Source organism: Besnoitia besnoiti, chromosome I (assembly GCF_002563875.1).
Source record: "Besnoitia besnoiti strain Bb-Ger1 chromosome I, whole genome shotgun sequence".
Classification (NCBI taxonomy): Eukaryota; Apicomplexa; class Conoidasida; order Eucoccidiorida; family Sarcocystidae; genus Besnoitia; species Besnoitia besnoiti.
Window position 1 is genome coordinate 4,346,242 of NC_042356.1, and position 136,043 is coordinate 4,482,284.

A 136,043-nucleotide genomic window follows, 5' to 3' on the forward strand; every position below is an offset into this window, starting at 1 on the left:
CAGATAGTTCAGAACCTGCTGTCTCCTCGTCGTCCTCACGTTTACAGCGGCTGCGTGATGCGCTTGCTGGTTTATGGGCGGGACGCGGCCTCCTTTGGCGTTGCATGCCTGCAACCCCCACACAAATGTCTTCGAAACCGTTTCACTTCCAGCGTTCCGTCGTCGCCCTCTGCGGACGCGACTCAGAAATTCAGTCGGTTCAGTCAAGAATAACTTGGGATACCCACGTTCAGATATCTTCCGCACAGGACGAGCTGGATAGGCGACGCGCCTTGCGCAACTTCGTCAGTCAAATGAATGCACAACGTCCACGCCGCAGAGCGCTCTTTTTTCTTTGTGTTGTGGTCGCCATGCCGCTGCTTACAGCTTTCGCTGGCGTGTGTTGACGTCTTCTAACATTCTGCTGATAGTCAACTGTACGCGTCAGCCGAGCAGGGGGCTGCTGGTGTCTGTCGCGTGGCTGGTCAGGGTAATTCAGGCGAAGACTGCTTATGCTGTCTTCGTGTTCCATCTCGACTTCATCCAGCGCTGATTTTGCAGTTCTGAGAGCTCATCTGCCTCTATGTTGTTGTCTTTATCAAGCGTGGATGAAGGGCGCTCCCGGTTCCGGCGCCATACTTCTGCAGTTTATGGGCCGCCTGACGCATGCCGCGACGAGCTCAAGTCGGTCAATCCGTCGTTCACTTTGCACCCGCTCCGTTATCCTCCACCGGGATTGCCTTCTCCAACCTGGGTCGGATAAGAACTACGCTGCTAGGGTTTTTCAGCAGCGAGGTTGTGCAGCAGTTGCGGCGCTGCAGCGTGTCGGTGTCTGGGCGGGCAGCTTGGCTGTCTACTTCCTGTCCCGCGGAGTGTCTCAGGGTCTTCTTGTGTATCTCAGGCCCGGCTTCTGTTGGCGCTCACCTTCGTCTTGCTCTCGTTTCCTGCCGAGCTCTCGCTGCGCCGGCGACTCGGTAGATTTGCCGAAGCCGGCATGCGGACGCGGGCGAGCTCTTGCCTCACGCGATAAGCCCCTGCTCTGTCCTCGCCTTTGTTCTCTCGTGGTGGTGTCACCATGGCGCAAGTCCCGTGGGAGAAACTCTCCCAGAGGCCGGTCTCCGAGGCGGAGGCTGGCGAGTTCCTTTCGCGGTGCCTGTTTCAGCTGCGGCGCTGTTCACTCTCGTCTGCGTCTGACGGCACGGGCGTCGATGGCGCCTTGATTCAACAGAGCGAAGTCGTGCGGCAACTCCGCAGTGTGCATGCAGCCGTGAGCCAGTCGCAGCGCCTCTTCTCATCTCGCAGCGCCCAACCGCGCGCTTCGGGGGAGACGACGACCGCTCGCGATTCAGAGGCGAGCTTCAAAGACCTCGCGGACCTGCGCAGGAGTGTCTTCCACGTCATTAAAGCCAAGTAAGCGCCGACGTCTTGCGCTCTCAAAAGCTTCTCAGGCCGACGCAATCCGCGAAATGGAGCGGCGGAGTCTGGCGCCGCTCGTCTACAGCATCTGAGGGAGTGAACTGCTTTCTGGTCAGAGTCATAGACTAGTTATCCGCTTGCGAAGAGGAACACGGTCGCCGGTAGAGAGCGTTTCAAAGCTGTGACGCCTCGCGCGTTGCTGCCAGGGATAGATGGCTCAACAGGGACGCGTTCAACGCGTGGAACGCGAATGCAAGTCGCGAGTCTTTTCTTTCCTGCTTCTTCTGGTCTTCGTCTTCGATGCCCGTTTCTGGTTGTGAAGCAGCTGACCTACGCCCTAGTATCCCCTTTACATATCGCGCGCCGCCGCGCTTCTTTCGGTGGCGTCTGTCTTTTTTTCGCCCTTTTTCTCTGGCTGGCGGTGTCCGCACACCGGGGCGCCGGCGTGTCCGCTGGGCGCTTCAGCGCAAACGTCGAGAGTTAGCCGTGTTTGACGCGAGGATTCTTTCCTTTTTCGTGAGGAAGACGTGGCGCTTTGTCGGCTATGAGTCTGCATGTCTTCCAGGGGTATGATTCAGCTTCTTCCGCGCCACCTGGGAAACGCCAAGCTCGGCATCAACCTGTATCTTCTCAACTTCCTTCTCAAGTTAGTCGGTCCTCCTACGCGCATGTTTGCATCGTGTCCTTTTTTTCGTATCCTAGGCGCCTCACTCTTCGTTTCTGCTTTCTGCCAGCGCGGCCTTCTGCTTCCAGCCTCAGCCTCATTCGCGCCCCTCCAACTTCGCGTTTTTCTTCTCTCCCTTTCTGCTCCTTTTCGCTCTCGCGTTTCTTCCCCGCATCTCCGTCGTGCCGTTTAGCTCCTGCGTTCCCTCTCTGCCCAGTCCCTTTCTGTTGCGCGCGGGCTGTCCGGGGCGTTCCTCTCTCCCTTCTCCCCAGGCGCCTTGCGGCGGCTCCCCTGACAGTTCTTGTGTGTTTGTTTCGCCCCTTCATCAGGTATCTCCCCGAATTTCACGGCGTCTGGCTGGCTGTCGACGGCTTTCGTGTGCTGCAACCCAAGAGCGCCCACGGCAGCAGCGCGTGCCCGCTGGGCTACATGATTCCCGATGTCGATACGGGCGGCGGCGTGATGCTTTTCGAAATCGAAGTCAACTGCCTCGTCTTCAAGCCGAAGACTAACGCCATGCTCAGTAAGCGCGTCGCTTCCTTTTCGCGTTCCCCTGCCTCGACGTGTTTTGATGCAGCTGCGTCTGGAAGGCCCTTTTTTCTCTCCCTGCTAAAATCCCTGAGCTCATCTGCTTCGTCTCTCTGCGCGTCTGTAGCTTTTCGAGATGCTCTTCTGCCTAGTATCTGAATCTTGATGTTGTCTTCCTTGGCATCTTACACAGCCGCGTGGCTGAACGGGCCTGCCGGCGAGATGCGTTTCAGTGGATTCTTAGCTTCTCACTCGTTTTTCCTCTCTGCGTGCTCATCCGTCCGAGTGCGCAGACCGATGCACCGATGCAGAGGGATGTGAGCAGTGCGTCTTCTCGCTGCGCTTCGTCTGACTGCTTGAAGCCGCGCGACATTCCTCATCTGGTTCTGTCTCTTAGTCGTCATGGCGAGCGTGCTTACTCCTCTGAAGCTATCGTCAGCTGCCCGTTTTGCTTCGTTTCTCTGCGGCGTTCGACGCCCCTACTCCTCCATCCACAGCGTGGCTGCTGTCCCACGCAGAAGGCCTGACAAGCTCTCATCCTGTGTTTGTTGGCGTTTTCGATTTTTGTCTGTCTCTCTCAGTTGGTCGCCTGCAGACCGTCCGCCCCAGCCACGTGAGACTTCTCTGGCTCGGGCTGTTCAGCGCGGTCGTTCCGCGACATCGACTCTCTCGCGCCTATGAGATTGACCAAGTAAGTCTCCTTTTTTCGCGTTTCTTGGGTCTTCTGTTGCGGCCTCTCGGCGCTGTGCGGCGGTTTGTCGCCTCAGCCCCATCTGCTAGCCGAGCGAGAGTTTCGCTGTCACGTCTTCTTTTCTCCCTCGGCGGGTCTGAGCACGTGAGGTGTCTCACGCGCTTGTGGCGGGGCGGCTGCGGTGTCGCTCCCTCGCGCTTTCCTCCTCTCCCCTTCTTGCAATCTGTCGCCCGACTTCCGGTCTCGAGTTTTCTCGATTTTTCCAAGGGTCGATACGGGACAGACGCTCGTACAGCAGCGCGCGGTCATTGCGGGAAGCCTCGAATGTCTCCTCTCTCTGCTGTTTCGCCTAGGAGCAGAAGAAGCTCATTCAACAGAAAGGCGGAGCCGCCATCGAACAAGGCGACCTCGTTTGCTTCCAGTTGATGAGGTAAGAGGAGCGAACCAGAAAGGAAGCAGAGAGGGGATGTAGAAGGCGGCACATCGCTGTGGGCGCGGAGGAGAGACGAGGGGAAACACAGGATGCTGCGTCGTGAGTTTCTGGGGCTGCTCGGCTTCCTCTTTTTCGCGCGCTCCTAGTAGTTGTATTGTTTTTTGTGTGTTTGTTTCTGCTTTACAGCTACACGCAAGGCTCCCGTGCTGAGTTGGTGAGCTTGGAAGGGAGCCTTGAATCGGCGTACGCCGGCCTCGTGGTCAGCACGAAGAGCGAGGAAGCAGAGAAGAAAAAGAAGAAGACACACGGTGCACGCCGCGGTAGCGAAGAGGAACCCGCAGAGGGCAGCGAATCTCCGAACGCGAAGAAGAAGCAGACCTCTCACGACGAGGACAGGGACAGAGACGCAGCTCCCGAGGAAGGGAAGAAGAAAAAGAGGAGAAAGCACGAAGAGGAAAATGAAGACGAGGGCAACGCGGCGGCTGGCGAGAAGGCCTCCGAGCCGGGGCGCGACGGTCACGACGAGTCAGACGGAGAGGAGGAAGAAAAGTCAAAGAAAAAGAAGAAGAAGAGAAGAGACGATGACAGAGAGACAGAGGAAGAAGAGGCAGCCTCGTCCAAGCCCGAGGCGGATGAAGAGGGCGAAGTTGGGGAGAAGAAGAAAAAGAAAGAGAGAGCAAGGAAGTCCCACAGCCACCAAGAGGAAGAGACAAGTCCGGCGGCCGCTCACTGGCGGAAAGACAAACAAGCAGGCGGCGAAGGAGTAAAGAGAAAAGCGAAACACGAGAGTAGAGAGGAAGCAGACCGAGCCCACGTGGGAAAACGCAAAGAAGAGAGAGAGGACACGGGCCCTGCTGACGCCAGCCCTGAGCACAGGAAGAAGAAACGAAAGTAAAACCCGCTCGACATTTTTTCCGCGTCAGACTCGTTTCTCTGCTACTCTCCTGATTGTCATCCTCGTTTACTACACATATACATATATATATACACATACATAAATATGCATGTGTGTGGTTTCGGGGAGTGATCTCCGGCTCGAATATGAGCCTGCTTGTCGACAGCTTTCGCGTTTCTTCCGCTTTGTATCGTCTCTAAGTCTCCTTCTCTCTCTTGTCTCCGCCAGCATCCGCTGTATATGTTTTGGCTTCCGATTCTTCCTGCACTACCCCTGTCGCGTTTTCTGCTCCTTCTTCTCTGCTGGTTCGCTTAATGTCGGCTTTCCTCCGCTTTTTCGCATCGTCCTCGTTTTCGATTTCCTTCGCAGACCTGTCGACCCGACAGGCGCGTTCTTCGCGCTGCATGTTTGCCTCCTTGTGCCAGCAGAGAAATATATCTGTCGCGTGCAACTGCGGAGTGCGCTTCCGCGTTGTAATAATTTTTTCCTGCGCTGGGTACGTTCTGAACAGCTGAGGAGTTTCGCTCCCAGCGGGCGCAGGCGCTACTTCATCGTGGCGCGAGACGATACAGTTTTCCAGTTTGCACACACACAGAACGCTAGTTTTTTACAGCGAGGACGCTTCCGGCGGCAGGGAAGCTTCCTCGCTGAAACGGCGTCCCCAACGCAGCTGCAATAAGGGCCCCCAAGAGCGCGTCCAGGCGACTATGAAACCTTCCTGAAAGACCTCAGAGGGCTGCCAGTAAGCGGCGCAGGCTTCCGTGGCTCGGGTGCGTGCCTGGAGAGAGCGCAGCTCGATAAAACGTCTGCTGAGTCGCTTGTGTGGTGATGTGCTGCGCACCGCGTGGCGACACGACATGTGAAGTTCGCCTTCGCTTCCGAGCCGGGCGACTCGGCGGCTTGCAAGGCCCCGTCCGTGCCCTGCATGAGCCGTTTTCAGAGGTTGCTCTAGACAAGATTATTAACAAACGTGGTAGAAACCAAGTTCGTAGCAGCATGAGACGGTTTTCAGCTGCCCGAGCCACGCCGGGCTGCCAAGAGTGAAAAAAAAACGGAATCACAGTGTACGTGCACCCTCGACTCCCGCAGTCGCGCAGCCTTCAGCGGAAAGCAGAGAACAGCTTGCTCGTCTTGCAGGGAGTAACGAAGGCGAGAACATAGACAACAGTTCGAGTGATAGAAGACCGCGGACGACCTAGTCGGGAGTAGAGACGGTCAGACTCAAGCAGCATACAGATGGAATGCGAACAAGCAAAGCAGGAAAAGTGGCGCGTGCCCTCTCGCTCACCTCCCGTCCCACATCTCCAGAGAAGCAGGCCTTTTCTGTCCCGTTGAGCCAGGCCTTGTGTGTTTCTCCGTAGTCAACTTCTGCTCCTGCAGCCGTACGCGAAGGTGAAGCGCCGAGGCCTTGCATACAGCAAAGAAACGTCCGCTGCGCCTGGTGTGCGCCTGATTGGATGCCGGTGTGTGTACACTCGCAAAGAGAGCGGGGTATGAGCAGACGCTCGCCGAAACTCGAACGCCACGGAGCGATGGAGCGACTGCAGCTTTGCGTTTTCAGTTTTAATCTCCACTGGCGCAGCCTCGGCAGCCGCAGTGGACGCACTGGATGTTCTGAAGTGACAAACAAAACAAAACGCCTATTCTGGGGACTGATCTGTGTGTGGGAGCTGATTTCCATCGTGAAAAACACCAGTGGAGATTTGCTTACTGAACCATGCGTTCTGTGCACGACAAACATTCGTTCAACAGTGTCCTTCAACTGCAACAGCTCATATCTTCAACATTGCGGCAAGCCGCGTCTCTCCACAACCCATCCATCTCTGATCCGTGACACGCGAGCATGTATCCACATGCGGACTATACACCAATAAATATATATACATGTTTGGGTTTGGGTGGACCTCCATGTTCATATATCTACAGGAAGCGCGGAAAAAAAGAGACGGGCTCGTTCTGCGCAGACGCATTCTCTCCCCGGTCCACACTAAAGAGACATCTCTCCGCTCAGAGTCGGAATAAAGGTGTTTTCGCGATACCTTCTAACGCCTGTGAAGCAACAACTCAATGGCAGATCTCGCACCTCAGTCGCCCTCGAAAAAAGGGCAAGGAAGCCAAAGACAAATTTGTTCTGCCGGCAAGCCAACCGCATACCTGTTGCGTGTCGGACAGACTGTTTTTGGGGACGCGGCAGATGCAGGTCGTGGAGAAGTTCTGGTCTGACGCTTGGATGCAGCGCAGGCAGCAGAGCTTCTCGTAGCCCGGCTTCTTCCACTTTGCAATCAGCTTCGCATCTGCGTACCCCTCGCGCAGGCAATACTCGTACAGTTCCTCTGCAAAAGGCCGCATACGAAGACAAAAAATGCGGTGACACCAGCGCAAGAAGAGAAAACCGAAACAAGAACACGAGGAAAAGGCTACCATTACACATTTTGCACCATATACATACATGGTGCATATTGGGGCGGCAAACGGAAACGTACGTTCACAGATATGTGATCTTGGCGCCTGTACCCTAAAAAAATTCACCCTGCTGGTGACGCAGACGTCTCCCCTTCAATCGGAAGTGTATCAAGACCCATATGCATATATATCTGTAGAAACGGAGGGAGTGAAAGAAAAAGATGACGCCGTTCGAGAGAGATAGGCCATTGAATGAGAGAAAGCTTGAGTCCCAACGCACTCGAGATTGCCTTGCGCTTGTAGTAGCAGTCATAGATGTATCTTGAGCGCTGGTGGTGCAGCTTGAAGAGCGGCCAACTCGACTCGCATTTGCGCTTGCCCTCGTGAGGTTCCATCTCCGCTTCGCGCATTTTTCTGTTCAGCTCGATAAGCGTCGGCTCGAGCAGCTCCCAGCCCTCAGGCGGCTTCTTATTCTTGCCGAGCGTGCGAATCTTTGGCATTTTGAAGAGAACGGAGAGGAAGCGCAAGGCGTGAAAGGACGGCAGGCAGGACGCGAGGCGCCGAGCCGAAGCCGGAAGGAGAAATGGGCAGAAGAACGGGAAAGTAGAAGAGCAAAAGGGCAGTGCAGCAGCGGCCTCGCAGTAGATCCGCAACAGCCCGAGAGCGGCCGCCTACACGAGATGAAGAACGACTTGACGAACGGAGCTGAAGAAGAATTGGCAGAGAGAAACGACAAGAACGGTTCAACCGCAACGACAGGGGAAGAGAGAGCGGAAGACAAAGGAACAGCGGCTGAACCCGGCGAAGAGCAGGGGCACACAACGGAGAATCACGCCGACGGTAGAAAGAGAGGTGGCGGCGAGCAGAGAAGTCCCGTCTGCCAAGAGAGCAAACGGGTGAAAAATACGTACGAAGCGGTCTGCGGAAGAAAGACAGCGAAAAAAAAAAACGGCCGGGAGGAGAAGGGATCTACTTCAGAATCCACGTTCCTACACGCGGTCGGTAAGCAGAACCGACCGGCTCCACCGGCGGAACACAAGTACGCAGGGATTTAGAGCGACACGCCGCGATAATTAGAAACTGGAGACAGGAGGCGAATCTTCCTTGCGTTGCAAACGCGAACAAAGTGAACGAATTCGGGATTCGTTCCTCGACTCCCATGAAATGTCGCTGGCTCTGCATGCACCGGGTGTGTATACAGCTCCTTTCAGTGTACAGGCATCGCGCGTGAGCGCTGTGGCTCTCTGATTTCAAGCAGAAAAGTTATCTTCCTTTCGGTGTGGTGTGCTCCACAGTCTCGTTTTGTTCACTCTAAAAAGAGGCGGCTCTGCAAGGCATCAGGGAAGGATCACGAAGCGCAAGGGACGACCCTTCTAAGATATGCATGCCGCGCAACAGATGTCTCCAGTCGTCAGCGGTCAAGCCTGACAGCTGGGCAATCCATTCTCACCTCTCACTTCCTCCTTTTTTTGGTTCGATTCTCTGGCTTCTTGTATGCAAACTGTGAGACTGCAATTTGCCGGCAGAAAGGAAATGTGAGTTCTCTGCTGCCTTCCTTCGGCGCGCGTACACCCGTTGTTGGCGGGTGAGCGTCTCTTAGCTCGCGCTGAGCAACCGCTTTTCCACGCCTCTCCGTGTCTGCCGTACTCTGTTCCGTCTACGCCTTCCTCGGTTGTTTTTCTTTTTCTCCGTCCGAGAGACTCAATTCAGTTGGATGAGGGCACAATCGCCGCGACCTGTGGACGGAGGCTTCTGCGGCGGCTAGTGAGCGCCGACGGCCACGTCCGTTTTCACCGCTCGCGAACGGCTACTGCATCTCTTTCCACCGGTTTTTTTTCGGTACGGGTCTCCTTCTTTCTCGTCCACGTGTGCTCTCTGTTCGCGCCAGGCGTTTCAAGAAGTCACGCCCTCGCCTTTGATTCGGTTTTCTCCGCTGATTTCTGGTCGCCTGGTTCTTCGCCATGGCTCCGCTCCCGTCGAGTCCGGGCTACCGCGGCGTCCCAGGGAGCCATCCGCAGCCCGGAAAAACGCTTCCTGTTTCTTCTGATTCTTCTCCTCGAGAACCACCTCGCTTCCCGTCTCTGGCCTCGCTCAGGCCTTCCGCTCTCCTCTCCCCCGCTCTCTCCCGACACGACGCCCTCGCGCGAACTCGCTCGATGTGTTCACAGAGCGCCGCCTCGGCGTCGTCTGCTTCCTCAAAGGACTCTGCATCTGCGTCGTCGAGCACCAACTCGTCAGCCTCCTGCTCACCGCTGCGTTCGCCTTCTCTGGGGCCGAAGTCGCCTCTCGCCGCGTCGTCTCTGCGTTGCTTTGCGGTGTTCACTCTGACGCCGCGGGGAGAAGAAAAAGTCGCAGTTGCCTGGCGTGTCGGGCGCGCACAGAGGCCGGCATTCGAGTCGGTCCTCCGCCGCGTCGCCGCGGCGTATCGGGTAAGTGGAGCAGCCTCAAGAAAGCGAGAACCTCAAACGCGCGAGAGAGGCTGGGGCCCAGCCGAAAAGACAGAGAGGCGGAAATCCGCCAGGGGCTAGCGTCGATTCTTTGAAACGCGGGCGGAAACGTGCGTGTTAGGTGAAGTGTGGCTGCCTTCCGAGGTTGCGCGAGGCCTCTAAACAGTGCTGTGCTTCAAGCAGACCCCAGGCCGCCCCCTCTCCCCTCCCCTGACGGTGAAGAGTTTTAGGAAGACGAAGCTCGCGCCGTGGTAGGGCGAGTCTGAGCTGCCGCCGTTCGCGCGCATCTCCATCTCAGTCGGGCACAGACGCCTCACGCAGAGCGCGGTGCGTCGTCTGGTTGAGAGAAGCCAACTGCATGCGGCGCTTCTTCTCACGTGTTCAGCTGTGGGTTCGCGTGGACGCTGCCCATCGTGTGGATTATGTCGTTTTAGGCTCGTCTCCTCGCGTCTTCGTCGGGCGAGGAGTTCCTCGGCGCACAGGAGCGCCTGCGGCAGCAAGTCCTGAGGTGGACGCAAGGTGCAGTCTTTTGTCTCTTGGAGGCGCCGAGGGCGGGCGTGCAGTTTGCCCCAGCCGAGATGCAGCTGTATGTCGCCGTCAGCGACTCGCTCCAGCTTCCGCCTGCCGTGGTCTTCGAGTTGATGGGGCTGGCGTGCCAGGAGTACGCGGCTCTGACTGGAAAGCGGTGGAGCAGAGTGGCTGCGCCCAACGGAGGCGAGCCTGAAGACAGCAGCGAGAGCGAGGCGTCTGCTCCGTCCTGGCCAGGGCGGAGGGCGTCTTTTTCGTCGACTTCCGAGAATGCCGAGAGCGGCGCAGGCGCCGCAGGCGAGCGAAACAGGCAGCGGGAAGCGCAAGTCACGCCCGCGACCCACCCCGACAGAGAACAGTGTGAAGAGGAAGCTTCTCCTCGGGCAACTTGTCTGCAAGGAAGGAGAAGGGGCTCCGGAGGCGACGGGCGGCGGTAAGCGGCGGACGAGAGGATATTGCTTTCGAGTCGACGGGCGTCGTCCCTGTGCTGCGGGTGTCTGCCATCTATCTCTCTTTACGTCGAGTGTTGTCCCGCCTTCCTCGTGTGCCCAGGCGTTTTTTCGCGGATGTCTTCTTCAAGATTTTTGCCCGTTGTGGGCGTGTCTGTTCTTTTTCAGGGACCGTGCGGCTTTCGAGAACTTCCTCCACCTTCTGTTGATTCTGCCCGAGCCGCGGCTGCTGTCCAGCTTCCGCAGGCAGATCGCGTCTTCGCCTCTCTCGACTTCTCTGTACTCGGTTGCGTCGCCTGCGCCGTCCTCTCGACTCTCCTCGTCTCGTGCTTCGCCCGTGCAAGGGCCGCTGCCCTCCGCCTCGGATGCCTCGTTTGGCAGTCAGCACTCTCCCTCTTCGCTGCCTCGCGTATCTTCTCCGCCCTCGCGTGACACGCGGCATGCGCCCGCCCGTCGCCGCGCGGTGGCTGAAGCTCGCGAGTCGACCGGAGACTCGCCGCCTGCCAGCGGCGGTGCGCCGAGTGACGCAGAGAGCCGCACGGCCTCTGCAGCTCCTTCAGGTCTGTCGCCGGCGGAAACCTACCGCGAAACGCCCGGCGCGACGCAGACGGATCTCGTTTGCCCCTCCGCTGTCCTTCCGTGCTCCATCGCCTCCTCGGCGTCTCCACTTTTCTCTCTCCCTTTCCGCTTCCTTCATCCCGAGCCCAGTCAGCGCGAGCTGGCACCTGCGAAGTCGCCGCCTGCGCCTCCCGCTGCGTCTTCTCTTTCTCAGATCGCTGCTGTGACGGCTCGAGTGTCGTCGTTGAATGCGCTCTTGGAGGACAACCTGCGGCTGCTGTATTCCTCCTCGGCGTCGCTGGAAGTGCTCGAGCAGAAGACCTCTTCGCTCTCCTCGCGCACGCACGTCTTCGTCACCACCTCGCGACAAGTTCGCAGAGTTATGTGGCTGAAATCGAAAAAGATGTACTGCGTGGTGGCTGGAGCGGTCGTCCTCATCCTCGTTGTCGCCTGGATCTTGTGAGGGCGACGGCGGCGAAAACGACGCTGTCGCCTCCTGAAAGGAACGCGCATCGAGCGCCAACATGTATGCATATATATATATATATATATATATATATATATATATATATGTGTAAATGTTTATACACATTTGCATATACCCTTGTATTCTGATGCGTTATATATATATATATATGCATAGGTATATGCATATGTTAAAGAATAGACACGCCTCTACTCTGACGCGCGTATCAGAATATATATGTATGTGAGTACGCTTGCACTCAGGCGATCGTAGTCGCGGGCTCTGTCGGGAACGGGGGCTGGCGCGTGCCCAGAGGCGCGTGGGATTTCCGGGTGTCGGTAGGGGCAGCTGTGCGGATGGATTGAGGAATCCCCTTCTGCATGAATGCAGTTTTGGCTTTTTTCCTCGCCGCAGGCAGAGCTCGAATGAAAGTGCCGCCTGGAATACACGCAGTATATACATATATAAATACATATATATATTCATATAGATATAGATAAATATACTTGCATGTTTGGAGAGCCGTAGACTTTGCGCGCCGCGTTCCGCTTTAAATGCCTGGTATTTTCCGGGGGTGTGTGGTGTCAAATCTGCGTTTTGACAGTGGAGCCGCGTGGGCACGCGCAGGCTCAGTGTGGCTGGCGTAAGCGCTTCCGTGTGCGCTTCCTTTTTGGTGATGTGCAGGCGAGCACCGTGCCGGCTGGTGTGGGTTTCCTTGCCGCATGTATTCCTCTAATTCTCTGCGAGTGAGTATACGCAAATGTTTGCAAGTTTCTTCCTGTCTGCGGGTAGCCGGGTTATGTAGCGTCAAGTCCTGGGTGAACTCTAAGTCTCGCTCTGGCGGCGCTCGCCGCTCCGACCGCGAAGCACCGCCGCTGCGCCGCAGCGAGAGAAAGGGCAGGGACATTTTTCCTTTGCATGCCGGGTGAAACAGGCGTTGAGCGACGGAGTGGAAGTTTGGCATTTTCCTATAGTATGCAAAAAAATTGTGGATAAAGTATTCATGTGCTTCAATACAATAAACTCTTTTCAATCAAACTGAAATTTGGAAAATGGTAAATGCTGCGAAATTTCCTCCTAGAGCTTCACATCATCACCCTAAACTCATACACGATGGACGCCCTGAAGCAGGACGCACGGTATTTCCGCACTAGCCAAGGTGCGCGGTTCGCGAGTCAACCCGCACGCGAATGCGGCTGTGCGCAGGTGCTAGAGGGATCCTGCAACTTGATCTCCGCGGAACTCCGTGAGCTCCTGCGATGCCAGCAGCCAACGCACATCCCGTGTGCGCTTCTCGAGAGTGTGGCTTGGGCGCCACATGAACAGCACGAGGGACTCGAAATCGCGCGAACTCTCTTCTCAGCAGAACTCCTCAGCACGCGCAGCGCACTGCATGTTGCGGCGCGTCCACACGAAGGGGTCATCAGTGGAGGCGCAAAAAAATGTTTCTGTCGATGGAGAAAGATATCCGTACAATTGCATGCGCAGCCTGTTTTGTGTGCGCGTGGGGGCGTCCAGCAGGGGGCCGTGTCACGACACCTCTGAAGCCGAAGGACCACGCACTTTCTTTCGCTTTCTAGCAAAAGTCTATATCTTTATACATAAATCCCTGAGGGTGGTGACTGTGGTGCGAGGCATCCCGGCGCGGTATCATGTGTGAAACGCACGCTGGATCGAGAGAGATACGGCGAAACTGCCAAAGATAGGTGGAGATCCCTACTTCACCGCATGCCCCCATACAGAAACAGGCCTCTACCTTCTGTCACCACACGACGCATGCCCACATACATACACGTTTTACTGGAGAATTCACCGAGTCGGCTCCTGCTTGGGCGTGAGGTTTGCGAGAACCTCCTCGAAGTCCACGGCAGTCGACCATCGCGGCTCGAGGCCGAACTTCCTCAGAATGAATTCCAAAATCTCTCGAGAAGCCTGGAAAAACAACGCAGACACGCACGCGAGATAGGTCTCGCATTCCCGCACTCTCTGCGTCCCCATTCCTGCTCCTTCTCCGCCTCCTCTTCACTGCGTGGCCGTCTACACGGTGTCCCCCGCCGGCCCTAAACCGTAATGCTCATCGCCCCGTGTTGAGCCAAAATGTCTAGGCGTCCACCCCCCCATCGCTGAGAGTCTGCCCCTGCCCTGTGACCTGACCTGCGGGCCTGTGAGCACGTCGTTCACGAGGATCGCAATTGACAGCTTCAACTCCGGGAAGCAGAGGGCGATGCTGCCACCGAAGTCGCCATGGCCAAAACCGACGACAGTGCCGCCGTCTCTGCGGCCTTCAGCGTTTGCGCTCGCAGTCGAGAGATACGGAATCCCTTTCGGGCTTCGCCTGCCCAACCCTCCCCCGCTCTCCGCTGCTGCGCCGGCGCCCACTCCCAGGCCCCGACTATACGCCGAATTCGCCCCCAAGGTCAACGCGGCCCGCTCGAGCCCCCGGGGGCTCTCGGTCGCCCGGAGTCGGGCTGCGGGCTCCGGCGTCGCGCCTCGCGCAAAGCAGGACGAGGACGAAGGACGCGCGTACAGGCAGGATGCGGCAGGCGAGTGGAACGCGGTGGGTGACAGCGGCGTCGATGCCGCGCCTGCAGGTGTCTCCGTTTCGCCGCTGCGCGCCTCCTGGAACCGTAGAAACCGCGCGGCGAACTCTGAGGCGTGAAGCGTGCTGCGCCGGCCGAAGGACTGAGCTGCACGCATGCGCCAGAGGCTCGTCGGCGTCGGCGGCGGAGGTACCGCGAGGTGGCTCGCCTCCATCTGCGTGCACTCGTAGAGTTGGTAGCCGAGTCCCCAGACGCGACTGCCGCCTCCGGTCAACAGCAGCGTCTCCAGGCTGCCGTCGACTGTCGCCGGCGTGCGCGCAGCCTCGAGCGTCGCGCTGTCGAGGATTTCGCCGGCGGCGATCGCGGCGTACAGCCGCGCGAGCCCGTAGGCGGTGAAGCGCCCGTTGGTCGGCGGGACGTTCTTGGAGACGATTCGGCGGCTGTCGTAAAGGAGGGGATCCATCACGTGCGGCTTCTTCCGAATCAAGTCGAGCGCAGAGACTCGCGGAATCGGCGCAGCAGGCGCCGGCAGCTGCTCGCCGGCCTGCGCCGCTGCGGCGCCGCGCAGCGGGCGCGAGAGCCCCGGCGGCGACGGAGACAGCACACGCGAGCAGCCGTGGGGTGACACGGGCTCGGACGGCGAGCCGCGGTCTAGTCGGCCGGCGCCGCGTGCCTCGTCCTCGTCTTCGTCCTGCGAGAAGGCGCTAACGCCCGACGACGAGCCACGAAGCGACGCCGAGCGAGAGGAGAGCGCCGAGAGCGCCAGCGCAGGCGACAGAAGGCTCCGGCGACGCACGACAGGCCTCGCCGACCCCTCGCGCCTCCGGTCGCGACTCGCTACAGACGATATCGACGACGGGCGCCTCCGATGCAACGAGGAGAACCGGTGCGAAGCCTGCCGCCGCGAAGCCTTCTCGCGCCCGCGGCCCATCTCCTCGTCCTTGGATCTCTGGCGCCGGTCGTCGCGCCTACTCGTCGATGTAGGCTCCTCTCCGTCGCCCTCTGCCCCCCTTCGCGGCGAGAATCCGAGGCGCCCCGCCGGGCGCCGCGCGGCGACGCCGACGACGCCTGCGCGTTCGTCCTGAGTCCGCTGCCTCCTCTCGACGTCCGCCGGCTACCGGCTCTGTCGGCCTCTTCTTCCTCGGGGTCGGAGTCCTCGTCGCGCCTTCCGTTTCGGACCTTTCGCAGCTTCCTCAACGCGCGCTCCCTGTGCAGGCGCTGCCTCTCGCGTCGCCGCGCCGAGTCCTTCTGCTTCCGCGCGGCCTCGTCCTTGCTCTCCTCTGGATGCTCGCCGCCCGCCTGCGCCTCCGCGTACTTCTTCGCGGCCTCGAGCTTCTCCATGACCTCCTGCTGACTCACGTTTCCGAAGGAAATGCGGCGCCGCGCCGACGTCAAGCGCCAAACTAGCGGCGTCTGCGCCGTCACTCGGCACACCTCCGCAGGAAAACGCGCGCGAGGCTCCTCAGAAGAAGGCGACGCTGAAGTAGAAGAGGAAGAAGAGAAAGAGGAAGAAGATGAAGATGATGACCAAGAGGAGGCGGAGGAGTCAGGAGAACGAGACGCCGGCGGGTGCAGCCCGCCGGCGTGGGGGGACCGCCGGGGGGTGAGGACGGCGAACGACCGCCCTCGTCGCCTGCACTGGGCGAGTCGCCCGCGGGCGCGCGCGCCTCTGTTTCCTGCGCGCCCGCCGAGTTGGGCGAGGAGGCTTCTCCTCCAACAGGCAAGGCGCGGGCGTCTGCGCCTGGTGCTCTATTCGAAGGGCTCGAAGACTGCGAGGAAGTCGTGAGTTTGGCGCCTCGCAGCTTCTCGCTTTCGCGCGGGCTCGCCTCGTCACTGGGGTCAACTGCCTGCTCTGCTAGCTCCAAGCCAAGCGGCTCTTCTTGGGCATCCTCGAAGGAAGCGAGCGGCAGAGTGTCTTCGCGTCCTTCGCTGGGTTCGCCGCCCTCGCCGAGCGACTCGATGGACTTTATCTTCTCTGTCTGGGCGCGTGACGCGTCGTGCGAGCCTTTAGAGGCCGCGCCGCCGGCCGCGGCTTCGCGCGCATGTCGCCCAAAGGCGTTTACATCCTGCGCGTGTTGTGCGCCTTGGCCTGAGCTCCGCCCCTCCTCGTCTCCTTCGTCCCTGGAAAGCGAGACATCGCCGGCAGTGCCCACGAGCACAAAGCTGCTTCTTCTTCTGCCTCCTCTATGCGGGCGCCCGTCGGGGGAGTCAGGCGCATGCAGAATAACGGAAATGTTGTCTCCGCGTCCAGCTCCTTCCTCTCCCTCCTCTCGTCCACGAGCCCCCTGGGCTCCTGCCTCCTCCACGGCAGCGACGTCGGCGCTTCCTTCCGCGCGGCCATCGCCGTCTCTCGTGTCGTTCGCGCATCGGGAGGCAGTGCACGAAGGCTGCCGCTCGCCAGCGTCCCCCGTGGGGCCTTCGCGCGTTTTCTGCTCCCCCGCAGCCGTCTCAGAAGCGCTTGACAGCCGTGTATGCTCACCCGCCTGGTCGCTGGGTCCGCTGTCTTGTCCATCGAGCCGTTCCTGCCGCCCTCTTTCGCCGAATTCACTCGAGGGCGGGCTCAACGGCGAGACGACCGGCGGCGGGGTGAGTGGCTCCAGCGCGCCGGGGCCTGTCAGGCTCACACCCGCAGTGTCGCGCGCGATGTGCAGGTTCACGCGAGAACTGTTTTTCGTGTCTTCCGAAGGATGGAGAGAAGATTCGCTGTCGACATACGCACGCGTCTTCTCTCCGTCTTCTTCTCGCTTGTTGGTCACCGCATCCGCCTGTGAGTTGTGTAGTGTGCTTGTCTCCTCGCTCACCCGCGCATCTCGGGCCTCTTGGTCCCCGCCCTGGCTCTCTGTTTCAGTCCCTTTCGTCGCCCCGCCGAGGTCTTCGCTCGGTCTCCTCCCCGCCGCACCCTCTCCCGCACGTTCCGCGGCCGCCTCCGGCGCGCGCGGCGCCGTCTCGGCGTCGCGGTGGCTGTCCGTCGCCTCTTCGGGTACGCTGTTTTTCTTCTCGCCGTCGTCGGAGTCGCTCCGCAGCTCGGCCGCGGCGTCGCCCTTCAAGGCCGAGCAGGCCGCGGAGGCCTCGCCGCGGCGCGAGTGAAGAAACCGGTGCCCGAGCTTCTCAGTCAGAATTTGTTTCCCGTCTGCGAGGGTCCTGGTGAAGGACGAGAGGGCAGAGAGCGCCGAGGCAGAGAGGACGCGGGTCGCTGCGTCTTTGACCCTGGGCTCCTCGACGCTCGCTCGCTGCGAATGCGCCGCGGAGCTCGACGCGGAAGACGGCGGAGCGAAAGACGCAAACGGCGAGGGACCGACAAGCGGCGAAGACGCGTCGGACGCCGATGCGGACGACGCGGCAGGGCGGTCTTTCTGCGTCTCCGCCCCCTCGGGACGCACGTCCTTCGGCAGCCGGGCTGCGTCCGTCGTCGTCCCTTTCGCGCCGTCGCTCGCGGCGGCGGCGGGCTGCGTCTCTTCTTCCGGGAGAGGCAGGAAGATGCAGTTTTCGAGGTCGTAGGGCCTCAGAAGTTTCTCTTTGACGAAGGTCTCCACGGGGATGCAGGCCACTGAGGCGACCAGCTCGCTCACCGCCCAGCCGTAAGTCAGGTACGCGTATCGGCCCTCGACGCCCGAATCGGTCGCCGGCGGCGCGTCCTCAATCAGCCGCACCATCGTCTCGTAGTTGGTCAGCTTCGACAGCGTCAGGTCGACAGGCAGCGCGCGGTGCAGGCCCGCGCGGTGCGACAGCAACTCGCGAATCGTGATGTTCTTCTTCCCGTAGCGAATGAAGCCGTCCCACCAATTCGAGACGAGGTCATCCAGCTGCACCTCGCCGTCGCTGACCAGCTTCAGCAGCGCCGTCGTCAACAGGCCTGCGCGAAGAGGCGCGCACCAGAGACACCCAGAAAAGAAACAGAATCCACACACACAGAGGAAAACGGAAATTTCCCGAGTCGAATCCGCGACAGCAGTGCGCCTGAGCGCAGACGCGAAACCAGCCCCGCGCGGTCACAGACGGAGGGCCCTCTGAGGGAGAGACAGGTTTCGCCGCGCACGCCGAGAAGAAGCGGGGACCCAGCAGCTGAGGCACAAGAAGGAGACTTAATCGCCTTCGCTTCTTCGGCTCTTTGCCACAGGGCACGCGAGTCGACGAGGGCAATGTCGTGTCGCCCCAGGGGCGGAAGAGCCCGTGCAAGACAGCAGGCGAGAAGGGGGCCGTCGCGCGCCTGCGACGCACCTTTTGAGACGCAGAAGCCGCAGAACAGACTGTCGGAGGTGACCGGTCGCGCGTCGACAGGGCCCATCTTCCCGATGCACGCGTCTACGAGCAGCGCCCCCTCCTTGATCACCGCGACTTGACAGCCGAGCAGCAGGCCCCGGTTGAACAGCCCACGAAGAAGTCGGTGGACGCGAACTTCCAGCTGCCTGCAAAGGAAGGACACATCGACAAAAAAGACACAGGCACTTGCGCGTCCACTGAGAGAAGGGAGTGCGCTGCGCACGCGGCTTCGTGAATCTGTGGATTTCTGAACCAGTGAATTACAGTGAATTCGCGTGTGCGTCCACACGTCTTGAATTGGTGTGAGGAATCCTTGCAGAAGGGGTAGTCTGAGAGACCAGTGCACGGAGAGAACGCTTCTGAGGCCGGTGGAAGCAGCTGCAGAATCGCAAGTCTCCCGTGCCTTGCGAATCGAGAGGCATGCTTAGCACGGCTTGTCTTCGCGGTTTCCGTACGAGTGCGGCTTTCGATACGGTTTCCCAAGCAGCTGAACGTAGACGAGAGGCGAGGGCGGGACGTAGCGCTCGAAGAGGCACTCCTGCGCGCGCTTAACCATGATTTGGAGAAATGGCAGATTCACATTCAGCTGGACGCAGAGCCCGTGGAGCATCGACGCGACGCGGACAAAGAAAATGATGTCCTTTGGCCAGTCCTCCAAGGGATTCTCTAAAACCAAAAACAGCCACACAGAGACACGCGCTGGCGAAGCAGCAAGAAATCGGCGAAAGCCGACGAAACCGACGCGAACCGCTCTGAACGTGGTGGGCGTGAACAAAGCGCAAGAGAACTCGGATCGATAAACACAGACAGGCGCTCCAGATCTGAACGAGCGCCCTGCTCGTAGTCCACACTCTCCAGACACAGCTGACAGAGACGCGTCGGGCTGCGGACTCCACTCCAGACTGTCTAAATGGTGGTAAGTCTCAGTGTCTCACTCTCTTGGATTTTCTTCCGAGTCAAGCCCGCCTTCTGAGCAGCGCCGAGCGTCTGACCCGCCGACTGCTTCAGCGCGTCCGTTTTGTCTTTCTCCACCTCGCCGTCCTGAACGCCAGACGAGAAGAAAGTCCACAAAGAAACTTGGCTCGACTGCTGGCAGGGCACAGAAGGCGTTCAAAGTCGGGCAGACGCGAAGACAGGCCCGCTTAGAAGAACAGGAGGTCGCCAAACTTCCATGACAGCGCAAGGAGGCTGCACCGACGCAAGCGGAGATGCGGATAAGAAAATCGACTCACGAAACAAGAAGCGCGTGGGGTGGCACGCAGGATTCCACAACACCCCCTATGTCTACAGAGCATACGCACATATACAGTAACCACACACATATATACATATATATACACATATATATGGATATATTTATGTAGATATATACACATATAAGCATATATATAGGGATATATATGTATGAGTAAATATATTTATGGATACATATATATACATATTTACTGACATGCCAGACGTGAATCTGATGGCCTGCACGGGAAGCGCGCGTCGTCGAAGGCGTCCCCCAGGCACGTTCATCGATGTAACCGCGTACGCATGCACGCGAAAAATAAAGGTGCGAGCGAAAGAGACGAGCGAAGCTTGACTCTGCTCACCCTCAGGGCAATGCGCAGCGCGTCCATGTAGATCTCGGGGTCGATGACCGCGCCCGCGCCTTCCTTGAACTTGAAGCCCATATCCTCGAACGCCTCCATCAGCCCCATGACGTTCATCGACGCCACCGCGTAGACCTAAAAAAGCAAGAAAAAAGGAAAATACACACCCTGAAACCGCGAACGCGGTGAGCCGACCGGCGAATACCTCCGCGCTGCACGCGCTTGATTCCGGGAGCCGAGAAAGCAGTCAACACCAAAGACAGCTGCGGTCTCGGGTTTGCGTCCGTGCCTTTGAATGCCTTACTCCCAGCCCGCGAAGAGACGCAAGGAAAAAGGAGAACGCGAAGCGCACGCGGTGAAAACGCCAACACAGCTTCCCGCCGCGAATTCCGCAGTCGCGTCGCCGGCAGGCGCGACACGGCGTCCGCCGCGAGAGCTGCGCGAGCAGGCTCTGCGACTCAGTCTCTACCGTGAAGCTGTCGTCTGTCGTCTCTTCTTTTTGTTGAGAGACTGCACCGCCACGCGTCCAGAGAACTCCTTTGCTGTTCACGCTCTGTGAACGTCGATTCCCTGCGGCACCTCACCAACTTGGAGAAGGCGAGCTGTCCCTTGGAGTCGAACTCCTTGACGAGCCCCCAGTCGAGGATGATTGGCGTCGCCTCGCCCGTCTCTTCGTTGACCTCCACGAGAATGTTGCCCGGGTGCGGGTCGCCGTTGAAGAGCCCGTCGATGTGAATCTGGTACGCGAAGCTGTCGCAGAGCTTGAACATCAGCTCGCGTCGGTCAACCTGGTAGTGCTGCGAGAGAGGGAGGCACCCATGCGCAGCGGCCGTCTCGTTCCGTGGACGGGTCGCGCGCAGACGGAGAGTCGTGGGCAATGTGGGAACCAAACCTACACTTATGTGCGTGTACACCACCGAATGTGCCACGAAGCTGGCTGCCCAAATACTGTATTAAATAGGAATTTCCTCATATTTACGGTCCCCGCGTAGTCGCGCGAAACCCGCAGTCGAAGCGAAACAGTGGGCATCCGTTCTCCGCGATACACGCGGCATGCCTGCTGAAAAGGCAGAGCCAGACGCGCGTCCGCGCCTGCGCATTTACCTAGCTCGAGTCGAATACCAGTCTCTTCACAGATACATATAGATACATAGAGATAGAGAGATAGAGACAGAGAGAGCAATATGGATAGAGACAGAGATAAAAGATATACCTATAGATGGAGATAGATATAGATGTAAAGTTATGTAGAGATACAGACATGTAGATTGATACGGATAGACACGAAGAAAGAGATAGAGACATACATATAGATGTAGGTATATAAATATATATTTAGGAATATATACTTGTGCGTATTTCTAGTACATGTCTACACGGTCACCGGCGTGCAAGCGAGACGGCCGCGCGGAGTAGCCGGGTGGAGAAATAAGAGAGGAAACCTGGCGTACGTCGAGCTTTTCAGTGTCTGTGATTTTGAACCCGTTCACGAATTCCATCACCAACACTTTCTTCGAAGTGAACTCCGGATACGGCTTCGGGATCTTTACTCCGATTCCTGATCGCTGAAAAAATGCACAGGAGGGGGCGGGGGGGGGGAATTCAAGCTACACGAAGCAGGAACAGGCTGCCGCGAAAGCTGTCACAACCCTGCAACAAAAAAAAAGCGGTTCGGGTATATTGGCGTGCAGCAGAAAACTCATCCCAATCGAACCTGGCCGTACTTCCTGCGACGCTCCTCCGCTAGTCCATGCAGAACATACGGTCGGGTCTGCATGCACGCTTATAACCAAATATATTTATATATCTATATAAACGTATATATTTACATATATATGTATATGAACGTGTGTAGGCATGAGGAGCGAATCAAGATGTGAGTATCCGCATTCACGAGGCTACGCCCCCGGAGCATTGCCGTGCCGTGATTCAAACGCAAGGTCGCCATTCGATCTCGTTTACAAAACACATGCGCCTCGATGCATTCCTAGACATTTGTACATAGACAGGGACGGACCTTGGCGATGAAGTGCACGGTAAAGACAGGAAAAAAGGCAGCGAGTGTGACAGCGAAAGCAAGCCGAGCTAAGGTAGCGCGCGATTCACAAGGCTCTGTTTGTTTGCTTCATTGGCATGTTCTGTTCACAAAAGACTCACCCTGACGCCCTCGTAGGCGCGCAGCTGATGCGCAAGCTCGTAGCGGAAATCGAGTTCCTTCGCCGCCGCCTTCTGCCATTCTTCGAGAATCGGCGCGAAGTTCAATCCAGACTCCAACAGGCCAAAGGCTGCAAAGAAAGTCAACTCCGCAGAACCAGGAACGGAGAAACTGAGAGGCAGCAGGGCAAGGAGAAGAAAGGCTCGGCGCGTGCGAGAAAAATCCCCCATTAGTAAGTGCAACAGGGAGTCTGACTTCAGTTGTTGTCTGCTGTGTGTGCGAGAGGCCAGGAATGAGACTAACACGCGAAGAGTGGAGAGACGCAGGAAAGACAGAAGGGAAGCGTATTTCAACGGCGAGAGAACAACACAAAGCAAGAGACAAGGAAACGCTCCAGAAACGTTTTTTTTTCCGTAGTCTCACCCCAGGAGAGCTGTCGCAGATTTTGCATGTCGTGGCTCAACAGCGTCTCGACATCGGCGTGCTGCACTTTCACGACAACAGGCGACCCGTCCTTCAGCCACGCGCGGTGCACTTGACCGATGGAGGCGGACGCGAGGGCCTCGGGTTCGATTCGCTCAAAGATCGCGTCGGCACATCCTGGCGGCAAACAGCGAAGAACAAACGGGGTCAGGTAAAACGTGGCAAGCCCTTTCGAGCGCGGGGGGGGGGGGGGGGGGGGGGGTGGCCTCGTCGCTCAGTCAGCCACCCAAGGCGACGGCAGGGCGAAAGGAGGACGCCGCCTTGCATGTGCGCATCTTCAGGTATGCAGAAGTGCATCGCACTGGGACCCTCGCCCCCGACCTCTCTGTGGTCAGGCTAGGTGAGGCTCGCATCTCGCGTTGGAGAGAAATGCACGTTTCTTCAAGTTTAAGTGGATCGGCGGACGCTCAACACCTCCAGAAAACTGCTTTAACATCGAAAACTGTAGCCCTTGACTTGTTGTTCGTACCGAGCTCGGAGGTGATAGTCTTCTTTATCGAGGCGAAGTCGGACGTAGGCATCATGTCTTGGAGCTTCACCAAGTGGTGTATGTACTGCTGCGGGAGCAAGTCGCTCCGTGTGCTCATGAACTGACCGACTTTCACCCACCATCCTGGAAACAAAGAAAAGCCGCAGCTCGATATTGCTTTTTGTCCACCCTTGCGCAGCAAAGCGGGTGTCCAACCGAAGACTGGCGTTCAAAGAGAGCCCAGAAGACTTGCATGCGCGAGCATCGACGACGTCGCCAAGCTCATCACAGCCAAGCCACGCCGCGAAGAAACGGTGTCGCCCTCAAAGAGCCATCAGACATCTATGCAATACGGAGATCGATACCCCTCCACACACACGCATACACACAGGGATACATACATACGTACACACATACATGCTTACACGTATGTATGTATGTATGTATGTATATATATATATATATATATATATATATATATATATATATATATATATATACATAAGCACTACACGGTTACAGGCAGCTGTCCAGTGAGGCAGGCGTCCGCATTCGCGCAGGGAAGAGTGCGTCTGTGGAGCTCTTTCTCGGCGTTTTTCAGTGCGGTTTTCCCTGCAGGCGATCTCACCTCGCAGTTCTTTGATGTTTTCCCAGATGACGTTGGCGAAGTGCTCATGGCGCTGCGCCCAGAACTGCGCCTGTTCCTCTTGAGGCAGCGCCCGCGCGCGCGCCTGAGAGACTTTCCAGCCGACGTAGACGTTCGACCAACACCAGAGGGTCTGCGGAGCCGCACGCGGCAGACGAAAGGGACTCGGGGGGCGAAGAAAGTTTGATTTCTACAGCTAAAGAATACAGGCCTAGTTTAGAGACCGATAAACTAAAACTAAAAAGCCGTTTAGTCTGTAGGGGAAGAAAGGCCAGGGAAGCGCACGAAAAAACGCCACAGGAGAGCGTACCGCGGAGTGCTTCCGCGCTTCGGAGCAAGGCGGAGGCACACGCGAAGACGGGGGCGAGACGTAATGGAGACGTAAGTGCGACAGGGGAACTAGACTACAGGCTGGTGACTACCGAGCAGAGGAAGAAAAGGACGCAAACTGGGAACACGCGGAAGAGCGAATGCGCATAAGAGAGAGAGAGAGAGGCAAAACGATAGGAGAGACAGTGAGGCAGCACGGGGAGGACACCAGTCGATAGCGGCGTTGCCTCTCCCTTCTTAGCGCGCCACGTCACTGGGCACACTCGACAAAAACGCGGTTTCGCACCACATATCACCTTCCTATCAACAGGCGGCGCTATGGAACTTCCGCCAGGCAACTGCTGCGGGTTTCTGCTCGCGAATGCGTGCCCGGGTGGGCACCCTCTAGTTTTGCGAAAGAGAGGAAAAAGGCCTACCCGCCATTTGCGATTCCACTGCTCCATGGTGTCTCAGAGAACAAGCGATTTCCGAGAGAGTTCCCTCGAGAAACTGCAGGCGATCCTCCTGCCTTGGGGCGCCCTAGGCACCCATGACCCGCGCGGTATGGAACAAGCGCGCAGACGAAGCGATGAGACAGAAAGCAAGCAAGACGACGCCCACACGTCACTCGCTGAAGGGCGAGACGCATAAGAGCGAAGAAACGCGTCCGCCGACCAGAGAGTCCAAACACGAGCCAGGCCGTCTTCCCGACGACAGAGGCAGCTGAGGTCGCCCTCGACGTGATGAACTCCTCTCAGAGACGGGCACGAAGGAAATGATACGCTCGTTCCAGAAGAAAACACGGCAGGGGCGAGTGGAATCCCCGCTGCACTCGATCCTGCCGCTGCGGGCGACCTAAAAAGAAAATCCACGCAGGGAGCTGCAGCAGAACAAAGTCGTCCTCTCGAATGTCGCTTCCTTTGGAGAGTCGTTCGTCACAAAGAGCTCTGATGAGAAAAAATTCGAGGCCGCGCTTGAACACAGGAGCCAGGGGCTGTCTTCCTTCTTGCAAGATGCGCCTCTGTCCGGCGAACCCTCTCGAAGGCGAAGAACAAAGCCGAGAGGAGAGGACTGAAAGTCTTGAAGTTCGCTCGTGCAGACAGGGAAGAAAGTGGAGAGTTGGACTATTGGCGGGGACCCCTGCTAATTCGCAGGCGCCACCTTTCTCTCCCGGATACAGACACGAGGGTCGGTGGGAACTCTTCGAGCTCCCCGGAGGCAAGCGGCGAACGAATCTTTGGGGCAGACAGAAGTACGACCACGCCGTAAACAAAAAAAACCGATGTGAACTGTGGATTTATCCGCTTTAGTGCGGAGAAGATGCCAGAAGATGATAAAAAGCGAACTTCGGACAGAAGACAAGAGACGGCAGGCACTGGAGCCCCAGGGTGAGTGCCCGAGCGGGATCGAGAATCCGCAAATTAACGGGAACAACTGGTAGGTTCAGAGACTTCCAGACGTGTGTAGGCACATGGAGCGCAAAGTATACGTTATATATATTACCCGGCTGCGCACACCAAGGTATACGAAATGGATATTTGGATTCCAACGCGCGCGCTTATCGTACACACGCACGCAACAGCGGCGATCGCGGCCATCCGTGAGTCGGTGAACATTCGCACGCCTCACCGGAAGAATTCAGGTGAAGAAGGCGATTAAGAAAGCTAGACGGAAGCTCAGATAACTGCGGCTCGCTGCCCGGTTGAATTGGAGACTTTTGAAAGAGGAGGGAGCTGCACGCGAGGACGAGCTTCGAGTCGAAGTTGCGGAACTACGGAAAAGCCATGGAAAAGCAAGGTTTTTACACCTAGACAGAAAACGAGCGAACCGTACAGACTTCCTCCTCATTTAATACGGAGAAAACAAAGAGAGAAGGCTGTGTTGAAGATACACGTGAAACAGAGAGGGGTGGAAACGCAGACGGCGTCCCGCCGAACAAAACTCATTCGCTTATTAGCGGCCAAACCTGGAGAAAGCCGAGTTCTCTTCCAGGTGCGCGCGGTGATGAAAGGAGACACGGAGGATACAGGTTTGTTTTTTGACAAAGGAAACTGCGAAACATGCGGTAAGAAATTGTGTCGAGGCTCGACGCGCTGGTGAAATGACCGCCAGCGCCCGTCCGCGTCTGTACGGAGAAAAGTGCCTCAAGCGCAGAACACATAGTAGCGTTTTCTCTGCTGCACGCGGAATGTATAGGCACGTCTGAGCTGGTATCCTCGGTGTTGTGGATGCAGGAGGGCCCACACGACGATATTCGACGGGCTAACAAGGTGAAAAGGCTTGTGTGGTTGGCTCGGTTCAACACAGATCAGCCAGCGCGAGCCCCGGTCAACTACACGCGACGGCAAAACTCGCGTACGCGCGTCCCCAGTTCACACATGGAAAAGCCGCTACGCAAATACGCAGAGAGGGCGACTAGGGTATGCGAAAGAAAGCAAAGAACGTTGTACGTGCATTTTCCGAGGAAACGAATGCGAAGAAGTTTCGCAGACCGCACAGCCAGACAACCAGTGTGCCGCTTAAAAGACACCCGGAGCTCGCTGTGTATGTAAATCGGGTTGGGCTGACTGCTCTCCGCTGGGGGGGAACATCGTGTGCGAGACTAAGGCCGTTTTAGAAGGCGCGTATAGAGTGAGAGAAAAAGCCTGATGAACCTGGAAATGGAAGGTTAAGCGCGTTCCCTTGTGAACACCGACGGCAGCGAGGGTACGGTACCTGTGGTGGACCCGCCTCTCAGACGTTCTACGTCATCATCAGTGCAAGAAGAAACAAAGTCCTCATTCCGCAGCTGGTAGAACGAGGACTCGACGTGTGACTGCCTGCAGGCGTCGTGAGGCGGTGCTTACGAAGGGTATCGTGTGGGTATTTCCAAATGTGTGTGCATGGTGAGACGGCCAGGATGTGGAATGAGCGTTTCCCGTTGTCAGTAGGTGATAAGGGCAGGCGAACAGAAGGGTCAGGAGGGTATGAGTCGATGTAGAGAATAAAGCTTCGTGAGCGCGTCTCTGCATCTCGCAGAGGGCAAAGAGCGAGTGCGAGGTAAACTGTAAATGGCGCAGAGGCCATCGAGGAGCGCCGACGGTCGCCAAACCACGGAAATGCAGTCAACATCCCTTCACACGCCCCCACAAGGAACTCGGGCGCGCCGTAACAGACGTTGAGGAAGAGTGTAGTGTTGGAAAGAGTTGCCCTGGGCCTTTCTGCGCAGTCGTGCAACACAGCTGGATTTCCCTGCTGCGTGCGCAGCGTCAGCTGAAAACCGCTCCGCCACAGTCTCCCAAGTTCAGTCTACGCGGAGAGTCAGGAAGTTGTCTGCGGAAAGAAAGAGTTAGAGCACTACCTTCGTCGCTGTCTATCCTACATCAGTACGTTCCGCGGATTCTGGATTGCTAGAACGGAAAGGAGACAAACTGTTTCGCGAAGACGCGTTTGTGTGGCATCTTGCCACCTCGTGAAGCAAAGAGGCGATCACACACCAGTGTACGGTGCTCATATTGAGTACGGAAATTTTACACTCGCAAACGTCGTTTTACGATTCAAAAGACACGAAATCTAAAATGCAAACGGAAAACACTATTCGCAAGGGCTCGTAGAAGAACGTGTTGGTGGCCTTCACGCATCTATCTGCGACCAAGTCTCGCTCCAGCAAGGCGGGGTCGGCGAAGCACCACTCTGCTAGCGCGCGCCAACGAATCCTCTCCCGCTGCACGCCGACTCCTTGGTGCCTCATCGATATCGTCGTCTCGAACTACAGCAGAAATACAGCGCCGACTAGCGGACAGCAGGCGGAGGTACGGGCCGCGCCTCTGCGCACATGAGTGACGGCGTGCGTTCCCGCCGCCCAAAAGCACCAGTCAAGCCCTGACATCGTTCGTTCGTTCAGAGCTCTGGCTCACACCCAGCCAAGAGGGAATTCAGGCATTCTCTTTCCACCGCGATTCCTACGCATGGAATGCTCTGGAAAAAGAAATCTGCAACAGCTGCGATGCCAGAATTTTGTCCGCTGAGGGGAGCGCTCTGTCACCAGCCGTTGGCATTAGCTTAGAAGCGAACCCCGCCGGCAAGGTGCCTGATGTCTGTCATCTCGGCGGTGTCGTCTACAGCCCAAATAAACTCGAGGGCGCGGTGAGATGCGAAGGAACGGGGCTCGCTGCATTCCTTGGCTGCATGCTTCAGAAGCGGGTCACCGGGCGGAACTTTGTCGTGGGGATCCCCGCCGGCGGCACCAGCCGCAGCTCACACAGCGGGAGATACCTGAACGCAGGGAAAGCAGCGGAAGTCATTCATTCAAGCTTGAAAAAGGGGTACGCGCGGCCTGAGTTCTAACACCCTCCCCTGGCGACAGGCAACCGCGGAGCCGACACTCCCCCCCTCCTCACACATATCAACCAGGATACATACACCTAGGCCTGTAGTCGAGTACATAGACATATAAGCAAGCTGGCCATGCGCAGAGTGCGTTCCATGCTTCCACTCGGTTGATTCTTGGCGGTCTCTTTGAGAAATCGGGTGGTGGGGAACACACGCGAAGCTGGGGACTGGATCTCACACACGGCCAGTCTCGACTGTCGAGGAGAGGACAGAAGGTGATCTGTTGCTCACTTGTAGTCCTTCGGGTCGAAGCTGGGAAGCCCCAACGCGCACGGCGTCACGGACTCGCTCCCTCCGCTGCGTGCGGTCTCCGCGCCCAGCTTCTGCGAGCGCCAGTCCTGCGCGCCGGCGCTGCTTGAGCGCCTCCTCCTCAGCAGCGCGCAGGGGTCTTCCTCCGGGTCGGCGTAGCATTCAGCTGCTGGACACGCGGGCCGGCTTGGACTGCCAGCCAGCGGAGTCGGTGCCCACTCGCGGGCGGGCGCTGCGCGGCGAGGCGGAAAGCATGTGTGCCGGCAGGACTGGAGTCCCTGCTGCATTTGGCAGCGGTCGCAGGCGCAGGAGCCTCCGCAGAAGCAGCCGCAGCTCACATCTCTCTCCAGCGGCGCGTAGGAACGAGCTGCCGCGCAACTATAAGGCGCCCTCAAGCAGGGGTACGAGCCGACGCCCGGTGCGTGAACGCAATGACACGCCCGCTCCGCGTGCGGTGAGCACGTATGACAGTGTGGCAGATCGCAGACAGGCAAGAGGCCCCGGCGGAGGGCATTGCGGCACGGCTGGATGGCTGAAAGAGTCGACGGATAAGAGTGCTGGGGCGCTGGGACAGACGGCGGCTCTGGAGAGACGCAGAGGACAGTGAAAAAACAAAATACAACAAATAGACACGCACATGATCACGGCAAACCGTGCCGAAGACGGCGTAGCAATTATTGCGGGAAACAGCTGCAAGTAGATCCCCGTACGCGCAGCTCAGGTCACCGTCGTCGACACGCAATCTTTTTTTTTCATGGTGCCTACATCCACTACCGGGCTACTGCATACCCAACCAAAGTCGTGTCGCGCCAGTGTGAAGAAATCTGGCATTTCTCGCAGCGAACACTAATAGGGCAAGGCATGCAGGCACGCCGGACAAGAACAGGAAGGGGGGAGACTCACCTTCAGACAACGAGTCTTCCGTGTCGGCCCCTGCTGCAAAATGATCCACGTAGTCTGCTGCATAGACGCTCTCTGGGGCCTGAGTACGCTTGGATGCCGCATCCAGTCCCGCCTGCAGACCCTCATCCTTTTCACCAGGCGCTGGGTGCCGCAGAGGCGAATTCGGGGTCTCCCGTAGGTGTCGATACAGGTCGATTCCCCGAGAAATCGGATACGCCGGAGTAGAGGAGGAAACCTCATGGCCGTGGCGAACCTCTCCATCAAAGGTTGTGCGGGAAGGCGGCGTTGTTCTTCTATCGAATGAAGGAGAATAGTCTCGAAAGCGATAGTGACTGGAAGGATGCAGATTCCATGTGGCGGGGGTGTCCTGTAACCGGTTGGAATGGCCATGCCCGGCTGCCACGAATTCTCTGTTGTCTGCCAACACGTCCGGGACAGGCGAGCGGGGATGAGCATCTCCCCATCGCATGGAAGCTTCAGCCTCGCAAAAGCTCGGCCGGTCTAAAGCGGCAGAAGTTCTGTAATTTTCATGGCGGGCACAATCGTCGACACCGTACGGGGGGACTAGCCGCCGGGAGCAGGCCAGCCGGGAGTTTGCGTATCCCTGGCACCGGCGCCTCCGTGCTGTATCCGCCATGTGTCATACCCTTATTGAAACAAACAAAGAGGGCCCAAATTCCCTTTCTGACAGAACCACAACGATCTACAGGAAACGAATCCCCGTTGAAGCACCGGGGAAAGCGGCGGACGGGGGAGGCGGGGTGTACGAGACACCTACCTGTACCAACGAAGTCGATAGCAAAAACGGGGTTCTCACGTAGTGACAAACTTGGTAGTCTCGCATGAGAACGAAGCACGCGGAACTTCAAAGACCCACAAGCGATAGAACGACAGTGGAAAAGTTTGGCCGCGGCTAACTGATACAGAACAGTCTGTGGCAGAGGCAGTGCCGCTGCGAGTTTGCGGGCAGCGAACCCTAAACGAGCAGCGGGCAGTCCGGAAGCGGAAGGCGAACGGAGCTGGGAGGTCGCACTCGCGCTAAAATAGAAGAGAACTATTTCGGAACGCTTTTGGCAACCTTCTCGGTGTGCGGTTCTCGGGAAAAGAGCGTCTCGGTCGAAAACGCCAAGACGATATGGGTTTATCCAAGATGCACGGTTCGTGTCCACATGAATGCGTGCTCTGCAACCGTTGCTGCCTAGACGCGATGACGTCTCTCAGGCGCACCTTACGAATGGTCACGACCGCTGGCGTAGCCCTGCCACAATCACTGAAGGAACCCAGCCGGCTGCATGTTCATGGCGTGAGTTTCTACTGTGCAGCCCAAGCGTCGATCGACACCCCGCGTGACATTATGTGTCCTGTGTGACGTCGGGTTCTCAGGCTAACAGGGTTGAAGGCCCATTTGTGAGAGGCTCAAAAGAGAAAGGCTGAATGTGATCGGAAGGCTGAATCGAAAGCCAGCGTCTGGTCTGGGAAGCCTACAAGAGCGCAGTCACGACTGAACCTACGAAGGGGGGTTAAGATGCGAGTGCAGTGCGAAAACCCAATGCAGCGTTTTCCAGGCGGCAGTACAGAAACACACCGGTGCTCGGGGTAGGAGGCTGCCTACTGAAGTGTCATTGGTAAAATTGAAGGACATCGCTAGATCTGAGTGACATCGTTAAACCTGACGTAGAAAGGCACTCTCGAGTCTTGAATATTGTGGAAACGCGAAGAGGGTGCTGATCCCATGTGAACGAGAGGCATCACAATAGTCGTAACCTGCTGTGCCCAACTCAAAGGACTAGCGCGGAAGCAGCGGCTTCCATGAGACACATTTCGCCTAGCGCATGTGTAACGCGCAGATAAGTAGAAAGTACAACAGCCTTGACACAAACATCGAAGACTCTCAGAGGAGCGATTAGAAGTTCCGCTACTGTCGCCAAAAAACACGCAAGATGTCAGATAGCGGAAATCAACATCCTGCTGGACAGGGAAAGGGACGGAAGATACCAGACACTTTGGGTCAACGGGTCAGCATGTTGTATTACGAAAATATCCAGAGCGTTGTTCATCCGTTCCTGGTTTGGTTTTCTTACGCAGCCTGCTGAATATTCTGGCATGAAACCAAGGAAATCTAGCAGACACGCGCCCACAAAGGTTGCAGCGGCCCGCGTAGGCGCAGGTGCGCAAATCGCGGTGGGCGCTTTGTAGGTAGGAAGGGCGTGACAATAGCAACTCTGAGTCTCTGCGCGTGAAGTCACGTCAGCAAACCCAAAGACAGTCCTGAGTTGCGTGATGTGTGTAGAGCCGTATGGTCCTGGTAGGGGCCGGAGAGGTTTTAGCTAAGACGAAAAGGTCGAAGGGGCTGGATCGCGACGTTGCTTCCCTTGTCAGCCTGACATTACGCTGCCCAGTCTCGCAGAGGTCGTCTACAATTCGTCGTGTCGCTCGAGAGGTTCGTCGTCTTCTTCCTCTTCAACGTCCTCCTCCTCACTCGGGGCTGCGTCGCCTTTCTGAGTCTCTTGAGCTTTGGGTGGGGGCGTCGACTTGCCCTTCGCGATGCCTGCGTCTGCCCTAGGCGTTTCCGGCGCCTTCGCTCCCTCCTCTGCTTCCGGGTCGCGCCGCCACTCCGCAGTCGCTGTGTCTTCTCCCGTCTCCGCCTCCTCTCGCTCCGCATCCGTCTCGTAACTTTCTTCGCTGTAGACGCGGTTGGAGAAGTTCATGCGAGCCTGCCACGCTTCCTCCTTGTCGAGAAGCAACGCGATGACCGGCAGAATGGAGTTTCGGTAGAAAGACTCGCCCAGCAGCCTCGCGTACGTAAAGCTCGTTCTGAAAGACACACCGCGATTCCACACATCCGAAGCAAAGCGCAGGGGGGGTGTCGGGTGCAGGAGTGAATGTGCCCCCCGAAAATCAATACGACTCGAAACCAAGTCTCCACAGCTGCGTTCCGCAATAGCATTATGGCGATGCTCTTACGGGCTGGCGTCGTTTCTGTCTCTTCCTAGCCCTTGGAAAAGCGGGGATCTGTAGGCTCGTTCGGTTTTACCTTTTCTAGGTGTTTTCCGTTCCGCAGTGGACACGAGGCGCTGCAGCGCTTGCTCACAATGCAGAGCATTCCCGGCTTACCGCCAGTCCCAGGCATTTGTCAACGGCGGAAGGACGAACGACCACAGGGCGGCAGACGGCACGGAGCCGTAGCCGTACTCGAGCACCATCGCGCCGTCTGAGGCCGTCTGCGGGGGAGAGACACGCCCCACAACCAGATGTGACGCAATTAGCAAGCGAATCCCCACGCTGGGACATAACCGCGGCCGAGGCCCCGAAGCCTTCAAGGCCCTGGAAAGGCCTCAACGAGCGGCATCTTCTGAGGAGAGGAACGCGTTTGGTGCGCATTGTTGGCTGCTAGCCAGCCGCGTGCTTCTCAAGAGTCTCTGATCCAAAAGTGTGAGTCCAGCATTCCTGTCTGCAGCGCGGCCCTAACAGCGACTTACCTCGGAGCTGAAGACCACTTTCCGGCCCTTTTTGACTCGGAATCCACTTCTCCACAGCTCGCCTTCTGTGCTGAGGGGTTCGACGCGGGCCTCTACACCGCGCTGGCTGAGGAGCGGCGCCACAAGGATGGCGCGGTGCGGAGCGCGGCGCTGCAGGCGGAGGGCGCCCTGAAGGCATTTCGCAAACAGGCCAGCGAATGGAGGCAAACGCCAGCGAATGGAGGCAAACGCCTTGCGCAGGCTCCCAGGCAACACGCGCACGCTCACCATGCCGGCGCCCTGCGCGCCGCAAAGCGGCAGGCCTGTGTGAAGGCGCAGCCTGGGGACGCGAGCTGCGCCGGGCGCCTCCAGGTGTGGGGCTGTGGGTGGAGCCGTACCTCAACTGCAAAGAACGACTTGGTGATGTAGGGGTCGTTGATCATCCCCGTGTAGCCCGTCCTCGAGCCAGACACCATCAGGTACTCGTCGCCGTCCGCGTAGAGCAGCTTTGCCAGCGTCGCCGCGCCTGTCGACGCAGCGAGACACACTCTAGGGTCGCCGGCCATGGGCCATGTGCGCCCAAAGCCACCTCAGAGGAGTGTCACACGTGAAACGCGTCACAGGTCGCCAGCTGATTGGCACGAGCCTGCACATCGGAAATGGAGCCCGCGCAGTCCCTCTGTCGACCAGCCTACCGTCGTGGTACTTGTAGGTCCACGGGCTGCTTGCCCAGAAGCCGCCGTGGAAGTTTGCTTCAAGCATCGCAGAGAGCATCGCCACCTGCTGCTCTAGGTTCAAAGCGTCATCCTAGGGGCACACGCGAACCGAGGCAGACGCAGAGTCAAACATCGACTGCAGCCCCCCCCTCAAGCAACACCAATCTCACCAAATCAGGCGCCGCGTCGACCAGGACGTGCCTTCAGCTGCTTTCTCCCGTCTCTCTCCTCCACTCCTGGCAGCCCTCAGGGGCCATGCGCAGAGATAGATCCGCACAGGACTCCAAACCCTAAACTTAACCGGCGGGCTCGAATGGCTGCCGTGACTCGGGTGTTCCGCATGGCCTCGGGGAACGCGGAACTGCGTGCGAAGAGCGACGAACTCACATTCGTCCCGATGACGCCATCTGGACCCATGCGGCGCTTGTTGACGAAGTTGACAATGTCCTCCACGCACACTTCCACGCTGCCTGTGAGTCGCAAAAGGCAGTGCGCACTGCCATTTTGGTCTACCACGCACGTACTCAATCTCGCGCTGCATCGGTCTCGCTGCAGACTGCTTCTTTTCAACAGAAACGCACCACGAACGGTCAGTAGACCCTCAGGCCTCTCCTCACGCGTCGTCTCAGGCAGTCGAGACACCGGAGATTCGGTCACAGTATGTTTCATGTGAAACGTGTGAGTTGCCTACTCAAGTCAGACACAGCCACCAAAAAAGCAGGCTTCGCGTCTGTCGTGCGATCCGCCACGAAGCTGAGAGGAGACGGAGTGTCTGCGGATACTGCTAGAGCGAGAACGCGTTGAAGACGCAAAGAGTGCCGTATGGAGGGCTTGCGACAGTCAGGCAAGGCAACGCGATCGCGGTGCCCTGCTTCATTCTCAGTCGTCTCCATGGCAGATCCGATTCGACTTCCCGCGGCTTCTTGCCCCCAGCGGCTGAGCTTACTTCGGTTTACGAAGGTGTCGACATCACTTGAGTACACAAAGTTGGGTTCGCGCTTGCCGTCTCGGTCTGAAGCGAACATGCAGGGGAATTTGGTCCCGTCGCGGCAGTCGAAGTTCAGAAGGACAGCGAAGAAGACAGAAATGCACACTGCGTAAACGACAAAGTCCCCCATGGTTCCCAGCAAGTTCGAAATGGGAGGGAGCCGGAAGGAGATGCGAGAAAACTCCGAGCGAGTGCGAGCGCACGTGGCTTGAGGAGTGGACGGTTGCGGGTTTGAAGAAGGACGGGGAGCCAGACAACAGGAGAAGGTGGCGGTTAAGCAGTAAGGAGAGATTCAAACAACTTAGGGGCGCAAATGCTGTCATGTACAGCGCTGCGACTTTTTCGAGGCCGCAGGCGCAGCGACGATGGAAAATGTGTCGACCAGGTCGGGGGTCGGCGAAGACAAAAAAAAGCCGCCCGGGAAGGCAACACAAACAGCATGCGACCCTCTCCTGAATCTCCCGAAAGCAGAAGAACAGAGTCTCTGTACGGGCCAGAACAGGTTTCTGTGACTCAAATTCGCGATTGTCTCAGTGCCAGCACGGGCAGACTAGCGGGCACAGTCGCAGTGGCAAATCCGGTGCTAGGTGTTTTCCCAAATCCGTTACAAGGCTTCGCAGAGCAAAAACACAAAAGCCATATCCACCGCAGTTGATCTGCGGATTGGATTGTTACTATTCTGACCATCGTATCCAGCGGTCGTTTCGTGCGGAGCTTGGTGATCAGCACGCACCGTTGCATGCATGCGTCTCGCTCGGGCATAGAAAATTCTGAAGCATGTGCAGCGCACAGCAAAGTTGACAAGTTCCAGTCCCTTGATCGGAAGAGCTCGGTGCCGCTTCGGTATTTGAACTACTGACAACGCATCCGTCTCTTCAAAGAGTGCATCTGGCCTGCATCTGTGCGTCGAGGCGTAGTTGCGGGTCGCGGGTGCTTCAGCTGGTCGAGACACCGTGACTGGCTCGTTGCTCAGGAACTCTGTGTTTTCGGCGGTTCTGTTCTCATCTCGCTGGTAGCAGCCGCGTTTCTCGAGGGTCGAGTGGTTTGGGACGGCAAGTTGCCATGAAGTGGAGCGCAGGTCCTGTTGCATTCTGGTGGCGCCGCTAGCGGCGTGAGGAGACCCTCGCACGCGATTCTCGTTTTGGGGTTCCGTGAATGCCCGCGTGAATGATGGCGGTCCGTTCATCCGCATCTGCCTGAGGTGTGCTTAGTCCTAACAAGCCTCTGCTTTGTTCTACTTCACTGTTCAGCTGTCAGCGGGATTCAACAAACCCTGAGTTACCGCGTCGTCCAGGTTCTGTTCGGAGTGCGCCCGTCCCCGCCTGTTCTTCCGTGTGTCATATGCGTAATTTTGGCTACCGTTTTTTGCGCGTGCCGCCAGACCGGCGCAGCTCGTCAGAAGACCCGCGCTTGCGGCGGCAGCAGGGTTCTTTTTTTTTAAACCGGTATCCTCCTTTCCTGTACTCTCAAGACTCTCTCCGTCGAAGTGTTGGCTTGAGATTCGCCACGTGAACTCTTCTGTCCGCTGACAACACAGACGCGCCAGGTAGAGTGCCGAAGCAAATACTCGAGTGTCAAGCCGCGCCGTAATCATGTCTGACTCTCTTGCGAAGTCGCTCTACGAGCGGAGGAGCGGAGCCCTCTCGTTCAAAGGTCGGGGTAGTTTGAAGGATGAGAAGAAGAAGGAGCGCAAGAGAAAGCACAAGAAGCGCGAGAGGGAGGGAGACGAAGACCGGAACGAAGAGGGGCAGGAGGAAGTGGAAGTTGAAGAGGTTGAGGGCGAGGGCCGAATCGTCTCGAGCGGAGACACGATTCAAGGGTTCGAGACCAAGTTCTTGGACCAATGTGAGACGGGGGATGTTTTGATGATTAAGCACCCACTCACGCATCAAGTGGAGAAGCGCATCATCAGCAAAGTCATGACCAACCGGAGCATGACTGTCTCTGACGGATTCTCGACAGATCTCGTCAGCACCACGTCCTTCGCGATTCGCAAAGAAGGCGCGATTCTGCGGAAGAAGGCCGAAAAGGCTGCCAGTCGGGATAAAAAGCGTCAGAAAGGGGACGCCGACGAAGACTTTGACAAAGTTATTCAAGACGAAGTCTCCCGGCGGCTTCAGAAGAACCTGAAGAAAGCCGCGAAAATCGTCACTGTCCGAGAAAAAACCGGCATGTGGGGATACAAAGTCGTTTCTCGAAAAGCAGATCACGAGCTGACTGCTGAAGAGAGACTTGATGAACGCTGCAAACAGGGACGCGACAAGTTCTGCTGGTGATTTCTGAAAACAATACACGACTGGAAGCTTACGGATACGGTGTCCATACGCGGTTGCGTGGTCTTCGCCTCTGGTACACCCCCGTCTGGTATTTAAGTTTCTCTGTAAAAAACAGACTGCACCCCACTGCGTCTGAAAGTCACCAAGGGTACACATTAGCGTGAGCCTCGACTGGCCTTTTTCGTTCTACGTGGGGGGTTGCTCTTCAGGAAGTGGCTTTGAGAAAGCGCACTTCTCGCATCTCGGCTAGTTCTGCTTAGCCAACACTTCTCTTTCGAAAGGCACTCTGCAGCATTCACCCCTGCCCTCAGCGAGCACTACATTGCTGCTCTTTCGCGCATGTAGCTGCCTGAATCGGCAGAGAAAGGTCCCGTCATGTTCTTGTAGCGTTTCCGGAAAGTTCGAAACGATGTTCTGGGGCCAGCTCCGTGAGGATGCCTAGGAATGATGGTTTAAAAGCGGAACGCGCGGCAAGTTATTTCCCCTTTGGCGGTGTCTCGCTTTATCACACAGTTCGTCATTTCCTGACCTGCAGCTTTGGTATTCTATTCCAACGCGAAGGTACTGTTAACTCGCACCGATCACACGTGCAGGCCAACGTGTGTCCTCATGTACTGCCGTTTGTTCATCATGCTTACGAAGGTGCAAACCGATATACTCCTTACAGAGCTTTCTCAAGCATTTGTGCACAGGACAGCAACAGGGTGTGGCTACAAAAATCACGTTCTGAAGCAATTGCGGAAACTCCGTTCGCGCCAAGATGCAGTCAGAGGGTCTGCCACCATCTGCGACTGTGCAAGTCACCGAGTGACAATCCAGTCGGGCTTCAGAATGAAGCAAAAGAAGGTGCCGGATAAGGTCGGCTTCGTGTGGAAGGTAACCACGACTTCAGGAGAGAAGCCTAGATTCCAGCTGACGCAAGGCACAACTATCTAGACCGATCGTGAGTGCTTCGGTGGCGTAGCAGATGTACACCGAGAGCAAGTATATCCAGTTTTGAGGTGTCAGACATCCGATTCCGGGTTGACAGGCCACTTCGTGAACCCCCGGGACCATAACCGGCGTGTGCCGATAGATGCCGGCAAGCCTTACGCCAGATGGGAGGGGATCTTACTTTGGCGCATCCTCAAGGCGTGACCAGCGAAGGCGTGCAAAGGGCACGAGAGGATTCGTCTCACGTGGTTCCCGGCTATTCTCTTGATTGCATTAACCAGGGATCGCTACTGTGCTTTGAACTGTATTCGATTCTCTAGTCATCTGACTGAGCCTGCTGCGCGTGACAAATTAGGGCCCCTAGAGCCTGTCTCGAGCTGTGCGTCGTGCCGCGTTTCGTGTGGTTCAACGGCCTGCGCTACGTTCACGCGCCGAAGACTCTGGGGTGTATTGAGAAGCCCCTCAGTGGCTGTATACATCTAGCAAAAGCTTGCTGTGCAGTGACCGCGTGCAGATGGTTTCCCCTCTCACAGCCACTGCAGGAAAGCACACATACGGCCGTGCAAGCGTCTACAGCCGCTGTTGCTGTGTTGCGCCCTCGAGGACTGACCCCGCCACCCAAAATGCGCATGCACCTACGAACGAGTTCATTGAACCACGTTTAAAGTCCTCCGTGTTTCTGTCGTTTACGTTGGTGCAATTGTCTGTTTGCACTCTAGGGGGTGACACCACGCATTTCGCAGTTGCGCAGCACGGCGACGGTTTCGGCTGTCAAAGAAAGATCGACATCCATAACCTTGCTGTGAATAAACTTGATCAGCGCGTCTTTGTTCTCCACGTAATCTTTCTTGATGCCTTCGATCTCGCCTTTCGTCTTCGCCTCCAAGCTGGACACCAGCGAGTCCTCTTGTCCCGCTGTCTGCGACGCGACACAGCAGCCGGCACGCGCAAAATAAAAAATACCCACGCGTTCAACACCCCGCGAAACATCTGCACACGCGGCTCTTATCTCCTTCGCGGCGATCCCTGGAAACTTGCAGTGCCACCGCGCCAAAGACTACAGCTACAGCAAACCCCCCCTCCCCCCCCCCCCCCAGACGTCAACAAAGGCATTCCACCAAAGACAGGATAAAGCGCCTGCCACGCAGACGCATGGCTCAGCCCCAAGTACGAAACTTCTGCCGATGCACCTCCTGTCAGCGCGAATGGGCTTCACAAGAGACGAGCCAAAACGCTCACGTGTCTACAGCGAAGCGGAAATACCCCGACAAGGCAAAGACCTCCTCCCAACACATACGCTACAGCTATAAAGTTCACATCACGGTGTTTTAAAGCCGCAGAATACACTAAAACGTATCATGCGTGTGACGCTAGGCAGCCTAATGTGTTTCAAAGTAGAGAGATGTCTAGTGGGGAAGTCAGCGTCTACTATCATATGTAACCAAGCATAAGGCCAAATCTCTTCCAGCGTACCTGTTCGTACTCAGCCTTGAAGCGCTCCTCCTCCTTCGCGCGGAATACCTTCAGCTCCTCTTCGGCGCTGAAGCGCGCATCCTTGAGCATCTTCACGCGATCTGAGAACGCAAAATTAGAAAAAACTGCAGTGTTCAGCGGCGTGCCCCTGTAGCAACTCCTCAAAAGAGCAGTCTTCCGCATGTCAACGCATAAGATGCCGCGACAAAAAGCACGAAGTGCGGCCGAAAAGTGCACGCAGCGCCCGCGACAGGATGTTCCCTTGCACACGTCGACACAAGTGATTGAGTCTCCGCTCCAAAAGCCTACGCAAAAAATGTGTGAGGGCATCACCAGCAGAAACGCACACGCGCTTCGGGACCTCAGCGCCTCTCTCCACGAGGCTGTACCGCGGCTGGAGCTGGCAGCCTGCGGGGCGAGCGCCGACGACGGGGTGAGAGTTCGCGCGATGAAAAGCTCCCAGAAGCCACGAAACGAAGCAAAGCAACCAGTCTTAGACGACGGAAGTCAACACGAAAACGGCGACGCCTCATCAAGAAGAAAAGAGGCGAAAACGAGCGTGAGCATACACGAGAGAGCACAATCTGGGAGCTCCGCAATGCCGACATGCACACGCGCACGTCGAATGAGGCGGCCGCAACGACTCGCGAGTACGCAATGTCTTGCGGCAAGCAGAAACACCTCCTCTTTCTCAAGCCCCTGTATGAGACAAACGAGCAGAGGCGCTGCGCTCTCAGTGGCATCCCTGGAACCAACGAGACCACAAAGGCCTCAAAAACGCACTGCCCGCGGGAAAAGAAGTTGTGGACAGACGGGCACCCCTCCGTTTCTTTCTCGTTTGCGCCTGGTCGCACAGCTGCGGAAAATGCACACGTGAGACCCTCCTTCACTCACTTTCCTTCGCCTTGTTGACAATGGTGTCGGCCTCTTCCTCTGCCTCGAGAAGCTGCTGAATCAGCGCGTTCGAGCCCTTAACTCCCGCCATTTTGGAAGGAACAGAGGGACGATGGAAGTGATAGCAAAGGTCTAAGGCTCGAAGTCGCGGAGGTCGCACTGGAGCGCGCTAAACGCGACCGTGGATGGCGTGTTGTCGGGAGCGCCTGCTGCACCAGAGGCGGCCAGAAGAGGAACCCTTCACCCACGCAGACAAAAGAATCGCTCAGACGAGATTCCTTGATACTCGACGCAGGGCAGTTCTCACAGAAACAGGAGGAGACGGTAGCACAAGAGCAAAAGAAGCGCAAAAGAAGACAGGAGAGGATGTCGAGAAACCCTTGAGACGTAGGGGTTTCTTGCGGCGGAACTCAGCAGGGAGAAGCGCCGTTTGATAGCAGAGGAAGACCAGCTGACGCGCACAACGCCGCCACGACCGCTTCACAGATACACGCAGAAGTAACAGAGACGACGGGGATCGCAGCGAGACAAAAATTAGCGGCGAAAGCGCACTTCACGGTTGGTTGTAAGTCGTCGGTACAGCAACCTCCAGATGTAAGCGGAATGAAGAGCAACCAATAGTATGGAATGCCGCCTTTCTCCTCATAAGCGGCCTCAAAATGAATGGCAGGACTAAAATTCCAGGTTTTAAAAGCGCGGGAGTGCAGTTTCAAACAGGGCGCTGCGCAGTTGACAGTGGTAGGACAGAGGAGAGGACCGAAAACGAAAAACATGCAGATGACTATCTGACTGCAGACCGCACGGACCACGTGTGTTGATGGAAGATCTTGTGGAATCCTTTTTTGCAACGGAAAAGGAAGCTGCAATGAGCTACGAGAGGCGCGCGAGGCGCGAAGGCATGCCACAAGCTGTTAACTTCCAGGAACGGACGTTTCCCCGGAAAAACAGCCAGGATGAAAAACGCTAACGTTGCTTCTGAGGCGAAATCGACTGCAATTTTCCCTCTGGAGACTTGTGTCGGGCCTGCTTCCTTTACTGTGGATCTGTTTGCTTTGCTGAGGAAGCCGACAAAAAGCTTGTACATAGAGAAAGGTATCATCCGCAGGACCCCCCTTCGAATTACACATAGCGCGGAATATAAGCCGATGTGCCGAGAGCTTGGTGAAGCTGCTACACACACCCTACGCAACCAAAACCGACCCGCTGCTCCAGAAGCAGACGTGCATCTGGCCTCGTCTCAGCTCCGGGGTGATTGTTTTTTCTCTCGTCGCACGGAAATGGCTTGTTCCGGGTCTCTTCTCTCTCGTCATCCTGCCAGACTGTCTTACTACCGCCCTTCCTGCTCTTCTACGCGCCGGACGTGTTGGAGCACGTAACTTTGCGTTTTTTTTGCCGCGTGTCTGGTCTGAATTGCGTTTAGCCAAATACGACGCGGGAAGGTTCCCTCAGCTTGCGAAAAAGAATGCGCCTCCCGCGGAGCATATCAATGGCAGAAAGGTTGTGGCTTCTCTCGGGGGTTTTTCGCTGTTGCCTCAGTGCTACTGCCGTCGCGCAGGGGTGCCTCACCTGTGTTCTTTGAATGTTCAACGCTGCACTGATATGTACGAAACGATACGCCGCTTCGTCGGGTAGCGTCATCTTTTTTGCTTCTCTAGGAGCGGAAGATGTGGTATAATGGCTCTGTTAGCCCCCATTGACTGCTTGCGTCAACACACTGAAAAGGCGTAACACAGCCGCAAGCCCCGATACGTTAGCCATGAAGACCATTACCCCCCTGAGCAAGGACAGCACATAGATTTGAACTGTTTTTGAGGGTTGCTCGTACCCTTGCTCTAGAATTACATTGCTCAGCAGGTAGCATAAAAACTGTGACACAGGAAGGCAGTGTGCCTTTGGAAAGTCCCTGGTTTGGTTGGTGGACTGTCTCGCGAATCGCGTCAGCAAGACACACGGGAAGATTCCCCCGTCGGAAACTCTAGAATCTTTGCTTCCGGCTTGATGGGGCGTTGCACCCACGAAGAACAGAGGCCATGATGCGGCGCGGGGTGGTTGTCTGGAGAGCTGATGGGCAGCATGACTCTCTGAACGTTGTGGAAAGCACACGTAGTAGCTGTTTAGCGGTCAACCGCAACTCCGGTCTGCCTCGTTCGCGACCTGCTTCCTCGCCGTCGTTTTACTGCCGAAGAAATGATGCTCGGCTTCCGTCTCGGGCAAGGATCCAAGCCGATCCTCGTTGCTTGTCCCCCCATGCTCGCAGGGCGGCGGAAAAAGTGATTTTGGGGTAAGGGACTGGCACCTTCACGGGGCATCGAATCCATGCGGCCGCATGATCACATGCTCAAACAGCAAACGAGACCCCGTCACGCTCTCTGCAGTATGGTTGTGCAGCTGCGCATAGTGATTCTTCCCATTCCAGATCATCGTCTCCTTGCATTTCAGTCCTCTCAACCTTTATTCCTATGGTAGACTTTAGCGGCAACAATTTAGCTGCAGAGTGAGTGAGCGATGACAACGAAGTCGTTATCACTATTGACGCATTCATGACCAGACAAAGGGCGAATGGAAAATGGAGGCCACACCGCACGGTTTTTCCTTTCCAGGTGCATTACGCTTGCCACCGCGTGGTGCTTATAGATGGCCAACCGAGTCAGCAATCTTGACTAGTTATGTCTTACAGTGCATTACATGTCGCTCCAGCGAACTGATAAAATATAGGCGCAGGTGCGCTTTTTTATCCGAAAGCGCACCTGCGCCGATATTTTAATTCAATAGATATATTGATATGATAAAGTTGTCAGTTATCTCATAATCTACTCGTAAAAGTTTAAAAAATCGATTAAACTGAGTTTAAGTGGTAGAACATTTTGTTCTAAATGTTTCGGATATTTTTTTTAATACTTTAAATACAACAAAATTTCATGACCGCCGCGCGACGGCTCCCGCGGAGTGCACCAACTCGAGTTCCTGCCTGTTTTCCACTCTCTCTCCGCAGTGAGTCACAGCTGACAGAGTCTCATGAGTCACAGCGGGCGGCGAAGCAACCACCGGCGCTGTCGAGCCGGAAAATAGCGGACAACTTGTTCGCTGCTTCTGTACCATCCTCCCCTGTGAGCCGGCAACGAATTTTGTACGAGGCGGGCTTCGTAATTCAAGCGGTCGAAAAGGTACGCTCTGCGTGTTCTGCCATAGGCTAACGCTAGCGAACTAACGAAATTGAAGGGTACATTCTGCCTGTGTGTATCCGGAGTATCGATATTCACAGGGTAGACACCCTAGCCCCCTGTGGAAAGCCTGAGTGAGTAGAACCGCACGTGAACCGCGCCGAGCAGAGCCACAATCGAGGGTTCTTAAGGAGCCGGGTGCGTGGATGCTTGCACACCCGAAAAACTTGCCGTTTGCTTGTGTGACGGCATCAATCGCAGGAGCAATCAGCCGCAAAAAATAGGAACCAACAAAGTCTTCCGCTCTCTAATAGGGTGCACTCCGCTTCCCGAGCTCACCAAAGTGCGTATGGCCATCGCGTCCGCAATGTCGGTCTGGTGTCGCGGATTTGCCTATGAGCTCAACTAGACATTAGGAGCGTCTCCAATCGAATAGGTTTGTGCCCGCTCCTGCCATCGCGCATGGTGACACTGCGGGAGCTCGTGGACATGTACGTATTTGTTCTTTCGCTTATCAATCGTCTGGGTTAAAAACGTGCACATACACCTTCCCGTTGTATAGCTGATGCATGCATGAATATATATCCATAAATGCGGAACTCTCTGTAAAATGACGGCATGCCTCACCCGTCTCACTTCAGCATTATCGTACGATCAGTGAGAGGAAGCGGCAAGCCTAAACGGCACACGCATGCTGTTCGCGCAGAAGACGTGCGACCTGATTTCAAGGCGTTGCCTTGACTGACAGTAGCGTGGCCGTTTATACTCGAGTGCTGAGTATGTTTCTTTCAACACATCCAGGTGCTGAAAAGCTATGGTTGCTGAATCCAGAGAATGTAACTGCAAACATTATGGGTCCACTCGTGGGCCGATTTACATCACGAAAACGACTAAATCGCGCTTGAGTCATTTGCATGCAAGTTTGGGCTGCTTGATGTCTCTTCAGTTTCACCCGTCAGATTCCGCGTTGGGAAAGGATACCCATTACTCCGGGCTCGCAGTCCAAATTCACCTCCGACACCGGGCGGGCATCTTTACCGCCCTGGGTCGCCGCTACGCGAAGAATTTGTGCGGAGCGGTTTACTCCCTTCTCCTCTAGATGTTGCCAGAGTCGGCACAGGGCGTAGCAATGAGCAGCGGACGCAAGAGCGCCACTCGTTTGGTCCAACTGTGTCAGACAACTTAGAGCTTCCTTTCCCCGTTCACTTTGTCATTCCTTTTTTTGGCAAGGCTGCTGGTGATGTCGAGTTCGCAAAAAAATTCATCCTGCTCCAACAACAGGCTTCCGAGAACCTGTCACCCGCAGAACGGAGAACCGTTGCGTCGGCAGCAATGCCAATGCCTCTCTTTGTCGACCTCTGTCCACGGCCCTGCAAGTGAACCCCCTGCTTGCTAGCAATCCCTTTCATGAAACTAACTCACAGATGTCGTCTTCTAGTCTCTAACGGTGCTCATCTATTCTGCCCACTCTCTTTTCACCGGGACGGAGAACACATTTTTGCTTCTCACGCGGAAACTCGAGAGCGGCGCACCGCGAGGAGCCCCTTTCGGGGCTTCCGGACGCTTGCCTTACGCCGTTTGGCGGCAGGGCCACTGTTGCTGGTCTTCTATTCGGGTACACTCCTACTCGCTTTATCGGCACAGTTTCGGTATCTAAAGCCGCTGCAGCTCCCTTCTGCGCAGCCGCTAGCGATGCCTCGCTGATTCTGCACACACCTCGCGCATGAGAACTTTCGTCTCGGAATACGCCTAGACATGCAGGACATCCGCAACTACTGAGTGCACGAGCACTGCAAAAGTGGCCTTTGCGAGCACGCACTCAACAGGCCAAGCTTCCAAAAGCGTGCTTCTTTCCTCTACGCGGTGTTTCGTATCACGCGGAGAGTACCTTCCTCAGTTACCACTGAGGAAGGGTATCTGCGAACTACTACGATAGCTGCTCACCTGCCACGACGGGCGCGCGGCAAGAGAGTCTAGCAGACGTTACGACCTTTGAAGGAGGCAGTTGCTCATACTCTCTTCAACAGTTTTCCACTTCGTTTCGAGTCTAGGTCATGTCGCCAGACAAAAATTCAACAGATCGGACAAGGACACAACACACTGAGGCCAGCATGTAAATATTTTTCCAGTGACAAGAACATAAACGACGGAACTTCGGAAGCGTTGTCACAGCTCTTGCGTCGACACAGAAGACATCGCCCTTTCTATCACCATCATATTTTCTTTGTGGATACGCGCGCCTGGGTACCCGTTTAGCACGCTCGAAAGGTACGCACTGTTGTCGTCGCTGTGAACCGCACGTGCGATTCCAATCTGCAGACAGCATATACAACACACAGTATTCATTATGAAAACAGGCCAGTCCCCGAGCTCTCTGCTTCTTACGCCGCGCACGCGGCGAATTCGATCGGCTCTCTCTCCACTCCCCACGCAGTGCCTGATCAAATCCTTACCAAAGAAGGCCGCGATCCATCGGACCGTCTAAAGACAGTATAGTAGTGCCGCATAAAAGCGACTGAACCGAGAATGTACGCGTGCCCGAAGTCAGACGGTACGTCGATCTGCATGTAGGCGGGCTTGCAGATGTCGCCCTTGCTTCGCACCAAATACTGCTCGGGCGTCAATGGGAACTCAATGCCTCCCTGAAGGAAAACACACCAAGCGAGCTCAGATCACCATGAACGCCTTGGGCAGCATCCAACCCGTCCCTGTGCCGTTTATTGCCCCGAAGAAAGACATCCCGACAATGGGGAGAGACCTTTCCCGCAGTCTATGCAGAGAATTCTGCTGGGCCTGCCACCATAGCTCGCGCGGCCACCTGCTTCACAGCTGTCACGCAGTTCGGAGCATCTACGGATGCCCCTTGACGGGAGTCGTAGAAGCATAGCGGCGACTTACAATAACGTAAGTAATCGTGGGGAAGCTGCTCGTGAACTCCGGGTTGTCTAGGTCGCAAGCCTGCATATCGCACAAATAACGTATCAAATGCGCGTGGGATATTCTCTCTCGCCGGCACCCCTGCGTCACTTCGGCAAAGACGAAGGCGGCGTGCGTGAGCACCGGTGACACATTTCGCGGTTGATGCACATGGAACTACCTCGTATTCATACCTTGGCTGGAATCATATCCATGAGTTTGCCAAGCTCCCCTCCAGGCATGGTGTTGAAGCTCGTTCCGGAGTCCAGGATGACGTAGTTCTGCGTGCCTTCGTCGCAGCAGAATTTCTTGTCCCCAACGTAAATGGCGTCTAGAGGGGTCTCCCAGTAGTGTTCACGGTTCACCGGGAACATGTGAATAGGCGCCTCGTAGAAGCGGGGATCAACGCCTCCAAAAAACAGAGCCGATACCTGAGCAGAAAGAGAAGAACCCAGACACCGGCAACAGCGTAACAGGGGGAAGGCTCCAGTCACCCCGCGTCTCGTCGACACTCCTGCCTGCCTTCAACACAACGAGCCTCTAACCTAAGAAACTCACCGGCGTGCCCTTGGCCATGTAGAAAGCAAATTCGTTCTCCTTCAGAGCAGCTTGCTGCATGATGTTGTCGTAGATGGGAATACTTCCCGTGCTAGACATCTCCGGGAAGGCGAGACCGACAATGCCTTCGAAATTGATCGTCTGCAGAAGAGACAGAGAGATTCCGACGATGAAGCACCCAAGCCGGAGACTGAAGCGAGATAACAGAATGTGGATCCTCCATATCCCAGCCGCGTCCTCGCTTCAACGCCCCTGTTGTAAGCAGCAAGTTCTACGTTTGTTGACAGTGTGTCACAGGCGGCAACAGCCCTGCCCCCCTTCGAGAAGAAACCGCCATATGCGTGATGGGTGTGGAGACTCGAGGGACTCGTCTGACGCGCCCGGCGAGGACGCAGGCAGAGGATGAGCCACTCGCCCGTTGCCCCTTTCTGTTCCGCGATCCCTCGGTCCCACTGCGGTGCGACGCAGTGTGCGCTGAAGTGCCTTCTCACCTTGAAAATGTTTCCATGCATGTTGTGGCCGCTCTCTCTCTCCACCAAGCCGAAGGATTGATTTTTCACAACGAACGGCCCCACAGTGAAGTCATCGACGCCCGTGCTGCCGTCAATCCGGCCTGTACCGAAGGTGATATCCAAGTGAACTGGCGGATTGGAGGGTCTGAACGTAGACGACCGAGCGGGGTCGAAGCGCGTGACCTTGGTGCAGGTGTCGTCATTGCAGTGCGAGCCAACTACCCACAGATTCCTGCAGCGTAAACGCGAGGCACCAACATACGACCGCGATTCCAGCACCCGTTCTGCCTCCCATACGGTGTCACAGTACGCATCGTCTGGACGCCCTCCTCGCCCGGCTGCCACGTTCTTCGCACGCCGCTTGACGCGACTCCCCAGCTTACAGCTGCTACAAGCGCTGGAGAGAGGCCAGACACATTCACCTGTGTCAACGCTAGGCGCATGTTGAAAAACATGAGGCATGAGTTCTACAGCTTGTCCCGCAGCCAAGAACACGGCGTGAGTACGGCAACAGGGCGACGGCGGACTCGGACTGCACACCCCTCCATACGCCGGCAACGCTACTGCGCTCACTCGCCTATCTACAGCGCGCCAGTCACTAAATTCGGATTGGGGTATACGGTATGGCTGAGTCTACCGCTTTGATTGGAGCTCTTACGTGCTGCCGGTGTCGAAAATCGGCTGGATGAACTGGGGCGGGGTCCCGATGCCGATGACTCCAACGTATTGACTCTGCAGTTGAAGAGAAGGCGCGCACACGGACGCTGCGGTTCAGCGCCTTGCCGAGCGACGTGAGACCATTTCCCCCCTCCCCCCCCTCCAATGCGTCTATTTCAAAACTGCACTGTTGTCATGGTCATCAAACCAACGCCCCCATCGGTAGCAAAACGGGCAGCAGTTGCGACTCCTGCGCAGGGGAACACCACCGGCAATGCGAGAGGCGTTTTTTTCTCGAATGGAAGGGTTCGCGAGGCCAGGGCGACCTCCTCTCTGTACAGATACCACGCACTAGCACTCCCTACCACCAAGGGGTGACTCCCCTTGCCAGTCTCCGTTCCCGCCGCGCAATCTGCGGCATGACGCTCGCTGCCTCAAATGCTAACAAACGTGCAACTTTCCTTCCGAGACGCCGGGCTTACGTCTTTCATCTGTACGATGGGGACCGACGCCGCGGCGAGCTTCAAGTCGAGATCCTCCGTGCCTGCGCTCTGAGAGACAGACGCTGACTCGGACTCAGACGCCGACTCAGACTCCGACAGGCTGTCAGATTCGCTCTCGCTCTCAGACGCCCCGTGGGTGTGCGTGCTGACGGCCTGGTGCTGATTTCGCACTTGCGCGAACGAGGCAGAAGGCAGCTCGGGAGGAATCACGCCCAGTGCAATGGCTACATCCAAGCCGGGCGTGGCTGGCGCGTTGCCCAGAGAACCAAAGGGCCCCTCGCCGCGGCGCACGTAGAAGTTCTTCTTTTGGTTCAGGTGCGCGTGGTGATTTGCGTCAAGGCGAGACAAGGTTTCGTCACGGTGGGTGTCGATGTTCCGGATCGGCGTCATCGGCATCACGAACTGAAAACAGACGAATCAACCTCACACACAGACAAGATCGACTCAAACCCCCCGCTACCAGTCGCGAAACACCGGACGACGGCTCGGCATCCCCAAAACACGGCCGCAACGTCCCGACGAGAGAAAACTGCACGACCCCCCCCTACCACAGATTCTCATCAACGGCAATCGAGGGATCCCACCACACACCGACGGCGGAAACCGAAACCTGTTGCGTAACGGAGAAGCTTATCTATAGTTCCGCTAGGAGGCACCACGCTCCGAGACACGCATGCGCAAACGCCCTCGAATCAGAACAAACCAGACGACCGCACATGCCTACGGCAGCACCTAACACACGCGCGAATGGAAGGCGTTTCCTTTACGAAAAGCCAAATTTCTTCACTAATTGAACGGGATGAACCCCGCGAGGGTGGACTCGGCTTTGTATATATCTCCTGCCCTTTGAAGAGAGGGAGAGCGGCAGCTAGGCGAAGACCAGCACGAGGCATACGACTCCAGCATCGAAAACGAGTGACTCTCGTCCTTTTTTCAGGATGTATTCCTCAGAGGTTTGCCGCCCTGCAGACACCCTTGTCAGCCAAGAAAGCGCCCCTTCAGAGGAGGATCGGTATGTCGTCCCGGTAGGTCTCAAGCGACCGCGCTAACTTACATCAGAGGTGATTTCTCCATGCAGACAGACGCGGCAGCCTCCCTGCGCTGCGTCGAAGTGCGAACAGCTGTGGCAGAGCGGAATGCCGGAGCTGGTGGACAGAGCCGCCGCCCGCGCACTCGGCGCCACATTGTAGTGGCGGATGAACTTCTCCGTCACGCGCGAAGGCGTCGCACCGGCCGAAGCCCCGACATCGGTATGATATCCCACTGTCGCAATTTCTTCAACCTGCAGGCCTCCACTGGATCCCAGCACCGAGGACGACGTGCGCTCGCCTGCGGGAGTGGAGGGCTGGAAGGAGGCAGGTGATCTTTCAGCCGAAACAAATGCGCCGTCGGCGCCAGCGCCCAGCCCCCGCGGAGGAGCGAGGTCTGCAGCCTGTGAAGGAGAGGCGGTTCTATCGAGGAAGGAGGCAGAAGCAGCGGATCTTGAAGACGAGGCTGCCGCGGCATGTGCGGCATACAGCGACGAGACGGTTAAAAGACAGCAAGAAACAAGCAGGGAAGCACCTGTGGAGGCGCACCACCTGCGCGGACGAGCGGCGCCATCCATCCCAGGCGCGGCAAATAGGAAGGATGCAGACCGTCAGATCTCTGCCAGACGCCCATGCGCTCGGCTGAGAACCCCGCGTTGAGGCGGAAGGACACCCGTCTCTTCGGTATCTGTTTTTGCCGCTCGCTCTCCTCCAGCAAAACACGGCTGGACAACAAACAGTGGATCGGACGCGCCCCGGGAGCGCCAGCCGGCGACAGCCTAAAAAATCTCCACGAGGGGGACGAAAGGATCCATCTGTACACGGCAGACCGCCTGGAAAAAATCCATAAGGACCAGAGTTCGGCCGGCGGACTCGACTGAAAGTGGCGGAAAACGCCGCCGGCCTTCGTCTCTAGCTAGGCTGGGGGACTGGCCCTGAAATGCGAGTCCCACCCCGATAGCGAACAAAGGAAATCAGGGGAATCAATGAAGAACGCTGCTGTAGCTCTCAAGTGCGAATTGTAGCCGATCGGAGAAAGCCGCGAAGTTCGGCTCGAACGACGAACAAACAGAGCCGCTGATCTTCCAGCCACCACCACGCAGTTGACGGGTCCCCAGAACGGCATGCTTCCCCCGCGTTTTTTTCTCGCGACGCGTCAGGACTGCGAGCTAGCCACATCAAGATGGCAGCGCGCCCGCACACGCGGCGGCGATCCGCCATCACACATGCAGCGAGAGGAGATAGACGGTACACCGCTCGTGAGGCAGCCCGCCCTCGCTCGCGCGTCTGCGGCCAGCCGAAATAGGAAGGAGACCTCTCGTTTAAAGCTTTTATGCCGACGAGAGGTACTCCAGTAACTATCAAGATTCGTGTCAGCTGCCAAAACTCAGATACACTGAAGGAAGCCGAAGGCGGGCGGGGTGCCACACCTCACAGCCACCCCCGCCGCGCGCGACCGAGACGAAATCAGGTTTAGCCGCATGGAGATACCAGAACGGGAAGACACGTTGTGTGTCGTCCAACGAGTAGCGCAGTCTACGAAAATTGTTTTTGGTGCAGCATCAGCCATAGTAGCTTCGTCGCTGTACAGCAGAACGGCGTCAAACGTTCGACGTCGAGCAGCTCGCCCATGAAACCGGAGGAAGGCTTGCGCTTGCGTACGTTGATTTATTGCCAGATGCCTTTCCTCAGGACTTAAGTCGGAGACCGCCATTCTCCACCAGCGCAAAAGCACTGTCGCACAGCCAGCTACGCAGGAACAAGCCCCCGTTTATGAGGCGCGGCAGACCGCCACGCCCCGGAAGCTGCCCCCGAGAGATAGACAGGGTTCCCGTCCTCCGGCCTGGCTTCCAGCTGAGAATAACAGGTGTTGTCATCTTCGATTCAAACATATATTCGTGGGTGCACGCCTGCAGGTACGGGAGGGGGTGTACGGGCGCCTCCGCTGCGTCGAGTTACGTCGCGCAACTGCCAAGTAGACCAGTGTCTATTCGATCAGGGCCACTCGCTGCGCTGATATTTCATAGGCAGTGTGTGTCCGCTAGTTGTGGCGTCTGCTCTGCGTAGGGGAAAATGCGCTACAGACGAAAAAACACTCGAGTTGTGTAGGAAGCTCGTAGCCGTCTGTTTTCGCGAGGAGCCCGCGACGACTGGGATACGCGTGCGGCGCAGAGCACTTGGTTGGCTGTCGGATTCAAGTGGAGACCTCGTACGCCGTTTGCAGCCCCGCTGCGCGGGCCAGCCTCTCACGAGGTGTGCGGCATTTCTCGCCGTAGCGTGTAGCGTAGCTTGGAATGCGACAGTCGTTTTTCGAGTCCACGGTGTGTCGCAATCAAATGACACATCCGGCCTTTTGGTAGCACACATGTGTGAAAAACTCAAAGCCTCCCTCCGCGACGGCCTCAACGAAGCCACAAGCTACGCGATGGTAACGGTATGTGCCTATTGCAGCGAACACAAGGGGGGAATTTCCTCTCTCGCCCCTCTTCCGCGGATGAGTGATGGACGAAGAGGAAACGCAGAAGGTGACAGCTCGAGAACAAAAGACACGACTTATGAACGCTATCCGCGCGAAGAGAGGACACTCTTTTTTCCCGCTTCTGCGGTTTGATGCCTCTTGTTACGATCCTTCTAACCTCGTTTCGGCCGCCCACGCCTACGAAGCCCTCCAGCTCGTCTGCTCGGGGCCTTCATTCACCTTTCGCCAACCCCCCGCCTCACAGACCGTTGCCTCTGCCTCGCTCCCTCGTTTCGAACGACTCGCTTTCTGCCACCTTGTCTCCTCTACGGAAGAAAGGATGCTAAAATGGGAAGCCGCTCACGCTCTGCAGGGCGGAGTACTCGGCTCGCCTCTCGGCATGCCCACATCTACGCAGACACCGCCGGGAAAGAGTTCCGTTTTCAGTCGACGACGTGCGCCGACCTCGACCTGCTGGTCCTTTACAGGTACTTCAGCTTTCCGAAGTCGATGCGGCGGGTCGCGTACATGGCCCAGTTGAAGCGCCACCACAGAGTCATCAGAACGGTGCCGATCGCAATGGCACTGACGCACTTCAGGCCGTAGAGTTTGCGCTCGTCCGCGGTCGGCTCGGTCGCCCAGGTCAAGAAGTTCACAACGTCCTTTGACTGAAGCAAGCACACACACATCTCAAACGCGCGAGGCCTGAACACGCCACGCGCTTCGCGCATTCGCGCCTTGGGCGCGAAAAAACATACGGTGGGTAGCCTCCGCGAAAGCGATCTCCACACAGACGCCTCCGTCTACTACGGACTGACGCGGTAAAACGCCTGGCGCCCCAGTTCGAGTTGATCTGTGCATGCATCAGCAGAAATGCCTGGGTTGCTCGCACCACGCCCGCGGCGCTGACCCTCTGCTGCAGTACGTCGCGGGGGCAAAGGCCTCCGCGCCCACTGTCTTCCGAGCGACACGCATTCTTCCACCTACGACACAACTGCGTCTCCATGCCTGCATCTGGAACAGCAGCCGACTCAGCCCCCCCTAAGGTGCGTGTAGAACCAACTGTTTACCATCTGAGAGATGTTGCAGGGCGTGCCGTCTTCGTAGTCGATCATTTCGTCCATGAGGGGAGGAGGCATCGCAATGGCGTTGCCGGGGAACCAGACATTCCAGTAGAGACCGGGGCGGAGCTCCACACCCTCAGGCGGATCGCGGTAGCCGCAGAGCAGAGCCATGAGGTAGTCGGGTCCGAAGTGGCGTGCGGCGGTGATCAGCGAGAGATCGGGCGGGTAGGCGCCTCCGTTGGCGTAGCGAGCCGCTGAGAAGAAAACAGAGCGCGGCAAACACAGACCAAAGCATAGTACGAAGCTGGGCGTCGGTCGGCAGTGCGCACGCAAGAGTCACCGAGAAGGAAAACACTTGAAAACAACACGGGAGATCGCACAAACACGGCGCGTTTGCATCGGCACGTGTCCGCGCGGCCCACAAACGCTTCACTCGCCAAGACCCGGCAACTAGAAGTTTCGAGCCGTCAACTGACCTTCTTCGTTGGGGTACGGGGAAGGGAACGCGTCGCCCAACACACCAGGCCGCGTGTACATCTCGCCCTCGTCGCTGGGGCCGTCTGTGACGTCGTACTCGGCCGCGATCTGCTTGACACGCTTCTCAGGGAGAACTTCGCCAACGAGGTGGCGGAAGTGCAGCTGCTCCATGGAGTGACATGTCGCGCAGACCTGCGTGCATCACACACCCGAGAAGCAGCGAAGCAGTGAGACAAGGCCTTCTTGAAGCGACCATCTCTCAGACGACTAGCTGTCGGCTGTTTCTGGGGAGTACAGACTACGCGGCGTGGCTCACGTTCGCAGAACGCCAGGGGATGCGGTCGCGCCCAACCGACGGCGGCCAGAATTCCCGCGCGAGGCTGCCCCCTCTGCAGCACATCCGCCGCACTCCCAAGCCCACGAGCTGCCTCTTGCTCCGCCCGCGAAGGACATGTTTAAAACACACACGCCGCTTCGCTCCGCTACGCGCCCTTTACGCTCCACGCCGCACCAAACATCGAGGCCAGGACCTGCCTTTGGGCGCGTGGATTCAGTCGACGCGGAGACGACTCCCGTCGTCAGCGCTCACGCGTGTGCAGCGCGCCTCCGCCGAGTGAGCCGCCTCGCCTACGAGCGGTGCGCTTCACACGGGCTGCGTTGGCAGCGCTCTTCCTTTCCTCACCTTGCGGTAGACTTCGTAGCCGCGGCGCACCGAGGGAATATCGTGCGAGTGGAACAGAGACTTGAACCAGAAGGGGTAGCTGGGAGGGTGAGGCGGCTCCTTCTCCAGGCACCACGCAACAGGGCGGCGTTGGTAAAAGTAGTCGTGCACAAACGACGCCCCCAGGGCGACAGCCAGATACACCGAGAGGCTGAAGCGGAGGAAACGCCGAAAGACAGAAACCAGATGAGAGCAAGTCCGCCAAGGTCACACAGGACGCCCTCCCTTGAGCGCGTGCAGCTCGCATGTTCATCTCAAATGACGTTCACTCCAGCTCTGAGACTCCTGCCAGTTCCTCGTATTCTGAAGAAGGATCTCCCCCACGTTGTGCAACTTGGGAGACGCACAACGTAAGAGGCCAACTTTCCCTTTCCTTCGACGCCCTCGTGGGCGCCCAATGGGCGTCTGTACACATCTGCGCGCGACGCCACCTATTTCTCCGTCTCCGCGGCGACGCATGCATGCAAGGACTCGCCGCTAGCCTGCCGCGATCTGCTACGACCCCCTACCAGCAAGCCACACAAAGAACGCCCCCCCTCCCACCCCCGCGGCCCTGAGTCGAACCGGGGCGCCAGCCGGCCGCGCCTCGGGTGCCAAGACGAAGACGCGAGGCAGCTCGCCACGAGCTCTCCACAGCAACGTACCTCTGGTAGCGAAATTTTCTTCGCTCCTCCTGCTCTTGCTCCGTGTAGGGCTCGAAGTGGCGGGCGAGCCGCTGCTGCTCGTGAGCGGTGGGGAGGTAAAAGTCCGCGCCCTCGACAAGAGTTCCGCGGCTGATTTGGCGCTTGTAGTCCACCGCGGGGATCGCGTACGCGCCACTCGGACGCAGCCGATCCAAGACGACCTGGTTGTGCGCCTGGAATTTCTTGTTCAGAGCCACAGACTCGCTGTAGACTTGCTTCTCGTAGGACTTGTTCCAGTGCTGAATCAGCTGCTGCCGCCACTGCGAAGAAAGCACACACAGAGAAAACGCACGCATAGAGTGCACCCTGGAGCTGAGGAAAGCAAAGAAGCGTGCGGAAGACTCGGAGTTATGGTTTAAATGGGGGGAAACGTGGCGAAGGAGGCGAGCGGAATGCGCGGCAAAGCCAGCGCAGAGAAGAGAGAACAGAAAACGTGGCGAAGGGAAGTCGCTGGCTGAAGGGCGCGGCCAACGTTGGCAAGAAGGGGTACAGCGAAACATGAGCTGTGCGATTAAAGAAAACCGGATTTGGAGCTTCCTCCCTCCTGTTCACTTCGAGACGCGAAGAACTGCGTTCAGCCACGAGCGTCCACATGAGCATCGACCGCAGGACCGCCGCGAGAAGGCTTTCGGCGTCTTTGCGCGTCACAAAGTGTTTCCTTCCGTCTTCCCATCCGTTTGAAAAGCTTTCCTTCCTCTTTTCGCTGCTCTGCGCTTCTCTGTGCCAGACGGCCGAAGAGGAAGGCGCATCACGCAGCAAGCACATAGAATCGAAGAGGACCAACGAACCCCCACTTCTCTTTGACAAGATTCACCGCACGACAAACAACACGGCTTCGGCAATCCCTCCTTTGTCACGTTTCAACGGGAGTCCGGGATGCGGCGCTGCTGCTCCACACCCTCCCCCCCTCCCCCTCCATTTTCTCGCGCCTCGTCGATTCACTTGCGGAAGAATCAGGAGAAAGAGGCGCGCGCGAGTCATCTGCAACTCGAAAAAATCCTCAAACGACGCTGGTTTCGTATGTCGGTTTGCATGCCCCGTGGCTTTCTGGTGAGCGAGCTTGTGCGTACCTGAACTGGAACCTTCAACCAGAGCCTATCCTTGTAGCCGGGGAAGAGCTTGTTGAGAGCGCCGCCACCGCCGCCTCCCATCGTGAAAAAATGTACAAGAGACAGAAAGGAAAGGAGGAGGTCGAGGAACGAGGATTTTGCAAGAAGAAGCGAGGCGCGGCGACACACTAACGAGAGTCTCCCGGCGCAGAACAACGACAAAGGGGCGCAAGTTGCACTGGAGGGCGAAGCGGCCCGTTTTTTTCGGCAGAGGGGGGAAAAGGACGAAAGAACAAGACCAAGTGGATGCGAAAGTGGGAAGACAGAAGAAAAGATCGACGAGGAAAAGGCACAGGGGTGTAAATCAGCTCAGAGGAAAGAAAGACGTGGCGAAGGAAGAAAAAGAGAGACTTATACATGTATACAGCAGCACCCATACACGCACGTCCACGCACAGATGCATACACAGCATACAGGTTTTGTATGTGTTCAGAGTTCCTGGGTCATGCTGCGTCGGGAAAAAAGGAGCGCCTCACCGAACAGTGTTTCCGGATTTTTCGTCAGCATGTTCCTCGCAGCTGAGCGAGAGAGGCTGCCCCCATCTGCCTTTTCCCGGCTTCCGCCTCGACAACCAGGAGACATTTTGAGACGAAATTCGCCCTTTAGTAGGGCAGCCGGATGCTCCTTCTGCGTGCCTCGCCCGCGGACACGGGCGACCCTTCCTTCTCGCGCCAGCCGGCCTCTGAAAACATGCAGGATGCATGCGCCTGAGCCGACCAGCCGTAGCAGACGCAGGAAAAGAAACAGACTGAACGGCGGACTCACATTCGTGACCTCGGTTTTGGCTCAACGCGTACAGTTTTCTCCGCACTTGAAAAGCACATGCAGCGGAACTCCCGGTTTCTGCAGTTTCGCGCGCTGCGAGGTGGCAGCAGGAGGCGAACCGGGGACTCGGCGGCGGGCTACCCGGCTGAGGCAGCTGACAGCCCCCTGTGTCCGCGAGGCCGCGGCTGCGTGAAAAAGGAAACCAGAGATCCGTTCGTGTGATGCGTCTGAAGTCACTAAAGACGCACGTGCCACGCATCGAGCCGGCTGCTGGCAGATGTCCAGGGAGGAGCACTGCGCAGCTTAGCAGCCACGCGAAAGAGTGTAGCGGAACACGACCCACTCGTTTGATCTAACCCCGCGCGCACAATCATCCAACCAGATATGTGCCGTTGCTTTACAACAAAGAGGCCAGTATCGTTGACGGGAGATGCTGGCGGAAGGCTCCTCCGCTCAGCGTTAGTGTGAGCTTGACAGATCAGCTTTACTGACACGGCTGCTTCTTGCGGTATTTTGATTTTCAGCTGGCGCACTAGCCTGACCGAGACGTGGAAGATGATCGTGCGTCGCGGACGGCGTCGAAATAAGCAGAACTGCCACAAGCACCACTTCAGCTGCCTCGCCTTGTATGCCGTAGTATTCGAAGACTGCGCCTGGCGTGACAGAAAACGCGCGTGTGTAGCACTAGCTATAGATGACGTCAGCCTGCCCGCTCCCGCAGACACGGAAGTGGTAAACAGACCAACGGAAGAGAATCCCGGGACAGTGCGCCATGGAAATAGGGTGTACCACTGGAGAGCAGCGGGGTCTGATGTGGAGTGCGGGACTCACATTTCGGGAGTGTGGCGGCTGCTGGGTCGTGGAACCACGCGAAAACTGCATATAGTGAGATCGACAGCTTCGCAATCTCGAAGAAGTGCAAACCACACACTCAAAGAGGGGCACACCGCGCTGAGTCCATGCACCACCCATGCTCTCTGTTTCGCGTTTTACTGCAGTGGCGTTTCGAGATCCGCAGGTACAGTGCATTCTTCAGCAAGTCACTCTTTGTGCCTAAACCGTGGAACTCCGGAAACTGTGATGTTTGTAGTACTTCGACGAGAACTGCCACAAGCATTCAGCAGATCAGCGCTGATCAAGAGTGGAGCCAAGCTTGAAATGAACAGATGAGGATGCTTCCACTAGAGAGCATCTTGAATCTGGGAAACGAAAAAATCGGCCTTCCGCAGCTACGCGGACGGCCTCTGTGCAGTCCACGCTCGCATCAAAGAAAACGAGTAGGCCGTAGTTCAGAAGATCAACCTCCCTGTTAGACCATGCAATCATTCGCGGCACCCCCTCGACCCCAGGCACACACTCTGAAGTCCCCACTGCCTTGCATCATCGATCTAGTTGGAAGAAGAGGCTTGATAGTACTACCGAATGGGCATCTCGGATTGCTTGCCTCAGATCACGTCCGCCTCCGCCCACACGTATTCAAAGAAGGGATCGAATGGCTCGCCATTGTACCGCGAAGAATGTCACCCAGCCGTACCGCGTTTTCAAGCTCTCAGCCTCCACTGGCTTTGAGTGTCGGAGCGCGTCCTCGATTTCCCCCTTCATCTGCAACTGCAGAGTTCTGTCCGTCGTCCTCAGCACACAACTCAACTCAAGGTCCCTGCGCTCGGCTCGCTCACTGAAATTCGAACTCCCAAACACCGTCACGTACGGCAAGGAGGCCGGCAGTTCCTTCGCCTTACTTCCCGCTGCCTGGCTGTCTGCAGGGCGCAGCGGGTCGATGGACACTTCCCAGCAGGGGCGATGGGCTCCGCTTTTTTTCGCGTCTTCTGTGCACGCCATTCGGCGTTCCTCCTTCTGAACCTCGATACACACCCCTTCCGAACCGTGAAACGCAGTCCTCTGGTGGGCGGTATCGCCGTCTGCCTGAAGAGATGACCGCTCTTCAGGTCGCCGCTGTGCGGAACTTCGTCTGTGGCGAGATGTGACATCGAGTCCCGCCTGAGCCCCCTCGTCAGCGGGACGGCACCCGCTGTCCTTCCCGTTTCCCCTGTCGTCTGCGTTCGCGAGCAACCACATACCTTTCGTGTGAAACGTCCACCCCGGCCTGCAGTACTCGAACACCACAGAGTCTGACCCCGGGCGCCGGGCATCCGACAGCCCTTCTCTAGACGCGTCAGTGAATTCACGAGTTCCTAGCTTGAGGCACGCACTCTGTGTTTCAGCATCCTCTGCTCCACTTCCCCGTGTGGCGCTGCGAAGTGGCTCGCGCTTCGCTGCGAGGAACGCAGTGTCCGTGGGCGCCGCGGCGGCCCGTTTCAGCGCGCGAGCGACTTGGTAAGCTAGATACGCATAGGCTTCGGGGATGTACCGTGACACCCCTCTGGACTTAAAAAAGCTATTTGCCTGCGGTGCGGCGGTGATGACAATCAGTTTTCGCGTTTTCAGCATCTGGTCGAATGCGCTTGGTAAGACTTTTGAAGCATCCCGCGCCGCCTCCCTACTCTCAGGCTGCCCATCTGCCGCGTTCACTCGCTGTCTACACAAAGCACTAATGCTTCTCAGCAGCCGGGTAGGCAGATTCAAATACGGGGAAGCCAAGACCATGCTAGGAGAGCTTCCCCTCGACGATGTGGTGTATAGTGACTCAGTGTCGCCTGTGTGCCCGTTAGAAGCGTCAGCGTCAGCCTTCACTACTGACTCTGCGCCCGCGGACAAAAAGCTCTCTTCTTCACACCCAATCGGCGCCCCAGCATGTGACTCGCCTCTCGCGGGTTGCCGCGTCGGGCTTCGAGTTTGACTCGCGCCGTTCCCCCCAGCCTCCATGACAATCTCGTCAAGCACCCGCGCGAGATCCTCCACCGGCGGGTGAGTGAACCCAGCCTGGAGGGCAAGCTCGAGCGTACAGACATCCGTTTCTCCTCCACTCCCCCGCACGGCCTCGGGAAGTTCCTCTCTCGGCACGAGAGGCGTCCACTGCCCCCCCTGCGCTCTCTCCACCGAATCACAGGCCTGCGGCAGCCGACTGTCACCCGCCTCCAGAGCGCGCTCGCCTTCCCGCGAAAGGCCTCTCGCCTGGGGCTCTCTCCCGGGCCTCGGGGGAACCTGACGCCCTGAGACGGCGCATGCAGACGCGGTTGGAGGGGCGGCCTCACTTGCCAGAGGAGCGGGCGAGAAATTGGGTAAAGCGGGGGGAGCCGCGGCGGAATCCGAGCGAATCCCCGCGCATGCCGCACGAAGGACGCGTTGAAAGTCGCGCGAAAAGGTCTCTGGATCGCTGACGGGGTTGTGTGTTTCTGTGAAGCCTGCATCCCAAACAACCTCGTACTCTTCACCTTCATGTCCGGCGGCGCTCCGTGAGGCTGCCGGGGGCTCCTCCCCATCCGGCGACCCGGCCGTCGCCCCCCTTCGGGTCTCGGGGTCGCCCCCCGTCCCGGACCCCTGCGTCTCCCGCTTTCTCCTGAGAGAAAAGCTTCCCTTCTGCGTCGCTTGGACGATCGCATGAACTGCGTCGGCGACGGCCGCGGCGTTGACGACGACGTACCGATCTGCGCGGTTGACGAGGTACTCCCCGCTGAAGTTTGCCCCCGTGAACAAAACGGCGTCATCCACAACGAGCGCTTTCATGTGTTGGACCCCCACTACTTCGTTCAGGCGCGGGGGGAGCCAGCGCCCCAGGAACGTCGACGAGACCAGAGGATTCCGGAGGAAACTGACGCGGACGCTGGCGGCCGCAGACTCCCCCACGCTGGGCAGAGAAGAGGCGCCCGCGAGATGAGAAGAAGGCCCTGCCGCGCTCCCCTCAGTGAAGGCGGCGGCCGCATGAAACGTCATCGCGCCGCTCGCGTCGGCGTCGTCGCTGTGGGTGTGACGCGAGAAACGCCTGGAGGATGCCGGAAACGCGTTGGGCTGTGGAGCGTCCACGGCAGACTCGAGTGCCTCGCCGACCGCGAGTAGAGGCGCGAGAATCGAGGCAGAGGAATCCCCACTCTTGCCATCTTTTCGTGTGCCTCTCAAGTGATCGATTAAGATGTCAACCTGCAAACGCCTTCCGCGCTCACCTCCTCCTGTCCTGTTGTGCCACGAAGACACTCCGCTTCTCGCACGGCCGCAGGCACTCTCTGCTGTTTCTTTTTCCGCGCCTTCTTCGCCTCCATCCGCCGCTGCTTCTCTCGCTTCAGCTCCGGCTTGCCTGCACAGCGTTGCGCCACCGATGTCTCTCGCCGTCTCGTTTGTCAAATCTTCTTGCAGCGTCGCTTCACAGCGTTTCCGCGTTCCTGCCGCGTCTTCCTGCCACAGAAACGGGTTCGAAGGGCACTTCTCTGGCGGCCTCTGCTCGGCAGAAGCGACCTCGCGGATTCGGCGGCTCAAGAGGTCGACGAGAAACCGCTCCCTCGGACCAGTGCCGATGTAGAGCGCCGCGAGCACTACGCGACGCTGGGCGCGAGAAATGAGGAAGGACGAAACCTGAAAAAAGTGCGAGGGAGTCCTCAAGAAACGCACGCAACGAGGTGGGACTTCAAAGCGGAGCCGCATCGCTGCACGCGCTTCCGGAGCACAACAAAACAAGAACCTGCCCAGACAGGAAACCATACGTCCAGCCACCCACATATGCGGGCATCTATGTACGAAATGCAATTATAGGCCAAGCACAGGCATGTTGAGATATATGTATGCGGATACGTAAACATATGGACGATGGACTACATGCATCAGTCACACCGAGTCTCTCTCGCTGGCGTTCCTCTGGCGACAGTTCAGTGAGGAAGAACAGACGACCTGACTCTGCGCACAGAAGGCGCATCCGCGGAGGAGAGGGCCGACGAGCGCCAACTGTGAAAAGGAGGGAGGAAAAAGACGAGAAAAAACGTCGAGCAGGCCGCTGAAGGAGGACAACACACGTGGAACAGCCGTATCTCCACGCTGGAACGCATATCCGACTCAAAAGCGGAGATATTTTCGCCACGAGCAACACGGAGATATACAAAAGGTAGAATGTGGGAAAGGTTCCGGGCGACGTGCTACTATGCGCGGAAAGAGAAGACTGCATGCGAATGAGTCGCAAGCAACACAACGCAGACAAGGCAGAGCCTACGAAGCGACTGACTCCAGCAGAAAAGCTCAAAAGTTACTTAGAACCCAACAAACCCGTGAAAATACCTCACGTAGGCAATTGTAGATAAGGCCTGCGACTAAAAAACATTTAAACAGATATATTTCTGTTCATATACGTGCACAGATGGACTCCGTTTTTGACGGCACAACATTGGAGGCGTGGCAAGTCGAGCTCACATGTGCAGTCCTTGCTGGCGCACAACGCTTGCTTGGCGAAGACAGATCCAGCTTACCTGCGAGAGAAGAAGAGTGGGAGATGGCCCTCCTTTTTACGTTTCCGACCTTGAAGAGACACTTTTTTGCAGCCCTATTGAGTCTTTGCGAGTCCACGCGTGCATGCGCGCTGTCGTGTCAGCGAGTTGCTTTCGCGGGGACGAACTTTTGTTGCCAGTTCTCTCTTTTCTCTCTGTAGACGGCCAATTGTTTGTCGCTTGCTTTCTTTCTGCGACTCAGGGCTTCTTCTCCCCCCTCTGCGACGATTCGCTCTCTCTTTTCTCTCCTTCTTTCTCGTCTCCTTTCCGCCAGCCCCTGGTGCAGCGCCGTCTCTCCGCCGCCGGCGTCCGTCTCCATCGCGTGTGGAAGTCCACCCGCCTCCTGTGTCTTCCTTCCTTCCCTGTTTCAGTTCGCGGGCTCGCGGCCTTCTTTTTTACCCTACTGCGGCTCAGCTTCTCCCTCTAGGCCCTTTTGAACGTGCCTCGGCGCCGAGTTTTGCCGCAATTCCTCTCCTTGACCTGTGCTTGGCTGCTGCCCGTCCACACGCAGGCATGCAGCGCGGACTTACGAGCTTCTGCAGCAGCTCGGGGCAGGATGGAGGAGTCGCAGGTGGTCGTGGGTCGGATCGCGGAGGGGTTCCAGGGGGTTTCCGTGGGCGGCAAGCAGGGCACCTTCTTCTTGACGTCGCGGGCACTCGCGTTTGTCGCGCAGTCGCAGAACGACGGTCACGCGGGCGAGGAAGCCGGGCAAGTCGCTCAGCAGCATGACGCAGTCTTCGAGCTTCATCTCTTCGTCTGGTTCCAGCAGTGGACTTCGACGGAGAGATCCAAAAAAAGCGCAAAAGTGAGCAACCGATACAGACGCGGTCAGACACAGACGCGGTCAGACACAGACGCGGTCAGACAGACACGCGGAGAGACACACACTTGGAGACAGACACTCTAAAGGCGATCCGTGCTCAGGCGCGTAGCTAGGCCGTGCGATAGGACCTGCGTGAGTTGCTCGCTCGACACCAGCGAGTCTGTCTTTTTCTTTTCTCCAGCGCGGCGCTGGCAGTTCACCCGTCCCCTCGCCGGGCGCTCCTTTTCTTCGTTCGCATGGTTCCTCTCCGGCCGCTTCTCAGGGGCTTGGCTGATCCACCAGGCTGCTTGAAGCGAGAAGATGGAGGGAGCAGCGTCCGCCGCCTCCGTCCCTCCGCTGGGGCCACCCTGCAGTCCGGCGTCTGCCGTCTGTGACTCTCTGCAACCCCCCCTCCCCGCCCCTTCTTGTCTCGTGGCTCTCTTGGCTCTTCTCTCCCCGTCCCGAGCCTCGCGTGTTTTGTTTTCTGCGGTTGTGCTGTGCGTAGGCGCGCCTCACCTTCTCGAACGCGTCGGCGCTGCCCTCATCGGCCGTCGGTCTGCCGGTGGCGAGCACAGCAGTTCTCGACTTTGGCGCAGACCGCGGAAAAATGGACGCCGCATGCAATCTGCTGCAGCAGCTTCACGCAGCCGAGCGCCAGCGACACCCCCGGCAGCTGCCGCTCCAGCTGGTCGCCTTCCCCGCCCGGGAGGTAGGCCCCGGCCAGCCATCGCCCGCTGACGCGATGCAGAGACACAAGGCATCCACGTAGTTTTGCTTCACGTGATAAGGCTACAACTCTAAGTCTCCATGTGACAGAGGCAGCAGTGCGCACCTGCCCACGGTTTTTCCGCGCAGCCTTTTTTGTTTCCCTCACTGGGTCGAGACCTGTCTCGAGTAAACGGGGACTGGCGCATAGGTGTGTTTCTCGGTTCATAGCTTCCTGTGAGTTGCTGTGGCGTGGAAGACGAATTTACCGTGTGCCGCGCCTTGCCTAGTTGCGGAATTCAATTGCAAGAAGTCTCTGCGGCGATGGGTACCTGTTGACGCGTGCGTGTATGTTCGCGAACGCGCTGAGAGCAGCATGCGCCCTTGATTCTCGTTGTTGCTCCGCGGGTGAAGCCTGAGCCAGCCGACCCCCGTTTCCCCTCTCCCGCTTGTCTGGCGCATTGGCCGTGATGAGTAGGCGGGCGGCCGGGCCTCGTGTGCTGTCTCTTCTCTGCGCTGCTTTCTGCGACATGTTCGTGCCGTTGCCTTCTGGGGTCTTCTGCTCGCGGGGCTGCAGCTGCAGGCTTTTCTAGACGAGTTGAAGTTGGCGCTGGAGCTGCCCACTGCCTCGTCGTTGCGTCTCACGCCTTCGCTGTCCTACCTGCTCCTTCCGCCGTCTTCAGTTTCTGCCGGGGAGTGGGAACCTCTGTCCCCGCTCCTGGCCGCCCCGGCTTGCCAAGAAAGTGAGCGCGCGCCGGCGCCGCCGACCGGTGGCGCGCCTGCAAGCACTCCGGGGAGTGTACGTACACCGGCCGCGCTGCCCCCGGGGGCAGATGTACGTACACCCGGCGGAGAGGGCGCGAGTCAGCTCCAGGGCTCCGCTCACGCGGCGAAGAGGCCGCTTCCTTCGGCTGGGCGCGCGGTGGACGAGGAAGGCACTACGGGATCGGAGGCGAAGCGCGTTAGAGTCACTCCTTCCGGAGCTGCGCCCGATCTGCCCAAGTGAGTGAAAGAAGACGGAGAGCGGTGAAAAGCGTTTCTACGCAGACGTCGCCGGCACTGCTGTGGGCCTGCATTCAGGGTCATGGGACGCGCTGGTGCATCGCAAGCCAGCGCTGCGCACTCGCGTTTGTTCGATTTCCCCTCTGCCTCTGCAGGACGACCCGGCCCCGCGAACCGCCTGCTGCGGCTTCGGCGCCGGTGTCCGCGGCTCCCTCTGCGCCTCGAGGCCGCTCTGCTTCTTCGCCGGCCGCCGAGGCGCCGGGGCCTTCTCGACGTCTGAACCTGCAGGCCCTGGAGCGGCTGGAGAGTCTGCGGGAGGCGCGCGAGCGGCGGGCGGCTCAGCGCAGTTTGCTGGCGAAGAACGCCGTCCTGCGCAGTCTGTACCTTTTCCTCGTCGGAGACCCCGAAGAAGACGAACAACCTGACCTCACCGGCGGCGACTCGGGGTCGCTCGAGAGCAAGGGCGACGATGACGCGACCGCGAGAGAAGGCCGCCGAGCCGACGCTGCACAGAGGAGCGGGGCGGGTGGCGCGGGCAAGCACGGACGAACGGCTCGCGCGCCAGGGAAAGTCCTGAGCCCCGAGGAATTCTGGAAGCTCCACGAAACCGACCTCGTCGCGCACCGCATGCAGCTCGCGCGTAAGGGAGAGGGAGACGCTGGGAGACGTTCCTGTCGAGCGGCCACTCGTCGTGGCGGCTCGGGTGCCATGCAGTTCTCACCGCTGCGTGGTGGGCAGAGGCCCGCTGGGCGTTTCTGCCATCTTCTGCACTCGACTCCGCACTGTGCTTGTTTTTTAACGCACTCCGAGGCAGTGAGTGAAGGCTCTTCCTCGGTGTTGTGCGTCTTTGCAGCGGACCCCCCGGCGTCGGCGTTCCTCATCCGCCCGCCGCAGTTCGAATACGTGGGAAGCAGCGGCACAGAAAAGCCTGCGTCGCTCGTCGACTGCACTGAGCAGATGCTGGATGCGATTCTCAAGGAAGACCCGCGCATCAGCGAGGTGTACAGACAGCTTGTGGCCGCCGGTAAGAAAGGCTTAAAACCTTATCGGTAAAACAAAATCTGCGCGCGCATCTACTCACAATACATGCACATGCCAAGAGATTTACCGGCGTGGGCGTGAGTGTGTGCGACCAGAGGCACATTCGGTGGGTACTGCATTCCATTTTCTTCTCAAGTTCCTGTATGTGTGCTCGCCGCTCTCTCTCGTTGGTCTTTTCTGGTGGAGTCGCGTGTGTTTCGTGCTTCCGCGTCGTTCTGCGCCGATCCCACCATGGCGTGTGAACTCCCGGCTCGCACTCACTCGCGTGAACACGCCATTCGAAAACGACGCTCAGTCTGCACTGAGTTGAGACGCCGCTTTTTCCATCGAAGCATCGGCTTTCCGGAGCCTGTGCTGTGTTGTCCACGTGCATAATTACATATATATATATCTGTATATACATGTACTTACATGTATATATACTTTTATGTATACATGTATGTATGTGCGCATACATGACGCTTCTTTGAGTTTTTAGAGATCGGCCTTGTTTCAAGATCGCGCGGGCGGCGTGTCTGTTTCGTCCTTTTCTTCGTTGCAGGCAGGATGACAAGGGAGAAGTTCTTCGAGCGGCTGTTTCAGTCGAAGTACTTTCAGGAGTTCCTCGGCTTGCCTGCGCGCCAAGGCGCAGCGAGTTCAGCGGCCTTCGAGAGCCTCTCTGGAGATGACTCGGGCGCGCTCATCAACCTCTCCAATGCAGCGCCTCCTTTGCTTGTAAGGACTGATCGACCTGCTGAGCCTCAGCTCTGTGCCGGTCTTATGTCTTCTGTCGCATGCTCACGTACCTCCTTGTCTTTCATCTCATCCCACCGCTGCTTGGACTCAGACGCTTCCTCTTTTAGTCGCGGAGGTATGTGAGGATGCCCTCGACGTTATGGCTTGCCCTCTTGGTGCCCTGTTTTTCACCCGAGGTATCCTATCTTTTTGTTGTATTTCGTTTCAGGCGCCCTCGCCGCAAGACGTCCTCGACCTGGTGACGCCGTCGGAAGACTTGATTAGCACCGAGGCCTTTCGCCTGCGCGGCTTCGGCATCGCCGACGGCCTCAACTCGTTCAGCGGAGACCTGGTCGATTCTCTTGACGCCAAAATGAGCGCGTCGTCTCCGTCTTCGGCAGAGATTCAGACAGACGCCGCCGCAGCGGGTACGTCCGCTGCCAAGCGAAAAGGGACATAGACGCACCGCTGCGGCCCTACATGCGCGACAACACAAGCTTTATTTGACACAGCTTGGCTCTTTGTTCGTTTTGCAGGTCTCCCGGGCTTGCCGAGCGTGCGCCGCCCGCTTCGAAGTCGTCTTTTGGAGCGCTTCAACCGCCAGTCCCATCGCCTCCTTCTCCAGCAGATGCTGCCTCCAACCGCGGTCGCGGCGGCATCCCAGGTACCGCCGGGGCCTGGAGCCGTGGGCGCGAGCGCGACGGCCGGCGAGATCGAGAAGCTCCACGAGCAGCTGCAGCTGCTGGCTGAACAGGAGAAGCAGCTCGTCTCAGCCGAGCAGCAGACGAAGAAAGGCCAGCGGGGGCACGCAGAGGGCGCCGCAGTCTCGGGTCGTCAGCGGCTCGCAAGCGGTGAGAACAACTCGGTGGTCCGTATTTCATGCAAACGGGAGTCGTCTTCAGTATTCTAAGGCCTATAGTGTCTTTGTTTCTCCGATGTGAGGTATACATTTCTGGATATCCGATCATTCAACCGCGCGCGGCGCCTCGCCCTGTCTATTTCAGCGCGTCTGTTCTATATGATTTCTCTCCCCTCTCTCCTCTCTTCTAAGCAGGCTCCGCTTCGGAGAAGGCGTATCGGCTACTTGAAGATCTGCAGCTGAGCGACCTGGAGGCGCCGCAGCCTGTGCAGCACCAGCGCCTTGAAGTCAGCAGAAGACATCTCTACGCGGCTGGCAGTCGCGCGCCCTCCGCGGCGGCCGAAAAGGGCTCTGCACCCGCGGCGGCGGCGAGCGGAGGCGCCAAAAAGCCTGAAGCAGCGCCCGACGGGGGGACTGGCGGCGAAGACGGGCAGGTGCCGGTCAAGGCGAAGAAGGAGACTGAGGGGAGAGGGCAGAGACACGACGACGAAGAGAACCGGCGCCTCGCGCAAGCCTGGATCGCGAACGACGCGCCGAAAACTGAGGGCAGAACGGTAAGTCTGAGCGACGTGTCGGGAGCGAAATTTCGTGCTTTCTGTTCTTTGTGCTCCCCTCCCATGCGTGTGTTAGAGTGCAGCAGACCTGGTTGCGGCAGACGCTGCAAAGAGAGACCGACACACGTAGAAGGCGGCAAGAATCTTCCGCCTCCCTGTCAACCGGGGGGGGGAGGGGGTAAGGACGGCGCTCGAGAATGACCAACGTGGCGATGTCTCAGCCTCGTCGCTGTCGCCCTTAGCCGCGTGTTTCTGTTGCCCAGCACCGGTGCGCTTCCGTCTGTCTTAGCTCTCGCTTCAAGCCATTGACAGATCGCCAGTTTTTCTGCTCGATTGCTTCCGCGCCTCCGCGTCTCTTCGTCCCGCCTCCTTGTCGCAAGGCGCTTTGTCTTGTTTTCTTTCCCTGTTGTTGCGTGCATTTTTAGATCACTCCTGACGCCGCGCTGTACGAGAACGGGCGATACATGTTCGTCTTCAACACCAAGTTGTGTCAAAGCGAGAAGATGGCTCACGTCGCGACGCGTAAGTACAGCACGTCTGAAGTCGAGGTCAGTCTGGTTGGGTTCCCACTGCGAGCCAGGTATCCTGTTTGCGCTCGAGCTGCCGGCTGTTTTCTCTCCGGCGTTTGTTTTTCTCGCAGAAGCCACGCATGCGTCTTCTGCCTTGATGTTTGCCGCGGCGTCTACCTCGATTTTTTTCCTTCAGTGGACTACGAACCCGTCACAGTGAACGCCGTGCGGGCTCACCAGGCGCGGGTGACCGAACTGCTGCAGCACTTTTACGCCTCTGCGGTCCCTGACGTGAGTCTCAAATGCGAAGTCGCTGCAGATATTGACTGGTGTTCGCCCCCTTCTGCGCGGAGGACAGGGCGGCTGAAGCGCGGGAACGCGCAAACAGATATATGCAGAGACGAGCTTGAAAAAACACATTCCCTCCCTGCAGGCTGTAGCCGTAGACGGCTTACACAGTACAAATGTATATACATATACATACATATTTATCTATATATGCATGCATGTGTGTAGCTTTGATTACGCGGACGTGCGTATGCGCACGCACGCGTACGCCTGTGGAGCGCACCCCGGCTACCTGTTTTTTCTTTTTTTGTCGGCAGTTTTGTTTGCGGAGCGTGGCCTTCGGTCCTCTTCGTGGCATTCGTATGACGCCCCAGCAAGACTTCTCTGGACGTGTTTCGCACTTATGGTAGACGTGTAGATTCGTGGAACCTCTCTCTCGCGGGCTGGCTCTGTGACGCCCGAGGAGTGGGAGACGCGGCAGCGGAGACTTCGAAAGTACTGCTGGTCTCAATTCATTTGTTTGAGCTCTCGCGGGTTCGCCAACTTTTTTCCGCGTTACCCCCGCTTCGCTAGAGCATTTTGAAGCTTGCGGCCGCCGAATGCATGCGTACAGGAAGAAAAACGCGCTCGGATCATTCAGGCTCTTGACGCGACGAAGAACGAACTTGAGAGGACGCAAGTAAGGCAGCAGCAGCACATGATCTTCATTGCGGGGTATGTGCGCTGTAGAAGCTTCAGGCGAGTTGCCTGCCGAGTTAACTTCCAAGGTCGCATGAAAGCAGAGGCTAGAGATCTCGCCATTTCTTTGTCTCATTTTGTACTGACATCTCTATATATGTATGTTGTTTGTGTGGCTTAAATATATATAGGGTTTATATATATGGGTTCTATATATGTATATATGGAAGCAAGGGTCTGTACCCTGCGTACATGTGCGTAGGCAGTGTGAGATCTACTGGTGTATAGAACGTCTTTGCGGATTCTAGCGCTTTCCGTAACCGTCAGAGAACTCCACGAGCATGAGGGGGGCTACCCCCTCTTCGGCGGCACTGAATCGGCCGAGGCGTGGACGGCAAGACTTGTCTGTGTAACTAGAGAGGATACAGAGGCCAGCAAGCGATGCAACTACCGCAGGGCGGTAGCGACTTGGGGTTTGCCTTTCCGCATCGTTTCTTGCCGCGTCGACTGCATGCGTAATACCGTGGCTCCTGTGTGTGCTGCAGGAAAGCACGTTTGGGCCGTACACGGGCGCCGCGACAAAGGCCCTGTGCATGCCCCTTTTTGACCAGATAAATGCGGCGAAGCTGCATCACAGCAAACTCAAAAAGATGCTTTCTGACCTGCGGGCACAGAGAAAAGCGCACCACATGCGTCACGCAGCAGCCACGCATGCACAGTCCGCCTCTGCTCAGCCGAATGCTGCCCGGCCTGCCCTAACAGCCACGAATTAGTTTCTTCGGTGTTTTCTCGGCGCTTGCCACGCAGACGCCGTCGGTCAACGAAGCTTCGAGGGTCACGCGCACAGTACAGGGGAAGGCTTTGCTCAGGTCTCGGCTTTCCATGGAAGCTCAGCTTGGTCGCCTCAGAACGCGCTGTTGCACGCTCGAGTGAGTATAAACTCGCGCTGGAACCGTGTCAGTGAAGAAGGGAGTGCTGCCTGGCGTTTAGTCGGAGGCTACCGTGCGTAATAATGAGACTTCGAAGCGTGGCCAAAAGCGCGGAATTGCTGCGGGCAGGTCGCGTGAGTGGGACGCTGTTTTTCGTCGGATTTGCGTCTGGAGATTTTTTGCCCTCGTTTCCGGGCGGAACGTGCGCGCGCGGCGGGTTTTCCGATTTGTATGGTCTTGCCCGAGCTGTCGAGTTCACCAGTGCGCTCGTTTTCCTCACGAAGACCCTTGTCGGTATTTCACAAACAGAAACCCTTCCACATTCTAAACTTGTGAAACTAGCCGCAGCAGCAGTAAAGGCACCGGAGCAGACCGAGAGTCAATCTCATACGTATCAACGCATTCACGTCGTACGCATAGCGTGCGTAGTCTGCAAAATCGTGAACCCCCCCCCCCCCCCCTGCTACTCGAGCTGAGCTAGGATCTTCGGCAGCAAAAGTTAATCAGCTATGGCGAGAGCAATGGCCATGGAGCGATTCTGGTACAGCGACTGAACGCTATTCAGCCTCTTGATCTTCTGCCTGCTATTCCTTTTTCAGCACGTGCGGGACTAGCTCTGTATCGATAAACGGTCGATGCATTTCCAGGATGTATACACATTTCCGTATTTCGACTAAAACGCACTCCAAACGAAATACGGATCAACCTTCTTTCCCGTTGCCCTTAGAGAGAGTGAGAACAGAGCCTCTCAAGTGCTGGCACAACTCGCGCCGTCGTGGTACTGTAATCCTAAACCTTCAACAATCCACAGGGATACACTGCAGACATCTCAAAAAGCATTTGCTAGCCGTATTTTGCTTTTTGCGCGAATTGGAGGCGTACGCAGGACTGAACGAAGGAAAGCGTTACACAAGCGTTTGCTCGTTGCCGGCGTAATCACTTGCTCAAATTCAAGCGAAAAGTTTTCCCGCCTCGCAGAGCGCCCCATCACAACATACCGTAGCGGGCCGCCATAGTGTGAATGAAATTCGCCTTTCATACTGACGTGGTATTCGATCCCCGGAGTTGCTGGTTTTTGCTTTTGTATGATGTTCGTCCCCATAATGTAGATCAGCAAAAAGAATACGTAGCACGCGATCTATCGTCATTGGAGAAAGGGGAAACCAGATCTTGCTGTGTGAATCTTCGAAACTTTCCGCTCTCCTCTCGAATCTCCAACCCTTGCAGAGCGTGCGCGGACTACGCTTCGCTTTAACGAAAGTGTGCGTTCTAGCTTCCCCCTACGAAGAACCTCGGGGCTCGTCCGCGCCACCTGCGGACAGAATCTAATTCGCGCTGGAGGCATTTCTATGCTGGTCTGGGGCAACAGCATCAACTTCTCCCAAATTTCCCAGACGGATATTTCAGTTTTGTATTAAAGATGACGGTGTTGCGAATTTCGCGCCTCGCATTTTCGCGACCCGATGCCATTTGTGGCCTCGAAAGAGCCGGCTCTCGGTTTTCAACGCATTCAACCTGCCGGACAAAAGCTCTTTCACAAGGTAGCAGACGGCAGGCGTCTCGCAGGTAGACGCTCGCCCGAAGAGAGGAAAGACACTCACATCAGTTGCTGTGCCTTTTTCAGAGAAAGATGGAGAGAAAGCGTACGCTGAGCAAAAAAAGTCTCACGAGCCAAAACTCGAAGAAAAATGGGATATACATCGCCTTCGGGCCTCTCCTCCGCATGCGGCCCAGACAAGATCTCGACGGAAGGGAAACCAGCGGAGACTAGGAGCGGTCTTTGACTCGCGCACGAAGATCTCCATATGCACATGCAGCCACGCAGCTAGGTATGTATACTTATCGTACTGTACATTTACATACAAACATTTGTATGCCTTGCGCAGACGATACGCACATGTATACACGCGTGCCTCCACGCACGACGCGGCCGCGGCACCAGACAGGGGAGCCAACAGGCCCCCCCCCCCCCCCCCCCCGCCGCCCCCCAGTATACGCAGACACAGACACTCGCACACGGAAGCTGCAGCATGCAATCCTTCCGCTGAACCCGCTCTTCACGGGAAGCACGGTGCCTCGCGTTCGCGGCAGTCGTTGCTGTTCAGCGGGGTAGCCACACGCGAGGCAGAAAGCCCAACGGGAGGCAAGGCTCCTCCCTCTTCAGTGGATTCGCTTTCTCGTCTGTCTGTCTGTGTCCTCCTCCAGTTCACTCTGTGAAGCGATCCTAGGAGAGATGACAACGCATCACGCGTGTTGCATTCTCAGTTCCGCCTCGCAGAGCGTCTGCCTTCCCTGACATCCTTTCCTTTCACGCACGACCCCTCCTCTCTCCCCCCTCCCCTTCCCTCTCCCGCGAAAGAAGCAGCTGCGGCATCCTTTTAAGAGAAAAAGCCGCGAGCACACGCGTTTTCGCTCCGTTGTCGCGGCCTCGTACCCTTGCTGGGGCGACTTCTTCGAGTTCCGTGCGCACGCAAAAGCGAGTCGAAGACGCAAACACGAGTCTCAGCACAGCGTGGCCGTCGTGGAGTACAGACAGCTGACGCAAGAACGAGGTCGCTTCCCCGGCAGCCCAGCAAAACCATAATACATGTGCAAGCAAATCGAATAGATGTGGTTCCGCGTAAGCAAAGGAAGTATAAATATATATGAATAGACGCATGGAAATTCCAATATCGGGTCCGACCAAGCGGGTGCATATCCATATATATATGTGTTGTGCTTCGAGTGACAGGAGAGGAAGCAGAGATACGACTAGAAAGCAAATCAAATGCCTATTATATGGTTCACATATACATATATGACAACCCATGATGCCCGCCTGAGCGCCTTGCCGCGGCAACTCCCTCACTCTCGCAACTCCTCTTCCCCTGAAAAAAGCTCCCTCCGGCTGCCGCTGCCTCCAATGACTTGTCCTCAAAATATGGAGCGGACGAAGCGCCACCGCCTCACCTCGTGCCCACGTATATGCACCAACACATGTCAGTGCGTATGTGCATAGACGCGTGGGGATGTCCGAAAAAATACGTTAAAAATAAATACTTACATATGCGCACGTCTGCGGCGCGTTGCCTCGAATAGGAGGCGCTGCGACAGCCGAGCCGCGAAGGCCCGCAACAGACGTCCTTCCAAGAAGATGTGAGCCTCTGACGCTCGTCCGTCATTGCCTTCCTCGCACACAAACGCGCGGGGCGAAAGAGTTGGGAACCCTCCACAGACGTAGATATGTGGAGTCGTCCAGCCCCCAGACAAAGACATACATATAAGTATAAATATATCTATATATTTATATATGTATACAGATTTATGTATGGTGACTAGAAGCAAGTTTTCTTCGCTCCACGCATGGAGACATGACAGCCTCAACTGTGAGTAGTTTCTAGAAGCATCGCAGCTATCCACGCCAGCCACCACGTTTGCGTGTTCAGCCCCGGAACAGGATCAAAAACCGAGGTCATTCGTGAAGCGAATCAGGTGCGCATCTTCCTCGACGCCAACTCCCAACTCCGCCTCGCGCTGCTTCAACTCCGCCCAGCGCCGCGACCGCTCTTCCTCTTGCTGCTTGCGCCTGAATCGAAAAAAAAAACGTGGAAAACCGGTCACGCGTTTCCAAACAGCAAAAAAGTAAAATTTGTGACAATATGGCAAAGCGAAATGCGAAGACACGTACCCTGAAAACGATACAGTCTCCACAGTCACCAACCCCGTCGAAGCGCCTCTCAGCCACACAAATAAGCACTCGTATATATATACATATATACATGTATTTATGTACATGTCTGTATATACATCTATATATACATATATATATATATATATACATACATACCTACATACAACATATATACGTATATGCAAACATATGTATACGTAGGGGGGTCGTGTGTTTTTGTAAACTGCGTACTTCTCCTCTTCGGCGATGTGTTTGTTGGAGCATTCATCGAAGAGCGCCGCGTCTGCCTCAGCGAGCAGTTTGGAGACGTTGTAGGTGAGGGCATGGACAGTGGAATTCCAGTGATACTGTGAGTTCTTGAACAGGGCGGCGATGACAATCGGGAAGATCACCTGCGAAGGGGCGGCGCGAGCCAAACACGCACACCAGCCACTTTCTCGAAAAAATCAAGCGCAGACCGCCAGAGGCCGCAGTATGCGACTCGAACGGAGTTATGTTCAGTCGCTTTCTTTATAGAAACACCACAGACAGAGTGCGCAGCCCAATCCCAGTCACCCCCCGCAAAATGCCGAAAACCAGCCGTCGCCTCGCTAGCACACGGCTCGAAAAGGATCACCCCATGAACTGATATATACGTGCACATATATATATATATATATATATATATATATACATCCACATGCATACATATACATTCATACACGTATACATATATATATATATATATATGGAGACATATAGGTACGTTTGCGTAGGGATGTGCACGGCAGCGTACCTGCCGGTTTTGGTTGATGAGCTTGACGATGTGCTCATTATTCCAGAAGAACAAGACGCGCTCAGCGACTTGGAAGTGCGGCGACTGAATGCAGTCCGCGAGGCGCCGGAAGAGCGGATTCATCACCTTCTGGAACTCGGGAGGCTGTGTGTTGACTAGAATCTGCGCAGACAGACACACGCAGACGAAGGCCGGGGCCTGTGAGGCGAAGGCTGAGTTGCTGCGCGCCTTCGAGGAGACAAGTCAAAGAAAGAGGCAGAGACACTACACGGGGACGGCCACGCGACGTCTCTCAAGAGAGAGGAAAAAAAGTCTCCGGCGCACGCAGACTGCGCTGGTGCACAAATCCGAGACCTCCACACACAGACACACACTAGAAAGGTTGATGCAGAGGAATGTGTGCGTCGCCGCCCGCAGCCTCAGTCTCGCACGTGATCCTGAGGCGCGTCGAGGCTGAGAGAGGATGGACTTCGCCAAATATTTACACAAAAGCTGTGTCCATCTGTTTTTCCAAAGTGAGCGCGGCGTTAGCAGTCCCATGGAAGCCGCTATGCGCAGCGCCGCGAGAGGTGCTGCGCCAGACGCTCTTTGTTTCGCCTCCACGCTGGCCGCTTGACTTGCGGATGCGCAGGTGAGGCGTGTGCGAGTGGGTTCGCCGACGCCCGCGCGAGGGGACGTTCTTCTGGAATAACTCGAAGGCCGCAAATGCGCGCGGAAGCAGACTTACATGCTCCAGTTCGTTGAGAAACAGCACGACCTTCGGCGCATTGGTGACTGGCCAGAAGCGCAGAAGACCGAGGATGATCGGCTCAGCCAGGCGGCTGTCTTTCCTCACATATCTGCGAAGAGAACCAAGACAACAAGGGAAGCGAAGGCGCAGAGAAAACGACGTGAGGCATAAGAGGCGAACCGCACGTCACGAAACGGAAAATCGCGACAGACATAGAGCAGAAAAGCGCGGAGGCGAAACCACACCCCCGCGAGCAGAGACTCCGCACCGACGTCTTCTCGCACGCAAATGAACCCACGAAGCACCCGGTGTCGTTCAGAATCAAGCTATTGCGGCGAGAAGTAGACTCTTGCGAAAGAGGAGACTGCAACGAAAGCGGAGAGTGCGAAAAAAGGAGAAAACGGCAAAAATAAGTCCGGCTTACTGTTGCATGCAGTAGGTGAGCTGCTGGTGGAAGGGACTGAGGCAGCGGGCCTTGTGCAGAGGCACGAGAACCCTCTCCAAGAAGAGCTTATGCTCCTCCTTGAGAGGCAGCGCGAAACCGTTGATGATGCTGAACGAAGCACCACATCCAAAAAAGCCGCTGTCCGGTCTGTATTCACTTTATCCACATGTGGAATACGAGCAATGATGAAGATTGAGGGGTGAACCTAGCAACACAGGAGGTGCAGCGCTGAATTGCGTTCAAACTTCCCACTGAGCACATTTCAGCACAGTACACGCGATGCCGTTCCCCCTCTGCGCTGAACCCTAATCCCCGAGGGAAAGTTCAACGAGGAAAACCGCCTCAAAGAAGGAGATGGAGCTACACAAATCTGCCCTGATTCGCGGGCACGACGCGAGACTCTTTGAGTAAAAACAGCTACAGACCGAGACATGTACCTGCCAAGGATCTCAAGGAACTCCGAAATGCCGTTTGGACTCTCGTCTTCGTAGATGAAGCGAAAGAAGACTTGCTGAATCGACTTGCGAATGAAGAGTCTGCAGGCACGCGCCGGAAACCAGTGAGCCAGCCTGCGAAGCAAAGAACGGCTCTCCCAGGCCCTGGCGCTCGCCTCGGTCCGGCGAGGCTCATCACGACAAACGCAGAGGGAAAAAACAACATCCACACGATCAACCCGACGCAGACTTCTTCCTCTGTGAGTTTCGAGAAGCACAGAAGCGGTGAATCCCGACATGCGCCCAACCTGAAGGCGATTCGTCCCCGTACCGCCCACGCGCCTTGCACATGCGCAGATAGGAGTATGTATACACAGTCATGCTCCGCTCGCATTAGAGAGCAGAAAAAGCAGAGAGAGAGAGAAGTAAGTGGATGCGTTGGCCCCAAGGTTCTGCGTGACTAATACAGACAGACATTTTCACTGTATAAAAGGCCGTGAGCAGATCCTATCTGCGACGCACGCTTGTGCGCTCTCGGCTCTTCGCTGAACTGAGACCTTTGTCGACACAGAGACGCAGCGTATGCACTCGAGTCCTTCCAAGCCATTGCCTCACCGAAGCGCCATGATTTTCCCGTAAATTCGGTGGAGGATGGTTTTCAGGTAGTCGCGCTCTCGGGGGTCCTCTGAGCTGAACAGCTCGAGAAGCTGAAAAGAAAAGTGAAATTCTGGACTCAAGACTGCCAGTGGCGGACGCGCGTGAGAGCACACAGCGATCCGGCGACTCGCCCACACACGTTCAAAAGAAGTACAAAGGAAACTCAGCGCCGAAAAGCAGGGGCTCGAGCTCAACGTCGCGCACACTCAAGATTCCAACAGCAGATCAGAAGAGAATCAGCGAAACATGAGCTTAAAACAATTTTGACGCACCACAGAAAGACACACACCTACCTCCCTCTCAAGAACAAAGGATAGACACCGCACACCGCAGCGAGGACTTCAGCGCGTGTGCGTGTCGCTCAGTTCTCGCGCGTATCCACATAATGGATATGGATATTTTTTACTTTACAGAGGTGTCTAGCCACACTTTTTCTCCCCGGGAAAACTTACGCGGAGAACGAACTGTTGATCAATGTATTTTCGGGCGACCTTGGGGTTCACGTCGTTGGAGACGATGAACCGCAGGAAAAACTCGTAGACGATCTGCAGGTGAGGCCAGGAGCTCTCGAGGGTCGGCTCTTCTTCCTCGGGGTCGTACGTCGCCGCGTTCGACGCATGCGACGGTGGCAAAGCCCGAAAAATATTCGCAGAAACCTGAAAAAAAACGCGCGCGACCATCTCGAAATTGTTCCCGCCCGGGAAAATATCTGCAGACGCGTCAGCAAAACCTGAACCTGAATCACGGCGCTGTCGCGCCTTGCCTCAAGGACACGAGACCGCGTCGACCGCCCATGTGTGTACACGCACGTACGCGAAGGAGCACCCACGCATTTCTACCCTAAACCTTGTATATTCATGCACAGATACAAGTAAGAAGGTGACTGCCTTTACTCGATTTCTTGCTGCGTTTGCGACTCACCATGCTCACGACGTCCGGAAGGTTATGGTCGTTGAAACAGTGTCGAGAATTGTTGACGTATCTGCGGCCGCGGCAACACGCAACGCAGACGGCAGCACCATCAGCCCCAGAAAAGAACGAGACACCTCAATCGACCCAGGAGCGCCTCTCGTCGCTACGATGAGACCGCGGAGGGGGGAACAGAGAAGGCGCAGAGAGAGAAGACGAACCCTAAACCCTAAACCCGCAGCTGCGCGCCTTCGTGCTGTCTCCCCGAACGCCGCTGAACCACGAGAAAACGCTCATCGACGGCGCGCGCGCGCTTTTTTGCAGACAAAGCCCCTTTCAACGAAAACTCCGCGGGCGGCGTGTCCGCGGCCGCGCCCCTGGTGTGACCCGCGGAGCCTTACTCGACGATTTCGAGTAGCGTTTGCCGCTTCGCCTCCTTCTCCTTGACGTGGACCTGCGGCTGGTTGAAGTCAAAGATGCAGGTGCACGCGAGAAGCTTCTTGCGGAATAACTCGGGGCGATCGGCCTGCGGCGCGTCGAGAAGCGGAGGCAAGTCGTCGAAGTTCGGAATCTCGAAAGCCGCGCCCGGCCCCTGCGGACTGCCGCCGTAGCCGCTCGCGCGATACCTGCAGGAACACGCGTATGCGCGTCGCCGCGTGAAATTCAGGCAGAAAACCGCGACAGGAAACGAAAAAACGGCGCGCGCGAAACAAGTGATGCCTCCACTCTTTGGCTGCTCGCCATGGCGGAATCAAACGCACGGGCCCGCGGCCAGCGACTCTGCAGCGCCGAGAGATCCCCCTCACGTCGCGAAATTTCACTCGAGAAAAAGCTAGTCAGTCCACAGCCCAGCTCTCGACGTCACGCTGCTCCCCAGCAGCAACAACCCCCCCTTCCCTCCCCCCCTCCTCCTCCACGGACCCTGAAGGCCAAAACCCCGACAGACAGGCAGAGACGCGCACAGAGACAACAGACAACATGCGCAGGCGCGCGTCAGGAGGGCTGCTTCGCTTACCGTCCATCTCCCACGTCTTTGGAGCTGTCCGCTCGAAGACACACATCCGGGCCGCCGGCGCCTCCTCTGCCGGGCGAGTCGCCCCCCGGGGGAGACGCCGCGCCGGCTGCGCCTAAGGCACCGCAGTCCGCCGCGGCTCCAGTCACCGCCAGCGGGCCCCCGGCGTCTCCGCCCGGAGGCGCTCCCCCGGCCGAGCCCGAGGATGGAGCCCCGCCCCCCCCAGCAGACGCGGCGGCCGCCCCAGAAGCCTGCGAAGACGCATTCTGCGCGGCGGAGCTAGGCGCACCACCAGACCCCGTCGACGATTGACGGCCGAGTTGTAACTTGTCGCTTGAGTGAATCCGTTTTCGCATCGAATGGAAGAGCCTGAAAGCACAAACACCAGCACACGCACACGCGAATCTTCCGCTGAGCACGCGGCGCAGCCCCCCAGAGAGCAGCGTACGCTTTGTCGCGGCGTCTCCCCGCCTTTGCCGCGACCAACAGTCCGACCTGCGAACCGCTCCCCCCCCTCGTCCCTCTGAGGGATGTACGACGGAGGAAACAGAAAGCGACGGCAAACGCTGTCGCTTTCGTAGAGCGCACGGGGACACACCCGTCTCACGAGCAATCCGAGGGCCCCGGCGGCCGTGGTGAGGGGCGGCAGCGGGGGCGCGGCTCGTGGAGCGACGCGCGGCTCGCGTTGAGATGAGAGACTTACTTCATCATGAAGACTCGCGAGGGAGGGCCAAAAGCATTGTGGGGACGCCCCGAGACTGAACAAGAAGAGCCCTGCTGGAGAGGCCAGCGGGGCTACGTGCACGCCGAAGGCTTGGCGTACACGACAGCAGAAGCTCCGAATGAGGACGTGATTTGCAGATGCGTTGTTTCGCAAGAAACGTGCGACAAGAAGCAACGCCTGGCGGCTGCGAAACAGTCCAGCAGCCGCTGGGGGGGGGGGGGGGGGGGGGGGGGGGGGGGGGGGGGGGGACCGACCGAGAGCGAATGAGAAAATCCGAGGCAGCGCCGGTGGCCGGACACCCAGGGCTAAACCGCGACAGAGAAAGACGACGCGAGGAGGGGGGACGTGGGCGGGGACAGGAAGAAGAGGAGGCCGAAGAGGAAACACAGTTGCTACTGTACAAAAAAAGGGAAAAAAAAGGTGTTCGAGGACGAAGGGGGACGAGGAGGCGGAGCGGAAGACAAGGGAGAGCAGACAAGCGTCACCCCGAGCGCCTCGGTTGTGTTAGAACTGCCCAGAAGAGGGTCACGAATCCCAAACAGCGATGCCGAGTCACCGCCTTGACGGCAAGAAACAGGAAAAACCATGCAGCAGAAGGACGGAGAGGATGCAACAAGACACGCGTGACGAGTTAACAGTGGTTACTCAAGTCAGTGGGTAGTCCTGACAAGGAAAAGGAAAACGAGAAGGTGAGAATCTGACGACGCCGGCGGGGGAAGAAATAGACCGGGATGTGCCGAGGTGTACATACACTGGAGAAGGACGTGGATGCGGGTTCGCAGACCTCGAAAACGCGCACCCCCTGTCTAGACTTGGACCAGGCAGCACTTTTTACATGCCCTCCACTGGAAAGGAAGGAGACAACGAGATGTGACTGACGGAATCCCTTGCATGGCGGCCCGAGAAGAAGAAAGACCGAGTCGGCGCGAACTTTGTTGGTTCGCCGCCTACCACCCGACTGAGCCCGCCCTGTCAGACCTGAGTCGCGGAGCAGGCGCCTGCTGCAGGAGCATGCATTCCATTGGAATGAAGAACCTCTTGACTTGCGATGTGTTGCCTGCAGAAGTCGTCTTTCGAAAAAAAATGACCGGCGGCCGTTGAGACAGGCGCAAGCATCACGCTGTATCCCTGCTGGGATAGGGGCGCCCGTGGTGACTGAGTGGAAGAAGTACGCTCGGACGGGCCTGCAAAACACGGTCTCGCCAAGCTGCGTGCGCTGAACTGCAGAAAGAGCGAACAACTCACAAGGCACCAAACACACGGAACACGGAATGGAACAGACACTGCGAAAAAAGACGTTCCTTGCATGTCTCAGTCCAGAAGGGGATGCGAGACGACCGGAGCCGCGCCGAGGCCAGGGCACTATGGCCGCTCAGAGTCATGAGAGCAAACCACGCGCTCGAGAAGGAGGGCAATTTTCTTTGTTTGCCCTTTGAAAGTGGCACAAGACGTGTTCCGAAGCCGTGATGCGGTGAGACTGCGACGAAGCAAGCGAGCAGCTCCCGGCATGAAAGAAAGCACGGCGCATTCGTTTTTGATCGCAGCACAACGCCAAATGCTGCAGCGCACAGACCAAACAAAAACCCGATGCGGTAATGGCCGTAAGAGAGGAGAAACTTGAAGGCGAGGAGAAACATGCCTCTATCCACTGAGATGCCCAACAACGACAGCATGCGCAAAGATCCCGGTAGGGACGGTAGCTGCTGCTGTTCGCGGAGGGAGTCCACGTCGTGGCGTTGCCCTCGCGGCCACGCGCCTCTGCAGCGTTGGGCGCTAATTGTCTCTTTAACTCTGGCGCGCTCCAAAGAGCGACCCTGACGCCAACACAGAGAAAACGCAGAGACGAAGCAGGAACACCACAGAGAGGCGGTGCGCATGTCGACTCTCTGGTATATAGGAGCCGCGCGCACAGCTCCGTACTGTGTGAGTGGTCAGAAACTCAGGGACGAAGAATCACAGCGCCCCGCCGCCTACGCAGTAGCGCATCGAGGCACACAGACTCAGAAGATGCTCGCCTGTCTTCCTATAAACTTGCATGACGTGTGTGTGCGGCAGACTGCGCGGGTGTCGCTCCGTGTGCCCCGCGCGCCAGGCCGTAGCCATTTGAGGGGGAGAAAAGCGGCGGTAGGGGGAGACATGGAGGGCTGGAGTCCGCCGACGACGCCCTGAGCTTCTCTGGCAGGACGCCTGCCCCATCAAGTGGCCTGTGCGGGTCTAGAGGGTATCTTCACTCAAGAACTCGCGAGCTAAACAGCCAACAGCAGAGATGCAGTTTGGCAGGTGCACATACTACACACCCCCCTGTCTTAGGTAGGGCGACGCGACGCGCCTGGGCCGCCCCGTCCACTCTCTCCACGCGTTTCTTCTGTCCTGCAGGACAGCCACTCGCCCGCATCTCTCTGCACGCGGATGAATAGAACGAAAGGGCGGACGCGGCGACAAGAAGAGGAGCGCCGAGGGTTCTACGCAGGTACTGAGAGCACCCTGAAGCTCGGGAGCCACGCCTCGCGCAACCGCAGCAGAACGCCGCTGGGCACATCCTGGCAGGAGCGGTATTCTCAGGACGAATCAATGCGACAGACTGCATACCAAACCGCAGCGAATGTGTGCTGCAGGGATAGCCGAGGCTTACTCGGCTGTTGCGGTGGTGCTCGGCGAGCAGGAGCCACAAGCAACTCGAACTTGGAGCTGGTGGCTCATAAGCAGATCGAAAGCAGAAGAGAGTGTTGGCGACTTCGTGTCCGTCTCTCTAGAACCTCCCCGCATGGTGCATTCACACGCCCTCGATTGCCTGCACCCGCAGCTAACTAAGGTATGAGTTAGCGCAGCTCATATCTCGTCGTACGCGCAGCACACTCCCCTCCCCCTCCCTCCCCCCCAGTACCTCGATATCACTTTCTGTCAGTCGCTATGCACGACTCAGAGATGTGATAGATGTAGGGCAATCCTGCCAGCACCTTAGCAGGCCACGGCAGTGAAAGGAGAGTTTTTTGGAGACGTGAAAAGCGCTGCGAAGGTCCCTCTGTCGCGGCTGCGGCTTGGTGTCCTGACGGAGGTAGCAGCCGCATCCATCTCCTCATGCTCATGACGACACTATCCTTGGGTCATGCTCGCCACTCTGCACGACTTAATCCTTTTCGTGTACGAGTGTTTCACAAGGACCACCGCTCTCGCTAACGTGCCTACTGCACATACCAGCCACAGAGAGCTGCAAGCACTACATACGTGTTTCATTCAATCCCCACGAGAAAAACTACCACATTTTGCGCGTGCGCTGCTGCAGATTGTGCACTGTGGGCGAAAACGTTTCGTCCGCTGCGGATACGTCTTTTCCTGGGCGCTGGCGCCTACCCCGATAACCGGAAAATTTTCCTCGTGAAGCGCGCAGGCCCTTAGGTTGAGCTCCGCTGGGGAATCCTGAGTTCCTTTTGACGCAGAGCTCACTGGGCAAGACAGGGAGAGTTTTCGCGATCCTACTGGGCTGAGATTCCCAGCTAACCATCCCTTTTCTTTGAAACACACTTCCCTTCTCGCCACTAGCATGGTTTCAAAGTAACAGAAGCCATGTGATCTATATAGTATAAAGTGGCATTAGACCGAACTTGCGATAGATAAATATATCTTCGATGACTGTATATTAGCGGCTAAATGTCAACTGGCTGAACAGGAGGCGGCGGTTTGCCTCTTGCCTGGCTGAGGATATGCGCCACGTGTTCCTGCAATTCTGAAAGCGACCCGCGGGCTCTCTTAGTCTGCGTTTGGCAAGTTTCGGCTCTACAGTCAAGACGCCGTAGCGTCGGTTAGTTCCACGATGGGCAAACGATAGCAGGTGGCGAAATTTGCCATAGGAGTCAAGGCAGTCTGCAGCTTCGTTGTGATGAGGCTCGCATACACCCCTCTAACCGCAGCGTTGAAGCCTCCATGCTGCGAAGGGAGATAAGGAAAGCTTGGCCGTTAAGGCGACTGAACGATTTTTTCTTTTAACCCTTCGCTCCCCGCCTCTGCTGCTGCCCGTCTCTCTAGCCAACCGCCGACGCGGGCGTTTTTCTTTCCAACGCCCCCTCGCGCATGCATGCGTGCCCTGTTTCTGGGAGAATCTCACCCAGGCGGCATTCTGTGCATTTCCGCCGGAAAGCAGGTGCGAGATTCCCTTGCGGCGCGGTCGGGTCCTCCTCGCGACGGCCTTTTTCGCGGAGTTAGTGTGGGATTCTCTGTGGAGCACAGCGAACGGCCAGAGTTCTCTTTCTGCGTTCGCGCTGCTCCTGCCCTCGCCCCGTCGTTCGACAGTCTTCTCCCTTCTTCTCGTCGTCCTTCCTCTGTGACACTTTTCTCGTATTCTTTTCAGCGTACTGGCGATGGACTGGTTGCAGTGAGACGAACCAGAGCTTCATCAATTCAGGCAATCGCTGCCAGAATCGCTCCTCCTGTCTTCCTCGAAAAAGAGCACTGACTCGGTTGGTTTCTCGAGCTGGTCGCACTCTAGCTTTTCCCCCCGTTGTGAGGAACTCTGGGTGAATTGTCTGTCGTTTTTTCAGGTCTTTTCCACTTCTTGTGAGTTGGGAGGCGCGCACGCTCGTTGCAGTTCGCAGTCCGCATGTGACGCCTTCAGCGCCCCGCTGTACGCGCAGCTCGCAGTCACGTCTAACATTTTCACGACGACTCCTGATTCCTTTTCCTTCCCGTCCCATTCTTTTCTCCATTGTCCGCTGCTTCAGGTCGAACGCTTCTTTCCCGTTGCGTGTCGCTGTGTCAGCCTTCAGCTCTTGGTGGACTTCTGCCCTCTCCCTCTCTCTCTCCGTTCACGGTACCCTTTTCCGCCGCGGATTTCTTGCTCCCTTCGCAGCGAAGTGCCGCGCGCTGCGCTTTCCATCGGCCTCGTCCGGTCTCACTCGCTCTGTCGCCTCGAGCAGGGCGGGAGATGTTCGTTGTTTCAGCACTGTCGCCGCTGGGCTCTTTGTCTTGTTTCTAGCGTCTCGGCCGCCTTCCAGGGTGGGGAGGCAGCGTTGCGCCCTGCCTTCGGTCGTTTGCAGAGGGCGAGTTCGTTGTCTTCACGCGTGTTTCGCAAGGTTTTCGTTGAGCCAACATGAGCGCGGCCGTTTTGCCGGCGCCAGGGGCCCCTGGCGCGGCCCTGGCGGGATCGGACTCAAAGGCCGCGGCAAGTCAGATCAACCCGTCTTCGATTGTGTTTCCGCCGCCGGATTTGCGCGGCATCATCGAGAAGACGGCACAGTTCGTGGCGAAGAACGGCGTGGAGTTTGAGCAGCGCGTGCGCCGCGAGCAGAATAACCAGCGTTTTTCTTTTCTCTTCCCGAACAATCCTTACAACGCGTACTACCAGCTGAAAGTTCGCGAATTCCAGACTGGCGAGGAGGCGCCGCGGCCGCAGGTGCCCCAGGCGATTTTGGACATGCGCAAGAAGGAGGAGGAGGAGCGGAAGAAGAAGGAGCGGGTGCTCATGCTGACGCAGTACGGGGAGGAAGCTCGCAGAAAGATCGAGCCGCCCGCGCCAGATGTCTACTCCGTCGCGCAGCCGTTCATCGCCCCAATCGACGTCGACATCATTCAAGCGACGGCGCAGTTCGTCGCGCGCAACGGCCAGCGCTTCCTCTCGGGGCTGGCGCAGCGCGAGCGGCAGAATCCGCAGTTCGAGTTCCTCAAGCCGACCCACGCGCTGTTTCAGTACTTCACGAATCTCGTCGACGCGTACACCAAGTGCCTCCTGCCTCCGCCCGAGCAAATGGAGAAGATAACTGACATCTCAGGGTCCTCGCAGCAGGCCCTGAGTCGCTGCGTGAAGCGCTACGCGTGGGAGGCGGAGCAGGAGAAGAAGCGCAAGGAGAAGGAGGAGAAGCACGCCGAAGAGCGCATCCAGATGCAGGCGATCGATTGGCACGACTTCTTCATCGTGGAAACGATCGACTTCACGGAGGAAGACGACATGCTGCCGCTCGCGGCGCCCGTGGACTTCTCCGCGACTGCCAAGCGCCCGGCGCCCGCGACGCTTGCCGCCCTCGACGAAGACGCCGAGGCGGAGGGCGAGCCTAAACCCGACACGACGATCGCCGCCCTCATCCGCGAAGCAGCGGACGCCGCCGAAGGCAACGCAGAAGAAGAGATAGAAGCTGACGATTTCGAGGCTGCAGAACCTGAAAAAGATGTGGAACCCGCTGCCCAACCTGCGCAGGTTGCAGAGGAAGTGGCTCAACCGGAGAAGAAGGCCGACGAAGAGGCAGAAGAATCCGAGGAAGAAGAGGAGCCGCAGCTCACCGCCGCCGCCCCCAAGGTAAACAGACAGCGCGAAGCGAGGCTTCTTTTTCGCGCACCGCCGCACGAGCGACACACTCCACATGGTGCCCGGACGCCACACGGCAATCTGTATCTGCGCGGAGCGCTGTCGCCTGAGAATCTCCTTTTTAAATGGGTCGCATTCGCGTCTCCTCTCCCCGCTAGGCAGCTGAGGCTAGACTCCGTATCGACCCACTGAAAGGGGATTTTTAGGCTTATATAAGCCAACCATTTTCTGGGGGCGCTTCGTGCGGCACTCCGCCGCTCGTGACCTTCCTGAGGCACAAATACCGCGTCCACACGGCTTTTTCGTCGTGGGGGGAATCGAGTTGTGTGGAGGCCTTTTTGTCTCCGTACACGCATGTGTTTTTTCGTCTTTTAGGTGGAGGCAGGATGTCTGTATGTAAGCCTGGCACGCACGAATGTGCGCGCGGCTGGGCGAAGAAGGCGATTCCACCTGTGAGGCGACGTCGACTTGGTGCCGCTGTGTGTCTGCGTCTTTCCGGTGCTGCGCTGTGTCTGCAGAAGTCTATCCGCGTCGTCAGGGACTACGTTCGCCAGTCGCGCAAGCGCACCGCCGCCGCGGACTCGGGGTCTCAGCAGGGGCTGCAGAAGTGCCCCATCACGGGCCAACTGGTCCCCGCAGACCAGATGTCCAGTCACCTGCGGGTGCTGCTACTCGACCCCAAGTGGAAGTAGGTCCTGCCGTTGGTCCTGAATCGCCAAAGAAGGCGAAAGAGGTGCTTAAGGCGAGGCCGGGGGGAAGGGGGGGAGAAAGAGGGGGGCCTGGATCTGTGAAGACATCGGCGGGGACGTGGAGACTGTTTCAGAGTCGGCTCACGTGGAGCTGGACGGAGTCTGGCGCCATTTGCGAGAGCCGCGGATGGATAGGAACGCGTCTCCAGGTTGAGGGTTGATTTGCTGGCGTATGTGCCTGGTATACACGTGTGTGTGCGTCCTCCTCTTGGTTTATGTGCATGTATCTGTATATCTTGTGTCTATTTCTATGTGTACCGATACATCTATTTCGGTCAGTCTGTCTATCCGCGAATCTATGTAGACCTCAAATTATATATTTATGTTTCAGTCTAAACCTATATTTCCGTGTATCTATGTGTCTATCTCTATCTCCCTTTCTTCACAAACTTCTGTGTGTATGGCGGATAGCCGTGGCAGGGGGGCGCGACGGGCGGGCACGCCCTCGATGAGCTCACTCGCGTAGCAGAGAAGCGGGTTCGATGTCAGGCACTCCTTTTGAGCCGCGAGATGGAGAAAAGAGGCTTTTTTTTCGTAAGGAGATGCAAAGCTCAGTTTCGGTGTGGGGTGCTCGCCTGGTGCCGGCCTGGTGGCTGTACGCGTCGCTCCTGAGTGCGGTCTGGTGTTTTTCTCAGGGAGCAGAAAGAGCGATTTTTGGAAAAAGCCAAGGCGGAATCAGCCTTTGCGCCCATGGAAGATGTCGAGGGCAACTTGGCACTCTTTGTTTCCAAGCGTCCAGATCTTTTTGGATCTGTTGACGAGCAAGTGGTATGTCCTTTCTCTGGGGGAGAGAGGGCGGGTAGCCAACAGTTCACGCAGATCCGGCGGCTGCGCACACTCCGGGGCTCCGCCGATTTCCGCAGAGCTGCATACGCGTTACGTATACACGCGCACTCAGCTAGTCGCATTGACGCATCTCGCTCTTAACGTCTCCTTTACCGGGTGCGCGTATTTTGTCCTCACATACTTTTTCTTTTGAGCGCGGATTTGTTTCTTGACTTTTCTCTTTTTCTCTCGTGGCGGTGCAGCAGGCTTGATGTGCCGATCCTGTATAGCTTTTTCTGCTCGGCGTAGCGCGTCGGGTTCCTCTTTTGCTGTCGCGTTCAGCGACCGTCGCCACCAGGCTCCGGGCCCTGCAGAGCCCGCCTGCCACCTCTCGTCAGTGCTGAGGAGCTCTGCGATTGTCTTTTTTGAGTCCGCATCCGCGTTCATTGCGGGGTGAGTGGGCTCGACAGCAGCTGACTCGGTGCCTTGCGGCGGTCCCCGTTGCCTTCAGGTGGTGGAAGATACGACGGTTACAGGAAACAATCCCGCGGTTGCCTCGGGCGCCACTGCGGTCCCCGTGGGGCCTGCAGGGCCTCCGGCGCCCGCTGGAGCCCAAGGCAGTCGGAAGGGTCCGGCGCCGCCGGCTGCGGCGCCGCCGCCGAAGCGCCCGCGCGCGGAGGCCCCCGCGGCGGCCCAGGCGGCGGCGTCGCCCGTGCTGTTGACGCTTGTGTGCGTGGGAGGCAACGGACTGGAAGACCAAGAAATTCACGTTGAAGTTGACGAGAAGTTAACGGTTCGCGGCCTGAAGGAGTCCCTCGTGGAGGCAGGCATTGGCACGGACTTGGAGGTCAACAAGCTGACGCTCAAAGACGGCGCAACCGGCGCGCTCATGATGGTAGGAAAAGGGGGAAGGACGCATCACGAGGCCTCCAACAGCCGATAGGGGTAATCCACACTCTCATCAGCAGCAACAATGCTGATCGAAACCCGCCCACATGCGATGGAGCCCAGCGGGTTCGAGTGGGGGGGAAGAGATGGAGTCGCGTACACCCCACAGCCGCCGAGACGCATGTGGCTCTTGTGCCTGCATCCCGCTGGGAGACGTCACTCCGTTATAGATATCCGTGTTCAAATGCGTAATAGGTAGTTAGCCGTGGAAAGGACTCCGTTGCGGGCACGATGCATCGAGCGCCGTCACAGGCCTGGACAGCGCAGCCTCGTGGGAGTTTCGCTTCGCGCGGCGGAAAGGCGGGGCTGCTTCGTGGGTCTCGCGTATGCATCTCTTCTGTGTGCGGTGCTTTTCCCCTCGTCTTCTGCAGGATCGCCGGCCGCTGGAGGGTTACGGTCTGCGGAAGCCGGGCGCTAAGGTCATCGTGTCGTATGGAGCGTAGAGAGGAGCGATTATCGCGAGACGCGCAGCTGAAGCTCGCTGTCGCCGCATGGGCGGAACGCGCAAGAGGGCCTTTTAGCTCCAAATGCAAGTGTGTATTCACTGGAGGCATTGTACGGAAACGCGTGTTTTCAAGTCTCTTCCTGTACCCCATTTTTCCTCGTGTGTGTTTTGAGTGTGCGCTGCTGCGTATATGCAGCCCCAGTGTTGCTGTGGTATCTGAGAAGCGGCCGTTTTCACTTCTGCTTGCCTGGTGGTGGACTGTCTCCTGTTTCAAACTTCGGTGCATACCTGATTGTGTGGCTTCCTCCTCTTCGTTGAGGTATGTGCAAAACTCTAAAGGTTTGCATAACAGGATGACGGAATCGTTTCTAAACACAGTGCGATCGGCACAGAGAGTCTACACATTCTAGCAAGGCGGCTGCTTCCTGGGAGCGAGGTCATCGGGACATGCGATCGCTGCGCCGCAGCACATCCGAAATAGTCTGAGCTGCGTTAGCGACAGAATTCAGCAGACATGTCGCCTCCACGGGAATGCCCACAACTCCTTCTACACCCCTGAGTCCCCTCTTGAACTGCAAGCAGGTTTCCAGTTGCCCGCCAAGCTCTAAAACATCCTATAGAGAGGACTCCAGTGCCGTCGGCAGCTCGTAGACTCAAAGCTACGTTTCGCAGCGAAGCGTCCGAGGTTCAGAGGCAACTCTGAACACTTCCTGGCTCGTGTGCGTCCACTTTTCTTCACACTTGCTTAGGGGGAGGGGACGTTTAGCGTTTGGGGCCAGGGGGTCGCAACTTTCCGTTTCGTGAAAGTAACCCACTCTGTGTGAGCAGTCTTCGGAGTTACCGCTCTCTCGCGCCGCCAGCTCCCCGCGGCTCTGTGTCTGGATTCCAATTCATTACGAACACAACGGAGCGACTTGCGATTGGTGAAGTGCGTCATCTGGCCCATCGCTGGGATGGAAATGGCCGGCAGCCTGCTTACGCGGCGCGCGGCGAAGAGAACCTCCCCACACGCACGCTCCACCGACTCTGGCGCCGCGTCGAACGCTCGGGTGCGCGGCGTAGGGCGTGAAGCCGACAAAAACACAGACAAAATGGCCATCGAAAAAAGCCAAGCACCACAAGTCAAGCATGCGAAGACTCGGTTGCGTGGCTACTGCTGCGAAGCCGTGGACATCCCGAGTGGCACGCGAAACAACACACGCGTAGCTCTGGCTGCCTTCAGCCTCCACCGTGGGTGAAGCGCCGAAAAAAATGCTCGCCCCGCCTGGAAGATCGATGCGTTTGCCCTCGAGCCCGCATGCGCGCCGAACTATAAAAACACATATGCAACGACCGACACACATCTGCAGAACTCACACATCATGCGTTCGCGCGCATACGCCCACACGCATCCACGAAAGAAATTGCGATGCACTACCCCGAACAGAGAACACTCCAAAACACCGCTGCAGCAGACGGAATGGAACAGCGACATGCCTCCTCCTCCCTCCACCACATCCTCCCACATGTGCGCGGCCTGCGGACCTGGAAGACAATCACTCGAAAGAGAAATAAGCTTTATGGGCTTCTCCAGGGCCTCTCTTGCGCGCGTTTGCACTCGCGACAGTCCTCTCGAGCTTCACGACGCCCAGCCAACCACACGACGAAACGAAGAAATTCGGGAACCGCCCCATCCTTCCTAGGGAGCCAACCTCCCACGCGTGACTCCCGTCGGCATGCTCAATCAGCCCTACACCGCCGCAAGCCCGGCAGATGCATCAAATCCATCAGCTTCTTGTGCTGCAGTCTCGCCGGTGTTTGGCTCCAGTTTGAATCTGTCGCGCAGCACTCCTTCCTCTCCTGCGGAAACCTTGTCCGTTCCTTCACACGCCGTCCACTCCTCCCCCACAGGGCAACGACTTGCGATTCTCTGAAATCCTTGCCACCTGCATCGTTAGTCAATTGCGTCTTTGCGTCGCGCACCCGTCTGTCACTCCGCACTCTCAGCAGGGCCGCCTAGCAACACGGTCACGCGCCCAATTCCGATGCCCACGGCGCCCGAGTGCATGCGGACGCCGCGGTCCTGTCCGACGACGCCCGCTTCTACACATCTACACTACCAGTTGATCAAACTAGATGACTTCCTACGTACCCAGAGACGCGAATATGCGCATGACCTGAGAGACATGCCTACGTCACCCCACTGCACGCATGGATGGCGGCCGTGGACGTGCAGAAATTGAAAAATATCACTCCTCGCCGCGGAAACGGCGTTCTACGCCCGCAACGTCTTCCCTGCTGAGTCCACTCCACCTGCGCTTCGCGCGCGTCTCTCAGAGGCCCTCGACAGCCTTGATGATGCGCACACCCACGCGGATGATGGGGAAGTTCAAGGCTGCCAGCCAGCACGGGGTGTTCGAACTCTGCGGCTTCACTGCCTTCTCCATGTCTCGCTTCTTGAGCGTAGGAGCCGGCGGCACAAGGACGCTACCCTCGACGCTCGCGGAGGTTGACGCCTCGGATATCGAGTCTCCGTCTTCGTCCACGGCAGCCGCGGCCTCGGCCTTCAGAAGCGCGATCGTTTGCCGTTTGTTTTCTTCTTCTTTCTCAGCCCAGATCAGCGACAGCACGCAATGGTAAAGCGTCCACGTGGCGAAGGTGTAGTTGACTGCCATGAACACGTCGATGGAGTAGTGGTTAAAGGAGGTGACGATCAGTCCGAGGTTGATGACGCCGACGCACAGGCAAAGGGAGCGGAGGAGATTCAGTCGCAGGATCCCGCTCCACAGCGTCTTTCGTCGGTCCTCTTCTTCGCGCTCGGCGGCCAGGATTGAGGCTGAGGGCGCATCCTCGACGTTTACGCCGCGGGAGCCGTTTTCCGCGTTCTCCTCGAGGTCAGTCACTGGCGTCGTGATGTAACCTGCGCCACGGCGCTTGCGAATCGCGCCGCGGAGACGCTCGATGACGCGCCCGAGAAAGCGCAAAAGCTCGTAGAAGGGCACGGCCTTGGTGTCACGGTCTTCACGGTTCGCGTTGCCATAGAGCAACCACGAAGCGAGGCAGCAGCAGGTCACAGTCGAGTGCCCAGAGATGATCATGCCTGTGCACTCTGTGCGCATGGAAAACACCTGCAGGACGCCGAGGTAGAAGAAGGAAGCCACGGAGGTGACCGGTGGCGGGACGCAGTTGCGGGTCGAGGGCGGGACTGTCGTGATGATGATGGCCATGCCGCGGCACAGATAGAGAGTGCCGAGGAGGAATAGGAAACGCGCCCCGTACATCAGGTTGAGTGGCATTTTCAGAAAGCAAATGTGTCGAAAAATCGTCACTACAATCAGGCTGACTGTGACCACGTCCACGACGAGTGGCGTCGCGAAAAAGAGAGGCTTCGACTCTAGCATCTGATCATGAATCCGGTCAGGCAAGCTCTTTTGCGTGCGAGGATCGAAGAACGTGTCCGACGCCACCGAGCACAAGCACATCACGTAGATGCACGCCGTGAAGTACAGGCCTGTGGCGACGACCCGCCAGAAATAGAACTTGGTCGAATGCGAAGTCGCCCACAGCGCCGGAATTCTCTCCTTCTCCCCTGTTTTGTTGCAGGTGAGGCCCTTTTTAGCCGGCGGCAGAAACAGAGACTCCTGCTGCCGCGCCATTTTGTCGAGGTCGTCCAGCAGGCCGCCGCCGCACACGAAGCAGAGAAACGAGCCGACCGAGGCAACCAGACAGGGACACGGGATTGAGACTACGCGAAAGAAAAGGAAGAATCCTCTTCCATTCGAAGAAACTCAGAAGAGGCTTCCCCTGTCTGCGCTCCTCGCGTTCGCGGGGCCCTCCTCCTCAGGGAAATTGCCGCTGGTCATTCACACCGCATGACAGCCGGCGGAGCAATCCCCACAGGAACTCGATCCATCAACATCAGCAGCCTGCGTCCAGGCGCGATTTCTGAAAGTGAAACGCAGTGTCCGCAGGAAGCAGAAAATCACGGCGCGGTACATGACACGCGGCACAGGTCTCCTTTACGCAACACCAGCTGAATGCAGGCAGCTCCACTCGAATGTGGTTGCACTCGCATATAAGACGAGACGCGGTTGCAACTGTACTAGAGTCGTGAGGCCGCGCGCCCGGAAGACACAAGAAGCACAACAAATAGGCGGCGGTTCTGTGAAAATGCCGGTAGGAAGGAGCTTCTCTACTGCTGGTTCGGGTGCCCCGCCGCCACCACGCAAATCGTCTTGCGGGATAGACAAGAGAAGAAGAGAGTGCTTCTCCGGCTCTCTGTGCGAAGCCGACGAAGTGATATACACGGTGACAGGCCGCGGGAAGGAAGGTCCGACGGATGTGCTCTCTCCTCCAATCTCTCTGGGTGAAGACACCCGCAAATAACGAGGTCCTTACCGTCCGCACACACGCTTGAAGTCTCGTGGAAGCACGCTTCTCCGCCGGTATTCGAGATGCAAAAAGATAAACGCTTCAAGAACGGACAGATCCGGCCGTGGGTGGAACTCTGCAGAACGGCACCTGCGCCTCTTCTGGAGCTGAACTGCAACGGCGGCCCTCGACCCGCCTCCGCCAAACATCCACGCACAGTCTAGGGACCTCGTTTTCTTCGACGGCACCCCTGCGATGCGACTGCGATCTCACGCAAATGGAAGACGAAGACCACCCACATCCGAAAAGCTCCGCCTGGCAGTCCAGTGTAGAGTTAGCGACGCCTCGCCTGGCGCTAGGCGGGCAGCGTCTGTCTCTGCCTGCTCAAGCCAGAGACGCCTCTCGAAGTCACGCGACGGGGGAAATGTGTGCCGCACTGCGGGAAATACCTGCAAACCATGCGCGGGCCGGATAACACTCTAAGAAGTACCGGGGGGCGGAGCTACTTCGTCTAAATAGCCACAAGAGGCAGTCTGTCGCAGCGAAGATCGGTGGGGTGTGTTGCCAGGATGCAATGGCCTTGAAATGCCACGTGAAAGCCGCGCGCATTTAGACCGATTTTAGAGGAGAGGACCGAACGGTTGATTGAGCGAATGAAAAAGTGAGGAAGCAAGGGCTGTGGATTGACGTGAAACTGAATATCCGGCTAGAGCTTTTTTAACCGATTTGCAGGCAGTCAAGGGAAAACATCCACAAAGAAGCTGCTGTTTCAGCCGGTCTCGCCGACCTTCGCGAGCTAGCTTGGTCACCTGGCTAGCGTCACACGTGGTTTCTACCCACAAAAGCTTCACGCGACACAGGCACTGTATTTCTCGGTGTGAAGAGCCAACGCGTGGGTGCTTATGGGGCAGTCAAATACCGATAGGGGAAGGCTGGAGCAGCTCTTGTTGCGGACAAACGAATTGGACTAAATGAGAGGAACCCGTTTACACGCGCTCCGCTGGCGTGCTGGTATCCTCGTGTGCAGCCACCGCCAGTGCTTTCTCCCCTTTTGACGCGTGAGCACCCCCAATCCGGCACCTGCCCGCGAGACCCGTGACGTGACGGCTGCTCAGTCCACTGCGATTTTCCGGCTCCTGGGGAACACTGCGGGAAGAACCGTCTTGGGAAAGGATGAACCTGCCGAGAAGACGAGAATTCCGCAACCCGACCGTGGAGAAAGAAGCCTACTGCTCAGCGGCTCAATCCATAGGCATCACCAGCTGAGTCCTGCAAATGGTGGCGCTGCCACGATCTTCGACAGCTTCGTAGCGTAGCTGGTACCCCCACAAGCATTCCTAGATTGATAGGATAAACAAGGACAGGAGTCCACCGGAATTTATAATACATGGTGGAGCTGTGGAGAGATCACTACGTTACGGTTCTATCGCAAACCACTGAGGTTATGAGCGTGGAGGCCGATGCGCTTCCGGACGCCTAACGGGGAGCAGTCAGCGTACTCATGCTCATGCGGACACATCGGAACTAGACACGCTTGCGGAATCGTACGAAGCAGCCGCCGAACTGGGGTACAGTTCACGAAAACTCTGAGGCAGGAACACACGAAAACAGCCATATAAGGACTGTCCAAGGCTTCGCGTTAGGGCGCAATGCCGTGCGTACTCTCAGATACCCCTGGCACGCAGTACCGAAGGAGCATCAACAGGAATCGGTGTTCCTTGAGACAACTCGAAATCAACTATGCGTAGTAACCCATAGGCGACGATGCCTTAAGATATACCACACCCCACATTCGATTCGATGACGACCATCGACAAGCACGGCTGGCTGAGAGTGGAGAGTGCTTCGGATTCGGTTCAGTGTTATAGCGAAGCTACTGAGAAGACCTAGCAGAGATGTGCGTCATTCATGCGACGAGACGTTGGTCTGCCTGCCGTCGTGCAGTCCAGCATATCACCTTACGCGTCGTCGGACAGAAGCATGAATTCACAATATGCGGTAACGCAAGCTGTCGACTATGCCGTCCAACTATAGTTCATTTGAGGGCACCCGCTGTTGTGCACCCGTGAGCAGCGTCAGAACTGACGACACTGATTTGGCGAATCTTGACTGCTTTCACTTGCAGGTTCTCTTGCCTCTACAGCCCTGTAGGTCCTACATTTGGAGAAGGCATTTCTGTTCCAGTACGCGTAAAAACGAACACATTTTCTAATGAAAACTATGGCCCTCGAGGCTGTGGTGCACCGGTGTATCTGCGTACCGGCAGATACCCGATACGGCCCGCGGAAAGAGATAAAACTGTTGGCAAGGTTAGAGTGCAAGGCAAAAGATTGCATGGCGGGGAGTTTCGCACGATGCGCACTATCAACGACAGCGGACGGAAGTGCTAGAAGTTTGAAGTCTAGGCCGAATCACGCAGTGCAGCTCCAGCTCAAACACGGCTGCTGAAGGGCCCCTCCCGCTCATCCACATCTGCTAGGCAACTGTTTCGCATTTTTCTCTGCGCGATACGAAAGAACCGCCCAAGACTACTCTCTACCGCCTGCTGAACACGTTTCTCGATTTGGACTGGTACGGGATGCCCTTGAGGGTATTGCAGCAGCTCGCAGGTATGCAGTGGCAGATTCACACGCCTTTCATTTGCCAATTTGGAGCGGCGGAAAATGATTCTGCTACGGTTCCATGTTAAGGAAGTTAGTCAGCGACATCCGATTCAAACGGCACATCTTAGCTGCGCCTGCGCGAGAAGGCGGCTCCGGCAGCCGCATGCGTCACGGACCTGCAAGACACCGCAATCGAGACATTGCATGTCCACGGTATCTAAAACCCTCTGGCTGCCTCACCAGGATTGTGGTGCTCGAAACACATAAAAATCCGCAATACGTCGCGTTGCTGTTACAGGAAACCTCTCATGCCTGCTTTACCCACCTGTGCGAGAGACACGAGTTCCCTCTCTCGGCCGAGCTGCCGCTGAACAGCGCGCAAGTATCGACCGGAGCCGTTCGGCTACTTACACTGCCGCTTGTCCATGCATGGTTCTTGTTTCTTCACAGAAAAGCGCATATCAGTCTCAGGAAAAGGTTCTGAGTTGCTGCGTGGCTGCAATGCTCCCTTTCGGCGTCCGCTGTGCGCAAGACCAAGGCGCTGCATGTACCATGCTTCAGTTTTGCACCTGCCCCCCCCCCCTTCAAACATTCTGTCAAGCACGACAAGCGAAAGGCATCGTCTGCATGGTACAGCTGCGTGCTTGCGGCTGCGTTTCTGTCCACTGTTTTTGTAGTCTGAGGGGCTTCTGCCCATTATCGCTGCCCCCACCGCCCCCGACTGCCACACATGTAGCTTTTAAAACCGCATGCAGGCTCTTGTCCCAGCGCACACGAGAAACAACCCGTCCACGTCTCACAGCTGGTATTGAGCATATGACCATACGCGTGTGACTCTCGCCAAACGTCACTTTCGCTGGGGCGACGACGCTCGGCAGAAAGCAGTCGAACTTCAGTTGACCATCCGCCGTGTACGTACGGCGAGCACAGACCAGGACCGCAGCGATGGCAGAAAGCAAGGAGAACCAGAGGAGCGTGGAACGTTCAAACCAAGGCACACTTCGGAAGAATGGGGAAGATAAAGCCGAATCTGGACCGTGGCTGCCGCATATGCCCAAGACAAGCTAAATCTTTCACCGAGCTGGAAGGCTTTCCCATCCCCTTCTCGCCCTGGTGCCCTCCATCGCTAGGCGAGGCGGTAGACCGTTGTAGGCCGTTGACGCTACACTACTGGTCGCCGCCTTGCATGTTTACGAGAGAGAGCCACGCGCAAGTAGCTCCCCTGCCAAAGAGAAGCAGAAAGACTCTCCTTTTTCCCGCTCTCCTACATGCGTCTTTCTGCGTCCTCGTTTTTGACCTCGTGCGGCCTTGCCTGGGCAACATCCTCGCGGCACCCGAACTTCATGGTGTCGGCACGTCAGTCGGCCGCCAAGGTTTTCAGTGGCTCCCGACGGGTGAAAACGCCCGCCGCGCCTCCTGTAGGCTTCCGTTTTTTCCTCGCGTTTTGGGCACAGCGTTCCATGGAGCGGGCCGCACAGGACGCGCGACGCGCTTCGCCTCCAAGAGAAACCGCCTGAGGCAGTGGCACGGCTCCGCGTCAACAGACCCTTCAACACGCGGGCGAGAAGAAGGCGAGCGTCCTCTAGGCTGTGCTGCTGCCCCTAGCGCATGCGGCGCGAACGAGGGTATTTCGGGTTCGTCTTATGAGGCGGGCGCGTGGACTCCTGAGAACCGTTTGCCGCGGTGGCGGTCTTCCTTCTCTTTTCGTAGGTCGTTCTCCCCTGGCCGTGAACGAGAGCAGTTCTCTTTAGCTTCCCCATCTGAACCTTCCTTCCTTCCACCTCCACGTGAGTATCTTCTTTCCTCGGCCTTTCTTCATCTTCAGCCTCAACCCCGTGCTTCCTCGCCCCGTCTCTCCCTGCATTCCGATGCGTCCACTTCCTCTCGCTGTCTGCCTTCGGCTTCCTTTTCGCGGTCCTGTCTTTTTGCTTCTGCCGTCTGGCCTTCTCTTCTTACGCTGAGGCTCAGGCTTCTGCCTGTCTTCACTGCGTCCGCGTCCGCACCGGCTGCCGCCGCCGCCGTGCCGCTTTCCGCGCCCTCGCCCGCGTTTGTCTCTGCTTACGCGTCTTTCTCCGCCTTTGCACTCCGTCGCCCGCGACCGCGCGCGGCTTCCTCGCGCCTCTGCGGCGCCGGGAAAGGACGCGCGCAGCAGAAAAAAGGTCCTACGCGGGCAGGCCCCAGTGGGGCCGCGAAGGTCGCGAAGAAGGCTCCGCAGGTCCTGGGCAGAGCCGCCGAAAAGAGGGAGGCTAGGCGGAAGCAGAAGGAGCAAGAGGAGAAAAGAAAGCCAAAGAAACATGTCGCCAAGAAACACCCCGAAGACGACATGTTCAGCGAGCTGACCAAGGAGGACCTCGTCACCCGAGACCTTCCTCATGGGCTCGTAAGTCCCGGGCGAGGGGACAGCTGCGCGTCTACGCTGGAGGCGGTCGGGGGTCTTCGAGTGCAGACCCATGCAGACGAGTCATCTGCGGTGTGTCGCAAGCGTCTCAGGTCTTCGCGCCCCGTGGCATGAGCCGGTCGGGTGCACGCGGAGATGCGTGTCCGCCGTGGCATGAGCCGGTCGGGTTCACGCGCAGATGCGTGTCCGCCGTGGCCTTCGCGCGTTGCCGCGGCGGCGCAGATGCACGCTGTCTCTCTTCTGCTTCGTCTGTGGGCTCCCTTCAGATTCCGCCGCTGCAGTGGGAGCTGTACAAAATGTTTGGGCGTGTCGGCGACCCCAGGTGGCCCTACACCGCGGAGTCTGCGACGTGCAAAATCTTTATCGAGAGGCTCTTCAAGGGATACGGACTGTAAGGCTTCGTGTGCCTCGTGCTGAGTCGGCAGCGGCGTCCCCCGGAGTGCTTGTCGACGCGCGCGGGAGGGCCTTTGCCTCGGGATAGCTGGTGGTTAGAGTTGCGCGGATGCGTGTAAGGCTTGCTTTCTTCGGCTGTCAACTAAACCACCGCCGATCTGTATCTCTCGCGGGTTCCCGGCGGCCATGCCTGCGGCGTTGTCTCTTCCCTGCCTCTGCATGCCTTGTCGGCTGTCCGCCTCGTGCCTCCTCCTTCTGGCCGTCCTCCATATTGTCATTTTTCATTCACGTGCATTCCCACTCCCACACAAGTATGCTCGTATGGATGTACGTGTGTATGCATATGTATGCATGCGTATGTATGCATATATGCATATATGTATGTATGCGTGTATGAGTGTAGATATGCATATAGGAGTCGCCCGTCCTGGCGTCTTCGCGTGCAGAAGGCTCCTGCGCGGCTCCGTGTTTGCGCAAGCAGTCTGCTTTTCTCTCGCCTCCTCGCCCTTCTTTGCCGATCGCCTGCGGACGCCTCTCTCGCAAGAGCTACAGGGCACATGCTTGAGCCCGCAAGCGGCGATGCAGTTCAAACTGCGGGACGGGAATCGACTGGCTCGCATGCCGTGCTGTGGTGCCGAGCGTGTCTGTTCCGTCATGCCACAGGAGGCCCAGCATCAACGAAGACGAATTTCGCAAGCGCCTCGAGCGCGAGTGGTTTTTCCTCGCGCCTGCGGGCGACTGCGCAGAGTTCCTCCACTTCGACGAGCTCTCCCGAAAGTGTAAGCCATGGCCAGGAAAAGACGAAATCCTCGCTTCCTGCTGGAGCGGGCTTCCCCCCTGCAGTGAGGCCTCACCGAAGGGCGGAAGTCTTCAGCCCGCGCACCGAGCTTCGCAGCCGACTGGGGCACAGAGAGAGAGAGAGGAGAAGCATCTCTTCAGGGAGGGGGGGGGAGCGTTTGCAGCTTTATGTTCTCGGTCTTTGCGCGCCTGTGTGAGGCGTCTTTAACCATGCCCACACTCACTGCGTATTCCGCACGATTGCTCAAGACGTAGCGACAGCGAGCGCCTCACGTCTGGAATCGTTCAGGGGGCGATGAGTGGAAAAAGTCTCTAGCCGACAGGCCTTCTCTTTCTCGTAGCCTGGGATCATAAAAGTACTATGTATGATAGGATTGAGCGTGGACTATCGAATGAAACAATGTGCTCCAACGCTAGTGTAAGTCTCTAACATCCCTTTTACCTATTTTGTTCATATTGCCCCTTCCCTCCGCGCGCGCTTTGCAGGCTGGCTTCTCGTTCGCGGTTTGAAAATTCGCGAGGAAGAAGAGGAACTTCGGCGCCGCCGGGTGGGTCGTTTGTCTTTTTTTCGAGAGCCGACAGACCTCTGGGTCCTTCAGAGGAGTAGCCGCCCCCCATCTGCGAAAGACGATCTCGCTGAATTCTGCTTCGCTCGCTGCATTTGCGGCGGCGACGTAGCGAAGACCTCTCCCATCGACTTCGTTCCTCACTATATGTGCATGTGTATGTTTCAGTTGTGGAGTATTTTGTTCATTTGCGGATGCCTGTAATGTCTGTACTTTGATACTGTAGCTCCCGCTTTTCTGCTTTTTCATTCCATGCATATGTATTGCATATACATATGTATGCATATTTATCTATCTATCCACCTATCTATATCCATGTATTTTCTATATCTATCTATTTTGCTATATCTATCTGTCTATCTGTCTATTCTATGTATATGCGTGCGTGCCGGTGCGTGCCTGCATTCTCTCCCGCATTCGGTCCCGCTCTACGCGTGGACATGAAAGCGCCTTCGCCTTTTCGCGCGAGTGCGCTGGAGCGTCTGTCTCTTTGCGTGTGTTTACAACTTTTGTATGTCGACCTGTTGTGTCTCCTTCTCCGTGCGTTAGGCGATTGAGACCGGCGCAAAGCCTGAGAATCCTCGCCTGCGCAAGTTCTCGCTGTTGCCCAGCGAAGACATTCCGCGGCTGACGCTTCACCGCAGAGTGAATAAAGAGATCAACCAGCAAGGCGTCCACCCTGCCGTTCTCGACATCTTGTGGGAGTTTTTCTCCGAAGGGAAACCAGGTAGATCACGAAGGTGGACCCGCGCCCACGAATCCCCCGTTCATGATACATTCCGATCGTGGCACGAATGATTTTCGCGGTCGGAGTGGAAGCTTCTCTGCTTTGATTTACCCCACTAGACTCATGCGCCCGTCGCCTATCTTATTGTTTAATGCCTGTCAAATTTCGCGTATCTTGTTCGCTCACTGCGTACCTAGGGACTGTCTCCTCAGCTCGGCACTGTGCAGCAGTTTTCTGCAAGTCTCTTAACACAAATCCTACACCATTCAAGCCTAAATGCGTGCAACGCGTGAATCTGGAATCCCTCTGACTCTTCTTCGTTTCGCCGAGGGTCGGGTAGTTTCGTGTCTCGTGTGCTTGCCAGGGCACTGGCTTTCTCAGAGACTGCCAAAAAGCTTGACCTGCCCGCCGTAGATGGAAGCGGAGCCGAGTGCGTGTATGTGTGTATGGGTGTCTACTTTTTTCTCTTTTTTCCAGACTTGACGCGCGAGCAGGCCCGCGCGCGCTTCGAGACGCTCGCGGGTGGGCTGCCGACGGAGGAGACTCCGGAGGACGACGGAGAGGCAGAGGAGACAGAAGAGGAGGCGCAGGAGACCGCGGAGACCGCCGAGGGCGAGGCGACCGAGCGCGACCCGCTGGATATGTATCTCGAGTCGCTGTTGAGGAAGCGGAGGGAGAAGGAGCGGCGCCGCCTGCTGCGCCCGCTGACGGCCAGCCGCTTTCTTGAGGTCTTCCAAGACAAAGTCGAGGCCGCGATGGAAAACTACGACGAGGCGAAGTACTGGGACTATCACAGAGAAGTCGTCGCCTCGAGAGCGGCGCTCGCTGAAGCCTTTGCCCACAACGCAGGTACGCCGCGAGAGAAACAGCAAACGGCAGAAGCGAGAAGACGCCAGTAGAACAAGTCGCACAAGCTGCTCATCACGGCTGTCGCAAGAGGGCGAGTATGGAAGGACTCTTGAACGCAACGCTGGTCGCCCAGCACACGCAGCGATCTGATGCACAGTGCTTCATCGAAGGGTGTTACAGCCCTGCGCTGCGAGCAGCGGGGGCATGCAGAGTAAAAGCGGCGCATGCAAGGAGGCTGTAATAGGCCTTTCGGCGGCGCCGAAGCCCGCGCGTCCCTGGACTGTTTTGAGATCGTTTTCTTTGGCTTGCCGGCCACGCGTTGCGTTTTCTCAGCGTACAGACAGCAGCGGAGACGCTTCTGTCGAGCCTCAAATCTGCTCTTCAGCGACATCTGGCGCTCGGTGCTGCACGCGAGGAATCGCGACGAAGTCGAGGAAGTCGCGCGTCCGACGGACGAATCGAGTGTGTGGCAACTTGCGAAAACCCAGACGCGAGAGAAAAGGAACAGGAGTCCGACCTTTTCCCTCGAAGACAAACGCCTCAAGAAACTTGCGAAAGGCCTCCGCCATCCGTGGACGCCTTTCGGCTGAAGACGCGACTCTCTACCCTCCTGGGCTTGTTGGGGGGACTCCAGCCTGAGCTCCTCTCTCTCTTGACGCCTTTTTCTTCTTCCCAGTCCCTGTCCGTGCGTCTACAAGTGAAGTGCTGCTAACTCTGGCATGCGCTCGCCTCGCTATGCCTGCGTCGTTCCTCTGCTTCCTCGCGAACGCTTTCGTGCTTCTCTGTGGCGTGTCTCTGCGTGTGCGCACCCTAAACTATTCGGCGCGTGCGGCTGAGTCGAGGCGCACGACCCGAAGCTGAGACGGTCTGAGTCAAAGCGCCTTCGTCTTTGCTTGCGCGATCTCAAGGCAACACACGGCCGCTTCGTCCCTCGCGGGCGCTGCGCGTGGTCGCGCGACCCCTGCCTCACTGCGCCACTCGGAATCTACCAAACTCGAATATAGGACGACCTCGGAAGAGTCATAGGAAGTCCGCGTTCGCTGCCTCGAAGAAACGCTTCGATTTTGCAGCTTTTTGTTTCGAATCAGTGTCTCTGCGGCCGCCAGCGGAGTGCCACAGAATTATGGCCGCGCGAGGCGGAGTGGGAGACACCGGATAACCGCCGAGAGGAGAAGACACGACGCCAGGTTTCGCTGACGAATCTTAGAAAATTAACAAGGACTAGTTCGGGAAGCCCGAGACTGCCAACGTTCGCCAAATGCATTAGAAAGGACGGGTGATGTGTCGCGTTGAAAACTCGGCGAAGCACGCAAAAACCGAAGAACTTGTCTGTCTCCTTGTCTCAGAAAATTCCGAAGCAGATGAAAAATCAGCAAACAGATCCCTCCCTCAGGCCGCGACTACCAGCCACAGATAGACGGCGTCGCTCGGGCGCAAGGAGACCGCGACACGCATATATATATATATATATATATATATATATAGGCGGCCTGAGTCCCTTTCAAAGATGCACATATCCACGCATATACAAAAAGTGCATGTATAGACATATATATGTACATGTATGTGTATATATGCAGATAGATGGACGGTGCTAAGCTCCATCGACCTGCGAACATGCGCGTGAAAAAACAGCCTCTTCGGGAAGATCGCGCACTGGCGCCGAACGAGGCTTGAGATGCTAGAGTCCGTCGTCGTAGGGCACTCGCGTTTGCGCCTCCAAATATGAGAAGTCGATGTCGTCTGTCGGCAGCTGTACGTACACCAGAGATGCACTCAAACGCGTTGGCGGTGTGGCCGCGCCAGAAACCCCCGAAAAAGACGGCGTCCTCCCGCAGATGCTCACATGCACTTTTCTAGAGTGCCGCGTCTCTATTTTCAAACGCACGTTCACCTACTTGCGTTTGCTAGCGTAGCTTTTAAGCCTATGTAGGTTGACGCAAGGCTCTGTTCTGCCTCTGGAGTGTAGAGACAGTCGGTGAGGACGCAGAGAATCGTCTCCACGCATTGGCCGCGCTGGATCCCGCGAAACGCCGCCCCGCACTGAGGGGCTGCAGTCGGCGTACCTTTGATCGTTTCTGATGGAGGGCGATGGTGACCATGCGGAGGAGCTGCGTGGAGAAGCGGAAGGCAGTTAGCGACTGCCGAAAGATGTCGTCGATTTCCTCTGGTGGCGGTCGCTCGCGCCCAGCGATCGTACCCCAGATGTCGTCGCTCACGCAGAGCAGCGCCACGCACAGACCCGTGACGGCGATATCGAAGATGTTTTCAAACTTGAAGAAAAATGGCCGACCCTAACGCACAGTGAAGCCGCAGGCAGACGAAAAACGCCACCCTCACGAGATAACGACGCGAAAGCACGCACAGAGGGCCTCCACGGATGCAGCGAACATACATACATACGCATATATACGCATGCATACAAACATACATCCGTAGATACATACGCGCGTGGATACGTAAATACATCCGGAGGCCGCGAAGAGGGAGAAGACGTGGCGCAGGCGAGAAGAAAAGACGAGAAAAGCACAGAGAGCGTGGATGGCAACGCGTCGACGGACCACGGTGGGTGTAGACTGATCGCCTCGCCTAGTGGCTCGAGACAGCCCGGGAACCGCAAACCCCACTGAGCTGCAGCGTGCCTCACCACGACGAGGGCCCGGAGACAGACTTCCACCACGAGCATGATGGTGACAAAGATCTCCGCGGCGACCACCCAGAAGTCGACGACGGAGAGCGTGAGGCAGCGAACCAGCACCCATGCGTTGACGAGGAAGACAAAGAGGTACAGGTAGGCGGTGAAGCGCGAGTAGTAGAGGCGATTGGCGACAATCTTGAGCATTTCTCTCCAGTGAATCAGCGACGAGGAGACGAACGGCGACGCAAACGCAGGCCAAAATGACCCGCATCCTCCCACACGCCCCGATGTCGCCGCCGAGAAGCCCAACGGGCTGCGTGCGCCCTCGTCGCCAAACGCGCGAGACTTCTCGAGCAGCGCACTGCTCGCGTTGCCGAACGCCAGCGACGCGTCACTGCCCGCGTCTGATGTCGCACAAGTCGAGAAGGAAGAGGCATACGCCTTCAACGAAAACTCCCGGCCGCGCGCCGCGAACGCCGTCTGCTCGTCATCGCTCAACGCCTCGTTGTCCTGCTCCGAGTGTCGAGACGCAGCAGCCACGCGCTCAGAGGCGGGCGATGTGGAAGTCGCCGGCTCGCCCGCTGATGTGTACGTACACCCCGGGGACGCGCGATCATCGGAAGACGATGCGTTTCGAGTTCTGCCCGAAAACACGCCCGCATCCGGCGCCGAGAGGATGCCTTCGCCATCTTCGCGGGCGTCTCCCCCCGAGTACCGAGTCCGCGAGGACTCGCCGAACGGTGAGTGCGAGAAGACACCCCTCGTCTCGTCGTCGGCTGCCGACCCGCCGCCGCCCGCCAGCTCTGTCGACGACGGCGCACCGGCCGCTCCCCACCCTCCGCCTTCGCTCTTATGCAGGCCGCGCTGCGTGCCTCCTCCGTCTTCTCCGCGGCTCGGCGACTCCCGCGGGGAGCCTCCGTACAACGCGTCTTCGCTGAAACCAATGTCAACCAATTCTTCGTGGCTGCGGCGCGCGTCTGCGGCATCCGAGTCAAATCCTTGTGCCGCTGCCGCGAAGAAATCTCTCTGCTTCCTGTCTGTCTGGTCGCGAAACTCGTTCTCCGCCTCGCTGTCATGCTCGGCGGCGAGCCGGCGGGCCGCGCGCGCCTGCGCCAGGCACTCGCCGTCGACTGCCTCGCTACTCTCCCCTGCGACCCCCGGAGTCAGCGAACTCCGCGTCTGCGCGAACGACGCAAAGTTCTCGTAGCCCGTGATGACTTGAACCGGCGCGTGGGGGTCGAGGAGAGACGCTTTGCCGTCGCCTCCGAGAAGCCACGCGTTCCCTGGGCACGCGTGCGACTTGCCCCCCTGCATGTGAGGCTCGCCTGCCCGCCGGTCGTCTCCGCTGGCCTGCGAGGGAAAGACGGAGGATGCCTGTGGCGACGGTGCGCCGAGGGTGGGGTCGCCCTGCGCGCCGCGCTGCAGCGCGTGAGCAGAGGCCGCCAGCGCCGAAGGGCTCTCCTCGGCGACGCAGAGCGAAGCCGAGAAGCTCGGTATCTCGCAGTCTTCCTCTTGAAAGGCGAGGAACTCCGAATACGAGGTCGGAGGATGTGCGACGAACGAGTGGAGCAGGCCGCCCGAGTTTCTCGTCTGCTGGAAGGCGCGCGAGGAAGGAAAAACCGCGAGGTCGTCCGCGAAGGCGTTGCCCTCTGTGTCGAGGAGGAATTCGTCCTGATGGCTGAGTTCTTTCCCCAGACGCGACTCATCGCCCACGCGGTCCAGCGGACCGGACGACGCGCAGTCCATCATTTTCTTGACAACTCCGCGCAACGAACGAAGAGCACCCTACTCACGAAAAGCAGGAAACGCACCTGAGGCGCCGCCGCCGCCTGCGGCAGCAGAAAGGAAGAGCAGAACGAACAAAGCACCGGGGCAGAGCCGACGATCGACTGCGACCCCGCCAGGCGCCACGCGAGGTCACGAAACCGCGGAAAGGCGGAAGAACGAAAAGGGAGGAGGCCTCGCAACCCACAGGTGAACTACCCCTCAGCCGCCGTTTCCCTTCTGCCTGTTCGCTGCGCGCGAACAGAGGAATAGAAACGGAACGCCTTCGTGCCTCGTGGAAGTCCCTCCGTCGTTATGAGACAAACCCTGCCTCCCTTCCCCAAGGAAGCCGAGCCCGCGCGACGAAAGGCAGACGCCGCAGACTATTAGACGCTGGAGGCCTATCACGGAGAAGCATAGAAAAGCACGATGAAGAGGACAGCCCTTTAAACGAGCAACTGCGCCGCTTGCGCCGGAAGAGACCGGACCGGGACGCACGCGCGAGCTGCTGCCCACACCCAAACTTACAAACGCCTTACACGTGTATGCTGTTGAGGAAAAGCCACGGGAAGAGCAGGTAAGCGGCAGCCGTCACGAGGAATCGAAGGGCACCGACCGACGAGAGGCGGCGCATTCGCAGACTTCGTAGGGGGGAAAATGCACGGGGAGATTCCAGACAAATGTCGAACGGGACAGAGCGACAGAAAAACTGGATTTAAGATGCAGCCACAGGACAACAGTAAGAGCTGACAAGACGAAAAAAGGCCGGAGGAGACCGACGCCTGGAGCTGTCGATGGGAGCCGCGCGTCGAGCAACGCAGGCGCCCGCGGGAAGGGTCGGAACTTTGAAAACAGAAAGCTCTCCCGCGGGAGTCTGTGCATCCCCGGACGGGATCGGCCTTTCGGCTGGGTCGACGGAGACTCTGAAAACCCGAAATGGCGGAAAAGCCTGGAAGAGAGAATCGAGGGTTTCCCCGGGGAGGCTCACCGCTTCAGGCGGTGTTCATGGCCCTGGGATTTCGGCAATGCATACGTGAGGAAACCGACAGGCTGGGGGAATGAAAAGCCTCTTCGTCATCAACGAGTTGCTTCTTATGATAGAAGAAGAGGACAGACCATCGTTTGCCATGGCTCACTGCTTGGCCGAGGCGCCCCCCTTGAGACGACATGGAGCTTCGTCTTGCAGCGGCTGCGGACGAGTGGCGCGAAACTGCCACATACGGAGAAGAAACCGCGGGACTCACAAAGTATAACGGGAAAGACAACATGAAATAGGTCGGCGCGTGCAGTTAGCCAATTCGTGAAGCCGCGCTTGCCCTCTCGTCCCTCCGCTCAAGTGTATATACACCGTGCCGCATTCAGGCGACGCCACTTCGCGGACAGCGGCCGCGACTAAGCGAGACGGCGAACAGGAAGGACCGAGGAGCAGCGCTCGAGACGAGTGTTTTCGAAAGTCAACAACTTCCTGACAAGGCTAGAGTCGTGTCGTCTTTCTCAAGACAACTGTTAAGCTTAATTTTCTCGCCACAACCCCCGAAGCGTGTGCCGCGCGGCCCGCGCGGCGTACATCTGGCGCCTCTCCGCAGGTTTTCTCCCTCAATGACATGCACAGGGGACGCGCCCGCGGCCCGGGAGTTTTGGCTAACGCGCGAGTCGCGCAGTCTCAAAGAATACCCTGACGCACTGCGTTCACGGAAAACTTTCGCGCGCCTTCTGCTGGACACTCTCTGATCATCCACAACCGCTGTCCTTGAGCGTAGCTGCGGGGTTTCATACACCAGCCTCCAGCCTTGCCAGCTTCTCTGCCAGACGCCTGCAGGGGAAGGCAGACCACCCTGTTATTTCCTCGTCATACAGCTGCGCTCTCCACTCCCCAACACACAATACTCGTGTAGTTTGAACGGCTGCGTCTAAAGTCGCAGTGGCAGCCGCTGTGTTTTGCAGGTTCCTGACTCGCATAGTCGCTGGCGCTGCCCTGGGGAAAACGCTTATATCCGTCTGCCTAAGGTCACGATGACGCACACACTAGCGAGACCCCGTCCTCTGAACTCTCACGCGAGCCTGTAGTTTCCACCCTCCTGCCTTCCCGCGAATGCACAGGAAGTGCCGCCGGCTAGCCCGCGATCTGCCAAGAGCTGGGTGGCGACGCCGAGCAGCGCCCTACGGGCACGCGCCGACTTGAGTAAGGTCTGCTACACTCCATCGTCCCGTGGACACAGGCCGTCACCACTGGTACTAGCGAGCCGGGTGTCATCTGAGCCTCTTTGCCTTCATCCTTGTTCCCAAACTCTTCCCTTTCATCAAATTTCCGCACTCACCTGACTCCGCGATGCAACAGCGGCATACGGGCACGACGAGCCTGAAAATGGGAGTAGCGCACCGCTGCGTGGACGTTCATGCATCACGTTGTCCTCCTTGAGGCCCTAGATAACAACGCGCATATCAGCTTCTTCCCTTCATCCATCGTGTTTAAGACTCAAACACCCTGCAAACGCGACAATTCTTTTTTTAAAAACCGTAAGAGGCCTCGAGCGTGCCCTTTTTCTGTCGCTGTCTGAGGTGTACGTACTCTAGCGCCCACTGCGGGGCCCCTCACCGGGGTACGAGCACTTATTTCCGCCCATGTTTTTCTTTTTTCAGAAACACTTTTTCCCCCCTGTCTCATAATTTCTCTTGCAAAATGTGCGGGGTCATCGGACGCTGCATCGGCGGGCAAGGAACCGCCTGCAAATGGATGAACCTGCGGACCTTCATGCTCTTCTGGCTCTTCGTTTGTAAGTCGAGTCCTTAGATTCTATTGCCATTGCCTCTCTGTTTTGCCACCGGATTTTAGAAGAAGCGCCATTTTCAACTTCATTTTCCACCACTTGGCAGCGTGGGCGCCCTGCGCGCCGCCAGCACCGCATGGCTACTCGCCAGTGTCGCAAGAAGCGTTCGGTGTGCTGGCCGGGCAATCTCCTTGTGGCTGCGACGGCTACGTGCTCCTTCAACTTTTCCCCGCTAAACATCTTTTATCAGGCTCTCTCGCCCCAAGGTGGGCGCAGGGTGAATCTCTCTGGTGTGTGGATCTCTTCTTCAACCCCCCATCTGCTCTCCCGTTAATGCACTAGCCGCTCCTCGGCTGAGCACGCGGCCTCCCGCGTACAATGGAGCACGACCACCCCGATGTTTGCCAGCCCCATGCGCCTCTGGGTTCACTTCAGCCCGTGCAGTTGCGCTGGCGCTTTTCTGCAGAGGAATGCGGTTTGCGCTCTCTTTAGAACGAAATATCCGTGCGCCGTTGCGGCCTCGCGGAGCTTCCCTGCCTCCTGCTACCCTCTGTGTCTCTCTCCTGCCTGCCGGTCTCGGCATCCCGGGCGTCCCCCGCTGTTCATCCCGCCGGGACGAACAAAGTTAGACTCGTCCCTGAACTGAAGAGGGAGATTGGGGGCGGCACCGCCCCCCCCCTCCACCCGTCCACCGCCTCTGGTGAACTCTCTCTGCGACGCGCATGGTGTGTCGGTTCGTGCCTGCTGTATGCAGATGGTATCGTCGCGGCGTTCGAGCTCGTGGCGGGGTCGTATCTGTCCTCCCTGCGCGGCATAGTGGATGAAATCCTCGACAAACTCCGCCTTATAGCCAACTCGGGGGAACACGAGGGCGTGGGAGATTACTACTACGACATCCTCCGGGCGTCCTTCGCGACCTTGTGGAAAACAGGAACGATTCTCACAGCCACTCGAGGCAAGGACCTGTCGGCGCGCGCCTGAGCCGCTCAGAGGAGCCGAGTCCACAAGGCTTGGGGGAGCAAAGATCCCACCTCTATCAAGATGTGTAGAACGGGAAACGATGTGGCGCGTCACACGGCTTTAAACACATATATGCAAGCTTTTCCACTGTGGGAGGTGAACTCGCGAAACGCGGGGAGTCTTTGCGCGGCGGCTGGCCGCAAATGCAGTAGATGTCTTTCCTTGCTCTTCTCTACGTCTCCTTCATTTGGTTGTCTTCGCCAGCTTTTTCAGTTATCTGCCGAGGCCTCAACCCGCGGGCCGTCGCCCGATTCCCGTTGATTTGTGAACGCATCCTGGTCAGCCGTGCCGAGTGCAGAGCGAGTGTCTCTCGTCACTCGGCGCGGTTGCCGCCGGCATGTGCATCTTTCATTATCGCTCCAGGATGGCTCCGCTCTGCGTGTGCTTTTCCTCCAAGAGCGACGAGGAGAGCGATCTCTCGGTTTCCGCGGAAGGGGGGGAGGGGAGACGGGGACGGGGGCCTAGAGGGGGGGTGCTAGGGCGCGTTCACAGCTCTTGCGCTTGTGTTTTGTGTGTGCAGGCTGCATTGACGTCGTCGCGGGCGTGCTGGGCGCGTACGGCATGTGGAAGGGCCGGCGCGGCCTGCTGTACACGTTCCTGGCCGTCAACGTTATCAACTTCTTCATCGACTTTGTGCTTTTCCTGGCCTCCATGATTCTCATCAACACGCTCTACATCACTTGGTTCTACCCCGTAAGATGCGTGGAAAGAGACACGGACTGACAGGCTGTGTCTACCTCGTTCTAGAATATCGGTGGCCTGCAGAGGAAACGCATTCCGTGCTCCACGCCTGTGCGGTGAGTGCGGCCCTCAACAGATGCGAGCTTAACCCTCTTCTGCGGGCCTCGCTTCCGCCTCTGTTACCGTTGGTTTTGAGGCAGATGCTGGATAACCCTACAAACTTAATGCACACTTAGCATCTCTCTTGCATCACGGCGCGTTCAGTCGCCTCTCTCTCCCTGGTTGCTCTCTTCTTGCGTCTTCCTGCGGCTCTCGAGTTAAGGCGCTGGCCGCTTCACCGCTCCTGTTGAGTGCTTCAGCTGCGGGCGCGGATGCGGGACTCGAGGGTGCCTCACACTGGCAGCGCCCAGGGCACGCGGAACTGAGCCTCTCTCCCTCCCTCTCTCTCCATGCGATGCGTCGAGAGGCAGTTGGGGCCGACTGCGTGCGCGTTCCTCTAGTTCTGTCGGTGGGGTGTGTTACCGATGTTGATGTTGCCCCTGTCGTCGACTCAGAGCAGGTGGCCTTCATACTCCCCCGCTTGCGGGGGCGGTAGCGGGGGGGGGGGTGGGGGGGGGCGGGGGGGCAGGCATCATTCTCATGCCGGTGGTGGCCGCGTTGCTGGTTCGAGGGTCCTTCGCAAGCTTCAGAGAAGTCTTTGTTGGCGTATTTTTGTCTTCAGATCGCCTCTGTCGTCCCCTTCGCCCTTTACGGATGGTTGGCGTTGGCAGGGTAAGCGATTTGCATTCAGTCCCCCCCCTGCGTCTTTGTGCGCAGCAGTCTTTTTGCCTCAGTCACACCCCAGTATTATCCTGGTCGCGTAGCCATATGCATGGAGACCCCTACAGATGTATGCCTGCGCAGGCCGGCGGGTGATGAAGTGGTGATCTTGGCGCAGCGGCCTCTTCATGATTAGCAGAACTTGCGCGAGAACCCCGCATTGTTGCATGCGCATGATTTCAGGGCATTTTGTGTCGTTTCCTGGGCGGGCTCTCTCTGAGTGCGGGTAGCGTCTACAGTTTTTTCGAGGCTTCACGTGTGTCGGGGTCGCTTTTGTGTGCTAAGTCGGTTCGCGGCCTGCCGCGTATGGGCGACAGGAGTTCAGTTTTCGCGTCGTGTTGGTGCCGTGCTCCTGCGCCTCTCAGGCCCTACGTCTCGACTTTGATTCTCAGCTACATCTGGGGTAAGCTGCGGGCTACGGCCTCCGCGGCCCAAGGTGTATAGACTCTCATCATCCAAGATACGAACGCGAGTCACTCTCACTCTCACGTGGATAAAGACGCAAGTGTGCGTAACCTCCTACACGCTCGTCGGGGTGTCGCAGAGTCGATCTGAGCTGTAGCTTGCTCAGCTTAGCTGCAGTTCGCCGCTGCCGATTGAAACCCGCAGCGTCCTTTAGCTTAAAGGGCGCTGGCCTTTTTCTTTAGGAATCGATCCTTGGGGATGGCCTGCTCAGACAGCCGATCCGCTTCTGTAGCCTTTGTCTTAGCGATGCCCACTTGGGCGTTGACGCGTTGTCTCTTTTGCGCGAAGCGTTGGATCCTTCTGTGCGCTTCGGATCGCAGATTCGTTCGTTCTTTGCTTGAGGAATTGTAATTGAATCGCCGTAAGGTTAATCACGTTTTTCCTTTTCTTGAACAGCTTACCGGGGTTCCCACCGATGCGTGGAGCCCTCCCTGTCTCTGCTCAGCGAATGCAACGTTCCTTGTGCTTTGCTGTGCGGTGCGTGCCTTCTCGCAGTTGTCGAGGTCGGCGGCAACGGCTCAGAGGGGAAGGCCTACTACGAGCTGGAAGAAGAGAAAAAAAAAACGGGAACAGAGTCACCAGCAAGTAAGTTCCTTTGATCACTGTGCCTCGCATTTGCAGCACCTAGCTCTCGCAGGAGCGATCTTTCGAGGCGTTTCCAGTGGAAAGCTTCGAGAGAACTCCTGCCACGCAGAATCCTAGTTACGATTGTGTATATGAGCATGCATGCATTGGCGTGCACGAATGTGGATGAAGAAGTCTAGCAGCGTGGTCGCAGCGGCGTCGTTTGCCGCCATCCGCGAGGGAGCGCCTCCGCCAGAGAACTGTGCCGCTGTGTAGGATTTTTCAAAAACGGGGAGAAAAACTTGTATAGAAGCACGCGCGTGGACGCGCAGACATGCGGTGAATGGTGTATGCCATGTATTCATGCAGCGACGTACTAATTTCGCCGAGCGGCGGTGACAGTATTCGCGCAGATGCGTGCACCGCGGGGGATCGCCTCCGGCTTTCCTTCATTTCAGTGCAGGCGTTGACCGTGGCTGTGCATATGAATGGCAGCGCGCATCCCGGCAGACCTTCGGGGTCGCCTGGGCAGTGGGTGGGGGGTCCTGGTCTAGTGTTTTTGTCGCAGGATGTCCTCTGTCTTTACACAAGTGCGGTTTCTTCTTGCATTGGCTGCGTGTCTCGTGCGCGAAGACGAAAAGACTGGCGGCGCGGAAGACACCGGGGCGATGACGGACGCTGGAGAAGATGCCCCAGAAGAGAAGCCTCTGCTGAAGACGGCGAACGCGGAGAAGGACATCGAGGCCGCCACGGGGGCGGCGTGAGGTCCGTTCTCATGCCCATGTCTCCCTCACGCGCGTGGCATCGCTGGAAGCCCCGCTGTTCTTCGTTTGCCTCCTGTGCACGAAGCGAGCGCGAGGATTCCGACTGCAAGCCGCCAGCGCGGGGCGGGCATGAATTACTCAGGTTCAGTGGGGCGTGGCGCCTCCATTCTGACTTTGCGCGCTAGCGAGGTCCATGGCGCTCTCGCCCCTCGCTTGTCGTCGAAGTCCGACGGCGGATTCCGCCTCGCTGCGACTGCGGCGGACTGGTCTGCGCCGTGGGGTGGACTGCTGAGAAAGCAGTTTTTTTTTAAGCGCGAGCGCGACTCGCGGAATCCGCAGAAGGCTCCGCCGGCCTGCGTCTGTCTACTCTCCTGGAAGTGCCAGCCCTGGCGGCTGCGCGCCTCTCTAAAACATGCACGCTCATTCTGTACGCATAGCGCACGGTTTGTTGCGCAAGTGCCAAATGCAGCGTTGGTCCAGCGAGCCGAAGATCGCCACGGGGCGTCCTTCGCATGTCGTGTAAGCACAGAACTGTGGACGTCTGCCGGTGAAGTGATTTGAACCGGGTACTGGTGCGAGGAGGAGGAGCGGAGCAGCCGCGCTCGCGCCGGGAAGCGCATCCGTGGCGCAGGACAGTCACATGCAAAGGGGACAGGGGGCTGCAGGTTTTTCCACGCGATCCATTTCTCGTGGGCTTGCATCGCCCGTGAGGAAGACAGCCACGATAAGACGAACGAGACGCAGCGCGAAATTGCCCGTTCAATGAGTCTGACTGCGTGCGCGTTTTGAATCTGTGTCTCGTGCGGTGGAACAGCGGCGAGAGAGCGCACACCCTCGCCTGCTTCGAAAGAAATACGGTCTGCGTGCACGAATCCACTACTTTTGTTTCCGTTCACTTCACGCGCGCAGAGACTCAGGCCGCGTGCCTCGGGGGTGAGCGACGAGTTGCATCAGCGCGTATCGCACGTGGGTGAGACAGCTCGACTCTTCTCCCAACTCGTTGGGTTTCAGGATTGACGCGCAGACAGCATCGGACTTTGGATTCAGTCGCAGCCGGACAGCCGCTCTGTCGCGGGAGCACTGATGAGCCTAGCCGCTCAGCCTCAGGCTGTGCAGCAAATTCCCAACAGAGATCTAAAAGCTTTCAAGACACACGGCGCAGACGCGTGTCCGTCTGAGGCCTTGTCTTTGTTTATTCGATTTGAGTTATACAGTTCTGGATCGCAGATCATTTGTACGGAGACCGCACGCTACCAAGTCTTATCCAGGCAGCTTCAGCGACGCGCCTAGACTCTCGAGAGTCGTCGAGTTGAGTTAGAGTTGCCCAAAAACCCTCGCCTCGCAGACACTGCTGTTTCGTTACTTTCTGAACCCCAACCGCTTGCCCCAAAACGAAACGTGCTGCCTCCCGCAGAATGACACCCGCGTTCCAACGGGCTCAGTAAGCGTGTGCAACCTTGGTGAGACGAGTCTCTTCATCTCTGCACGCGGAGAGGGCTCAGGGGCGCATTGCGCAATCAGATTACTCAGACGGACACGCGCGCGTAAGCACTGTGGTTGATCATAGTCCGGTATGCATGTCCAGAGGGAAAGCACTTTCTCCGCCTTGCAACAAAAAACGACGCGGGCGCGGGCAGTCGAGTCAGATAAACATGACAGGCTCAAGACGCGTTCCTCACTTGCTTCGCAGCGGGTGCGCCCTACGCTTCTTCGTCGGGGATCTCGGATTGCCAGTCTTCTTCCCGCTCTTCGTTTGGCTTGGCGCAGCTCCCCGCGAAGTCCTATTGCGGACAAGTGAAGGAGCACACACCCGTACAGATGCAGTGTGACCTCTCTTTAACCGAAATCCAGAGAAATCTATAAAAGACAGCCAAGAGCGAAGAAGAAGTTACACGGCTGCTCTTGACTCTACAAGATAATCGAGGACGAATATCCGCAGAGGCGAGTTTCTGCTGCGCCGCTAGTATATCGTCATCCACGCGCTGCAGTGAGAACACATCAGCCACGAATTCCGGCTCGCGACGAGTCGCTCAGCGTTTTCACGGCTGAGAGGCGGAGCACGTCTACCGTCAGCATGCGCCTTGCGAGGCAGAAAGAAAAATAGAAATATGTGTGTCGCAGGGGGCTTCGCAGACCTCCCTTTTCGTCCTTCCCCTTCACACAAAGGATAAAACCCTCCAACTAGCTCTCTGCGGAAGGTACTCTGCGCCAGTTGGGCATACAGTTTGTCTGCTTACATACACAAATTGTTATAAATATACGTTCATAAATATATAGATACTCGCTTTTCGCGACATAATACTGCCGAAAAATGATCGGTTCGGTAGTCGGAGATGGACGCCGAGGTGCCTGCCGCCCTCGAAGTCAGAGTAGCGAAATCCTTTGGACCGCGGCCAGAACTGTGTATGCCTCTACTCCGAAAAAACGAGGACCTCGCTATCCCCTTCTGCGGCCACGAAAGCGAGCGCTGTGCTTTCTCGGCTCGACTCCCTTTCAGAAACTCTGTGTGCATTCACTTGTGCGTGCGATTCTTCCATACGGAGGAGAGTATTGACTGTAGAACTGCGTGCGCAAGCAAGAAGCAGAAAACACGAAGCCTAGCTGCGCGACCAGGCCCCGCTGCTGAGACACGTTTTCCACTCTCTCTGCTTGGCTTTTCCGTCACTTCATGCTCAAACCTTCATACAAAGATGAACGCAGCGGAAGGGAGCTGTGTGAGCTTAAGCGAACCTCGATATGCTGTCAAACTTTGCGTATCCATCGCAGCTAGGGAAGCGTCTCCTGCTACTTGCAGAAACCACCTGCTGCCTATGGCATTCCTCTTTTAAACGCCACCCGCGACTAGGCTTGTCAGCGGTTCGTTTCTACGACCAAAAGGCGCGCCACGAGTGCCTCTGCTGCGGCCGTTTCGGCGTTGTATCGCTGCGAAAAGGGGAATCTACTTCGAGTGTGCGCGTGGAAAAACAAAAGCGAACGCAACGCGTCGCCTCCCGCGGCACAAGCGAATCCTGGATGCAGATGTGGTGCTGCGTTACATGCGCTCGTCACTGTGTTCACGCAAAACATTCTGCTACCTCCGCTTCTACGCTCCATCACCGCCTCGCGCCGTGTGTGTTTCCACTACGCAAAAACCGCACTGGACTCGCGCACAGAGCCACGCGAAGATGCATCTCTCTCCCACACATGCGCGTATGTACATGCACACGAATGAGACGCAAGATAAAATCTGACTCTGTGCCTTGGACGTTCAAAAAAGCAACTGACGGGCCTCATGCACGGAAGACACGAACTCAAGCAAGTCGCAGCCGCTCATATACAGTCAAAAAAAAACTCTAGAGTTGTGGACAGAAAATGCGACTCGCGCGCGGGCCTGCGCTCATGCTGTCTGTGGTTCGCCGCGCCTCACAGGATGCGATACTACGGCGTACAGAGACGGTCGCAGGCATTCTTTTTGTGGCCTTTTCACAGAAATGAGATTGAACGTTTGCTCTTTACAAGATATCCTCTGTTTTCGCGAAAGACGCCCCAGCCGGCTGTGCCTCAGCGGACGCCGCTGCAGCCCCCCTCTCTGCATGCGCGCTGCTGTACGCCTGCCCCGTGTTTGGACAAGCTCCCTCCTTCCTTACGCGTTCCTCGTCGGCCTTCTGCGCAGCCCTGCGAAAGAAAAAAACACAAAACGCCTCAAACGCTGGACATGAGTCTCCGCCGCGCCCGTACTGCGGAGGCGTGCGTCACGAGAGACAGAGCGATACACACTTACACATGAAGATCAGAACCGATAACAGATAGACGCGCAGACCAATCGATGCACAGAAAAAGATATCGGCGCTCACGGAGATGGAAGGAGCCGGCTTGGTGATCGTCCTAACGCCCAGGGCTTCGCGGAAGGCGGGACTGTGTATCGCGCGTGCGAATGACAGGCGATGAAAACCCCACCCAACTAGCCCGATTAACTTCAGTCAAACAGGACTTGTAGTCAGGAACGTACACATCTGTGTAGAACCCACATCGACGCATATATATATATATATATATATATATATATATGTATGTATATGAAAGCGGCCGGCGTCATTTAGGCTGCGATTAGAGTTAGGCTTCTCCTCACTTGATGAAAGCGTCTTCCATAGTCCTCAAGGCGTCGACTTTCTCGTCTTTGTGCTCCTTGCGATGGTCCGCGGCCGCCTGTTGGAAGATCTTCCCCAGTTCGATAACCGCTTCCGCGCGTCTTCGCCGCGTTTCCACGTCGACACTCATGTCTTTGAAAACCTGCGAGCAATTCCGGAAAAAAACTTTAAAAATTACAATTAATTCAGAAACAACACACACTCCGAAATACACTCCATTCCGACGCGCGAAGACAAAGGAGGGGGGGGGTTCGCGATGCCTCTCACGCCTGAGAGTAGAAAGGACGTTTTCATCTTTTTGAGGCGACGCGCACAGAACCTCACATTCACGCGCATGCACAGGGAAACTCGCCACACACGATGAAAGGCACGGAGATGCTTATACACAGAAATACATGCATGGAGCGCCGCTCCAAACCCGCGCCACAGCGACAGCGAAAGATGCGCGTTGCAAGCCTCACACGAGAAGACACGATCGGCCCGCCGCGATACTCCTGCAGGTAAACAGAGGTCAGTCTTGAGAAAAGAGAGGCAGTGCAAGCTTACCCTCTTGGCCGCGGCGCGAACGGTTGTCTCGATATCGATTAAGCAGATCTGCAGCATCGTCTCGAGGATGAGCGGCAGAGTCTCCTCGAACTGTTTCATCTGTGGAGGGAAAAAACGCATCGATCAAATGGAAGTCGATAAGGCATCTCCACACCTCGGGAGATGCATGCACAAAAGAGGTATGCCGACGAACGGACAGACACCTTCAATCCCGTCCAGACCCTTTTTCCATCTTCCAGACACAAGTGCACAGTATGCGAATATATTTTTATTTTGCATGTGCACATTTGTGAACACACTTTCACACTGAATATATAAAAAAATATATCGACGGATATCTGTTTGGCAGTCACGCGCGTACAGAGCTTTGATATGGATCGCCAATAAATACAGAGTTCGCCTGCAGACATGCCTATCTGCTCAAATCAGGCAGCTACAGCCACGCATACATGTATATATGTATATGTACATATATATCCGTATACGAAGGGCTTTTGGTCTTCGCTTACGTCCTCAGCGGAGGGCGCGTCGTCTGGGTTTCCCTCGTCTTCCTTTTGCGCGGCGTCTGCGGCGGCGGCGGGGTCTTCCCCCTTTTTGCTTGCGGCGGCGGCCGCCGCTTTGACCTTCCGTTTTTTTTCCTTCTCCTTGTTCTTTTGCTTCTTGAGTTGCTTCTGCTGCATTTGTCTGGCGGCCAGTGCCGCCTTCACAGCCGCGTTCGCCGTCTTCCAGCTGTTGCCCACGCTGCGGCTATGCGCCTGCATCTTGGCGTAGCGGCCGCCGAGGCCAAGGAATGAGTCGAGCTTCCCAAGAAACTGCGTGGCGCTATTCTCGTAAGTCCATCCAATCGCCTCCACGATCGCATCGCCGAAAGAGGACTGCAGCCGCAGACGCATAGACAGGGCCTCCCCATCGACCCACACCTCCCCACACGCGTCCCTTCGCGCCTCTCGCTCTGCTCATCTCGCCGCGGGGGCGAAGGGGCCGCTGGCTGCGAGGGCTCCGATCTGCGCAGACTGCTGCCTCACGGCTCTCTCTCGCAAGGCAGAGAGCGAAGCCTCTGCGCATGCCTCCAAAGCTGAAACTCGCACGTTGGCTTGGCTTTTAGCCGCGAATGTACACGCTTCCAAGCTATATGTATCTGCAGCTATACGTATCTATCTCAGGCGTGTGCGAATGCCTCGTTATACTCTGTAGATCGCATGCCTTATAGTACTTTGAAACCCTGCGAACCGCCAGAGGCTTCTTAGCAGAGTTTGGAGCTGACCTGGCAGAGCTTGTCGGCTTCCAGACGCATTTTAGATTTCCATTCAGTCACTTCTTTGCTAGTTGCCGCACTCGTCTCCGCGTCCCCTTCGCGCGTGGCGACCGCCTCCACGAAGCCGCTGATGCGATCGTGGAGCGACAGTGCCAGCTGCACTTCGCGCTTCTGCTGCTCAAAGGCGAACATCTCCTCGCTCACGTTCTCCGGTTGTTGCTGAAAAAAACAGACACAAACACGCCTTCCAGTGCACAGCGACCAAACATTCGCCCACCCACGCACACACACATGTAAATCCATCTGTCTGTCTATCTACTGTCTCTATATATGCCTAGCTCTCTATACATATCTATCTACCTATCTACCAATCTATCTATGAGTTATCTGTGTATCTGCCTACCTATCCATCTATGCCTATCTATCTACACTGATCTATCTGCCTGTATCACTATATATCTACCTACCTACATCAGTCTACCTACATTTCTGTCTCTCTCTGTCTGTTTATCTATCTACGCTACATCTATATATCTATACATATATATGTATATCTACATATATATATGTAGGGCTGTGCACTGGCGTGTGGTATATCTCTCTCTACCCTACTCTATACATCTCTACCTGTCTATCTATCTAAACTACATCTATCTATCTATCTAAACTACATTTATCTATCTACCTGTCTATCTATCTAAACTACATCTATCTATCTATCTAAACTACATTTATTTATCTACCTGTCTATCTATCTAAACTACATCTATCTATATATCTATCTATCTAACTACATATAGGGCTGTGCATTGGCGTGTGGATGGCGTTTGGATTGGCTGCGGCGGGTGGGGTCTGCGCGCACCTTGCTGTCTTTGTCGACCATCTCGACAAACATTGCCATTTTCAGTTTGCCGATATATGGCTCGAGGTCTTCCGAGCCGAAGAGCATCATGAAGAAGAGGCCGCTGTCGATAATGGGCATGTCCTGCGCGGCGGAGGAGCCGAACTGGTCGTACTGCGCGCGGCGATCTTCGTCGCCGAGGACTTGGTAGGCCTCGCCGACTTTCTGGAACTTCACTTTCGCCTCGGGATCGTCGCGGTTCTTGTCGGGGTGGTATTTACGCGCGAGCTTGTAGTACTGCCGGCGAATTTCATCTTGACTCGCGTCCGTGGAGATCTCCAACACGTCGTACAGCTCCCGGTCTACTACCTCTCGCTGACCCGCCGCCGGCGCCTTGGCGCCGTCCCCCCGGAGCGGCGCCGAGGACGACGACGCAGACGGCGGCGCAGACATCTTGTACGGATTTTCCTTCTCAAGCACCTCCGCCGCCTCCTCCCGCAGCGAATACCAATTCTCCTTCCAGACCTGCGCGAGCGACGGAGACAAAACCGCAGGCAGATACGCGATACACACGCTGGAACGCAGTACGCGAAGACACCACACACGCGGAGGACGTGTACCTACACCTGAGCACCTCTGGATGACAGAAGCCCGCGCCAAAGTGCGCGTCACGCCGAAGTAAGCCTTGTCTGTTCGATGGCGAGGAGGCGCCTGGGCGCTTTTTCGCGCGCCAGTTCTCACTGCATCCGCGGCGCGCGCGGCTTACTCGGTTCTTCTTGTCCCACTTTTTGCCTTGGCTGCGCTCGTGGATGGCCTCCGGCGTGTTCACGAGCCCTCTGGCGACTTGGTAGCCGGCGACGCAGACGCCTGTGACGGGCAGCGCGACGGCGGCGATGACGCCTGCGCCGACGCCTTTGAAGAAGCCGCCGACGCCTTGCTGACTCGCGCCGACGGCAGGCAGCACGAAGAGCGACGCGGCACCCGCTGCGACGCCCTTTCCGACCGACTTGAGCGCGCTGGAAATGCCTGCTCCCGCGTCCTTCGGCTTCCGCGTGGAGAACAAGCCCCCCATGATCGTCCCCTCGGGGCTGTGCAACCCGTCGAATTCGGGCCGCGTCGCCACTGAAGAGCGGTCGTTCGCGTTCACCGGCACCAGCGCCCAGTCTGAAGCAAAGAAAGACAGAGAAGAAAAAAATAAAAAAGAGCCAAAGACACGACAGCCTCGAGACTCGCGCACAGACAGCGGGGGAGCTCAGCGAGCCGGAAAACGCGAGAGGCGCCGAGCGCAGTATGAGCCAAAAAGCGACAAGAAGGAAACTCGTGCGCGCCCGCACATGGAACTCGAGGAAGCGAAAAAATCGACTCGCGGCTGCCGGAAAAGAGACGCGTCACACACAACAGAACGGCATGGATGTGACGCACGCACCTCAGACCATGTGGGAGCCTGCAAGGGCAGGGGAGAGACGCTGCCGCGAAAACTACATAGAAGCCCCACAGAGGGGCCGAGACTGAACAAACTCCGCAATCGCGTCCCTCCTGTCTACCGCACACATCAATCCCTTGAATAGGGAGGATCTTCCAAACAACCGGGTCGCGTCGGCTAGGTGAACTAATCACGTTTCATAAACACAAGCAGTGAAAACTCTTCTGACTTCTGTTACGACCGTCCCGCTTCGAACCCCGAATCATAATTCTGAGAGAGTCTCACTCGCTGAATCGGCTGCAGATGCGTCGGGGTCTCGATTCGACATGAACCGCATGAAAGAGCGCGAGGCGCGCCTGGGCGAGCCGTCGCCGCCTACATCTTCTCGCTTGGTCTCGGATGCCTCCGCCATGCTTCCACGCTTTCTTTCGTCGGCCTCCGCGTTCTTCTTCTCCGCCGCCGTGGCTCCCCGCATGCCTCTTTGCGGCTGCTGAGTGGGCGCGTCCGCGGTCCCGCCTGCGTCTCCGTGCTTCGAGTCGCCGCCGCAGTCTCGCGCCGCGGTCGGGTACTCGCCCCCAGAAGGCGTCGCAGCCGGTGAAGACGAGGAGGGTGATCGCCGCCCAGCTGGAGCTTTCCTGCGAAACAGCGACGCAGACGACACCCGCAACAGCCACCTGCTCCTTTGCCGGGGTTCGCGATGCGAAGATGCGTCCGCGGAACCCCCGCCAGGCACAGCCCTCTCCTCTGTGGCGACTCCGGGGGAAGAAGAAGACGTAGGCGCCGACTGGGGGGGAGGAGGCGCCAACACAGAGGAAGATTCCTTCGAGAAAAAACTCAGGCGGGAAGAAGTCTGCGACCCTTCGGTCTTTCTAAAAAAAGGCATGATCGAGCGAGCGGTGAAAACGGACTCTGTGCCCGCTCCCCACGACAGCGGAAAGTCCCGAAAGAGGACCGGAGAGAACAGAGAAGCAGAGGCCCCACACCCACGCAAAACAGACACCACAGAAAGCGAGACCGGCAGGAAATGGTGCTGCACGTCTCAGCCGCGGAACACAAATGCGAATCCGATAGCGGAAGAGACGTCGGAGACCCTCTCTTCACGCGATAAGGCTCTCGAAAGAAGAGGCTCAGAAAGCAATGCGATCGTCGCGATGGAGGACACACACGTGTGGGGCGAATTCGGACTCAGCCAGCCCCTCTGTCGCGTAGGGACTAGCAGGGGTCGAAAGCTGGCTGAGTTCCCCCTTCTCACGGCGAAGAAAGTCCACGAACTCGCTACGCAAGCGCGAGCGAAACCCCAGCGACCCCGTCTCAGCGCAGACTCTGCGGGAGCACTCTTTGCCGAGCCGGAAATCTGTCACGGTGCCGTCGCCTGGATGAATACGTGCAGCACGCCCCGCGAGAAGAGGAGAAAAGAAGAAGTCTGGGCGAATTCTTCAGAGATCACCAAACGACAATGGAATGACTTTGAACAAATCGAATTCCCAACACATGCAAAGTGTATGTACACCACATGCTCATGAATTAGCCAGCAGCGGAGGCACCCAGCGCGGGCATGCGACGACGCCGGCTGAACGGCCGCCACGGCGCCTTGGGTTCGCGCGCAGAGGCGGGTGTGGAACGGAGAGAACGAAGAAAAATCGAGGCGAAAAAGATTCGGCAAAGACGCAGAACGAGGGCATGGGAGAAAGGACGCCGAAAATCGCAGGCGCGGGCTGCGGCCGGCAGAGCGGGCAGCGCAGCGCAGAGTCCCCCAGAGGAGAGGAGAAGAGAGCTCCGCGGCTTTTCGCGGCAGCGAGAAAACGAGCACCCCAGCGGCGAAATCGAGGCGCCAACAAGTCACGCCGCCTCCCAGAAATGCGAATGTTTCGTGGGTTTTTTCAGGTTGTCATCCGAGCCGGCGGCGAGTTGTGCCAGCGAGAAAGGAAAGGAAACACGAGCGCGGCAAAACGACGAGACGGCCTTTCTCTCCTGCGAGAAAGCCAACGAAAAATAAAAAGGGAGGGCGACGAACCCCGTCCACTTTGTATTTTACCACAGAAAAGAGAACAGACGGGGACCTTGGCGACGAGCGCGGCCCCAAATCGCAAAATTCAGCCTCGACTTTTCTCTCGTGTACCTACCTCTGTGTGCGAAAAGATGTGCGATTGGAAGCGACCGAGCCAAGGCTCGCCCTCGCTGACTTTTCTTCCGTGTGTAAGCGAATAGCGACTCCGAGACGGCAAAACGGGACTGGGCTCCTTCGCGCAACGCTTTGCGCGTTTTCAGAGATTTCCAGTGCGAGACAGCGGCAGCACACTCTCTCATGTCGCAGCGAAGGCGAGAAAGCGAGCGGGAGAGCGAGCTACTGCGACGCGCAAGCCTCAGACGCGGTCCTTCTGATCACTGAGCGGAGTTTTTCCCTGTCTTTTGAGGAGAATCTAGTCCTGTTGTCTCTCTCTTGAGTCGCGAAAAGGGTTGCGTCTGCATGTCGCTGCCTCCACGTCTTCTACGCTAATCCTCACACCCCCTTGTGAGGCGGGTGGAAACCCAAAGAGTGACCCTAGAAAACACAACCGATTCTCTGCTGGGCGCAGCCGAGAAACAGCACGTCCCTCCTAACTGCCCCCGCTCTGCCTAGCCACACAGCGCCGACTATCACCTGCATGGATGCACCCACGTGTTAGCCTCACGCTGCCTAATCGACTTCTCAGGAGCGCGAACTCCGACTTCAGTCGCTCTCCGTAGCTACAGGTTAGAGGAGGGGGGGGGGAGCTCTTGTACGCGCGGCGAGGATCGCAGGCTGCAGGATGCGTGCGGGCGACGCAGCAACTCCACGGAGAAACGGATAGCGGCCCCGCAGCCACAGCCAGCCCCCGCGGCGTACGCGTGGCGAGTAAGAACACAGGAAAGTTCCCCGCTAGAGAGGTATGTGAGGCGACACCACCACTCGCCCTCCTTTCTCAAAGAGACGCGTGTGTGTGGCCTGAAGCTCATCTCGAGAGAGAGCGAGCGCGGAAGCGCGGGCTGTTCGCGAGGCCACCTGTGTGGCGACGCTGCTCATGTTCTCCGTGCAAGTCGCAGCGGCGCGTGTGTCTGTCTCTCCTCTGGGGAGCTCTACACTCTCGCGTGGCGCGTACCCCTTCGAGAATGTCTGCTGTTCACACGCGGTCGACGAGGTGGGCTTAGGGCTCGATCTGCGAGGGGCTCCAGCGGTGGCGGCCGCGGCAGCTGTGACACGGGGGGGAGGCAGATGATTGACGCGCAGACCGAAAGCCCGCTGAGAGCCGAAACAACTGCTTGCGTGTAGAGGCGGAGGCCAAGAAAGGCGAAACTTAGACGCTGCGTCATCCTTTAGAGCGACGATCAGCGTGTGACCGCGTGCCGCCCGTCCACGCTGGCAGAGAAGACCGATAGATGAGGTAGCTCGCGAGACTTGTGTGAATGATGCGAGACTGCGAAAAGCAACCTTGCTCGCCCCCGAACCGAAAGCTGCGAGCAGTGCGATGCGAATGCGAAGAACCGTTTGTTTTTGGTTCTCCCCAGCCCATTTGCGGGCAACTTACACCTTGAGAATGACGCCGGGGCACACGACCCGTTCTTAGAGCGGACGCCTCTGAGTCAGCTACGCATGCGCAGAGGAAAGGGAGCTGGTGAGTTCGCCAATTTCTAGTTCACAGAAGAAACGTGTCTCAGGGGCAGAAAATAGTTGCTTTTGGTGAAACTCTCGCGGTTTGTGTGACCCAGCTCGCTAGTTTCGAGTTTTCTCCGAAAGGTGCAGCTTTCTTTTATTGATTTCTTTTGACCCAGCGCTCGCAGTCACAGCGGCTCTGTACGTTTGATCCCGAGTCCGCCGTCTTCTCGCAGTTTTCCTTCATTTCGCATGCTCCTCTCCGCGTTTCCCGCTTTTACGCCTTCCCTGCGACTCAATTCTTCCTACACACGCGCGCAGTAGCGAAAGTTTTCACCCGCGACCCTCGTTCAAGGTGCCTCGCTGCGTTTAAGGCCTCCCCGGTTCCTGAGAGCAGCTTTGCTCTGCGATTTCCTGGCGTCCTCGAGAAAAACAAAGCAAGACAGAACGCCCAGAGCTTCCAGTGGATGCGCATGTGTTCGACGCGGCCCTGAGAGACACGCTGAATTCATACAGCTCCCGTCGCGACCTTCGGAATCCTCTGCGGCCTTCTTCCCTAAGACTCTGCAGCAGCCTGCTCGGCGCGTGCGTCAAACCGACACACTCGCCTTTGTCTCTGACCTGGCGCGCCTTCTCTCTTTTCCTGCTCAGTTGAGCGTTGGGCTTCGTTGGAGGTCTCAGTTCTCTCTAGCCTTTCGCCTCAGTTCGTTTCTTCTCGCTGCCCGCCGCGCTGCCTGCCTCGGGAACCTACCAGCTGAGCTCTTCGTCGCCCCGGCATTCTCGCATCGTTGTTATTGTGCGCGTGTTGTCTTTCCGAGTTTTGTCCAGAGGCCTTTCGCCTTCGAAGCGACTCCGTGCCTCTCCCCCCTCTCTAGACTTTGTCTTCGGCATCCCTCTTCGCTCGTAAACCCTAAACCCTCGGATCCACGTCGTTACACCCCTCGTTTTGCCTCCTCTTCGTCTTTGTTCGCGTCTCGCTCGCGGTTCCGTTTCACGGCCCTCTGCGTCGCGCCCTTTTCGCGTGCGCTGTTTCCTCTTCGCCCTCGTCTGCGCCTGCCGGTTCGCACGGCAGCTTGCTCTCCTTTCTCTCCCCTTTCGCTACTGTTCCGCCTTTTTTCTCGCGTTTCCGACATGAGCTCGCCAGCGGGAGACAGCGGCGCGGCCACGCTGACAGGACCTGCCCCCGTGAAGTGCATCTTCCCGTACCGCGACCCGAGTCTGCCGCTTGCGCAGCGGCACAAAATCATTCTGATGAAGCGCCGCGTGCGTCTGCAGCAGGAGGCGCTCCTGCGCAAGCGCCAAGCCGCCAACGGCGAGGCATCCGCGACAAGCGCAGAGCAAGGCAACGGCGAAGAGCCTCAGAAGCTTTTCCTTGCCTCGCCGCTCACAGGCTTCGAAGTCAACTGGATCATGGACGACTCGAACCTCGAGAGGTCCGCGCTCAGCACGCCAGCCAGACGCCGTCTGATGCATTTTCCGAGCGAAAATGCTGCATTCCCCTACAGAGATATGGAGAGAGATATTGATGAGAGAGAGCTTGCTTGATTGACAGATCGATATATATAGATATATAGATATGGATATGTAGACACATGTAGATATAGATAGACATAGATGCAGATATATAAACATATAGGTAGGTAGATAAATACAGAGAGATAGACACACGTGTATATAAACATGGAACCGTAGACAGGTATAGATGTAGATAGACGTAGATATAGATAGATTAGATGGGTCGATATGTGTGCATCTGCTGGCTGCGCGTGCATGGAGGGCGCGAGCCGTGCCTTATCTACGGCTGAGTGTCTCCGCAGCTGCTGGTCGCGGGTTTCGCTTTTTTCAGATTTCTTCGCGCGCGCGAGTGGAATGTGGCGAAGGCCTTTGCGCTGCTGATGGAGACTGTGAAGTTCCGCCGCGAGGCGAAGCCTGAGCGCGTGAAGCCGAGGGAAGTCATGGCCGCCAACGATGATGGCATCATGTATCGCAGAGGCTACGACAAACATGGGCATCCTATCCTCTACATGAGGTGAGAAAGAGTACTCCCGAGTCGTCTCTTTTGAAACGCGGGAGAAAGCGAACTGCGCAAAATAGGGGGGGGGATGCTTCACGTTTCTCGGATGAGCCGGTGCGCGAAGGCGGAGGCGGAGGAGGCGAAGAGAGAGAAAGGCTGAATCAGGACAAGGAGGGTCGCACGCCGCACCGATCCAGCTCGCATGCAGAGTCAGTGCGGGGGTGTTCGAAAGCGAGAAAGGCGCGCTGGCCGTCGTCTGTGCGTCTGTCTTTTCTGCCCCCCTCGCCTCCGTGTTGCCAAATCCCGCGACCCATCAGCCTCGTCAGATGCGAGTGAGAGTCGGTTTAATTCGGGCGGAGGCGCGTCTGTCGCCTTCCCGTGCGGTCTATCCTGGCGTGTGCGGCTCTGTCGCCTCGGTTGGAAGTCCGGCGGGTGCTGTGCGTTGTTGGCCTTCGCAGGCCCGCGAAGAACAAACCCGACGCGGACGCAGAGACGTCGATCAAGCTTCTGGTGTATATGCTTGAGCGCGCGGTTCAGTCCATGAAGCGGCAGGAAGGCATCAGCGGAATCACCTTCATCGTCGACTACAACGGATACACGAACGCCAATCAACCTCCGCTCGCCGTCGCGCTGCGCTTCGTCGACATTTTCCAAAACTTCTACCCTGAGCGTCTCGCTTTGGCCTTTGTCATCGACACGCCATGGTACTTTCCGGTATGTCCACCTATACGCGTACAGATCTGCTCATTCTTGGGATGCATGCACAGAGAGAATGAGCATACATACACATGTAAGAATCTATATGAACAGAGGAGAAAACCCTAAACCCTAACTCATATACATGCGTGTCTTCATTCTCGCTGTTCATATATATATATATATGTCTGGTCAGCGTTTGCGTGAGGCGTGAGCGTCCTACGTCGCACGCGTGGGTGACCGCCTCTGACACAGCTTTTTCTGGAGAGTGGTATAAAAAATACACCATTTGTGTAAAATATACAGAGACAAATACGAAAGGCGAGTCTTTCTCCTTCTCTTTCCAAGAGTCTCGCCGGCGCCCTAACTTCCCATTGTTGTTCCACCCGTCTCGATAAATAAGATGTTTCATAATCCTGCATAATTCTCGCCTCTTTCTGTCTCCCGATGCACACGCAGGTGGATGAATAGGATCTCTACAGAAGAGAGCTTTTCCGGTCTTCCAAGCCGCTGGCTTCCTCGGATACTGCCTGCATGTGTGTGTGCGCGTCCCTTCAGCCGTTTTGGAACTGCCTCGCGCCTTTCCTGCCCAACCGCACAACGAGCAAAATCGTCTACTGCGCGACGAACGACCCGAAGTCTCTGGAGCCTCTCTTCGACCAAGTGCGTGGGCAGACACTTATGCTGAGGTCTTGACATCCGATTCTTCGCGTCGTCTGCCTGTTTTTTCCCGTGGGATAGGCCTGCGGCGCCGCCGCGAGCCATGTCTCATCCCCAGGCGCGGAGCGGCCGCCGCTCTCGCAGGAGACGATGCGACTGCTGGGCAGCTTGCGCGTTTCGTGCTGCGCGGAGAACTCAAGAGACGAGGCGCCGAAGTGGCAAGCCTGCCCACGTGGCTGTCGCGCTTCTCTCTCTTGCATGGCGCCTGTCTGCCTGCCGGCAATATACGACACATCCCTTCACACACACATATACGCGTGCGTATATATTTACGTATGTAGCTCCGAACTTATATGCTTTATGATGGTTGCACGTGTTTTTACAAATTAGTTGAAAACAATATGTATCTGCGGTTGTCGCTGTCAATGAAGGGTTTCGGGCGGGGATTCGTCCCGGAGTTCCGCGGCCGCAAAGTCGCGGTTCATGGGTGTGCGGCTTCTTTGCGTAGGTGCCCGCGGAGTACATTGAGTCTTGGATCCCGGGCGGGCAGGCGACTGAGCCCTACGACCACGCGGCCTACTGGGCAGCGGAAGCGAAGCAGTTTGAGGGCTACATGAAGTTCCTGCAAGAGGAGTTCATCGGCAAGACGCAGGAGCAGCGCCTCGCGGAGGCGAAGGCCTTCCAGGACGCGCAGGCCGCCGGAAAGAAGGGCGACGAGGCCGTTGAGGCCGCGCGGACCGGCGGCGCGGAGGCTAAGAAGGCCGTGGGCGGTGGGTGCGGTGGAGACGCAGACACTCTTCTCGAGAAAGAAGAGGGAGAAGAGGACGTGGAAGATGAAGAGGACGAGGAGCTAAACGAAGAGCTGAACGAAGACGAGGAGAAACGAAGACTGCTGCAGGAGGCGCTGAAAAGGAACCAGCCGGCGGAGACGTGACTGAGCAGATGGCGAACCTTGCGTTGGACGCAAACAAGGCGTAACAGGGCGAGGAGAAGGCCGCGGACGACTCGCGCGGGCTCAAGCGGAAACGAGAGATGAGAAAAACCGCGTAGCCGGGGAGAGACAGAAAATCGTCTGACGCAGCAGAAATCGCCAAAAGAGGAAAAAAGCTGTGGAGGGAGAGAGAGTGCAAGCAGAGGGGCGAGGCGCGGGAGACAGAGATCGAAAACTTTTTCCACATGTGCTGCTGTGGGCGCCCTTCGACACGGAAAAAGGGGCTTGCCTTGCCTCCCGACGTGCTCACTCCTTCCTTCGTTTTGCCGGACTTCTTTTCCTCGCGCCTGCCTCGTTTTATCGCTCGCTGCCGATCAGCGTCGCCGCGCGAGAGGCAACGGGCGCGCGTCTTGACGGCCGGATTAAGTTCTCCTTTCGCTGACTTAGGTCGAGCCTTTCACAAAAGGCAAGCGGCTTTTTTGTGCTTGTCCCCTGGCTGACCTCCCCCATGCGATTGCCCGCCGGGGTTGTCCCACACGCTCTTCGCAGTCGACCGATACACATGAGCATATATATCTACGTACACATATATGCAAATATATATGTCTACTGATTTGCATATGTGTGCATAGGTCGTCATGACTTGGGAGGCGGTTGACGTCGGTTTAAGGGCGTCTCTCGCTCGGGCCTTTGAGAGGGAAATGCTGCGGCTCTCCACAGGCGGCCACTGTTCCACGATATGTGTATTTGAAGAATTCGAGCTTAGCTGAAAAGTCATGCGTTTCGAAGAAACAGTAAATACAGAGCGCACGGCGCTGTCTGCGCGGAGTGCGAACGACGAAGCCCGACCTGCTGGGGGCTGGGACAAGTACGCGACGAGCGAATTCCACCGAACCTCGTTCTCCGCAGACTCGCGCGATGTTCAGAATTTAAGCGTGAACGACGTCACAATCTAGCAAGGATCGGTGCGCTTTCAGCCTGACGTGAGCAAGCACCACCGACGCATTGCTGTGTGTCTACACATGGATATAGGTCGCGTCTCAAGATTGACAGTGGGAGTTCAAAAACAGAGAGTGTAGCGTGTCTTTTCATGTGGAGAAAGGCGATCCCCCCATGCTGGTGGGGCGTGTGTTTACAAAGGCCACTGCTGTCAAGCACTGTCGCCTGCTGCGCTCTCTTTTCGCGAACAAGCAGGCACGTCGGAAGTAATGCGTCACTGACTACCGAAGCGTACACGACTTCCTGGGCGCGTGGTGGAGCCAAGCTTTCGCGGCAGCCTCCATTCTTCACCGCCATCGAAGCCACGGTGCCTTAGAGTGCCTGACAGACTCGACGGCTTGCAAGAGGTAGCAGACACACGGCGTCCCCGCTTGAGAAGGTTTCCACCGCTTAACAACTATCGACTGTGCACTGTGGGCGTGGACCTTGCTACACCGGGCCCTCCGTCTTCGTCGTCGCTGGCTGATGGATGACATTTTTTCTTGCCGCGTCAGCGGAAGGAGTTCCGCGCGTCTTTACTGCGTCAGAAACCGCTAAGCCCTTTCTTAAAAAGCGCACTCCAGTGAGTTTCCTCGTGTCTTTTCCCTGCGCGAGTGGCTCTCCTCTCGCATGCCGTAGAAGTAGTAGTGGCTCGTCCCGGTTCGGCGCATGCGGCTGGGTTTTTGGACGTCCAAGGTCTTCGGTAGCTTTCGCGGCCTTTTCCTTCTAACCAAATTTGTATATCTGCGGCGTCGCTCGATACCCTTGCATGTCATGTTTGCAGTCAATCCAGTTCAAGCTTTTCTGGGGAGTTTCGCCACTCGCTGGGGGGACGTAGTGCAGTGTCTGTCAGCCCGTGGTTTCCGCGCCTGCTTTTCACAGAGAGGTACCTCCGGACTCCCTCTCCCTCCCCTTTGAGTCGGCTCCAGCGAAAGCGGCGGGGTGTTGCTCTCTCGAGAGGGCTCGTCCACTCTTTCACACAAGCTTTAACTCTCCAAACTGTTTTGCGTCTGAATGTTTCTCTCGTCTGGAGGCGCTTGCTGGCTGAGCTCGCGCAGGGGTTTTGGCGATCCGCGCGAGACCAAAAACCGCAAGCCCCGGAACCCCCCCCCTGCTGCCCAGCATGTCGCGAGTGGGAAGCACGCAAGGCTCTGGAGGTTGCGCAGCACGGAGGAAAATATAAGCTCTGTTTCATTTCTTTGCGCCTAGGTTTTCGCAGGTCCGCGCGCTCGACTTGCGCGCCACACGGGCGACGCACTCCGTGCCTGTCAAAACCCGCGTTCAGCCGCCGGTCGGCCCGCGGCACCTCTCGAAGATTCGCGCGACTTTCGTGCGATTTCCCCCACAACACGCCGTTTCGCGGAGCCGGCACGAGTATTTGCTTCAAGCCAACCCCAGAGACTCGAAGATTCACGTAGAGTCTTCGTCTCCTCTCCGCTGCGCGGCCTCGTTCGCAGTGTCTGTACACCGGCCGCGCCCCGCGAAAGCAACCGAGAGGAACCCGGCGAACGAACGACGACATTGTAGGGAGGCGCGTCTTGCTTTCCTCTCCTCTCTGCGAGCGTTCTCGACGCTCTACAGCCGCTGCCGCGTTTGTTTCTCTCCACATCTGCCCGCCCAGCGGGCCGCGCACACTTCTCTGCCCTTCGCGCGCGCATGCACGCCGTTTTTTTGTCTGTTTTCGCGTGAGGCGGAGACCAGTGGGCGCGGCGGCCAACGTCTTCTCTCTCTCCCATTTCCTGCTGTGCCCTCGCCGTCCCGCTGGTCGCCGTCGCCTCTCGGCTCTGCCGTCCTCGTCCGCGTTTCGCGCGTTCGGGTTCCTTGGCTCTGTCGCCGTCTCGGCGGCGCCCGTCTCGTGCTTTTTCGTTGGGCCTCTCCGCGCGGCGTCCACCGCCCTCTATTCTCCCCTCGGACGCCACGATGATGTCAGCGGCGCCGATTCAGATTTCGAGTACGCCGGTGCCGGTGCCGGTACCTGAGCCTGCCTGTTCGAAGGTTCATGGGCCGCCTGGGAAGCGCGCATCGGGGCTGTCCTCTTCGTTCGGGGATGCACCAGTCACCACATCGTGTCCCCACTGCCACAAAGCTATCACCACGACCGTCGCCTACCGGCACTCCTGCCTGGGGATCTCGATCTGCCTCTTCGTCACCCTCCTGCTCGGCTGGTACGCCTTCTGCGTCGTCCCCTTCCTTTGGATGGGCTTGAAGGTGAGATTCGCCGCCCGCGACTCCGCACTCCAGGGTGCCGCATAGCGATGCTATGCACATACACTACACATACATATACGCATATATACATGTATATACATATAAATATGTTTATAGATGTATATTCCAGGGCAGCTGCACGTGGGTGCTTGGCTTGACACCGGGGACTTCGTTCCACGACGAGTATCGCCGCAGGCGTGTTCGCTTCGTCAGGCGGTCTCAGTAGATTGGACTGGATGAGGAGCTGTTGCCTGAAGTAACTTCGTCCCTTGCAGGTTGAGTGAGATGCGAGCCCAGCCGGCGTGAGCGCGTGTGGGCACAGCCGAGTCCGGTGTGAAAGTCTCATGCTCGAGTCCGTGGATCGATTCGAGGGAATGCCTCCGCATGCATGTCTTCGTCTCTCGTCCCCTGTTGTATTCGCAGACTCTGTTTCTTTACGGGGTTCCGCGTGGCTACGACATTTCCCTTCTCTATTGAGCGCTGTTTGATGTCTGCGCAGGACGCGGTTCACACATGCCCCTCCTGCAGAAATTTGATCAATCGGCAGTCGCGAATTCAGATCCCGTTGGGATCTTTGCGAGATGAAATCGTGACGGTCAAGTGCGGCAACTGCGCGGTCGTTCTCTCGCGGAGCTATTTCCTGCTGTTCTTCGTTATTTCTTTCCTCATTCTCGTTTTTTACATCTTGCGCGCCGGATGGCTGGGCAGCGCCCTAGATGTGATCCCCAGGGGTATGCACAAGGAAGCAGACGCCGTCCTTCTCTCGCCTTGCGTGAACGTCTTCTCTGTCGGTCGCGCCTGTCTTCCTCGTCTCCAACTGGTTTTCTCGCTCGCTGCGTGACATGTTCAGCCCGTATAGGTCTTAGCCTCTTTTTTTCTTCCGCGATATATCTCTCGTCCTCGAATCTGTTGCTTGTTTCCTGTCTTTCCGCCTCTGTGACGGACACGGCACAGAACGGCGCGCCCGTTTCTCTCTGTGGTCTATTCGTGCCCAGTCTTCCCGTGTCTGCCCCTTCGTGCTCTTTTGTTTTCCTTTCTTTTCGCCTCACATCCCTGCCTCCCTCGCGCTGCCCCCCGTGAGGAGCTCCGTGCAGCCGCCGTCGTCGCCTTGCTTGTTTTTGCTCTTTAGGTCCGTCCATCACAGCAAGCTGGCGGGACTTTTACGACAAGTGCGGACAGAAGAGTCAGCTGGGGAATCCGCTACAGGCCGCGGGGAATTTCCGCGAGCACTTTTCGGGGAAGACCGTTAAGTGGGAAGGCTTGGTGAAGCAAATCAAAGAGGGCACGTTCAGCTCGAACTTCCTTTTCGTTGCCATGTATCCGACAATGACAGCGGAAGGCCGCGGCCGGCGCGGGGCAGGGGGTCTTGGGGGCGGGGAGCCTGAGGGAGATCTTGCGTCGCTGCTTTTTGGCGACGACAAAGCTGAAGGAGGCGAGGACGGCGCCGACGCTCGCCGCAGTCCGGCTGCACCAGCAGGCGACGCACGCGACGACGACGGCAAGACGCCCGAGCAGCGTGAGGAGGCTGAGCTGCTCGCCCTCGATGAAGAAAACAAAGGCATGCAGGGAGACAGCGCGGACCTCGCGCTCGCCTTCAGCGAAGACCTCAACAAAAAAGTCGAAGCACTCGTCCCCGGAGATAAAATCTCTTTCGAGGCGACGCTCGTTGAGTTGGGAAGGAGGTAAGCAGAACCTGAGAGAGAGAGAGAGCATACTCAGCGGAGGAGGCTGGCGGCGTCTGCACGTCTCGTGCACACTTTGCCCCCGAGTGGAGGGCCCTGTGGCGTCTCTGCGTGGTCCCCTCCTCTCTGCATGCGCGTGTTGTTGTATGCCCGTTTTTCTCTCTATCTCGTGTCTTTTCTGTGGGTTTTGGCTCCCCGCGTCCCCCCGCCTGCCGCGCGAGCGGCGACGTCCTCTTCCAGGGTGTCGCGGTGTGTGTACTTTGCGCCTTTTTTCTCGCTTGTGCGTGGCGCCGATGGCTGGCCTTGTGCTGGCGTGTGCCGCTTTCTGTGCAGGGGCCGGCCGTCGCTGGGGCGTCTGTGGGATGTGACAGTCGTGGAGCGGTGGGAAGACAGGAAGAAGCGCCTGCGGGAGAAGGCGGAGGACGAGCAGCGTTCATTTTTCGAGCACCTGCTGCCGTCGTTCGCGTCGCCGTTTGGCGGCTTCAGCCCCTTCTCCCTCATGGGCTCGCTCGGAGGCAGGGGCGTCATCGTCGTGCGCAGACAAGTCCTCACGTCAGACCCTGCGTCGTCGCTCGCCTCCATCACGCAGACGTGGCAGTCTCCACGCGCAGGCGAGCCCGACGGCGAGGGCGACGGCGTAGTCCGCGTCGTACGCGTGGTCCGCGACGACTGGGGGGGGAGGGGGGGCGACGGGGTTTTTGACGGGGTCGCCTCAGGCGAGGAGGAAGACCAGAGAGCGAAGGGCGCCCAGGGAGGACTTGAGCGCCTCGCTGAGGGCGTGGGAAAGCGCGACGCACAAAATCTCGCGAACAAGTTCCCCCATCTCTCGGGAGTCCTTGAGCTGTTTGGCGACTCCGGAGGGGCTGTGAACCAGTCGGCCCGCGGCGCGGACGACCCGGTCCTGTCGCTGGGGGGGGCGGCGGCGGCTCACAGCGGAGGCCTCGGGTTCGGAGCTCTGGCAGACGCCGACGACGGAGCCCCGCAAGAGCAGGGCGGCTGGGAGAAGCTGCTCGAGGAGCTGCGGGCGCAGCGGGCCGGCGCGGGCGAGCCGAAGACGCCCAAGAGCGGCGGGGCGGCCGCCAATCTGTTTCCCTTCCTCAAGCTCGGTGATGAACGCGCGGACGACGACGACGACGGCGCCGAAACTCTGAAGGACGCGAAGCACGCGGAGACGTGGACCGACGCCGGGAAAGACGAAGCAGACGCAAGCGGCCTCCCCAGCGAGCCCCGGCCGGCTGCGGGAGAGACATGGAAAGACCGCGCAGGCGCAGGGGCGGGCGCCGCACCGTCGCCGCGAGCTTCGACCGGAGAGAAGGACGCGACTCGAGCGGAGGCCGTGTGGGGGACTCGTGAGGAGGGAGGAGCCGGGCAGCTCCCGCCAGTCTCGGCGGGAAAGGCTTCGCCACAGCGAAAGGCGCCCGCGGCGCAGCCCGAGAGAGCACGGGGCGCCGCGGGCGCCAAACAGACGGAGGCGAGGCAGCGCGGAAAGAAAAATGTCGTGAAGACTGAGCGAGATGCGGCCCCTCGGAGCGGGGCTGCCTCTGCAGAGAAACAAGAGACAGCCAAGCCTGGCGCTCAGACTCGCAACACGAACGCGCAGGCGAAGCGAGAGGCCAAAAGGCTAGTTTCGCCTTCGATTGAGAGGCCGGCGTCGCAGCAGAAAAATGGAGATAGCAAGCTATCACCTAAGCAGCCGCAGCCTGCAAATACGCCACAGGGCTAGGTCCGGGGCGGAAACGCGGTCAGGAAAATCGCTCTGGCGACGGGCGGAGGAGGCAGTCCTCCTCCTCTTCGAGCGGCTGCCGCGCCGGTACGGCCGCCTCCGCCGTCGCGGCGATGAATAGGAGTCAGGCAGCGAAAGGCGACGGCGTGTCTCTACAGCGTTGTCGTGCGCGAAGCAGAGAGGCGTTCATGCATGTTTCGACAAACCCGTTTTTTATTCTTGACCTCGCCTTCCCCGTCATGTGCGCGTGTGCACAGAAGCGCGTGACGGCTGCGCGTGTTCATGCTTGAGACGTTTCGCTTCTTCGGGGCGTTTCCGCAGTTCCCTCTTCTCCGGTGCACGATGGCCGCTTCCCATCGCCAGCATGCGGCTCGGGCTTCGTTGGGCGTCGCT

At 57.6% G+C, this 136,043-nt stretch overlaps 23 protein-coding genes across 23 annotated transcripts; 10 read left to right on the top strand and 13 right to left on the bottom strand.

Moving 5' to 3' along the window:
- Positions 1-1,054: 1,054 nt before the first annotated feature.
- BESB_006310 (DNA-directed RNA polymerase I RPA43) lies at positions 1,055-4,606 on the top strand (the record flags this gene model as incomplete). Its single annotated transcript, XM_029359386.1, has 6 exons — positions 1,055-1,389; positions 1,961-2,041; positions 2,389-2,582; positions 3,169-3,278; positions 3,632-3,708; positions 3,898-4,606. 6 exons carry the CDS (start codon positions 1,055-1,057, stop codon positions 4,604-4,606), a joined length of 1,506 nt encoding a protein of 501 aa, XP_029222299.1.
- A 1,563-nt stretch (positions 4,607-6,169) lies between these two features.
- Positions 6,170-7,509, bottom strand: BESB_006320 (G10 family protein; the record flags this gene model as incomplete). The annotated part of the gene is made up of 3 exons (XM_029359387.1): positions 6,170-6,220; positions 6,761-6,939; positions 7,290-7,509. 3 exons carry the CDS (start codon positions 7,507-7,509, stop codon positions 6,170-6,172), a joined length of 450 nt encoding a protein of 149 aa, XP_029222300.1.
- A 1,461-nt stretch (positions 7,510-8,970) lies between these two features.
- BESB_006330 (uncharacterized protein) lies at positions 8,971-11,454 on the top strand (the record flags this gene model as incomplete). The annotated part of the gene is made up of 3 exons (XM_029359388.1): positions 8,971-9,438; positions 9,891-10,417; positions 10,602-11,454. The coding sequence occupies 3 exons, from the start codon at positions 8,971-8,973 to the stop codon at positions 11,452-11,454; spliced, it is 1,848 nt and encodes a 615-aa protein (XP_029222301.1).
- Positions 11,455-13,266: 1,812 nt separating this feature from the next.
- Positions 13,267-15,338, bottom strand: BESB_006340 (ABC1 family protein; the record flags this gene model as incomplete). Its single annotated transcript, XM_029359389.1, has 3 exons — positions 13,267-13,389; positions 13,612-14,688; positions 14,970-15,338. 3 exons carry the CDS (start codon positions 15,336-15,338, stop codon positions 13,267-13,269), a joined length of 1,569 nt encoding a protein of 522 aa, XP_029222302.1.
- An 80-nt stretch (positions 15,339-15,418) lies between these two features.
- Positions 15,419-24,381, bottom strand: BESB_006350 (ABC1 family protein; the record flags this gene model as incomplete). The annotated part of the gene is made up of 13 exons (XM_029359390.1): positions 15,419-16,608; positions 16,717-17,850; positions 18,216-18,403; positions 18,713-18,923; positions 19,193-19,298; positions 19,856-19,990; positions 20,440-20,652; positions 21,307-21,420; positions 22,013-22,140; positions 22,434-22,610; positions 22,963-23,106; positions 23,591-23,741; positions 24,355-24,381. 13 exons carry the CDS (start codon positions 24,379-24,381, stop codon positions 15,419-15,421), a joined length of 3,918 nt encoding a protein of 1,305 aa, XP_029222303.1.
- A 3,708-nt stretch (positions 24,382-28,089) lies between these two features.
- BESB_006360 (uncharacterized protein) lies at positions 28,090-30,077 on the bottom strand (the record flags this gene model as incomplete). The annotated part of the gene is made up of 3 exons (XM_029359391.1): positions 28,090-28,171; positions 28,520-29,120; positions 29,441-30,077. The coding sequence occupies 3 exons, from the start codon at positions 30,075-30,077 to the stop codon at positions 28,090-28,092; spliced, it is 1,320 nt and encodes a 439-aa protein (XP_029222304.1).
- Positions 30,078-31,854: 1,777 nt separating this feature from the next.
- Positions 31,855-34,732, bottom strand: BESB_006370 (uncharacterized protein; the record flags this gene model as incomplete). Its single annotated transcript, XM_029359392.1, has 7 exons — positions 31,855-32,254; positions 32,555-32,661; positions 32,920-33,087; positions 33,297-33,424; positions 33,594-33,705; positions 34,002-34,084; positions 34,561-34,732. 7 exons carry the CDS (start codon positions 34,730-34,732, stop codon positions 31,855-31,857), a joined length of 1,170 nt encoding a protein of 389 aa, XP_029222305.1.
- A 1,462-nt stretch (positions 34,733-36,194) lies between these two features.
- BESB_006380 (uncharacterized protein) lies at positions 36,195-36,878 on the top strand (the record flags this gene model as incomplete). The annotated part of the gene is made up of 1 exon (XM_029359393.1): positions 36,195-36,878. The coding sequence occupies one exon, from the start codon at positions 36,195-36,197 to the stop codon at positions 36,876-36,878; it is 684 nt and encodes a 227-aa protein (XP_029222306.1).
- Positions 36,879-38,526: 1,648 nt separating this feature from the next.
- On the bottom strand, positions 38,527-40,269 carry BESB_006390 (putative vacuolar ATP synthase subunit g; the record flags this gene model as incomplete). Its single annotated transcript, XM_029359394.1, has 3 exons — positions 38,527-38,730; positions 39,285-39,385; positions 40,179-40,269. 3 exons carry the CDS (start codon positions 40,267-40,269, stop codon positions 38,527-38,529), a joined length of 396 nt encoding a protein of 131 aa, XP_029222307.1.
- A 5,236-nt stretch (positions 40,270-45,505) lies between these two features.
- Positions 45,506-50,091, bottom strand: BESB_006400 (aspartyl protease ASP3; the record flags this gene model as incomplete). Its single annotated transcript, XM_029359395.1, has 9 exons — positions 45,506-45,652; positions 45,793-45,981; positions 46,238-46,297; positions 46,450-46,686; positions 46,814-46,954; positions 47,305-47,557; positions 47,984-48,057; positions 48,465-48,887; positions 49,540-50,091. 9 exons carry the CDS (start codon positions 50,089-50,091, stop codon positions 45,506-45,508), a joined length of 2,076 nt encoding a protein of 691 aa, XP_029222308.1.
- A 2,362-nt stretch (positions 50,092-52,453) lies between these two features.
- On the bottom strand, positions 52,454-56,067 carry BESB_006410 (cytochrome c1, heme protein; the record flags this gene model as incomplete). The annotated part of the gene is made up of 6 exons (XM_029359396.1): positions 52,454-52,639; positions 53,042-53,289; positions 53,512-53,704; positions 54,195-54,384; positions 54,878-55,176; positions 55,987-56,067. 6 exons carry the CDS (start codon positions 56,065-56,067, stop codon positions 52,454-52,456), a joined length of 1,197 nt encoding a protein of 398 aa, XP_029222309.1.
- Positions 56,068-58,266: 2,199 nt separating this feature from the next.
- Positions 58,267-61,323, bottom strand: BESB_006420 (uncharacterized protein; the record flags this gene model as incomplete). Its single annotated transcript, XM_029359397.1, has 1 exon — positions 58,267-61,323. The coding sequence occupies one exon, from the start codon at positions 61,321-61,323 to the stop codon at positions 58,267-58,269; it is 3,057 nt and encodes a 1,018-aa protein (XP_029222310.1).
- Positions 61,324-62,709: 1,386 nt separating this feature from the next.
- BESB_006430 (uncharacterized protein) lies at positions 62,710-70,078 on the top strand (the record flags this gene model as incomplete). The annotated part of the gene is made up of 13 exons (XM_029359398.1): positions 62,710-62,958; positions 63,461-63,664; positions 64,244-64,662; positions 64,818-65,302; positions 65,516-65,686; positions 66,245-66,417; positions 66,647-66,845; positions 66,954-67,268; positions 67,472-67,830; positions 68,256-68,352; positions 68,536-68,630; positions 69,241-69,306; positions 69,851-70,078. The coding sequence occupies 13 exons, from the start codon at positions 62,710-62,712 to the stop codon at positions 70,076-70,078; spliced, it is 3,060 nt and encodes a 1,019-aa protein (XP_029222311.1).
- A 3,594-nt stretch (positions 70,079-73,672) lies between these two features.
- On the bottom strand, positions 73,673-79,222 carry BESB_006440 (protein phosphatase 2a regulatory b subunit (b56 family) protein; the record flags this gene model as incomplete). Its single annotated transcript, XM_029359399.1, has 11 exons — positions 73,673-73,799; positions 74,136-74,296; positions 74,680-74,841; positions 75,407-75,518; positions 75,834-75,962; positions 76,292-76,390; positions 76,904-76,995; positions 77,398-77,601; positions 77,867-77,927; positions 78,256-78,480; positions 78,870-79,222. 11 exons carry the CDS (start codon positions 79,220-79,222, stop codon positions 73,673-73,675), a joined length of 1,725 nt encoding a protein of 574 aa, XP_029222312.1.
- A 5,451-nt stretch (positions 79,223-84,673) lies between these two features.
- On the top strand, positions 84,674-88,787 carry BESB_006450 (surp module domain-containing protein; the record flags this gene model as incomplete). Its single annotated transcript, XM_029359400.1, has 5 exons — positions 84,674-85,873; positions 86,401-86,570; positions 87,267-87,399; positions 87,908-88,291; positions 88,716-88,787. The coding sequence occupies 5 exons, from the start codon at positions 84,674-84,676 to the stop codon at positions 88,785-88,787; spliced, it is 1,959 nt and encodes a 652-aa protein (XP_029222313.1).
- A 2,314-nt stretch (positions 88,788-91,101) lies between these two features.
- Positions 91,102-92,424, bottom strand: BESB_006460 (uncharacterized protein; the record flags this gene model as incomplete). Its single annotated transcript, XM_029359401.1, has 1 exon — positions 91,102-92,424. One exon carries the CDS (start codon positions 92,422-92,424, stop codon positions 91,102-91,104), a length of 1,323 nt encoding a protein of 440 aa, XP_029222314.1.
- A 4,926-nt stretch (positions 92,425-97,350) lies between these two features.
- BESB_006470 (uncharacterized protein) lies at positions 97,351-102,063 on the top strand (the record flags this gene model as incomplete). The annotated part of the gene is made up of 8 exons (XM_029359402.1): positions 97,351-97,367; positions 97,711-98,122; positions 98,407-98,531; positions 99,197-99,312; positions 99,818-99,879; positions 100,447-100,624; positions 101,102-101,473; positions 101,807-102,063. 8 exons carry the CDS (start codon positions 97,351-97,353, stop codon positions 102,061-102,063), a joined length of 1,539 nt encoding a protein of 512 aa, XP_029222315.1.
- Positions 102,064-103,154: 1,091 nt separating this feature from the next.
- BESB_006480 (uncharacterized protein) lies at positions 103,155-105,860 on the bottom strand (the record flags this gene model as incomplete). The annotated part of the gene is made up of 3 exons (XM_029359403.1): positions 103,155-103,226; positions 103,540-103,767; positions 104,121-105,860. The coding sequence occupies 3 exons, from the start codon at positions 105,858-105,860 to the stop codon at positions 103,155-103,157; spliced, it is 2,040 nt and encodes a 679-aa protein (XP_029222316.1).
- A 2,695-nt stretch (positions 105,861-108,555) lies between these two features.
- Positions 108,556-112,956, top strand: BESB_006490 (uncharacterized protein; the record flags this gene model as incomplete). Its single annotated transcript, XM_029359404.1, has 7 exons — positions 108,556-108,649; positions 109,398-109,598; positions 110,184-110,356; positions 111,066-111,115; positions 111,529-111,566; positions 112,124-112,213; positions 112,784-112,956. The coding sequence occupies 7 exons, from the start codon at positions 108,556-108,558 to the stop codon at positions 112,954-112,956; spliced, it is 819 nt and encodes a 272-aa protein (XP_029222317.1).
- Positions 112,957-116,447: 3,491 nt separating this feature from the next.
- BESB_006500 (DnaJ domain-containing protein) lies at positions 116,448-122,031 on the bottom strand (the record flags this gene model as incomplete). Its single annotated transcript, XM_029359405.1, has 8 exons — positions 116,448-116,610; positions 117,065-117,225; positions 117,630-117,728; positions 118,139-118,504; positions 118,894-119,103; positions 119,747-120,250; positions 120,492-120,889; positions 121,434-122,031. 8 exons carry the CDS (start codon positions 122,029-122,031, stop codon positions 116,448-116,450), a joined length of 2,499 nt encoding a protein of 832 aa, XP_029222318.1.
- Positions 122,032-122,703: 672 nt separating this feature from the next.
- BESB_006510 (uncharacterized protein) lies at positions 122,704-123,144 on the top strand (the record flags this gene model as incomplete). Its single annotated transcript, XM_029359406.1, has 1 exon — positions 122,704-123,144. One exon carries the CDS (start codon positions 122,704-122,706, stop codon positions 123,142-123,144), a length of 441 nt encoding a protein of 146 aa, XP_029222319.1.
- Positions 123,145-125,889: 2,745 nt separating this feature from the next.
- BESB_006520 (CRAL/TRIO domain-containing protein) lies at positions 125,890-129,062 on the top strand (the record flags this gene model as incomplete). Its single annotated transcript, XM_029359407.1, has 5 exons — positions 125,890-126,191; positions 126,605-126,787; positions 127,231-127,486; positions 128,027-128,131; positions 128,637-129,062. 5 exons carry the CDS (start codon positions 125,890-125,892, stop codon positions 129,060-129,062), a joined length of 1,272 nt encoding a protein of 423 aa, XP_029222320.1.
- A 2,895-nt stretch (positions 129,063-131,957) lies between these two features.
- BESB_006530 (uncharacterized protein) lies at positions 131,958-135,650 on the top strand (the record flags this gene model as incomplete). Its single annotated transcript, XM_029359408.1, has 4 exons — positions 131,958-132,245; positions 132,745-132,976; positions 133,375-133,927; positions 134,261-135,650. 4 exons carry the CDS (start codon positions 131,958-131,960, stop codon positions 135,648-135,650), a joined length of 2,463 nt encoding a protein of 820 aa, XP_029222321.1.
- Positions 135,651-136,043: the final 393 nt, after the last annotated feature.